Source organism: Lissotriton vulgaris, chromosome 5, assembly GCF_964263255.1.
Source record: "Lissotriton vulgaris chromosome 5, aLisVul1.2, whole genome shotgun sequence".
Taxonomy (NCBI): Eukaryota; Metazoa; Chordata; class Amphibia; order Caudata; family Salamandridae; genus Lissotriton; species Lissotriton vulgaris.
The window spans coordinates 1183329258-1183473436 of NC_141693.1; the positions used below are offsets into that span (position 1 = coordinate 1183329258).

Below are 144179 nucleotides of genomic sequence, written 5' to 3' on the forward strand. Positions count from 1 at the left end.
AGTTATATGTATGCTTAGTATTTACAGGTACGTAGTATCATTGATTTTTCATTTTCGTCCGGAACGATTGCAACTTAACGTTCCCTCAACATACCCATACCCCCCCCCCCCCACCCTCTGGAAACCCTCCCGACACTCTTCCCACATGCGTATAAGTGCGATATGTACATCTTGGTCTCTTGCTGCTCCGTAAATTGTAGCTTTTCCTATACACACAGGCAGGCTGGGATAGAATTGTCAATGGTACGGGGTTCTCCGTACCCCAACACAGTGCACCTTACATCGTGAATATCCCGAAGGGCTGGACCCATTCATCCCGTATGTATTGAGTTATCGGTATCCCCATCATCCTCCTCATCCCCTGCCTCGAAGGTCCCTAGTACTGTGAACCAGTCCATGGAAATCAGTGTTTTCCTGAGCCCTCTGTGTTCCTCTCGCTGTAGTGCTTCGCCTTCTGCCTTGCCCCACCGTGTTACCTCTGCTTTCCATAAATCCGGGTCAGGGGGTCTGGGGGATTTCCACCTCATCGTGATTGCTCGCTTCGCTAGTAATAGGGCCAGGTCTCTGAAACGTGTCGCCACGGTCCTCGTGCGTGTTGACGGTCCCAGCCCCAATAGCGCACGTTCTATGGTGAGCGGTTGGGACAGGGTGCCAGCACTCTCAAGCGAGTCAGCGATGGTGGCCCAGTAATGACCCAACTTGGGACATTGCCATAGCATATGTATTAGTGATGCATCGTCAATATCACACCTGGGGCAGTTGCTACTCGCGTCGGGGAACATCATGTGTATGCGATGTGGGGTCAGGTAGGCCCTATGTAGTAACATCAGTTGAATAAACTTGAATTTGGGGTTTCTAGCCACCTTCTTGGGAAACTGGAGGATACGTTCCCATTCTTTGTCCCTCAGTGGTCTACCAACGTCTCCTTCCCATGTTGTCCTGAGTGAGGACAGGGGGACCGCCCTCCCCATTTTGATGCGGGCAGTGAGCCACTTGGTCAGATGGCCGCCCGTGCCCATGAGGTAGTGCATTGTTATCAGGGGGTTTGTAGCTGGCTCTTGTCCTTCAGGTGCCCAGTTGTGTGTTATATAGTGACGGAGGCCTGCGTGCAGGAGGAACGAGCCTCTAGGAACGCTATGCATCGCTCTGAAGTCTGTAAAGGATAGTAGGCGCCCCTCTGCGAACAGGTCGCCCACATGTGTCACACCTGCGTCTTGCCAAGGCGTTAGCTTGTTCGTCGTGAGTGTACCCGAGCCCAGCGGGATGCCCAGAAGCGGGATCGTGGGGGCATAAGATGTTGCGGGGGAAGTGTATTTCACTGCCTTCCGCCAATATGTCACCGCTAGCCGGAGGAGCGGTGAGGCATCTCTCGGCAAGTCTGATCGGGGCAGAAGCAACTTGTGTATATCCCCTCTTTCATGTTCCCTCTCTGATATGTTGATCTCGTGAAGGTTGCGTCCTGCCACCCAGTAGGCCAGCCATTGGAGCTGGCACGCATAGTTGTATGCCCTAAAATCGGGTAGGGCCATACCACCAGAGCCTGAGGGGAGCTGCAGTTTAGCGAGGCCTATGCGTCTGCGCCCGTGTCCCCACACAAGTTCTGTGAGTAGTGTGTCGAGATGTTTAAATGTCGCAGCTGGGATCATGAATGGCAAGTTGGTGAAGTGGTAAACGAGGCGAGGGAGCATTACCATCTTAGAAATGGCCACTCTGCCAGCAACAGAGAGGGGCAGCGTCAGCCAGAACTGAATTTGTGATTTCAGTGCTCTCATGGTCCTCCCAAGGTTGCCGTCAATCATCATGTCAGCTTCCCTGTAGATGTGCATCCCAAGATATCGGAAAGTGGTTCCCGCTATCTGGAATTCGTGTGGAGCGAAGGGTAGGGGAGTGGAAGAGTCTGCATTCCTGAAGGTGAATCCATAAGACTTGGGTTCACTAATGGTAAGGCCTGAGATCGCCCTAAAGTTCTCAAATATTTGGGGTATAGGGCCCATGTCACCCCGTAAGTCCCGAAGGTACAATATGATGTCGTCGGCATAAGCGGACACAATGTCCGCCGTCCCATGCCTCTGAATACCTTAGTGGGGGGCCATCGCCCTGAGTCTGCAGAGCAATGGTTCCAGGGCAAGGATAAACAGGAGAGGGGAGAGCGGGCAGCCCTGTCGGGTGCCCCTCGCTATAGTTATAGGTCCCGAGATATGTCTGGAAGTGCGTACTCTCGCTGTAGGGAGAGTGTACAGGAGCCTGACCCAGGCGATGAATTCGGGCGGTATCCCGAATTTCAAAAGTGTGGCAAACATGTAGTCCCACCTAAGGGAGTCAAACGCCTGCTTCAGGTCCAGGGATATGCAGCCCTCCAAGCCCGGGCCCATCACGTTTCCCAGCATCAGCTGGGCCAAGCTTCTGAGATTCATGGCCGTGCTCCGGCCCGGTACAAAACCACATTGGTCTGGATGGATCAACTGAGGTATATATTGTACCAGTCTCGTCGCCAGCACTTTGCTCAAGATCTTTGAGTCAGTATTAAGGAGGGACAGGGGTCTGTAGACGCCCAGCTGTAGCCCGTCTTTGCCCGGCTTTAAGAGGGATGTGATCAATGCCTGCATGGATGATTGTGGTAGGGAGGGCGACCGTAAGGCTTCCAAATAGACAGCATGTAAGCGTGGGGCCAGGAGATCAATGAACGTTGTATAGAATTCGGCTGGGAGGCCATCGGTTCCAGGGACCTTGTTCCTAGGGAGGGTTCGTATCGCCTGTCTAATTTCCGCTAGAGAGATGCTGCGCTGTAGATCTTTGCTTTGCATGTCAGTGAGTTGGGGCAGGTCCAGTTCCCCCATGAAGGCCTCATAGGCTGTCTCTGGCAGGGGCGGGGGGGGGCTGTACAGCGTGGTATAATAGTCCTTGAACGCCATATTAATCCCTATGTGGGTGGTGGTCGGACTGCCTGTTTGGTCCAATATTTCTAAGATTGGGTGGCAAGGTGGGGAATCACGCAGGAGCCGAGCCAGGAGGGTGCCAGCTCGGTCTGCTTGCGTATGTTGTCTATTCCTGTGTTCTCTGTAATCTAGGAGCCTCAAGTCTTCTAGTAGCTCTGCATGTCTAATATGAGCCTCCTGCAGTGGTGTGAAACGTGCATTGGTGCCCGCTGCCTCACTCTCCAGGGACGCTAGGGAACCCTCCACTTCCTTCAATTGACTGATGACCTCTTTCTTTCTCCCCACTCGAGCGGCCATCGCCTCCCCCCTGAGACAGACTTTAAATGCGTCCCATTCTACCTGACGGGTACTGGCAGTGTTCGCATTCGTGGTGAAGTAGGTTTCTATAGTGTCGGATAGGGAGGAACGGAAGACTGTGTCTTCAAGGAGGTCGGGGGGCAGTCGCCAAGCCGGGATGGGGGGCAACAGCTTGCCCCACTGCCAAGTGAGCTCAACGGGGTTGTAGTCGGACAGGGTTTTCCCCATGTGTTGGGTGCGGATAATTGAAGTTGTCAGGGAGCGGGAGCAGAAGACATGGTCGATTCTGATGTGGAGCTGGTGGGGCGGGGAGAAAAAGGTATATTCCCTCTCCTGTGAATGTGTGCTGCGCCATGCGTCTGCCAAATCCCAGCCCTCTGCCCAATGTGTCAGAGCGTCTTCCTGTTTCCTGCTCTCAGTGGCCAAGAGGGGGGGTGTGACCTATCCAGTGTGAGATCGAGTACCGCGTTGAAATCCCCCCCAATGATCCAATGGTGGTCAGCCCAATCAGCAAGGATCCCATTCAAGGTTAGCAAAAATTCCGATTGACCTGTGTTTGGTGAGTACACACAACCTACTACAATGGCATCCCCATCCAGTAAACCCCGCACAAATACATATCGTCCCTCCTTATCAATCTTTTGTTCCAACATCTTGAAGGGGACAGAGTTGCGAAGCCAGATCGCCGCCCCCCTGGAGAATGCAGAATAGGAGGTAGCAAAGAGCTGCCCTTTCCATTTTTTGCGTATCTTTACGTTTTCAGCATTGTTCAAATGTATCTCTTGTAGGCAGGCTATCTGTGTCCCTCTACGGTTGAGTTGGGCTAGAATTCTGTGGCGTTTGTGTACCGAGCCCAGGCCCCGTACATTCCAGGTGCACAGTTGATAGACATTAAGAGGTCCCATAACCTTCTGTGTGTGGTGATATAGCGGAGCATATGGGCGACCATGTCAGATTGGTCTTGGTACTAGGTGGGAGTGTCTTGTGAACAGATATCCCCTTAACTATAAGGTCCCCAGGCCAACGGGCTCGGGATCCAAACAAGGGTGCCCAACGTGGGCACAAGTCAGTGTGTTCCATGTTCATAACGGGGGGGGGGTAGACCACCGGTGTCTGTCACTTGATGGCCCGCTTTGGCATGGTAGCCCTTAACAGGGTGAGCCCTCATGCAACCCACCATTTATGAGGGAGGGGGTCGGTTATACCTTACCCCCCGGAGAGGATCAAGTGTGTCGCCAATCAGAACTCCGCCGCCATCTGGGCTGTGATCTTCGGGAACAGTTGCAGACTGTCCACTGACCCGGATACCTCAGTGTGGGTGTCGGTGGTGACGGTGATCCCATCCCCGGTTGCTCCCGCGTCGTGAGCGGCCAGCGCCTCCTCCGTTAGTCGCATCCGTGGTGATGAATGACCTGCTGTCTGGTCCCCCGGCGGTTGAGTGTTCATCGGCGCGCCTTGTGAGGAGTGTAGTTTGGAGGTGGAAGGATTGTCTCGTTGATCCGGCGCGTTTCTGCGGCTCTCATTGTGGCCGTCTGCGAATGGGTCTTGGGAGGCCGGAGGGGTGAGTGTGACTTCCATCCATTCCTCCGCCTCTTCTGGCGAGTCGAAGAAGTGAGATTTGTTGCCATGTAATATCTTGAGTCTTGCAGGGAATAAAAGCGCATATTTCATATCTCTGTCTCTGAGTTTGCGCTTCACCGCCATGAAAGTGGATCTGGCTCTTTGCACCGTGGGCGTGAAATCGGGGTACACCGAAATGTTCTTATCTTCGAAGCGTATTGGTGCCTTCTCCCTTGCCGCTCTAAGAACAGTGTCCCGATCTTTGTAGTGGAGTAGGCGCGCAATCAGTGGTCGAGGGGGTGCCCCCGGCTGTGGGGGACGCAATGGCATCCTGTGCGCTCGTTCCACACTGTACAGGGCCGTAAGGTCTTCCTGGCCCACCAGTTTCCGTAGCCAGTCTTCCACGAATTGGGTGGGATTCCTCCCCTCGCTTCTCTCCGGAATACCCAGGATGCGGACGTTGTTGCGGCGGGCACGGCCTTCCGCATCGTCCACCCTGTCCCATAGCTGTCTAAGCTGTTTCTCTACGGTCTCTAGCTTGGTGGAATGCTCTGTCTCCTGGGCAATGAGGTCGCTCAGCACTATCTTCTGTTCCGAGACCCGCTCCGCTAATTTGTTATGGTCAGCCCGCAGTAGGGATAGGCCAGTCGCCATGCTGTCTATGCGTGATTCTAACGCCTCGCGTGTGGCGCGTATTTCGTTGAAGATGAGGTCCAACTTGGCGTCCTGGGATCCCTTTCCGGTCGGTGGGATGATGTCCGCGTTTGAAGAGGCCAGTGGGTCCTCGGAGCCCGTGGACTGCATGTCTGTTGGAGCGCCTAGGTCCTGGTTCCTGCCCCTGTGCCTACCCATTGACCTAGTGAGCAGGGCGACGCCGGAGTAGCTGCAGTCGCCGGTCTCCCCCTCCACACGTGTCCACTCAGGGGTGCAGGGCTGTAGTAGCGGCATATCCGGGTTCCGCTGGGTATAGACAATTGCGGTGTAGGCCCCAGGTCAGCTAGGAGCTACGTTGGTCAGCTTGTGCAGGGGTGGCGTTGGCCGGCTCGTCGTGGCGTTGTTGTAGGGCGGAGTGGCGTTCCACTGGTGTGCCTGACAGTTGTTAGTGACCCGGCCCTGCAAGGTGTAGGGAGGAGCCCACAGGCTGCAGGTGAAGGCGAGGAGGAATCACTGCAGGGACCGGGATCGCAAGAGGCGCCGGGCTTTCAGGGTGGCATCAGGGCTCCGCAGCGCGCAACTTCTTCCTCCCCCTCCTGTCTGTTTTTCCCAGGGTACGTGGGGTCTCCGGCCCCACCGCAATAAAAACTTACACTGGCCGTGGGTGTGCGCTGCCTCGTGTTCTCCCGCTGCGCAATGCCCGCTGTAGCTGGAGCCCGGAGTGAGCAGGTTGCCGTGGCCGATATCTCGGGGTCCGGTCACGTCTCCGTGGTGTAGACAAAATGGCGCCTGTAGGTCCGCCTTGATGCCGGGCCGCCCCGCGCCCCTCGGCGCGCTGTGCAGCGAGTTGACTGTGGGGTCCACAGTGTTGACGGCGGGTCCTGCACCCCTCCAGACCGGTCTTCCTCACCGGCGGGGTCGAGGGCGAGGACGCCTTAGCAGGAGCCAGTCCCGCAGCGGGGGATGCCAGCGGGTGTCCAGCGGCCCTGCGGGAGAAGCAGCGAGGCCACCGGTGGAGCATGGGAACCCTTCTGTGTGCCCCGGTGTCGCGGTGGTAATCTCGCTGCACCCCCGGTCCGGGGTCCCACCCGGAGCGAGTCAGCGACCAGGGGGTGGGTCGGGCAGACCACAAATCGAGGCCGAGGCCTCACTCTGTACAGCAGGCCGCAGCAGTCACCACGGTCACGGCGCCTCACCGGCAAGGTCCGGGGGGGAGCAGCACCTCTCCGCCGCACGCCGCCCGCTCCCGGGGTTTCGGGGCACCGTGTGTAGATGGGTTGCAGGTTAGGATTGCAGGATGATATGCTGGTATTGCGGGCTAAGGACGGAGCTCCGGAGCTACACGTCCACCATGATCGGCTCTTGGCCACGCCCCCAACGATGTTAGCGACTGTTTCCAGTCGCTAACATCTTGGCACACCCACTTTGCATGTCATTAGTGATAAATATCACTGACATGCAAAGTGGGGCCCAAGATGGTCGCAATCTCCTACTAGCTGTCGCTAACTGGTGTTAGCGACAGCTAGGTAATAGGGAGATAATTTTATCTCCGCTTTCTTGGCTTTTAAAGCCAAAAAAGCGGAGATAAACCCCCTTGATAATATGCCCCATGATTCTCTGACCACAGGAATAAAAACTCACTGCCTTTTGAGACCATCTTCAGTCTTGTGAGCACCTCGAAAGTGTTGACAAAAACACACTGCTGGTTTTCTGACAGTGGAATACATCAGATGTGGATATCGAAGAAAGTAATTCATGTTGGTTCGCAGCGTAGAGCAAAGACCAACACAATTATCTGGCATCAGCATGCAATATATAGAGTCTGCATCCTCCACACTATAGTTGTAAAAACATCCGTTCCACTTAATAGGATACTTTCATTTATATAGCACACCCCGCACAATAAATGATTTCTTGGTGCTTAAATAAGCATAAGTGATATTCAGAATGGACCAAAGCTGAAATGCTAAAAACTCACATTGTGTGCTTGTCAGACTCCTGGAATTAGGAAGCAACTAATTTATTTGACCCACTTCCGCAGTGAATGGCTTTCCAATGAATGCCATTAACAGAAATTTATGTTGAGGTGCCATATGTAAGAGAACAAATTGAATACAGGTCCGTACAAAGTTTTTGCTTCGTATCAGTAACGAAACCACAGCGTCGCATAATGTCAGCTATGCAATACATTGAGTATATGTTTTAATCTAGAACCTCTGTGATTTTAGTTTTTGACACTGATTCCATATTAATGAAGCAGTGAGTATTAATTGACGAATGCAGTGTGTGATATAGAAATTGCTTATATTTTGCCGGTTTTTATTTTAGTTTCTGTAGCCCCATTATATTCGTAGTGTCACGTTTGGTAGGAAAGTTTCGTACTGGTCTTTATTTTCATGCCCTTTCTCTAGGACTGGCACCCAGCAAACGCCTGCGTGTATTTTACAGAGAGTACTGTAACAGTGCATCGGTGACTGCCAGGACTAACGTACACTGGTATATTACGTGCATGTTACAAAGTAGGAACTAAAAAAATAAAAATAAAAATGTACTTATCAATGTGCTGGCTCGTCTCCTCTGGTCCTCCTGCTTCAGTCCGTCTGCACTGGCCAGCAGCAATTCTCCACACCAATCCAGACGCTGCTCTCATGCTGCTGCTAATGTCAACATAGCAGCGCCAGGAATGGCTGGAGCGCACTGCTTCAACTCTCCTGCAAGTACTTGGGGCATCTGCCTGCTCTCCACCCAGCTGGGTGGAGAAGTTTAAGTGGTGCATGTCAGGCTGGCGGATGCAAGACAGTCGGCCAAAATGACTCTAAACTGGTGGGATGTGCACCACTCCCATGCTGCCAGTCAGCAGCAGTGGCCCCTCTCCCAAACAAAGCTCGCCTGAGGAAAGGGAAAAAATATAATGGTAATAAATTCATATTATTACCATTTTATTTTTCACCTTAATGGTGCTAGCAGCAGGGTGGGGATGCTATACCACCCTTAGAGAGGGGCCGCCGCTGAGAAAGGAACCTTTTCACTCTCCGGGGCAGATTTATGTTAACTGGCGCATCCCCAGGGATGCGCCAGTTAACATGCGCCACAGTGCGCCACAGCTCCGCCAGCCATGGTGCGCCGCATTTATAATGCGGCGCACCATGGTGCAAAAACGGCACAGATGCGTGACGCATCTGTGCCGGAAATGTGGCGCATTGCTGGAGTTGCTCCAGCAAGGCTCGGGGGTGCCCCATTTTAAAAATGCTGCGTCAAGACCTACGCCTGCTTCAAGCAGGCGCAGGCTTTTGACGCAGCATTGGCTTAAAAGTGGCTGAGTGAAATCTCATAGATTTCACTCAGCCACTTTTGCGAGGCGCACCTGCCCCGGAACGCCCAACCTGCGCCGGAACGCCCACAAGCGGCGCAGGGCTTTACAACGTGACGCATCTGCCTAGATGCGTCACGTTGTAAATCGTTCGTAGGGATGCGCCACGTTTACGCTGCCTTGCGTGACGCAACAGCGGCGTAAACGTGGCGCAACGGCCTCATAAATCTGCCCCTCCATCTTTTTGGGCAATGTTATATGGTTATAGGTTTGCACCAAATTACTCTTTATATCATCTTTAATACGAATTGTTTAGCCTCATGTAAATAAGAAGCCATGCTGATAAGGAGTTATCCAAGCGTGTTGCTCTTGGCCGTAAAACCTATGCAAGGAGTCTGCCTCAAGTAGTTAATGGGTTCACTCAAGTCTGCTCTAGTGTGACACATGTGTAAACAGGAATGCGTACTCTGTAAGAAATCATATGTTAGCTTGATTTCTTGCACCTCAGATATCCGTCTCCTCAAAAATGTACTTGGTATCAAGGTTGATTGAGGCCACAATTAGGCCGGGGCAGTAAAAACAAAGGGCACACATTCGCAGATTGCAACCTTTTGCAATACACTGCTTAGTCAGGATTTTGGATCTAAATGATGCCAAACATCAATCAGGAGTTATAAAGTGCAGCTAATCACCCATTAGGGCAGCGGTTCCCAAACTTTTTCAACCCATGGCTCCCTTGGCTTATTGATCGTTGGCCGTGGCTTCCTATCATTATGTGACTTTTTTGTGGGTGGAGTGGACGGATGTGGAATGGAATGGAATACCTAGTTCAGTTGGGACATTTATCACACACAATAAATGTCAATTCTTTTATATTTATAAGAAGGAAAAATGACTTAATTTACCTTAAGAAGATGTACTTTATAACTTCAAGAAGCCTAATATTGCAGTCTGTTCTCAGAGTAAATGTTTGTGGTTACTTTGTAGCTAAAACTATGCTGTGTGTTGTTCAGTGCTGCAGAGTCCATAGACACAACTGACACTGGCACTGTCAGAACTGCCAATGTAGAGGTTGAAAGTGCTTCATTGGTATGAGGGACAAACTGAGGTTTATTGAAGCTTGTCATTGAACAAAGGTTCATAGGTGGATGTGAATCGCTCTCTGGCCCCTCATCATAGGAAAGCTGTTGGAGTGGGTGGTGGGAAGATATGCAGGCCTTGATAAGCTCACCGCTGCTTGTCAGGGAAATGCAGGTGCAGCAGAAGGTTGTGGGTTGACCTCTTACCATACCAGTAAAGACTACTTAAATATAGCATTGCTGCTAAGTTTTCTGTAAACGTAGGAGATGTTTTGATGTTTTTAGCGTACTCCGTATGTGTGACATTTACTTCAAATGTGCGATACTTTATAGTGAGTAGAATGAAGCAGTTATGTTAATTTAATTATATAAAGCCAGTTTTACTTAGGCAGTGTCTAGATCACTGTGATGGTCTAGAGACACCTTAGAAATTCTGCAGCGCTCCTGAAGGGCATCTGCCAGGTCACTAGACAATGCCGTTTTAGCATGCTCGATGCCCATAGCAGCTATTGTGGCAGCCTGTCCTTCCTAATGTGTACCCCTCTGCTAGTGAAAGATTTTAGACTGGGACTGAATGTGTTGAATGATAGTCTCATCCTTCACACAATACAAATGCAGATCGTCAGGAGTTATTGGCTGCTGTGATGGGCTCTGGAACCTGGCATGTGTGGGTGGGCACCATTCTCCTGCACTTGCAGTGGCTCGGAGACTCTGTTTATGAGTACCTTAAGTTCCAAATGCTTTCAAAGGCGAGCCTCGAAAATAAATGGGCTTGTTTTGCCCCTGGATGTAGGCAAGCCTAAGGCCTGATTCAGAGCTGAACTTCAATGGAAGAACGAGTACCAACCAAAACCAGGGGGCAATAGGTCTTTGACACCAATCCCCACCATTCAGTGCCTAAGGTGAAAGAATCTCAATGGGTAACCCCGCATTCCCTCCAATTGAGCACTTCTACGGGAAACCAGAGGACTTGCCTCTAGCACACAGCTTCAAACAAGGCTCCAGACTGCTTGAGTGCAAGAAGAGCACTTTTCCGGTGCGCTGCAATGACCAAGGTGGTAACTCAGGACTAGATAAATCTCTGTCAAATACATTGACAAAATTGCGTGAGTGAGACCTTAACCTGCCCTCCTTTGTTGTTACAGACAGGAAACTTTTGATATCCTTCCCTTTTTTCTCTTTGTGCTTTAGACACGCTGACAAAATTTGCTTCCCACCTTCCTCCATTTTCTCTCTCCCTATCCTGTCCCATTCTGCCCCGTTCAGGCCAGGTTTCCGCTCACTATAATCTTTCCACTCGTCTTTCCCACGCATTTGGTTGCTGGCTTCCTAAGCAGGAAATACTAGAGATCCATCTCAATCAGTAAAATTAGTTTCTGCACTCTCAATAACGAATGCTCTGCTGCCATCTGGTGGACAGAGGATTTATGCCTTTACTAAATAACTGCACATTTCATAGATGTTACTGGCAATTTATAACGAATTGGAAAATCTGAAACCTTTGAAGCGCGGCACCCCTGGCTACTTTGGAGGGCACACCAGGGGACCGCGGTGCACAGATTGAGAACCACTGCATTAGGGTATCCAGGCGCTGTTAGACCCCATAGGCTTATTTGAACAGCCAGGTCTTAAAGGCCATTTGGAATTCTGGAAGTAAGGTGATTTCCGGAGGTGAGTGGGGAGTTCCAGGTCTTTGCTTCAATGTGGGCGAAAGACCATTCTTTACTTCTGCTTAGATAGATGTGGGGAGTATAGGCAGGTGAAAGGGAGGCGAAGTGTAATCTTCTTGATGGTTGGTGGAAGTTCAGGCAGTAGCTAATGTTCGTGGGTCTTTGGTCGTGTAGAGCTTTGTGTGCGTGGGTCAGCAGCTTGAATTGGCATCTCTTCTGTAAGGGGAGCCAGTGGAGTTTCCTGAGGTGGAGTGTGATGTGGGTTTGTCGGGGAAGGCAGAGGATGAGTCTGGCTGCAGCATTCTGTATGGTCTGAAGTCTCTGTAGAAGGTGTACGGCGATTCCTACGTAGAGGGCATTTTTATTTTCCAGTCAGCTGGTGATGAGGGCTTGTGTTATGGTGCATCTTGTGTGTAGGGGTAGGCACTTGAAGATCTTACGTAGCATGCACAGAGTGAGGAAGCGGATGGAGGAGATGGCGTAGATCTGTGATTTCTTAATGAGCTTTTGTCAATGATGATTCTGAGGTTTCTGGTGTGGCTGGAGGGAGTGGGTGTGGGTCCTAAATCTGATGGCCACCAGGAGTCGTTCCATGTGTTGCTGCTGTTACCAGAAATCAGTACTTCTGTCTTGTCTGTGTTCAGCTGAAGGCAGTTGTTCTTCATCCAGTTGGAGACATTTGCAGTAATTAAAGTATTTTAAAGCTAATAGGGTCAGTACTTAAATAGGAAATTAACATCCCAATAGAGAAAATATACTTTGGAAGCACAGAATTATCAAAATACTTGGAAGTCACTTTTAATTGCTTTTTTATTCATACGTTTGTTTTGGATGTTTTGATCAATGTTCGCTGGAAACTTGACATGGCATGGACCTAGACTGCCTTTTACCCTGGGCTTTTTTTATATTTATCATTGACTTGCAGTACTTAAGAGAGGCCCTCCAAAGCTCAGAGACTGGTGAAAGATGCATCAGTTTTTTTTTTGTTTGCTGCAAGCATCACATGTATGCTTGGAAAAAGGGAATAATGCTGGTGCACTTTACATGAGCATCAGATAACATTAGAGAGGGCATATTCATTTTTTTAGGTTCATGTAGATTAAGTGATTTGCCCAGAATCATAGGATGTTGAGCTGACGCTGGGACTTGAACCTGGTTTCCCAGTTTCAAAATTAACTAAGGCCACATCCTGTCCCTGATGTCTGCAGTAATTGATATCTGGCACAACAAGGTGAAGAGCAGACACAGATTTATCCCCACCTGTTGCATGGAGTTAAGGGGGACAAAAATAAACCGATGAGCTACCTCACTGCCCACACCGACCCTCCAGTCCTCTCCCCTCCTGCAGTCCCCTGCAAAGCAGGTGCTAATGGCAATGCTTATTATGATCTGGAGGTTTTCGGTGCTCACCACCAGCACTTAATTATCAACACTGGTGCTGTACGGAATTACACCAAATTTGACAAAACGGTAGCCCTTGGTTCAGAGAGTGACCCTTTTTTTAAATGGTGTTAATCCGTTCATTAGTTCCTGAGAAACTACAAAAAGAAAACTTTCAATATCTGAGCCCCGAGGAGGAGTCACAACTCCTCCCGGGCATGAGCTTCATTCTGATTGGCTGCCAACACTCCAAACCAGGAAGTGTTAGCAGCCACATTAAAAAACAAGAAAAGACCTGCTGAGGGGCCCAAAAAAGCTTTTTTTAAATAAAAAAAATGGCAGAATTTGCACTGGGTGTGCAAATCTTGCAGAGAAAATAAAATTCAAAAACAAAGCGCGGACTCCTGCGCTTCTTTAATAAGGCCCCGGGGGCAATCCCAAATTATATAGCGGGGGCATGCAGCTCTGGGGACCGCCAGCTCCCGGGCTTAGTTTTTTTCTTTAAATGTGTGTGGGGGGCTCGAGCTCCCCACACGCCCCGGGGACCACCACCTCCCCGGGGCTCTAAATATTCATATTCGGGGGTCTGGTATAGACCCCAAGCCCCGGGGACCACAACCTCGCCGGGGTTTTGAAATGCTGGGAGGGGGGCCATGCGGCCTCCCTTCTGGAGCCCTTGATGGCCTGGGGACCACAACACCCCAGGGCTGGCTCCTGCAATGTCCTGGGGTGCCCACCCCTGGGACATTGCTGTTTACTATGGCAGGGTGGGAGTCGTGCGGCTCCCTCCTTGCCATAGCAAACTCTGCTTTGGCTTTTGAAAGCGAGAGCAGGAAACCTATTCTCACTTCCAAAAAACGAGGCAGCACGGGGGATGGGGTCCCAGGGGCCAGAAGTGGCCTAGTGACGGGGAACCACGCGGCTCCTCTCTTGTAATTAAATAAATAAAACAGAAGGCCAGGCCCCGGTAACTAAAGTTGCCCAGAGAAGGGGGGTGGCCCCCCTCCCATATAACATACAAAAAGAACAAGGACATGCCCCAGGGGATGGGGCCCCCGGGGCCAAAATAGGCCTTAGGAGGGCTCCCTGGCTCACTGTAATTGGGGGATTAAGTTCCCTTGAATACTGAGGGTCCCTGGGGGCCAACTAGCCCACCAGGTACCTCCAGTATGCGCCACACAGCCGGATTGCAGAGAGGTGGTCTGAGGCCACGCCCCTTTTTATACCACTCCGCAAATGTCACTTGTGGTACACTGCTGGTTGGGCGATAAGGTCCTCTTGTGTCCTGAGAACCTCAATCCGTTTGCAGTGGTGTAAAAAGGGGGTCTGGCCTCAGACCACCTCTCTTCAAACCAGCTAAGTGGCGCTTACTAGAGGCACCTGAAGGGCTAGTTGGCCCACAGGGACCCTCAGTATTCATGGGGACTTAATTTCCCAACTTACAACGCACCTGGGGGTGTGTTTGCTGAGTGGTGGGGAAAAGGGGCATGGCAATTGTACACCTCTCAGCAATCCCACTGTATGGGGCTTACAGGAGGTAAGAGGTAGGCCAGTTGGCCCCTAAAGGACACCCAGCACCAAAGGGGACTACTATCCTCATCAAAGAGAGTGCGAGGGAGCATGTTTGCAGAGTGGTGGGCAAAGAGGGTGTGACCTGCTATGAGAACTTAGCATTCCTGCTGTGTGGGACTTACTGGAAGTAATAGGAGGGGTAGTTGGCCCCTAAGGTTGTCCTTGGGGGTCAACTACCCGTCTTCCTACCTCTAGTAAGTCCCACACAGTGGAATTGCTAAGACATCTTCGAAGGACATGCCCCCTTTCTCCACCACTCTGCAAACGTGCCTCCTGGCAGACTATGGGACGGGGGATGAAGTCTAATTTACTCCTGAGGGACTTTGGGTGCCAATAAGCCCTTCTAGTACCTCTTCTAAGTCCGATGCACCTGAATTCCTGAGCGCTGGTCGGAGGCCCAGCACCCTTTCTCCACCACTCTAAAAACGTGACTACCACTTAAAGAAGCATCTTTCTGCACCTCTGACATAGAGGTAATTTTAATCCCCCTCTCCTATTATGTACTAGAGCCTTACAGAGAAGGTCATGCCAATCACAGGGGTGCTCCAACGCATAGTGTTCCCTAGTGTATGTATGTGTTTTCACTGTATTCTACGTGCCTTTTAGCATTGCACTGGCTCTAGGCCTAGTTAGTCAGAGTCAGTTACCACCAGTACCTGTCATCAAAAAGTTAGGGCACAGGATGACATTACAACATGGTCTCTTTCTGCTCCCCTGTTGGTTCTTTGTGCACATCTTTTGCTTCTTTCTGCACCTTTTTTCGTCTTTCTGGACTTCTGTTGCCTCTTTCTGCATTTCACTTGCTTCTTTCTGTGCATTTCCTCCTCTTTCTGAACATGTCCTAGCTATGTAGGCATAGTTATAAATTGGCATTTAAAAAACCTTTGAAATTCACTGAAAAAAAACACAGGTTTCAGGGATGTTATAGTTAGAAATGAGGATTTAAAAAACCTTAGAAATTCACTGAAAAAACCCACATGTTTCAGGGCCGTTATAGGTAGTTAGACATTTGACTTGTACAAAACCAGAGAAATTCGGCCGTTATAGTTAGTTGAGATAACTATAACTCGCGCTCTCGCAATGCACGGCTGATGACGTCACATATTACATAATTCATGACATGGTCAGTGACATCACTCATGACATCACTGATGACATCTCAAATGACATCACAGATGACATCATCCACGTGATAATCTTATGCACTTTCTTACACCCTAATATAATCTTTGATACCCCCACTCTAAAATGAAGACTAGCATTTTCGAAACCATAGATACACCAATACCAGAAACTACATACCAACTCACTGATTCCTAGGTCTGCATACACATCCACTCATTCACCCATGCAGTCACTTATCAATACAGCACTCATATATGCACTCACCTATACAGACACTCACACATCTCCACTCATCCATAGTGTTACTCACACACCTAGTGAGGCATGCTAAGAATCATTCACATTCCCATTTACTCACCTATACAGTTATACACACACCACCTCACTAACACAGACTCACTCTGTTATACAGTCGCTGATACAAGAACACACTCATCCATACAGCCACTCTCAAAATCACTCAGTCTCCCATATAGTGATTTATATACTCCAACACTCACATATACTGCCTTTCACATATGTAATGACTCACACATTTACCACTGAGACATCCATTCACTCACCAACACAGCAATACACACATTCACCTACCCATACAGCCCTTCTCAGATGCACTCTTGAACTCATACACCCAATGAATTACCCACTCACACATCTATGCACAGAGTCACACCTCCCACCCACCACCCGCCACCCTCTTAGACAACCTCGCCAACCTCGGACTTAAACAACTGGTCACTTCCCCCACCCACATCGCAGGTCACACACTCAACCCCATCTTCACCTCCAGCAATCATGTCTCCTTCAGCCACACTACGGACCTCCTCTGGACTGACCACAGCTGCGTTCACTTCACCTACAACAAGCCGAAACCCACCAACCACCTCCAACCAACTCTGCAAAGAAACTGGAACAAAATCACCACGGACCAGATCTCCGCCTCGCTCCTTCTAAACGCCCCAGCCCACTCTTCTAACGAAAACGAAGCCGCCGCCAACTTCACCCTATGGTTATCCAACACCGCCGACACCTTAGCACCACTGAAAAAACGTCAAAGCAAACCTGGCAGCAAAAAGGCCTCATGGTTCAACGATGATCTTAAGAAGTCCAAGAAACTCTGCCGCTCCCTTGAAAAGACCTGGAAAAAAGACCCAACCACTAGCACCAAGGACGCCTTCAAAAACGCCACCCGCACTCACCACCAACTAATCCGAAAGGCCAAGAAAACAGCATTCAAGGATCGACTTGACAACAACGCCCACAACAGCAAGGAACTTTTCAACATCGTCAAGGAATTCACCAACCCTTCGGCCAACTCCAACGACATCACCCCCTCCCAAGCCCTCTGCGACTCCCTAGCCTCATTCTTCCACAACAAGATTGCAGACATCCACAACAGCTTTGACAACCAACCCGGAAACCAACCCACCCTACCATTTGCTAAACATTCTCCCCCCGTGAACACCCTTAACGACTGGAACCCAATCTCCACTGAGGACACAATCCGCCTGATGAATTCCATCCACTCAGGATCCCCCACAGACCCATGTCCTCACTACATCTTCAACAAAGCAGACTCCGTCATAGCACCGCACCTCCGAGATGTCATCAACTGCTCCTTCAACTCCGCCACCTTCCCGGAAGACTGGAAACACGCTGAACTCACCGCCCTTCTGAAAAAACCCTCAGCGGACCCCACCGAACTCAAAAATTACCGCCCCATCTCGCTCCTTCCATTCCCGGCTAAAGTCATCGAGAAAGCTGTCAACAACCAGCTTGCCGCCTTCCTCGAAGCCAACAAATCCCTCGACTCCTCACAATCCGGCTTCCGAGCAAAACACAGCACTGAGACCGCCCTCATCGCAGCAACAGACGACATTCGAACTCTACTGGACAATGGAGACACAGTTATATATATATATATATATATATATATATATATATATATATATATATATATCCTGGAAACTCAAACCACTTCCTGATTCCACACACAGCGGCAGGCGAGGAAAGAGACACAGACCTCCGTAGTTTTCTTTGGGCAAAGATGTTATTTATTTAGAGACCCAACACAACGCGTTTCAAGCTTGTAAGCCCTTGTTCACGTGTCAAAGTGGAAAAAACGCCATCTACCATTTAAAGTGCATAATACCACCCCCAGTTTCTGACATCATAGATCACATGATGGTGGGCATAAACAACAGACTGTAGTTGTACAAAGATCGTTCTGTAGTTTTCAACTACAAAGGCAGGTTAACACAGTATGACATACTCAATATATGTACACATGTTTAGAAAAACTTTTTTTCAAAAACATGTAAAGTGCTTATGTGCCATAGTATTCTTAAAAAACTTAAATACACATTCATATTTAAAATTCTCATTGGATGAATCCAAGACTGCCTATGTTGCTAAAATACCCATACTGAATTATTGCCGGATGAATCCGCTTATTATCATTTCAACAAATATGGCCTATGAGTCAGACGTGTGTGGCACCACATACATATTTTTATAATGATTTCTTTGATCAATCATATTTTCTATTTTATCTTTCTATTTTTCAGTGCAAACACAAGGGAGAGACAATCGGTGCAAATAGTGCATATATAAATATAAATATGAAGTGCTAGTGTAGACGGTGTTGATTTCTCAATCGATCAAATGCTAATGTAGGGCTAGTCTGTTATTTCTAGAATATAGATGAATCTAATTTCTAAAATTCATAAACAATTGTTAAAAGCCACCTTTATCCTGAAACATTTGATTCTGTATATAATAAACACATTGAAGAAATCAAACTAAAGGGAAAAAAAGAGTATAATTAAAAGGTTTATTAAAAACAGAGAGTTAAAGTGCTTTCATTCCGGACGTTCATTAGTTTGCTATTTACATAGATTGAACCTGATTGACAATTTTGCAGCTGAAGTATGTTTTTACAGAAAGCTGCGCATGTCTTCTGTGGTATTCAACCCGTTGGACCATTTGCAGTCGAGCTCGAGAATGTATTTAGTTTCGGGCTGACGGAGTTGGCTCTCTCTCTCTCTCTCTCTCTGTATATATATATATATATATATATATATATATATATATATATATATATATATATAAAAAACGTCTTCCCTGTTCTCCACTGTTGGATGTATTTTTTCGAGGCTATTGTGGACTGCTGGTTACGAGGTGCTTTGAGGTCCCGACCGTTGGTTCTGACACCTACTCGGAACCTGGACTGCTTCTTTCATATATATATATATATATATAAATACAAGAGCACTAGTTGCTCGAAACGCGTCACCTGAGAGGTTGAAATAAATCTCCCTTACTGCAGCCTTCTGGGTCCGTGTCTTCATTTTTGGCAGGAGTGTGCTGATTGAAGATTTGTTTATATATTTAAATATATATATATATATATATATATATATCTGTATGTATGTATATATATATATATATATATATATATATATATATATAACCTACTGGCGGTCACCAGTAGGTAGTTATAGTTAGGACCTATTTTCAATAGGAAATCTGCAACATTCTATTTGGAATAACCTTGGCGCCGGATGACAAATCTTCGCGGAATTTTCAAAACTGGTGGGGCGCTCCTTTCTGCTCCTATTCTGAAAAGTCTCTGGGTGATTCGTGAAGCGGGGGCCGAAAAAAAGGGTGTCCCAAAACATGTTTTCCCCATGCAATTTTCCATAAGAACCGTTCATCGCGGCTACAGCTAGAACTGCTGAACAGAATTACATCAAATTTGGCAAAGAGGTAGCCCTTGGTTCAGACTTGTGCCTTTTGCTTAAATGGAGTAAATCCGTTCAGTAGTTCCTGAGAAAATTACAATTAAAAGTACATATATATTTATTGCCTTGGTGGATCCGCGCATCCTGCCCGCACTCTAGCGCACCGTCCCGATCACGCACTGAATGATAATTGGCTGTCAAGTGGTTGTTAACATTCGAAACCAGGAAGTGTTGGCAGCAATTTTGTTCCTCGGTAGAAGCCAGTAGAAGCGAGGATCTAGAAATTAGTGGGACAAGTATTCAAAACGTATAAAGGGGGCAGGTAAAAAATATATTTTGACCCTCTAAACCCCTAGGGCCCAAAACATTTTTGTTATTGTTGAAAAAACTGTGAAATGTGCGCTGGGTGCATTGATCCGCCATAAAAAATATAAAACCGAAGCGCGGGCTCCAGTGCTTGTTTAAAGGTTAGCTACCTGGGAGGGCCAAATCCCGGGGTCTAAAATATTACATTTGATGGGGGTTCTGAGGGGCCCTGTAGCCCGGGGACTGCCATTTTTCTGTGCTACACAATAAATGGGTGAGGGAGATCAAAGGTCCATCTAAGCCCCAGGTATTACCATCCTCCTGGCCTTTTTATATTTTGGGAGGGGGGCCGCGTGGTCTCCATTCTGGAGCAGTCGAAAGCCCTGGGAACACCAACCCCTAGTAGTGGCTCCTGCTGTCTCTTGGGGTGCCTACCCCCCGGGACACTGCTGTTTGCTATGGCAGGGCGGGAGTTGAGGTTCCCGCTCTGTCATAGCAAACTTGAGGGCATATTAAGAAGTGCCATTTCACCTCAATTTAAAAACAAAAGCCAAAAATGCGGTTAAAATTATATCACCCTATTTACTAGGGGACGCTAAGATACATCAACGCATGTTAGCAACCGGTTTGCTAATGGCTTGCCTCGTATCTCCAATGAGTTGGAATGTAGGCGTTCCCAGTGGCAAGGTAGGTGTTCCTATGACAATATAACATGGAAGAGGGCGGTATGACAACAGTGTTGTATTTACAAGGCGGCCCTGGATTTGAGGACCAATAGCAGTCTTGGTAATTGCGGTTTATGTTGGATCCTAACATATGTTCTGAAGTAGACTTAAACATGTTTAATATGCACAGTGGATTGATATTTTAAGTCCACAGTCTTATATTAACAAGCTTTTCACTTGCAAACATGAATTATCAATGTATTTCTCGTGATATTGGGGGCATATTTACAAGGACAGCGTTAAAATTATTGTTGCTTTAGTGTTAGGAAAGTGCCATTAAAGCGGCCATAATGGTCTTAATAATAGGCTTTTAAGAATTTGTGAGAATTCCAATAGAAGCCCAGGTTTACACCAGAACATTTTAACGCTGGCCTTGTAAATATGCCCATTACAGACTCCAAATTTTACCGTAAATATCACCTACTACTAATTTGTATTCTTCCTCGGGATCCCATCCCATCGGCGTATATTCAACGTTGGGGACTGTGGATGGAGGCCCAATGTCCCTACGGTGCCAGTCAGATCCCTGCGTCCTTTGGAAGCCACCATTACTTTTCCACATGGGGACCTGCTAAAATGCAGCTCCCCGTGGGGAAAAGCATTCTGCTTTGCATTTTAAAACAGAGAGTAGGCTTTCGTGTTCTCTGTTTCAAAATGCAAACCAAGTTTGTAATGGCAGGGCGGGAGCCTCGGCTCTCACCCTGCCATAGCAAACAGCAGTGTTGAAAAAATCTTCCGGTAAGACAACAAAGGATTTTGAAGTCCATTATTGCCATTTTAGCGGTAGTTTGCTGCTGGCAAAGCGGCGATAATTTTAACGCCGTCCTTGTAAATATGCCCCTAAGTTTTGGAATGTCGACAATCCCGTCTCCCATTTAAATAGGCACGAAGTATTTAGTGAAGCAACAGTGTCTGATTGTGATTGATAAAGAATTGCCCATTGTTGAGTACAGAGTAAGCAAATTGTACATGTGGTTTTGTAACGTCAGTAACTATTCCTCGAGCCCCCTCTTGAGGTTAATTGGAAGAGTTGTGTACTTCTTTTGCACGTAATGTACATAGTGTTCTATTGTCTCAGTTTGCTTTCTCTTCTGTCATGTAGAGGATCCTGGGTAAATATAACGGCTTCTGTACAGCCAGTACCTTGCAACCCTACCCCTAAACTGCTTACTGCCTGTTACCTTAGTAACAGTTCATGGAACACCTAACTGAGCACACAGGTCACAAGTTCACCACACAATGTTGCTAATCCAAACAGCAAGTGGGCTGGACTGTTTAAAATGTTTCCATAGGAAGCGTTAATCACAGCTACAGACTCTGGTAAAGAGCTGGTAAAGAGGTAGCCTCAGTATTATACTTCTAGTTATAAACATCATTTCTACTTTTGATTTTTAAATTTTCTCTAAGCATATGATTATCACACTAAATAATAGTGAAATGTTATCAGAAAAAGAGGACGTATACACTCAGTTTTTTATTAACTTCTATTAAAATTAAAATAAATAAATGTAAACGTAATTTTAACAAAACAGTATAATGAACAAAATGTGGGATGGACTCCAATGGTAAGAGGGTGGGTAACCTGCAAAACAAAAATGAAATTAAGACTTTAAAATTAGATCGATGTGACTGAATGAGGTCAAAGATCACAAATTAACATAACCCTTGTCAATATTGCTTATTTGTACGTGTGCAGTGTGCCTGATATATCCCACCCCACTCATAGGCCGGCGTTGAAGAGGTGTCTATAGGGAAGTGCCTGCTGGCTCAGATCTACAGTATGGTCCAGCAGGTCTTTAAAATGATTCAGAGATGAGACAAAATTAGGTGAGAGATCACGTCATTATGCAGGACAATATCGTTTATTTGCAGCGCGTTTAATTGGAGGTATAGTGTATCTAGGCCGCTCTGCTTACCTTTTGGAAACACTGCTTTCAGCAGAGCTCACAACTTGAGTTCTGCTTTGATCCTATACTGCAGACTGTATTAAATTCAGCCTTGATTTAATTATCTACAGAGTGGACAGCAGCATCCATAATTTGAAAAAAGAAAGAGAAACAATATGAGAGAGAGAAAGAGAGAAAAAACAACATTGAAAGTGTGAGAGAGAGAAAATATTAGATGGAGCAGGAGAGGTAGTGTTGATACTGGAGAAAATCTTCATAGCTCACCTTTTTGCCTCCGGTGTGTGTCCAAGCATGTGCTGGTTCATAGTGCACATTCAAGTTTAGTGATCTGAAAGATAGTATAGAGTTAGTAATAGCAGAGTACATACAACTGCACACGTATATTTTTGCGTTATTCCTTTGGACACTCAGGATACTGTATTACATCTACTTCCACTGCAAAGAGGTGGCTGTGAGCTCTTTTTCTCCCAGAGTACTATGCCTTCTTATTCATTGTACGATGGCCACGCACCATCGCAGAATCCTCAAACGTTGAGCTTTGGAGGTGTTGGGGGGTAACGCCAATTTGTGAAACACAACCTGTTAGATAAAAAGGAAGATAAGATTGTGCGTCATTTGTTTATCAAAGGAGAGAGGAAGTGAGAGAGTGACTGAAAAGAATATTTGCAGCTCACCTTTCTGTCACCGGTGTGTCTTCCACCACGTGCCGGGACATAGTGCACCCTGAAGCTGTACATCTAAAAGATTGTAAAAGAAAGATGTTATGATTGGTAATTGTCACTATCTTAATGTGGAGTAGAATAACTTCACCCTTTCACACACCTTCTCTCCCGCATTAAAAATACAACTATATGTAAAGTTCTAACTTCTTTAATGGGCTTCGATTTATGAAGAATTAGTAGAGTAGTAATGCTTTCCAACAAGTTACAAAAAACAAGTGGAGCGACTGACTTTTGACTGACTATAAAAACTTTATAGGAAAATAAAATACAAATGCAATACGATACGGTATATAGGACTGCGTACTCCTAAATCGCTGCGTCGCCTTTTTGTATCCAGTCTGCTGCACCCCATCTACTCCCTCCACTGCACACCCAGGCCTCACTGCTCACCTTTTAGCGGACAGGGTATGTTCTACATCATGCAGATCCTGCTATGTCACCAAGAAGTCTCACATTTGGTGCTGAGTCTTGATACCACTATGGCAAAGGACATACTTGTGCACGAATCATCATCGCAGGTTCCTCACCCGCTCAGACCTTGCAGAGTCACTAACTCAGTGACCAAAGAGGCCACACACATAGTGATGGGCCCCCTGTTCGGAGGTTCGGGCCTACATGCGGCGTCCGAACCACCGGGATGGGCCATCACAGTCCTTGCGATGGGACCAACTCTAAAATGGCGTAGAGCACGGGCGCCCCGTCTTTTTCATTGGTAGGGTCACGTGTGTTGTGACGGATGTGCTGGTTGGGAGTGTATGTGTGTCGTTCTGACAACTAGACCTAGAACTAGGAAATCATTACAAAGGAAATCTGGGCCATGTAGCGTTGTTGTGTTTTCCTGGAAGCGGAGTGGGCTGTACTGATGTATGCCAGTGCGGTGCGTGGCTGTGAACAAAGACTCCGGAGCTTTGGGCGTGGTTCCGTCTTGAGCTATATGAGAAATCAACTGTTTCGGTGTCCGTGTCTTAGTGCTGCCGTCACCCGGGTCTTAAAAGCAAATGTGTCATTATGTCTGTAAAGTCCCACAACACGGCCAACATGGAAGGTACGGGGTATCACTTACCCTATATTTATCCACAGTTGCACACATAAAAGATGGTGGACATGACGCATTTCTGCTAATATTAATGTTTGTTGTACATTCAGTGGAGTGTTGTAGCTGTAGTAATACAGGGCTATAAAGCTTTAGGTTGCAGTTTTTGGCACATGAAGGGCAGCTAATATATATATGGATGTGGTCATTGGGGTATACTGTCGGACTTGGTGCTGGGAATCAGTGTTTTAGGTTCGGAGTCGCGTCCACATCCTGTTATTGTAGAGAAATGACGTAATCTTCGCGTGCCTGAAAAAGTACTGTAAATGCGGTGCTCATGTAAATTGCTGATATAGTTTTGGGTTGACTTCGCTCTATATAAATATGCTAAAAAAAATAAAAATAGAGCAATAGCACACACTCATAAATTTACTATACACTTTGTTTTCAGTACTGTAATGATCCAGTTTGTACGTTCGTATTTGTATAATAAGTGAGAGAAAGTTATATAATTAAAGTTTTTGTTACTGGCAGAGGTAAGATGGTTGCATACGCTGTTTACAGCACAATATATTGTGGTAGGGGGCAGGAGCAGCATTTTACAAACATAATAAATACACAGACACAGATAGTTGAAGTGGGTACGGCACGTGTGCTGGACTCCATTTTATTACGTTGCTGTTGGTAAAAAGTAGAATAGTAATCATGAAATCATACACAGATATTCAATCATAAACGGTTTATGACTTCTGCTGTACAAAGGTAGGAGCACTATATGTGAAATATTACACAGAAGATTCTATCGTAAAGGGTTCACGAGTTGTGGTGCACTAAGGTAGGGTCGGTTTGTGTGGACCCTGCGATGATGTCTGGTTCAGGCAGACCACACCGGTAAGAATGTGTTTTGACTACTGAATCCTGCCTTAATAAGGCCACATGGGGATTATTTATGGTGCACTGAGTTAGTGGTATGTCTCGTGCTCAGCGTGTGCACAGTCTATGATTATTCGTGGTTCGATCGGTCTGCACTGGAAGCATTGTCTGTTGCCTACTGGACTGCATCATCTGTAATCACAATTGAAATAAAAGATGAAACATGTATGGAATACATTGTCGAAATATGTATGTTTCAGGGACATTATAATTCAAGTTGTGACCTGTGCTGTCCGCAGTGTAGACTGCCATTGAGTGTACCTTTGCACTTGTAGCGTGAATTTTATTATTCAACTAAACCTAGAACTGATATAAAAGAAGTTTTTGAAGGAAGGCTACTAAAGGGATATTGTGTAGGTTTGAGGTACGTTATAATTTGTTTGGTACTGCACTCTGCAAATAATGAATGAAGAGTCTGTTGAATTCTGCCTGAATACGTCCACGTGGCGATGAATTATGGTGCACTGAGTTAGAAGTACCTTTGGCACTTAGCGTGTACGTAACCTGCGAAGATGCATGGTCTGGGCAGGACGCACTGGGAGTAATGTTTTCTGACTACTGAATTTAGCCTTAATAAAGCCATGTAGCAATTATTTATGATGTACTGAGTTAGTGGTACGTCTGGTGTTTAGCGTGTGCTCACCCTGCGATGATGCGTGGTCTGAATGGGCTGCACTCAGAGCATTGACTGGTACACACTGGACTGCATGAACTTTGAGGGGAAAAAAAACTTCCATTGATGGTTATCAATTGCTCTGCAAACTAGGTCTACTGATTGTTCCCCACAACAAATTAAACGATTTCACTCCACGCAGTGCATTCTAACTTTCTCAAAATGGGGACATATGTCTGGTGGCAATGTTGAAGGTGATGCCCCAGATGTACTTGGTATTGCCGGTGGTGGAGGTACTTTTTGGCGCAGTCTTCTACATTCTTTGTGAGCATAGTTCACAGGATGCAGGGATTGAAGGTGCTTGCGCATAGAAGCAGTCCCACAGGAGTATTTTTTGTATCTGCCTTAACCTTAAATAAATCGCAGCTGAATTCAATGCTGTCTGTAATGTAGATCCAAAGCTGAATTCAAGTTGTGAAGCCTACTGTCCGCAGTGTACATCGAAGGCAGTAGTCAGCACAGTTATAGAAAAATGCTTTTTTTCACTTATTTTTACAAAATCTGAATACATACAGTATATTTGTCTCTGCGTTAAGTAAATCAAGGCTGAATTCCCTACTGTCTGTAGTGTAGATGCAAAGCTGAATTCATGTTGTAAATCCTGCTGTCCACAGTGTAGATCTTAGGATGGACTGCATAATCTGAAATCATGATTGAAAAAAAAGATGAAACATGTATGGAATCCATTGTCGCAATATGTATGTATGTTTATAGTTCAAATTGTGACCTGTGCTGTCTGCAGTGTAGTCTGCCATTGAGTGTGCCTTTGCACTTGCATCGTGATTTTTATTATTCAACTAAATCTATAACTGATATAAAGGAAGTTTTTGAAGGAAGCATACTGAAGGGATATTGTATAGGTTTGATAAGTTACTTAGTTTGGTATTGTACTCTGCAATAAATCAACAGTCTATTTAATTGTGAGCTCTGATGACCTCAGTGTAGGCAGGAGGCAGTGGTTAGCAAGAGCCCATGGCCACGTGGCGTTGAGTAGAGCTGCACAGTATTGGTAATTTAGCGTGTGTGCAGTCAGCGATGATAAGTGATGCACTGAGTTAGTGGCACCTGAAACAACAAGGTTCTCTGGAGCCTGCGATGATGCGTGGTCCGGGCAGGCCATACTGATAGTAATGTTTTTTGCCTTGTGAATTCTGCCTTAGTAAGGCCACATGGCGATGATTTTTGGAGCACTGAATTAGAAGTACCTTTGGAGCTTAGCGTGTACGTACCCAGCGATGATGTGTGGTCGGGGGGGAGGCACAGTAATTGGAGTAATGTCTTTTGTCGATTGAATTCTGCATGAATTCCATTTAAAAGTGATAGTATCTCTCATTGCTGACATAAAACTGTTCATTCTTCTTTGCATTGATTCATGGTGCACTGAGTTAGTAGTATCTTTAGCGGTGAGCTTATACGTACCCTGCGATAATGCGTGGTCGGGGGGGCCCATTCGGACCAATGCCTTTTGTCTGTTGAATTCTGCCTGAATACAGCCACGTGGCAATGAATTATGGTGCACTGAGTTAGTAGTACCTTTGGCACTGAGTGTGTACATAACCTGCGATGATGCATGGTCCTGGCAGGCCGCACTGGGAGTAATGTATTTTGCCTAGTGACTTCTGCCTTAATAAGGCCATGGGGAGATGACATGTGGTGCAGTGAGTTAGTGGTACCTGAAAAACTCAGCATGTGCGCACCCTGCGATGATTCGTGGTTCGGGCGTACGCACTTGTACAATGTCTCTTGCCTACTGGAATGCGTCTCATGCAATCGCCATTCCACCAGAATCGTGAGCTCTCACAATGTAGATCAAAGGCCGTAGTCAGCACAGACATTGAGGAATGTTTTTTGTCGCATCCTTTAACAAAACCTGAGGACATAGAGTACAATTGTATCTGCCTTAAATAAATCAAGGCTAAATTCAATGCTGTCCGTAGTGTAGATCCAAAGCTGAATTCAAGTTGTGAACCCTGCAGTCCTCACTGTTGATCGAAGGTAGTAGTCAGCACAGATATCAACGAATGATTTTTGGCATTTATTTTAACAAAATCTGAACACATACATTACAATTGTCTCTGCATTAAATAAATCAAGGCTGAATTCCCTACTGTCCGTAGTGTAGATGCAAAGCTGAATTCAAGTTGTGGACCCTACTGTCCGCAGTGTAGATCGAAGGCAGTAGTCGACACAAGCATCCAGGAATGCTTTTTGTCTCATACTTTAACACAATCTGTGGACAGAGAACAATTGTCTCTGCCTTTAATAAATCGAGACTGAATTCAATGTTGTCTGTAGTGCTGATGCAAAACTAGTATCAAGTTGTAAACTCTGCTGACCGCAGTGTAGATCGAAGGCCGTAGTCAGTACAGACATTGAGGATTTTTTTTTTTCGCATCCTTTAACAAAATCTGAGGACTTAAAGTACAATTGTCCCTGTCTTAAATAAATCAAGGCCGAATTTCATGCTGTCCGTAGTGTAGATCCAAAGCTGAATTCAAGTTGTGAACCCTGCTGTTCGCACTGTAGATCGAAGGAAGTAATCAGCGCAGATATCGACGAAGAATTTTTGTCACATACTTTAGCAAACTCTGTGGACAGAGAACAATTGTCTCTGCCTTAAATAAATCAAGACTGAATTCAATGTTGTCTGTAGTGCTGATGCGAAACTGGTATCAAGTTGGAAACTCTGCTGACCGCAGTGTAGATCGAAGGCAGTAGTCAGTACAGACATTGAAGAATGTTTTTTGTTGCATCCTTTAACAAAGTCTGAGGACATAGAGTATAATTGTCTCAGCCTTACATAAATCAAGGATAACTTCAATGCTGTCCGTAGTGTAGATCCAACGCTGAATTCAAGTTGTGAACCCTGCTGTCCGCAGTGTAGATTGAAGGCAGTAGGAGGAGGCACGAGGTCATGGCGGCAGCCACGTGGCAGAGTGAGGACCTTTGCTGTGGCAGAGTCTTTTCTCTTTGCAGAAGTAAACAAGACCCAAGGCGTAGGCTAATTATTTATACACTTATGGTGGAGTTGCGTATGTTGGACAGACCAGCCGACTCCGCTTCTGCTTCAAGGGGGGGGAGACAACACAGCTACATGACTGAGATATTCCCCAGAGTCTGAGATAATATTGTTGCGTCCACTGTGCAGTACACTACACGTATCAATAGTATATCTACACACTGAAAAGTTTTTGGTTTGTATAGTGAGTTGTGTATAGCATATCACCGGTAGTGTTAGCATTGTGTACATTATTGTTGATGTGCGAGTTCCTTCCCTTATAGATAGTTGATTGCCACATCTCTGAACATTGAGCTAGTGTGCTGTTGAGGGGATATATTATTTTGGGAAGGTCAAGTGTCCTGTTCTGCGCTGCCTCTGAGGTAGTAGAGGGGGAGGAGTCAGGAGGGGTGGTTGTAGTGGTGGTGGCGCTAGGTGTTGTGACTTTCTTGGGTGTTGGAAGTGCATAATTAGTACCTCTATTACATATTTGTCTTTAGATATGGATGTGAGTTGGATGTAATTCACACAGTACATAGTCGACGTCCTTACACTAGTTAAATGTTGATATTAATTTGTTAGTGGTACATGGAACTATTGCCTGTTTTTTTAGGCAGCATTGAAGATTTGGTTTGTTGTTGAAAGTATGGGAAGTGTTTTTTTTGGGTTTTTTTCTACGAGAACCCCTAGTTTGTATATTATTAACGTTAGTTGTGGTTCTGGTTTGTAGCGATTTTCTTGGAGGAAGGAATACATTGATGAGTGGTAATATTTGCAGTTTTTTACTACTTTGAGAATGGGATGATTATTCAAAAAGATAGAAAAAACAGATATGCTTAATGGGCATTATAATTAGGAATTATCATTTAAAAAACCTTGACATTCATTGAAAAAAACATAGGTTTCAGGCAGGTTATAGTTAGGAATTATCATTTAAAAAACCTTTGAAATTCAATGAAAAAACAATAGGTTTCAGGCAGGTTATAGTTGGGAATTATCATTTAAAAAACCTTAGAATCTCATTGAAAAAACCATAGGTTTCAAGGGTGTTATAGTTAGCTGGACATGTCCTCATACAAAACCATTGAAATTCCTCCGTTATAGTTGTACTAACTGTAACTCTCGCGCCTGCAATCCACTGGTGATGATGACACATATTACATCATTCATGACATGGTCAGTGACATCACTGATGACATCACTGATGACATCATCCATGTGACACTCAGATACACCTCATAATACACTAGTATAACCTTTCATCACTCACTGTAAAATACAGAGTACCATATTTGAATCCATTGACACAGCAATACAAGTATGTTATGTTATAACTACTTATATAACGCTCAGCTGCCCCAGCGAAGGGGCGTCCCGGCGCTTACAGCAGCAAAAAGAAAAGCTTACTACAGAGAGATCCGGTATGGCATGCTACACGAGATTTTTATTTTTTAAAGGAAAGAGATGGGTCTTAACTGCCTTCCTGAAGGTCAGCAGGTCATCTAGTTCACGTATGTGAGTTGGTAATGAGTTCTACAGTTTTGCTGCCAGATAGCGAAAGGAACGACCTCCCCCTCTGCAGCGTTTTATACGAGGCACCATGACCAAAATCCACTCAGTGATTCCTAGATGTACACACACATCTAATTAATTACCTATAGATTCACTCATACATGTTGTCAATGATCAATAGAACACTATCAAATATACTTATACACCTATATTGACATTACACACCAGCACACATCCTATTAAGTTATGCAGTCATCCTACTCACTTTTGCAAACAATGTATCATATTTACATTTACTCAGCTACACACTTATACAAATAGCACTTCATTTATTCATATAGATAGTAACTCATACATATTGTGTTATGAAATCACTATTACATGTACACAGTTCTCTATACGGTCACTCATGCAATCACTGAGTCTTATGTATACTTATTTATATGGAACAACTGTCACATACACTGCCTTTTATTTTTCTACTTTGTTGGACATGTACCATTGAGAAATATATTTGCTCATCACCACACCCATAAAGATATTCACTCACCCAAACAACTATTATAACACATAGTCTTAAAGTCATATACCTACTGAATTAACTATTCACATATCTTTGGGAAGTCACAGATCCCCCCACTGAACCACACACACATTCACTCCCCCATACAAATAGTCAGTTAACTAATCAATAACTAATATAGGGGCATATTACCAACAACTAGCGATAATTATCGCTATGTTGGTTTAGCGGCGATATTTTTATCGCCGAGCTGTGGCGATTTTTTTATCGCTTAGGAACCTTGCTATTATCAAGGTTTATCTCCTTAGCGATAAAAATCGGCCGAAATGCATGAATATCGCTGAAAAGTCAGCGATATTCATGCATTACCAAGCTAATGCTCTGAGCCATGTTATCCGCCTACCATTGGATAACATGGCTAAGAACTGCTCAGGGGCAGGTGTTAGCTTTTGGAGATATTTGCGCTTAGCGCGAATATCTGCAAAAGTTGGTATTAGGAGATAGTGATGTTAGCGACTGTTTCCAGTCGCTAACATCTTGGCACGCCCACTTTGCATGTCATTAGTGATAAATATCACTGACATGCAAAGCGGGGCCCAAGATGGCCGCTATCTCCTACTAGCTGTTGCTAACTGGTGTTAGCGACAGCTAGGTAATAGGGAGATCATTTTATCTCCGCTTTCTTGGCTTTAAAGCCAAAAAAGCGGAGATAAACCCCCTTGATAATATGCCCCATAGTCTTTCACGTTGCTAGTAACCATCTGGTGCAGCAGTTTACACAACAACTGACACAGTAATACAGATATTCACACAGTTTAGTCACTATCCAATATATTTAGTAAGACACTATAAATTAGTCAAGTAAACAGTCAATCACACTGCTACTAAATCCTCCATCAAGTTAGGTATATATCCACTGGTTCTTAAATTGAGATTGATATATATATATATATATATATATATATATATATATATATATATATATATATATATATATATATATATATATATATATATATATATATATATATATATATATATATATATATATATATATAAAATACATATTTAAATAACAAACCAAACCACATTCACTGGCTGATGTCATCAGTGATGTCCTTTGAGATGCAATCAGTGATGTCATCAGTGATGCCTGACCATGTCATGAATGATGTAATATGTGACATCATCACCAGTGGATTGCAGGCACGAGAGTTACAGTTAGTACAACTAACTATAACGGAGGAATTTCAAAGGTTTTTTATGAGTGAAATGTCCAGCTAACTATAACACTCCTGAAACCACAGGTTTTTTCAGTGAATATATATATATATATATATATATATATATATATATATAAAAGCTCCTCTGCATTTAAACTTCGGTGCGCTCACGAACGGGTGCTCTAGTGCGGAAATGCAAACCGCGTCTGAAATATACACTCCCTCTTCCTCCAGTCAGGGTGAATGAAGCACTCACAGGGGTGTTGGTTTCCTCCAAAATTCGTTTAATTAATTTCGCCAGCCACAACATGATGTGTTACGGCTACTGCCTTATTCTTATGTTTACACTGTTTTAGCGCAAACGCCATTTAAAAAAAAGAAGAGATCAACATAAAGTCACATAGTGCACACAATTGTAAAACAGAAAGAGGACTGCAACCCTTTGATTTCACGGACGCCATCTTATCGTATGTTTTACGCAGTTCTACGATTGCTTAAATCGAAAATGCCTGAACATTAATAAAGATTAGATCCTTTAACTCATTTTCTTCACCTAAAGTGTTATCAAACCCAAAAGGTAAATTATCTTAATATAAAGCACCATAGAACTGTCCTGGTCTCTTAATTATAATGCCGTGTATCGGCTTAACCAACCATACCTAATAGTAGGCATTACCATACATTCAATATCAAAAAAATGAAGCTGCATATCGGCATAACAGTCCCCTTTGTTTGAAGTGCCACTGTGACCACAAAAATTATTCATTCTGACAAAGCATGTCCAATAGATATCGTAAAAGTTAATGTGTCCCTTTACTTCTATATCTCATTCTCATTAGTCTCCCAAATGAATTGACAGTTCCTCTCCTATATTCATCCCCCTAGGGGCCTTTGTCCCAAGATTGATTATGTATCTTGACTCCAGTCTGCGCAATTTTCTAATCCTATCACCTCACCTGATGTGTAATGGTACTGTATCGATCCCATAATACATCAGAAGCTCTCTATTAATACCATGCTGCTCCGCATAATGCCTCACGACTAGATAAGTTGGATCTTTCTTAGCTATTGCCCTCATATGCTCAAGAACTCGCATTTTGATGGAATTAATCGTGCTCCCTATATACTTTAATCCACAGGGGCACTCAAGGCAATAGACCACATAAGTGGTGCTGCATGCAATGAACTTCATTATGGACCTTGGTTCTTTGAGCCCTGTAACTTCATAACTTAAAGTTCGTTTACTTCCTGCATAAGCCTTGCATTTTCCGCAAGGATAAAAACCTCTAAGATCCCTTAGGGTATTACTCGTGCTCGGAGCTTCATGAAAGTGGCTCTGTACTAAACTATCTCTGATTGATCTCGCTTTCCTGTATGTAATTGAAGGGACAGATGGTATATCAGGACCAATGATTTAATCAGTTTTCAAAATATTCCATTGCTTCCTCATGATCTTACTCATCATATTGGCCTCCTGTGAGAAAGTAGTGATCATCCTGAATTTGTTATTGCATTCCCTGACTTTGTTTTTCTTGTCCTTCTCTTTCAAGAGAATTTCTCTAGGGATGTACTCTACTCTTTTAAGGGTTGTTTGCAAAAAATTCACGATTGTATCCTCTGTTTTCAAATCTCTGAATACTGGCTAAAACTGCAACCTTCAAATCAGATTCCTGTGTGCTATTGCGCTTTAATCATAAAAATTCCCCATAGGGGATACTTTTCACTAGTTTAGGTGGGTGATTACTCGCCGCATGTAGTACCATATTCCCATCTGTGGGTTTGCGATACAAAGACACATTAGGTTTGTTATTGATCACACTTATTTTCAAATCTAAAAAGTTTACCGAGCTAGAAATGATCTCTCCCCTAAATTCCAAATTGATGACATTTCTATTAAGATCTTCAATGAACTTGTAAGCTGTTTCCTCAGTTCCGTTCCAAACAATATACAAGTCATCAATATAGCGGTACCAGGCAATTACCTTACTCATGTCAGTACCCCCTTGTGCTTTAGACACCTGCTCCTCCCACCAGCCCACAATCAAGTTCACGTAACTGGGGGTGAAGCAGGTGCCCATCGCAGTACCAGAGATCTGCCGATAGTACTATTTACCATACTCAAATATATTGTTCGTCAGGCAGAACTCAGTAAATTGCAAGATCATTTGGTCATGCTCAGTGTACTTCAAAGACTTTTTATTCAAAAAGTGTGCGATTGCTTCCAGAATAACTTTGGCGCCTGTTGAGGAATGAATGTGAAATTTTCCAAAATTTAGGCCAGCTCCGCTCCGCTCCTTCCCTGGAAGTTTCGGTGTGATTCGTCATGTGGGGGCTGAGAAAAAAGGAGGGTCCCAAAACGTGTTTTCCCCATGTTATTTTCCATAGGACGTTTAGACACGGCTACAGCCCGAACCGCTGAACGGAATTACAGCAAACTTGGCAAAATTGTAGGGACTGGTACGCAGAAGTGCCCTTTCTATATTTGGTAAAATTGCTCCAGTGGTTTTTATGAAAAGTAAGTTCAAAAACACATATATATCTATATGCGCGCTTTGAGCGCTTACCGGTGCGCGTACCAGAGAGCGCACCCGGCGCGCTACGGAAGTGGGCGAGCGGAAAGCTGATTGGCTCTCGGGTGTCTGTAAACATTCCAAACAGTCCGGAGAGTCTGCCATCTTGTGTCTCGGTAGAATCGAGACACAAGATGTGAAAAAAAAGGGGGCAGGGTAGACACCCCCTGACCCCCTAGGTTTTCTAAAGGGGGCCTAATAGGACCTCGATGGGCAAAAAACTTTTTTTTTTTTAAATTTTCGCAGAGTGCGCTCCGGGTGCGCGTACAGGTACGCGTACCACGGGGAAAACAGGGAAAAAATGTAGTTTAAATAATGAATTTAGAGTGTTTATAGGTAGGATAGCTCTGAAAAGAGCTGTTGTGTTATCTGGGTGAAGTACCTGCAAGTAGTATTTTTAAAAAAATAAACATTTTTACCATTTAATTACTAAATATAAATTTATTATTCAGAATTTTCGTAATTTAAAAAACTTCTAACATTAATTCGTCAGAAATTTCGTCATTGGTAGTCTCCAAAGAAGAATCCTGGAACTCAATGAATTCCAAATATTCAATTAATTCTGAATCCAAAGATTCATTGTAAAAATCCCCCATGCCATCTCCTTCTTCAATAAGGTCTTCATTATGTGTATTCACATTAACTGGATCATTCAAATTGTCAACTGACTAATCATTAAGATCCATCATTGCTGTTAGGGTACTATAAAAAGAGAGAGAGAGAAAGACAGTAAGAGTAAGAAATTTTTATATTAAAAAAATTATTCTTATTAACTTAACGTGTACAACATACTTTTAGAATGATGTTGAAAATTCTCACACCAGAAACTGAAAACCAAAAACTCCTCATAAATCTACCTCAGACACTGCAATCACAAAATGGCCGTCATTCCCTCTCATTCTTCACACTTATACCCGTCCCTAACTATTCAAATTTCTTCACACACAAATACTAAACCAAACTAACATTTTAATTGGTTATACAGATCAACACTTTCAAACTCACATAATCTTCAACCTACCCAAAAGGGGCAGGGTAGAGAACCCCTGACCCCCTAGGTATTCTTAGGGGGGCCTAGGAGGACCCTGAAGGGCAAAACCACATTTTTTTGGTTAAAATTTTGCGGAGTAAGCTCAGGGTGCGCTTACACAGGCGTTTACAGGTACGCGTACCCAGAGCGCACCATGGGGAAAAACAGTGCAAAAAATTAGAGTGAAAAAATTATTTAGAGTGCTTAGAGTTAGGGTAGCTCTGAAAAGAGCTGTTGTGTTATGTGGGTCATTTAAGTACCTACAAGTAGATACCGATGCAGAGACTAAAATTCAAGAGGAAGACTCTGTTCCCCTCATCTGTAAAATGTACACCCACACTCCCTCACTTACCTTTCTATGCACCCTCACTCAGTCCCCTTCTCTCACTCTTTTCTTCACTCTCTCTGTCTCCTCACTCCCTCACTCTCCTTGTCTCACGCTCACTTGCCTTTATCCACCCTCTATCACCACTCTTTCCTCAACCTCACTGCTCTTCTCTTACCCTTCCTCATCCCGTTCCCTTAGTCCGCTTTCCTCACTTATCCTCATTCCCCATGTTCAGTCCCCTTCCCCTCACTCACCTCCCACGCTCACCTTCTTTCAGTCCCCCTGCTTCACTTCCCTTCCCCTCTCTTCCCTTCCTTCGCTCCCTCACTCATTTTCCTTTCCTCTCTCACCATACTCCACTTCACTCACTCCTTGAGAATATAGCTCTTTTTGGAGAATTGGAAGTAGTTCTAAAAAGAACAGTTTTTTTTCTTCTTTTTTACTTTTTTTTTTTTTTTACTTTTTCCGAACGATTTAATTTTATTTTTTTATTTTTTTCAGAACAAAAACAAAACTATGGAATGCCAAACTGCTCAACAGGAGCAAAAAAAAGGGGAAAAATTAGTGCCGGGTGGAGCAGCGACGTTCCTCCTTTCTGCGAACAACAAGTTCGACGCTCTGCTCCCCGTAGCAAATAAGTTCATCGCAGTCCTTGCAGAAAAATTTCAGAACTGCAAAGACTGGCTGCACGTTAGGAACTAGTCTTTCCGGTGTTCCAGAAGGTGTTGCTCCTCCGGTGGAGGTGCTGCTGCCATTTCTTTGGGGATTGCGTGCCAGGTCCCTGACACTCTCCCTCGCAAAACATTTGGGTGCCTCCTCTCCACGTGTCTGAGTAAAGTGGCGTTGCCAAAACTGTATTTCTTTGTTGGGTCACCACGTGACAAGGTAGTGCCGCAGATTTTGCAGCACACCTTCGCTGCATTCACTTTCTGTTCACCTTCAGGGAAGGTAAAACATTTCCAAATGAAGTATTCTTTAACTTTGCGGCGAGGAGGGTCCTCAGGCAAAAACTCATCTTCTGAGTCACTGGAGGTTGGTTGTCTTCCAGCCATTGTTCTGAAAAAGAAAATATGCTGCAGATGATCCAAGGAACACCCCTTGCTCTCTTCAAGTTTAAAGTAGTAGTGAGGGAAATGGGTGGGGGCTTTCAATATTTGGAAAAAAACTATTATGAACCAATAAAAAGTGTTGTTTAAAGGTCACATGGCTTGACGCGCTAACGCTACGCGCTCCGGAGCACTTCCAGGTGTGTTTACGCCGCACTTACGTAGGCGCTTACGGAGGCGCTTCCGGGGGCTCTTACGCGGCACGTTACAATGATGTTTTACTTGATTTTTTGAAATGTGTTTAGAGTCAAAATATGGTTTATAAAAATAAAAAATACTACTTTTATGAGTATGCTACTGAATGTCTTGCATTATTATTTACTTTAAATACATAATTATATATTTTTTTCGCACGTGGGAAAAGCGCTCTCGCTACGTGTACGGGTGCGTTTATGGGTGCGCGTACCCTGAGCGCTCCGGGGTAAAAAGATAAAAAAAACACAGAAAAAATACATTGAAAAATGAATGTCAGAAAAATAAATATTTTTTTAATAATTGTATTAAAATTATAATAATTAATAGCTATAAAAATAGCTATTAAAAAAACGTAATAATTCACTTTAAAAACCGTAAGTTACAAACTCGTTATAATTAGGAATTAGCTTTTAAAAAACCTTTGAAATTCACTGAAAAAACGATAGGTTTCACACCAGTTATAGTTAGCTAAACATTTTACTCATACAAAACCATTGAAATTCCCACGTTATAGATAGTTGGACTCACTATAACTCACGCGCCCGCAATCCACTGCTGATGATGTCACATATTACATCATTCATGACATGGTCAGTGACATCACTGATAACATTACTGGTGACATCTCAAATGACATCACTGATGACATCACTGAGGACATCATCAACTGACAGCACTGGTCACAACACTGATGACATCATTCATGTGATAATACGATGCACCTCCTCACACTCTAATCTAATCTTTGATACACCCAGTGTTAAATACATATAGTCACTCATCAATACAACACTATCATATACAATCAATCACACTCCCATTTCCTCATCTATATAGTTATACACACAAAACCTTACTTATTCAAACATATACTAACACATACTTATTCTCTTTTACAATCACTGATACAAGTACACATTGATCCATACAGCCACTTGCACAATCACTGGCTCTCATGTATAGTCATTTATATATGCCAACTCACACATGCACTGTGTTTTACATATGTACTTACTTGAAAATGTAGCACTGAGATATCCATTCACTCGCCAACACACCCATGCACACAGTCAACCGCCAATACAGCTGTTTCCGCATGCACTCTTAAACCCATACACCAAGTGAATCAACTGCTCACACATCTATGCACAGAGTCACACACCTCCCAGCCACCCAAACACACACTCAGCCTCACATACAAATACTTGGGCAACCAATCAATAACCCATTTAGCCACTCATATGGCTACTGATCAACACATGCAACAGCTTACACAACAACAGACTTAATGATGCACACATTCAGACAGTTTAGTCACTAACCCATGCATTCAGTAAGACACATTTAATCACTCACTCATACAGTCAGTCACGCACCTACTAAATCCTTCATCCAGACACTTATACATCCACTCATTCCTCAATATGTAAAACATATTTAAACTTTACAGAAACACACTGACACTGGATGATGTCATCAGTGATGACATTTGAGATGTCATCAGTGATGTCATTTGAGATGTCATCAGTGATGTCACTGACCATGTCATGAATGATGTAATATGTGACATCATCAGCAGTGGATTGCCGGCGCGCGAGTTATAGTGAGTCCAACTAACTATAACGTGGGAATTTCAATGGTTTTGTATGAGTAAAATGTTCAGCTAACTATAACTGGTGTGAAACCTATGGTTTTTTTCAGTAAATTTCAAAGGTTTTTTAACTGCTAATTCCTAACTATAACGAGTGTTAAACTTATGGTTTTTTCAGTGAATATATATATATACACACCTTCTCAACAGGCACTGAAGGTGAGTTGGAGCTTCAAGAACATTGCTCAATTCAGGGTCTGGAAAAAGCTCCTCCTAACCCCTGAGGTTCTTGACTGCTATCAATCTCTGAAGCTCCTTTTTATTTCCAGGGTCTCTGCTCACCCTCAGGCACCTGACGTTTTCTCCTGCTCATTGTCATTTGTCTGAGGCTTTTATCCCCACTTGGGACCACAGAGGCTCCTAGTCAGGTACATGGATTCCTGAAGCTCATGTTTACTCTAGACAACCAGTTTTCAGATCAATGAAACTTTTCCTAATTTCCTCATTTTCTGATCCATGTAATCCCTGTTCTTTCAAATCACTGACTTTACTAGGTGGTCCACTAAATTACTGTTATAGGCATATATCTGCACACTTCTCTTATTCATTTAAATATAGAAGTACAAACTGTAGACCTATGTGTGTTTCATGCATATAGCTTTTCACAGTGCTCGAACCTTGATGAGGAGTGCTGCTTTCTTTAGGATGGCCTTAGTGGGTGCCAGTGTGGAGTCTGGGAGGCCATGCACCAAATCTTTTACACCATCTAGAGGCTAGAGTGCAAAGGCTTGAACAGCAATTCTGAAGTTGCTTTCTTTCATGGAGAGAACGGGTGCCTTCTTGGTTTTCATGATTATTTGTTCCTGAGGATGAAAGAGATGCCCATGGTGAAGCCAGATGACTTGGCATTTGGGGAAAATTGAGGTTCAGATCCATCCAGGTTAATTTTATTGAGATTTTTTTCATATAATCACCACATAGCCTTTTAATCTCCACTCCTAAATACAACAGTACAGTATACAGACCTGTACACATTGAATATGAACATTGCTTCATAGTACCCAGGCTCTCGCTCACAGACAGTGCAAACAGGTGTGCACTGAGCTGGCCTTCGCTCACTGACGGTGCATACAGGTGTGCACTACACTGGCCTTTGCTCCCTGCATATACTGATGTTCATACGCTACACAGGCATTCTGTCCCTACTTTTGCAGACTGCCACATACTACAGCCAGGCTTCTCTAACGAGAAGCGTGTGAGCTACTGGTAGCTCTTTAGCCACCTATAAGTAGCTTTCCTGTGTACAACCGAGCCTAATAAATTAGAAGTTTTTGCTTGGTCCAAATGATATATGAATACCAAACTTGAAAAGTTTGTATTGGAGACAAAAAAGTGTCCATTTAGAATGTATATGCTGATGCTTGGAGAAAAATGGTTGAATTAAAAAAAATGTATAGCTGATATGTGAGTGATACAGCATGCAGCGGAAGAGAATGTATTACTAATATTAGTAACTTGGTGCTAGGGGTCCTGCAGCCATTGCTGTTACATATTATCCAGATAGAGGCATTTCACATTGACAATTTATTTTTACCGCGTTGCTGTCTGATCCACTGAGGTGATCCCGGATTGTAATCATGCATATGGTCACTGTGTAATCTTGTTTGATGTGGTCACTATGAACACTCTTACATTGCCAGTAGCTCAGGATTGGAAGCTCAAGACCCTATAAGAAGTAGCACAATAGTATACAGTGCAAGCTTGGGGTAGGCTAAACTCCTACCCTTAACAAGGTAGACAGGACTAGAATACCAGCAGAACTGATGCCAAAATGTAGGGCCAAGCATGAGTGGGTGCAGCAACTGGAAGAAAGACATCCAAGGAACTCTACACCTCAAGCTCCACGGCCTACTAAGCACCAAGATCCATAGAGCCATATAGAAGCCCCCAGATGCCCCCAGTTTGAGAAACAAACAGAGAGTATGGGGATTGGATCAGAATGTAAAAGACAGAACCATCGCAGATGGTGCCAGGACCACAATCTAGCACAGTGTAAGAGCGTGAGGTGTTCCACAAAGTGTGCAGGCCGAAGTCATGGGGCAACCCCCAAACAGAGCATTGCACTTCTTTCTAAAGACCTACAATACAGAGGAAGTCTACAGGAGCAGTCAAAGGATGCAGGCACCCAATCTCAGGCCCAAATGATACTGACCTGGGAGAAGGCCAGACAGAAATTACACAGCCTAGACCCAGACATCTCTCTATAATACAGAAACCACAGAAGAAGGCTTCAAAAGTCTGTATGGTCGAGGTGGGAATATTCCAAAGCAAAAACCTACCAAAGGGAAGAACGGATTTGACCAGATGACTAGGGAGTGTGAGGAGCCCTCACAAGAGGACAAAAATGCCTTTCACCAGTGTTAAGTCCCTAAAATTAACACTTGAAACAGTCCACCAGCCTGCATGCTACAGAAATTGGTTGAGGGAAAATCCCTTTTAGATTTGAGATCAATTAAAGTATCAAGTGGCAAATAGGAGAGGTCACAGGACCCGAACTCCCTAAGCGCTGAGAAATCAACACAAAATGAGGGTAGGGAGGCATAAATGGCACTGTGTCAAATAGTCCAGTAGTCAAAACCCCAAAAAACTGTATTGAATGAGAAGACCTCATCAACAACAGAAGAAGAAGGAAATTCAAGAAAAGCAGGGCAGATGTGCCAGCCTGTAGGCAAAATTCAGTTTCCTACACAGAAACTACAAGTAAACGTGGATCAGGGCAGACCACTCCCAGAAAAACGGAAATAAGGTTGCGGTGGTCAGATGCCCTGTTAAGAGGGTCAAACCTACCTACAGCAGTGAAATGGGAAAAGACAGCCTCATGTGAAACTCACTAGAGGACCACCAGGGAAGCAAACCACAAGTACTAAGTGCAAGAGGAAGTGAATGAAAACCCCAACAGAAAGGCAATTGGTTCACTGATCCTAGCTGGCCACAAGTGTCCGGTCAATCGGCCAAATCTTGCTACAACAAAAAACACAGAGGAAATTCACCTACTAAACACCATCCGAAGACAAAAAGGGGAACAAAAGAGTCTAAGTGGCAAGAAGCAACCCTACATAGAGAAGAGAGCTACCCTCAGCAAACATCAGTTTGGATGCCAAAGGTAGCAAAAAGGCAGACACTAGCCATGTGCAGGGAATGCCCGACTCGAGCCCAACCCAAAAAAGGACAATTGAATGAACCCACCATCAACTCCCAGACCAAATAAAAGGGGCAGGAAGGCTACGGGGGGAGGGATGGACTGGTGGAAAACCTCACACAGTCCCTGACAGAGAAGGTGCACTGTGAGTATATAACACCTACACAAACAGGGGGCATGGAGCAACAAGAATAACTCCAGAAGCTCTAGGCCACTCAGGAGGGTTGAAGAGACAGCCACCATTCCAACCCTAAGCTCCACGAATAACAAAGGGAAAGGGAGGCTCGACATCTGGGCTAGACAGATTCCAAACCATCTCACTATCCCTCAATCCCATAAGCAACACACCTTTAAGAAGGCTGGGGCACAGAAGCTGACATCAGCAATAGCACAGTATTAAGTTGAAAGGAGGGGCTATTTTAGCCACGAACAAAGCATTATTAGTAGATTGAACCCAACACAGTACCCGAACGCAGCAGGGAGCCAGTAAAGTAGTAACCAAACATCGTAAGAGCACTACACAGCACCCAACATGCTAGGCAGGAAGCCGGAAGCATCACACAAGTTGCACTGGAAAGCTTAAGCTCATCCCACACCACAGGAAGAAAAAGAAAAGGTGGGGGAACATGCCCCTGTCATTCAATAAAGGCGACTCCAGCACTCTGGAGTGAGCAGTAGAGCCTAGCCTCAACCTAGCAGAGAGAACACTTTTGAAGACCCACACCCAGCTCTGCTAGTCTGGAGGGGATGATAATCCCAATCCATTGAAGACCACAGCTCTATCACCAAACCCAGCATAGAGCCACGGAAGGGCAGGCCAGACACGGGAACCATCATTACACAACCCCAAACAAACATATCCGGGGGCCTAAGAGCTCATTGTTCCATCTGAATAGAGATCAAAACCCTAGTAGAGGCAAATAAAACCATTAAAAGCAAGGGCACATTTAACGGCATAAATAAACTGCAGCGAAGTGAAAAGGCACAAGAGGGCCTAAATTGTAAGCAGAACCCCTACCAGAACAGGGCTCAAGTCTTAAAATAAAAAGTGGGGGGACTCACCAAGTAAGGCGGACCGTGCATACCATCACTGCACGTAACATCACAGGAAGTGACATCACCACGTGTGATACCCAAGGAAGTGACATCATGGCACATCACATCGTATGTGGTATCACAAGAGGTGGCATCACATCCCATGACCTCCCAGGAAGTGACATCAGATCTTAAGACGGCACATATGTTTAACAGGTCTATCATGAGTACACTGAGCGCATTACAGTATTTAACAAGTTAGATTTTGCATTGGAGTTGTGCCAAATATTGACGCAACCCCAACGCAAAATCTGGGCCTCAATTTATACATTAACCTCTTTTAGACTCTTTCACAAAGAAATTGGTAACAACCACACAAACCTGGCAGAAAATCTGTTCTGCTTAATTGATTGCAATGTCTATATTTTAAAATATCTTATGGGGTTAAGGCACCTGCTGCAGAGATCTTTGTGTACCAGCTAAATTTCAGTGAATAATAATAATGGTACAATAACTCTGGAGGAATACGTATTTGCTGGAGAGATCTGTGTTTTGCCTAGTCCTAGTTTTGAATCAAAGTTGCATAGAGGATTAATATGTCTCCTGCAAAGCACAATATGTAACACAAAGATGACAGATGTTTATTTTATGTAAATGGGTAAGTGGGTTGCTGCTTTTCAGACAGAGGTCATTTTTGTTACTTGAAGTTCATAAATTGTAATCCTTCTAATAAAGTGCAGAGAAGTATGAAGGACATGTGGCTCCTTCACCTTCTAACCCTCACTGTCTCATGTAATGCATTATTTATATTGATGTACACACATATGAATCATTGTCAATGTATAATCTGCACATGTGATGTAAAGCGCTCTGACACTGCATTGGGGTGAGTAATGGCACTATTCATTCCAATGTAGGGTGTCAGAGCACTTTACATTGCATGTACTCAAAATGTTACTTTTATTTTTCTTTTATAGCTCTTTAGCACTACTGCTGTGCTAAAGCTCTATAAAAGAAATGAAACAAAATAGTGGTATTTAAATTGTCATTTGTTGCCCCAGTATTTACACAAATGACATTTTTATTACGAAGCACCTCTATGTCTGCAACCAAAGGGCCTCCCCCGCCTCCTGTCTGATCTATCTGCTTTGTGAGGCCGTCACACTGAGCGTCTGGGCCAGGGCTCGAGTCGAGGGTAGATGCCATGATCTACCCACTATTTCCAGAAAGTAGACGCCCTCTACGCTGCTGCAAAGCTGGCTGCATGAAGAGTACCACCTTCCTTTCCTACTTCTCCCAGAATTCACAGAAATATGCTCAACTAATATATATGATTTAGAGCAATTACAGAAAAGGACAATAGAGGATTACGGGAATAGGTGCCATGTCTGTTCATGAAGTGTAAGAAGATTATGTTGTAACCAATTGTATTTTGGAAGTCTGACTGATGCTTATTTGAAACAGGAGCTTCACTAAGGGCGGAGAGGTAACAACTCTGTTCCATGTCTTCTCCTTGCAGTTCACTTCCCTGTGCGCCTTGTGAATGGCAATAGCCGGTGTGAGGGCCGTGTGGAGATATACCACCAAGGAGCCTGGGGGACGGTGTGTGACGACTTCTGGGACGCAAATGATGCTCAGGTGGTGTGTAGAGAGGCCGGATGTGGCTGGGCTGTCTCTGCTCCTCAGATGGCCCATTTTGGTTTCGGCAATGGATCGATTTTACTGGATGATGTGCAATGTGGAGGGTCGGAAACCTACCTGTGGCAGTGCCAGCACAGGGAGCTGGGCACCCATGACTGTTCACATCAAGAAGATGCCAGTGCCATCTGTTCAGGTACCTTTCCATTTCTGCTTGATAGAAACAGCTTAGAACATCTTGCTGTAACTCCCAGGATGTATAGAAGGTGTAAGAGTCACGCATCCTTACTTCCTGATGATACCTTAAACTTCCACTCTCTGGGCTCACAGATAATACACACACACCACAAAACAGTGAGGAGGGGAAGATGATGTGGCGCAATGGCCAGATCTTCTGACTTTGAAACTCGGGAAACTGGTTTGAGCCTCAGTATTGCTCAGTATCCTCTAATACCGGCTAAATCACTTAATCCCTCAGTACCAACAAAAAAAATGAATGTGTCCTCAACATAGCGGGTCGGTGTGACTCCCAATCTACCCTAAAACCTCTGGTGCTCGAAGGACACCAAAACCATTAGAAGAATGTCAAATTAAAATTCTTGGATATTCTGCTAGCGAGATGTCCAAGATATCTAAATTATAAAGTTTTCATTAATTTTTATCAAGTTAAAAATTGGTGCAGCAGCCCTCGTAACTGGTACTGGAGCACATGCAGCTGTGCCTGTAATGGGGACATCTACATTCGTCTTGTGGTCCAGTTGTTTACTCAGTGGGACTAGGAGTCAAAAGGTTTAAAATGTGTTAATGAACTCAATTGCCTTATAAGTCATCATTATTTGGAAGCATCCCAATAGAAAGTCTAACACTGGCTCCATTGCTAAGGCTATCGTATGAAGGAGATACACTGTATAGGTTATCAGAGTCTTTGTAATGTAAAGTAAATTTTCAAAGGAGTATATGAATGTGGTTGAGGACATTCAAAAATGACTCGGCCTCTGGGAGAACCCTTCGGTAGTTGATTTGTTAACGATAGATATGCATGGCAGCAATTTGAATGTTGCACTTAAGCACTGGTTAAGTGCTCAAAGTCCTAAAGCCAGTAAAAAGCTACAGATACAAGTAGAGGTAAGCAGGCAAAAAGCTGAAGGAAGACCACTATAAGGATGAAAGATCTAACATGTGTCCCCCCAGCTGAAAGTGGGAAGATCTACCCAACCTTCGGGGAGTTGTCATTACTAAGGCAGGAAAACCTGGATAGACTGTCTGCATTGGCATGGTCTACCCAGGGTCTGTGTTCTACCCTGATGTCCATAAACTGTAGGGAAATGGACCATCTCAACAATTTTGGATTCTCACCCATATTTGCATGAACCACATGAGGAGTCTGTGGTCAGTCTGAATTGGAAGTGAGTGCCCAACAGGTGTGACCGCAACCTCTTCAGTGCCCAGACCACAGCCAAAGCTTCTCTCTCTATAGCACTCCACCGCTGTTTGCTGGGGAGTAACCACCTGAAGATGAAGGCTACAGGCTAGTCCAGGCCCTCTTCATTTAGCTATGATATTTATTTATTTATTTGGTGTTTAATATAGCGCGTACATAACCCTATTAGGGTATCAGAGCGCTTCACATTTACATAGCCCTAATCTTAGGACAGCAGGTTTGATACGAACATACGCCACAATAACAAGCATACAACAATTTGAGAGAAACAATTATGCTTACAAGATCTAATGTATATAAACATCGATTTGAGAGAGAAACATTTGTGCTTTCATAATCATATATACAAGTCCTAATGACTACTAGAGATCAATTTGAATTAACAGGATTGTGTGATCAGGAAAGTGACCTAACAGTGTCTAGTCTACTGTTATTATGGGACGAATTTGCTCATAAGAAAAGTCTTAACTTTTTTTTTGAAGGCTGAAGTGGACGAGATTCTTCTAATGCTCGGGGGAAGTGAGTTCCAAATTATTGGTGCTTCACCAGAAAATGCGCTGTCATAAGTTCTCTTCTTTCAGAAGAGGACAGGTTTCAGTAAGAGATATCCATGGCTCCGATAGACTCTGCTGCCTCCTGATAATGTGATTTTCTGGGCGAGGTATAATGGTGTTTTATAGTGTATCGCTTTGTGTGTGATACATGGCATCTTTAGTTGGATTCTTGCTCTGTAAGGTAGCCAATTAAGCACTTTCAGATGAGGGGTGATATGATCACATTTTCTGGAACCTTGTGGTGCCATTGAGACATGCTTTTAGTGGGACTGTTGATATCTTGGGTAATTCTGCTAGAGCTGTGCAACCGTATTAGATCCTCGAGATGACTAATGCCTGCACTGCCGTTTTGAGGTCTGAAGTAGATATGAAAACCTTCAGTTTTCTAAGATAGCGTAAATGGAAGCAGCCATTTTTTGCCATTGTGTTAATGTGGGTTCGCATGTTCAGGTTCTTGTCTAACACAATTAAAAAAAACTTGGTTGGGTCTACTAGATTCGGAGTACAGTTTAGCGCAGAGATCCGCTTGGTCCATTCCATTATATTCTTCACACGTTTCTGGGCGGAAATCAGAAGGAATTCTGTTTTATGCTGGTTAAGCCTGAGATGATTATTAGTTAGCCAATGAACGGTCCTCTTTAAGGCCTGGTTCATGATGTCGATCTCTTTCACAGATTAAATCTTAATATATAGCTGTGTGTCATCTGCATACATGTGGAAGGAGATGCTTGCCTGCTGTAAGATTTCTGTTAGTGGTTCTACATATAGATTGAATGGCGCAGGGGATAGTGTTGATCCCTTTGGCACTCCAATAAGATTTGGGGATGATGCTGATAGGGTTTGGTTCACCATGAATCTTTGTGATCTGATTTCTAAGAAGGATCTAAACCACCTCAGGACTGTTCCCACTAAACCCATCTTTTCCTCCAGTTGTACTAGTACATTGGCATGGTTTACAGTGTTGAATGCAGACAAAAGGTCGAGCAGAATTAGGAGACTGGTTTTGTTGCAGTTTAGGGCAAGTAGCGCATCATCTAGTATGTGAAGAATTGCTGTTTCAGTACTGTGATTTGCTCTGAACTCTGATTCAGGAGTTTGAATTCCGACATGTGTTGGCTCAGTTGTTGTTGAACACATTTTTCCATAACTTTGGCTAGCATGGGAATGTTTGTTGCCGGTCAAAAGTTGTTGAGGTCTGAGGGGTTCTCAGAAGGTTTTTTAAAGATTGGAATGGCTTGTTCTGTTTTTAGGCAGTCTGGTAACGAGCCTTGCAAAAGCAAATCATTAATAATCTTTGTCCAAGAGGGGACGAGCAAATGGTTTATAGTAGACCAGCACTTTGAGGGTAGAGGATCATTGAAATGATTGTTTGGTTTTATGGTCAAAATAATTTTGGCGATCTGCTTGTCGTCATATAACTTGAATTCTAACCATAATGCATTGTTTTTGGGTGTTACCATAACTGGTTGAGAATGAAGCTTAGCTGGAGTGCTGTTTTGGTTTAAAGGGATCTCCGCAGCTCAATATTCAGGGATTAGGCTTTGGCTGTAAAAAAGGAAGAGGATTCTTCACACCTGGTGTTTGATTTGGTTGCTATTAGCGCAGATTTGGCTGTTTTATTGGATTGGTCTTTTAGCAGTTCGAAGAGTTTCCTCGGTCTGTGTTTTGCATTATCCAGTTCCCTTCTAAAGAAGTATTTTTAACAAAAATACTTTTATTTTTGGCAAATCTGGCCTGTTTTAGATGTTTTAGGTGGGGTGAGGATGGGTGTTGTCTCCATTTTCGTTCTGTTAGTCTGAGTGACCGTCTTTCTTCGTTGAGGGATCCTTTAAACCAAGGGTTTTTATCTTTGTCTGGTATTCTTTTGAGTTTTCAAGAGGTCTATGTCCTCAATTATTTTTGTCATCAGGGTGTTGTAGTATTCCGTGAGTTTGCTGATGTTTGTCAGGTTATTAGGAGGTTGCAGTTCCTTCTAACATCATGCTATAATATTCTTCATATTGAGCCCTTTGGTGTCACAAACCCATTTTCTGGATTTGATTGTGAGGATCTTTTCCTTTTTATGTAGGGTATTTGGAAGGTAACGATGTGATGATCTGACTAGTCTCAAGGGGTGATCTTCATTGCATCAATAACTTTTCCCTTAGAGATGATCCAATCTAATGTAGAGCCTTTTGTATAGGGTTGGTAGCTGGTATTCTTGAACCAAAGATTGATCTTCAATGAAGTCTTTGAACAAATGTATCTGAGTATCATTTTGATCTTCCATTGAAGATTGAAGTCTCCTAAGAAAATGTTGTTGGATTGAGGAGTATAGTTTGCTGTGATGATTTCTATCAGCTAGTCTATGAACATGGTATTTTTGCCTGGGGGGTGGTGGAAAAATAAAGTTTGCAAAGTTGGTTAACCATGGATCTTAAGTACAAACCGAGGTAATTCACATGACTCGGGAGGGGGTCGGAATATACTTTTGTAATGGCGATGTCAGATCTATGTATACAGGTGACGCCTCCACTCGTTTTGTTTAGCCTGTCTACTCTCACAATACTGTAGTGAGAGGGTACTAATAAATCAAGGCATGGGGTGGATGATTCCGATAGCCATGATTCTGTTAGGATAGTTACGTTGATTTCCTGGTTTAAGATGAGATTGGCTGTGTCTGCGGCATGCTTCTTTGCTGAGCAACATTGAAGTAGTAGACATGAGATGGGTGTCTGTGGGATGACCCTTATTAAGTCATGCTTTTCGGCAATTAAAGTCACATTTTCCAGGTTGTTAAGGTTGGTTTTCTGTGGTTAGCCTTTGAAGTTGGATTTGCTTTGATTAGGGCTGATTGAATGTTATGTTCGTCTACCTTAGGGAGAAGATTGGGGAATGATTCATACGGTAGCAATAGGATTTGTATCTCAGCATCTGATTTAATGTTATGTTCGTCTACGTTAGGGGGAAGATTGGGGAACGATTCATATGGTAGCAATAGGATTTGTATCTTAGCATCTATCAGATATCTAAGTTGATTGTGAGGTCGGTGTAGTCTGTTTGTCAATGACATTGGGATAGTATTTAGATTGCTATGGGGTTTGTGTACTGACTTTTGAAAAAGCTCAATTTTTTAGAGATATTTTTCTGAGAGGTGTCACATGTTCCTTATATCTCTGATAGTAATTTGCATGGCCTTGTAATTCTTGTTTGATTGAGAGCTGAGATTATCTAACTCCAGTCGGGAAGGAGGAGAGACGGGCGGTTGTTGGGGTGAACCAGTTAGTATGCTGGGTAATCTTCACTGGGAGGTTTAGGCTACTTTTTGTCTTTTATGTATATATTTTCCTATTTGTTAATGCTATCTTAATGATTCTTATTATCGACCGTATGATTACATCTCCAGTTATCCTGGGCAATGATTGCTGACTCTGTCCTACCATGTTTTTCCAAAATAAGGTATGGTCTGGTGTTGGGGCTAGGACTGAGCTAGGGCCCCAGGAGTTAGTGGGAGGTAATGCTATTTTAGTGTGTTGCGGGATGTTGATCCTAGCTTCAGAGATTCTGGACTCCTGTTTCGACTGTTGAGGCTATTTAGCGATGATAGATTCTACCTTAGCAGATTGACTCCTGTGTGGGATAACAGCTTGTGACTTGTTGTTGAGGGAGGGCTGATAAGAACCCATTCTTTTCAAATTGTGAAGTATTCATCAAATAGTTCTAGATCTTTATTGGTGGCTTGTGTAAATATTGTGCCGTTTTTGTAGCATGTTATGTTTAACGCTGGACGGAGCTGGCATAGTGCTACTGCGGGGAGGTCCACGGAGTTAGGAAAAAAACTCTGCTCCTCCACCCGCCTCCACCCCTAATAAAAAAGTATTTTAAAAATAATTTAAAAAGAAATAAAATACACTTATCTGTACTGTGGCGTCCCCGGGCTGCCCTCTTCCGGGCCGTCTCTTTCCTGCATTGGACGTACATCTTGCGAGAACTGCGCATGCAGAGACATTAAAAACAATGATTATCCCACTAGTAATCTACATGGCCAGTATGTTGCCTATGACACTCACTAATGAGTTCTTGACCAAGATTTACAAGATTTTTAACACATTCCTCTGGCAATTGAAGAGGCCTAGGATTTCCATGAAGAAACTTCAACTATCCCAATCTCATTAACTATCAAACTGCTTGTCTTTAGGAGCACAGATCTAACTGGCTATTAACCGACAGTGACTATACCCCAGTATGGGTGTACATAGAAAGGTCAATCATCAAAGAAACACCTTTACCTGCTCTCCTAACCATGGATATCTCTTCCATCCCTCATTCTAAATATATTTTCCAAAATACTAAAAGAGCCCTAATACGCCTGGGTCAAATATCAATAGTAAAAATAAACAAATCAAACTTAGCCCTTTATGGCGCAACCCATACCTAAAGGTGGATGGAGAAATGTTATTCTGGGAAAAATGGTCAAATAACGGCATCAATCTAGTCAAAGAACTCTTTACAGGGAAACTATACTTACAATCACGGTTTGGTTTAGTACTCCTAGATTTCTAAACATTTCTGAAACTAAAGGCACAGCTTACATTACGTTCAATAATACTCACCGAACCGTCGATTCTACCAAGGATATCCCAGCTACTAAAGACAGGGCACATTGTATCTACAATCTACAAACTGTTATCCCCAAAACCACGCAAATCACACTTGAAAAGGGAGATGAAATGGGAATCTGAATCTAACACTAGGAACATCCCCTTCGACTGGGACAAGATACATAAAACTCCCTTCTCAAACAAAATCTATCCAATACTATCCCAAACAAAACTTATGCTAATAAACAGAACATATTGGACCCCTGAAAGGATCTTTAATCTCAACCTCAGCCAGAGCCCTAGATGTTGAGATTGTAACACACATGTCGGTGATCTAGCTCACATGCTCGTCCTATGCCCCATCCTACAATCTTATTGGGACAAAATATATAAGAGTATAAACAAAACATTCAATATCGACCCCCCAAGGGAATTCTCCTATATCCTTCTGGGATTTCTAGATCCAATGCTTCGGATGATCATGACCACTAGCTGTTACACCTAATGCTTACACATGCCTGCAAAATAGTACTTAATAAATGAAAAAAACTCCAAAATAGTCTCCTTCAGAATGTGGCAATAATGGTTGTCTTTTCTCGGAGGGGCTTATAATATATCTCTACACTCCTTGCCCTGGCACCCCCCACATAGGAATGTATGGAGGTCCCTTGATGCCTTTATCTTTAAATATGACCATTCGTTAAACTCATAATTCCCAACAATTCAACACATACACTCAACTGAACCGAATGAGGATTACCACTACACACACACCCTCCACATAGGGTGTGCCTCATGGTACCCCATGATGTTTGAATACTATACTGTTGGATCCGATTTGGGCAGACATGTGTTAATCGCTTTTAATTGATGTATTGACATTAGTTTTGCACTTAGGATATGGAAATGTGATTACTATATTACTGTATCCGTTGTTCTAACATGTTATCCTTATAGTGCATCATATACAAACTTTTATGTACTCAATAGTACACCTGCAAAGTAACTCTATCACAGTCCGACTGAAGAATGTAATATACACAGACCACCTATATCTCTAACATAAACGCAATTCCAACCATCACTCACCTGGTAAACTCTTGGCATTTTCCTCTTTTTTTGTAGTACCTCCTTGCTTTTTATCTATTTTGACTATCAGTATTATTGATATTATTGTTACTATGATTTACAATGTTCTTTTCTTGAAAACCCAATAAAAACAATTTGAGAGAAAAGAATGACCTTTGCTCAGCCTCAAGACGCCCACTATGTTTTGCAAAATTGAAGGGTTGGGACTCTTCTGTCCACAATGATGGGCTGCCCATGTAGGCTGACATCACTAACCACACTTATTTACACATGACATGAACTAACCAAGGCTCTCATACAACTGTGCAACTTGAGTTGAAAGGCTCAAAACGCATGACCCAGTTTATCTTGAGCCACTACAGTTCAGTTACCCCGTGGGCTAATCCTCTTTTCTCATATTCTCCTTGCAGCTGCTATCTCAGCATCAACAACAGGTAAGAATGACAGATTATTCACTGCTATGTGGCATGCCTGATCCAGATTGAGCACTTACAGCTTGCTTTTTTTCTATTCTTTCCCAGCTCAAATCCATGTTCCTGGAAGTACGTTTGCCCCAGGTAAGACATTTGATGTTATCATTAGTGTGGCAAACACAGAAATATGCTTCAGAGATGCTGGTCTTCAAATGTGGGCCAGAGACCAGAGATGCCCCAGTGTTTCGATTTGTCAAAACATGGTGAAACCATGCGAGCGTAGTGTGAAGTTAGAGCAGAAAAACGTGTATTAAGATTTCACCTGGAACGATAGAACATTATTGTTTTTTCGTTCTATGATTTCAGTAGCCAGATAACATGAAGCAAGTCAGGCATAGCTACTTTCAGGGGTCAGTATGATCTGTGACTTCGTTTTTAGAAATGTTACAAGTCTCATGGTGACTGGTGACCTGTTTATCCTTGAATATCATACTCCACTGCTGGAAAGAAGAAAGAAGGGGCATATTACCAACGTTTAGCGATATTTACCGCTAACGATGCTTAGCAACGAAATTTTTAACGCTAACCATCGCCGGAAATTATCGCTGAGATAACTTGCAAGGTTTATCTCAGTAGTGATAAAAATCCTCGGGCTAACTGCCAATTGAGAGATTATCTCTGGAAAACCAACGATAATCTCTCGAAGTTTGGCGTTAGCTTGATAATAGGGGCACACAAACTTAGCCATGATATCCACCTTCCATAGGATATCATGGCTAAGTCAGGAAAATACCAGGGGGCATATTATCAAGGGGGTTTATCTCCGCTTTTTTGGCTTTAAAAGCCAAGAAGGCGGAGATAAAATTATCTCCCTATTACCTAGCTGCCGCTAACACCAGTTAGTGACAGCTAGTAGGAGATAGCGACCATCTTGGGCCCCACTTTTCATGTCAGTGATATTTATCACTAATGAGAAGCAAAGTGGGCGTGCCAAGATGTTAGAGACTGAAAACAGTCGCTAACATCGCTATCTCCTATTACCAACTTTTGGAGATATTCGCGCTAAGTGGGAATATCTCAAAAAGCTAACACCTGCCCTGAGCAGTTCTTAGCCATGTTATCCAATGGGAGGTGGATAACATGGCTAAGAGCATTAGCTCGCTAATGCATGAATATCGCTGACTTTTCAGCGATATTCATGCTTTGCGGCGATTTTTACCGCATTTGCGTTAAACCTTGGTAATACCAAGGTTTATTTGCGATAAAAATCGCCGCTGCGCTGCGGTAAATTTTTGTCTCTAACCAAGCAATAGCGATAATTATTGCTATTGCTTGGTAATATGCCTCCAGGTGCTTTTTCTATCACTAACAGGGTTAGCGAAATCCTTGATAATAGGAGAAATGTCGCTTAACAACATTTCTCCTATTATTTTTCTCTGGACCGCCCCCTTTGCATATCATTAGAGATGCAAGGGGAAGCTTAGAGAAAAAGGGTGCTAACATGCGAATTTGCGTGTTAGCACCCTGTTGCTAATAGGGAGATAATTTTATCTCCGCTTTCTTGGCTTTTAAAGCCAAAAAAGCAGAGATATATCCCTTGATAATATGCCCCGTGGATTTTAGTTAGTGCTTGCCTAAGTGCTAGTGACCTCATCTAAGTTGAGCAGAGCCCTTAATTATTTGTCTTTGTTGAAAATTAAAAGCTAGACCATGTCCCTAATCACTACATCAATGTGGGATCATCAAATGTTACTCCTCGCATCATGTCTTTTATGTTCACCTTCATCAGGTCCAGAACTTTAAAAACGTTTGCACTGCCTGCGTGATTCCAGCAAATTCTTTTGATATGACCTTTAACGTTGAGTATACGTTTTCTTTAAAGCAAAATGCACAAAATAATCGTGGTGTGCAGGAAATGATTCTCGTTTCTTTGAAATTAACAGCATTTGACGATCCATTGCAGGATCCCGCTGAAGGCTCAGCAGACAGCCTTGTAATGATTGCTAGCTAGCCCATTATGGGCTGGCTTTAGCGCTGGAGGTGCCCTGTGCAACAATGTTTCTTGGCGCACCCTACAGATTCCTTCACTACCCTTTAACAGTGCCCCTCAAGTCTCCATACCCACTCCAACTCAGATGCAGTTAATTCGTTTCATACCAGTGTAGGGTGCCAGAACATTTTACATCACACACACACACTACACAGAGACAATCAATAATTTGTGAGTAAATCAGGGTGTAGGAAATGTTACGTTAACCTGAGGAGTACATGCCAGGCATAGGAGTGACTTGTCACCTGTACTGGTAGGCAGTATAGTTTAAGAGTGCTTGGTATGGAGACAAACAACTCAGAATGTAAAACATAACACCATGTTTGGGGGGTTATATTTAATATTAAGGATTTTTTTTTTACCGAAATGAACCCTTTTTGAAACATTAGAATAATGAAATACTAGGGAACAATCATAATGCTCTAATCCATAGTTTGCATGCAGCGCTTTGATGAAAATTATTAGCTCACTGTTCTATGTTAGGGTTTTAACATCTACACTGCAAGTATCAAAAGGATCACTATGACAAAAGCAGTAACCCACTGACCAATTTACATGATATGCACTGTGTGAGCTGCATGGTGCACACTTTATGCAGCAGGTATATTAACCCTCTGCACTACCTTAAGACGAGTCAAAACTTCAACTACAAAAAGTCCAGCTTTCTCAAGGAAGAAAATTAATCAAGGAAGTTATCTTAACATATTTATTGCTGTATGAAAATTACTATAGGCCAGGAATGCAGCAGCAGGTGCTTTTAATTCCATAAAATACTTTCATACAGGAAGCCCCCCACCCCGAACTCAGCACCTGGTGTGGGGGCACCAGTTGCTCCACCCTAGGGCTGGCCCTGAGCTCATAAGTGTGATTTCAAAATATAAGAATTACAATGTATGAAAAAGTTGATCATTGACATTCTCTGGTGGTTTGGCTGGAGAGGCGTTGTAGCGAGCACTGAGTTAACGTGCCGCCGACCTTGTTTTGGATGTTGAAGGAAGATTGCGAGACTTTAGCCACTTCAGATATTATTCTCTATCTGGGCGGACACTGTGAAGATATAAAGAGTCTACGGGAATAGAGCCAAGACGGTGGTTCCTACCCCACCCACTAGGGTGGTTGTGGGGGGCCGGCGATACCAGCCCTAGGTTTAGCCAGGGCCGTGAAGAATAGAGTACCCATGTCCTGATGAAGCCTATATCATCTGGCTGAAACGTGACTGCGTCCACACCTTATGCTTTGAACGGAGTCCCCTGTAAAATTTAAGGAAGATTTGATTTTTTCCTAGGTGCACCAACACAATTGTAGGTTGGGTTGATAAGTCAACCCCCTGGTGCTTTGTTTTTGGGACTACCATTTTGTTGTGTACTCCACCCCAAATTAAGAGGAGGTACATATGTAAATTGGTGTATATATATATTTTTTTGTCTCAAGGGTACAGAGAAGTGTTTTTGGTATTGTAAGTGTTTTGTGTATTTGTGTATAATGTACATGTGATGTGATGTATATAGACTGTGTTATTTGTTTACATTGTGCCTCTCTGGCTGTTCACTCATATATGTGTACATGAATTAATATATATTTACGCTGCGTATAATTCGCAAATCACAAGACAATTATTTGTTTCTTGTTTGATAATTAAATGTAGATTGATCCCTTCAGTACAATTTGTTTCTACTTTTTCATCTTTGGATGTCTCCTGCTCAGGTACGGGAGGGTGAGGTGGGCAGAACCCCTAACCAATTTTTCTGATCATTGACATCCTGTCAGGATTTGCTCACATATCAGTCCAGAACGTGCCATTAAATTAACTGCCAGTCACGCTGCACTACATACATAATCCATAACATTGTAGTGCACACCACCTTTATAAATGTTCAGCAACCAGATACCAGGTGTCCATACCTCTCCACCTGTCCTAATATGAATCATGTTGTGAAATGTTCTGCTTTTTCCATGTGTCCTCCCACCTTCCTGTCAGGCCTCAGAATCTCATCAATGTCCACACTTAACAGCTTCAAACTCCAGTAGTTTTCTAGATGGGTGACGGAGAAGGAAGGCATTAGCATTGCCTGGTTGCCCTATAATCTCCAGAGATTAAAAGGCAGGACTTGACCTGGCTACCATAACGAAAGGATTGGTAGCCACGTAGCATACACTCTTTTGGTCCAAGGTATCTGTCGTGGTTTCTGAACAGACAAGAAGCCTTACGGTTGAAGCAGATGAAGGAAGAACAATGCGATAAGTGAATAGAATGAGGGGCACCCCAATGACGTAATGAAGGCACCCCGAAGACAAATCTTCTTGCGATCCTAATGGAAAAGAGACAAGGCTTCTAGGAGCAGTGGTGATAGGGATGTTGTGGAGAATTTGCGTCATTTCAGTGGCCAGCAAAAGTGGCTAAAAGACCAAGACATCCTAGATCTTCCTTGACTGGCCTATCCACTTCATCTCAGAAAGGCAAACCAAAGTATGCTGATTTACCCTCTGGCAGAGCTCAAGAGCGTCTATGTTGGAAGCCCCATCAAGTATAAATCTCAACAAACAAGCAAGCAACTGAGTGAATGAAAGGGAGCGTAGTCCAAACTAAACTCATGAAAAAGTATTTTTACTGACTTTCAGGAAATGAATGAAGGTTGTAAAGTCAATAGCATATTTATGAGCAAAAAACAGAAATAAAATAGAAACAGATATTTATAGGTCTTGTATATTTGAATCATTCATCTTAAATACGGACACTCCAAGAGTTTAATCTATAGTTTTCTAAACCTTCTCTTCATCTCAGTTTGAGCAAACACTCTCTAATAATGCGCCTGATTAAATGTACTTATATATTGATCATTCACAACACACTGAAGCAGTTGTACACAAATGCTTCAAAGTGTGTCGGGAAACACTGGTTGGGGGGTTTACAGTGATTAAGAATAGTGAAGGAGAGTATAGTGATAGAGTATTAGCCGAATCTGAAGCTAGAGTGGTTTTTTTCTGAAGCTGACCTTATGAGTGTATATCGGAGTATAAATTTGGAGCCCCAAACAGTAGGGGCCATATGTGACATATTTCAACTGCCCTTTTTTTATGGCATCTTGGAACTAGGAAGGTGGTATTGGATGATCTGACATGCATGTGTGGTGTATGTGTGGTGATAATGAGGCAGAGATAGGAAGGACCATTGTCTTAAAGGACCTTCTGAGTGATGCACTGAGGTTTCAATTTAGGCCATGCTCACACAGGCAGCTAATGTAGCCCTTTCAGGGCGAAAAAGAGGGGCCCCACCAGAGATTGTGGCAAATTATCTGAGTCTGTAGAGAACAGGCAAATGATCCACTGTGATGAAGGCCGCTGATTGGTAAAGTGGGGGAGCATCGTTTACAACCCGGTGTTTACACCGCAGTGCCTTTACAACAATGCCATTACAACGCAAGTCGTTACTACGACTTGCGCTCGATGGCGCTGTTGGACAAGGAATCTTGTAATTTTATATTCCAACACCCTCCCTACTGTTACGTGGACTGGTGTTGGAATATAAAATTATAAGATTCCAAAATCAGCGCCCTCCAACGCAAGTCGCTCTAACGGCTTGCGTTGTAATGCCCGTGATGTCAAGTAACGCGATCTAAAAGATCGCGTTAAACTGACATACATCCGGGAAAGTGGCTCGGGGACAATGGGCTGATCTTGATCCAGCTCTACAAGGATTGTTTCACATAAGTCTAGCAGGGCCAATGCAATGCGTCATTCTCAACTGCTGGTTGGCCCTAAACTGACATTTCAATCCAGTTCTGACACGGTTTTTGTGATGGGGCTTCAGTCACCTTGCAGATACGAAGCATGTAATAGATTGGGCCGAAGTTTGCAGCAACTCATCTACATATCTTCTTGGTGTATTAGAATGAGATATCTGTACATCTGATTAGAGCATAACACGAGCATGGTTCAGCTAATTTCTGCAGCAGATTTTATTTGAAAGAATAGTAATTTTAGACTGCACACAGATGCATAAAATCATGGCTCAGCATGAAGAATGTCTTCTCTCAGAGGGAAAGTGAGGCATCAGCAGCTTACTCTCCCCTTCCTAGTGTATGGAGAAAATGAACAGCCAGTTCACATGGGCATCTAAATTCAGTTTTCTTGGTCGAGGTAAAGTGCACATACCACCCAAGAGGAGAAAGCTCTTTGTGTACCACACTATCCTCAACTCCTCAGATGCTGTTGCATGGTCGGGTCGGCTTCCTTTCTAAGCATAGTGGACCCAGTAAGATGTTGCACTGTTGCATCAGGTGTCCCTTTCGCTTTAGGGACAGAGAAAGGCAGCAAGGCTCAAATAACTGCACCACCCAGTATAGTCACACCTAAGTCACAACTTATGTACTGACCAGCTGTCACATGATCATAAATTAAATACAAGTTTTAACAAAAAGATGAGAGGCAATACAATCTTAAAAGACGTTCAAGTTTCCATTATATTTGATTCATTGTTTTCCATGTGAGCAGAAAAATTCTTTATTTCGTTTTCTTCACAAACAAGTAGGGACAGCCAACACATTTCACCCTACAAGGGCTTCTTCAGGGCACTGGAATGTGTTTTCACTATATTTGAGTCGTAAGCGGAAATGCTAGCACTCTTCCACAATTTAGCTGATTCTTCATTGTATTTCGAATAAATTCTTCCTTCAAGGATTAATTTTTGAACATATATCCAAAGTGGTAACCTTCCAATGTTGAGCTGTTATCGAGTCAATTATCACCACTCATTCAACTCCAAAAGTTCATATTCCTGTGTTGGTGTCAGAACCAAGCCATCAGTCACTGATAGTCAGGTGTCAATTAATGTAATCACACATCAGGCATGCCATAAGATTAGAAATGGTGTACCCAGGCTTAGGTTCAGTCAATGGAGAAATCCCAAGATGGCCACTAGGGAAGGAAGGCAGCTTTAGAACGTTCGGAGCTGAAAAACAAGAATCCTCGCACTTCACCTGAATTCTTGGAGGTATTGGCAGCATTCTGATTTGCAGCGCGCTTAGTTAGTCCGGGTAGCGTCGTCATATATTCTGCTTCGTCGTTTAGTTTCGCTGCGTGGTTTTTATCCTAAGTGTCTGAGAGTAGCGCTCTAATTCTTGCCACGTTAGTTTTTCTGTACATAGTTAGGAGTGCGTATGACAGAACCAAGACAGTATCTCAGGGAATTAGTGTCTTGTTACTGAGCAGGAGTTAAGCGAAGACTTGTTGCGCATACAGCAGTTGTTTATCTTCGGTGGGAACAGTATTCCGTTCAGGCGCAGGTAAGTTCTGATAGTTCGGCGTGTGCGCAAGTCTAGTGATTAGAGCGCATTCAAGAATTCAAGCCGCTCTTCTGCGCTTGAGTTGGCATTATTGATTTCAGTGTTTTAGTTGGCATTAGCCCCTGTTGGGCTCAATAACAGAATTGAAGCTTCTGGTTGCGCAGCATTAGAGCATACCGTTTCCACATGTGCTTTGTAGTTCTGGGCAATAAGTAATTAGTCACACGTGTATCTAGGCTTGAAATTACAACCTATATTACCCTCTCAAAAAAGAATAGGAGAATGAATTATTGAATATTGCTGAATACTTACCAAACACAGAGAGGTGAATAAGGAAAAGTTCAGACTCTCAAATCACCAGTGAAGGTACCTGGAAAATGAGAAGAACACTAATTAAAGAGACGTACCACAAGAAACATTATTTTAATTAAACAAGACAACAGAAGAGAGGCAATAGCTACCACCACAATTGGGTAGGTGACCAATAAGATGAACTGTATATTTGACATATACGTTGTTTAATAATTACTCAAGTAAAATGTATGACATGTAAGTATACAGGTTTTCTTACTTGCAGTATAACAACAAACCAGAAGAGGGATAACTGTGAGGAACCGGAAGAAAGGTGTAGCTGTCTCTTCTCTGTCCCCTACCCCTTTCCACCTTTTGATTTCTACACCTGCACTGTATTTAGACTGTGAGTGACTGGGAAGTTGGAAAAGGGAATTGGGATCTTACGTCGTTCTGCTCCTGTGCTTTCCGGTGGAAGATGACCCGACAGTCGGCTAAAGTGTTAGTATCAGGTTTGTCCAGAATCGTAAAGGTCATCCGTCCCTTTCCCTTTGTAGTGAGTGGCACTGGAATTTTGCAACAAGAGGTTCTGCATTCTTTGCTTCCAAGTTTTGTTTCAGGGAAACTGGGTGGCCTCCATGCCAGAGGCTTTGGGAATTTGCACTGGAAAGTAGAGTAGCTTCCACTTGCAGGTCACCCTGTTTAGTTCCCACCTGGTGATGCTTTTGGCGCTAGGACACAGCCTTGTCGTACCCCTCTTTCTACTGGAAACTAGCGGGTAACGCTTCCAGGAGAACCCCACCTGATCTGCGCATAGTTGTGTTCATGGAGTCTCATAATTAGTGAGAGAAGGGCACGAGGCATACCCATATTGTGTAAAAACAGACCACAGGATCGGGCTTGGGAAAAGATCAAAGGCTGCCCTTAAATCAATAAAGGCAGCATATAAACTACCACCACCTAATTGGACAGTCTTCCAGTAAAGCATAGCAAAATGCAATACTTGGTCGACTGTGTTAATACAGGCTCTTAATCCCGCTTGTAGGTGAGATAGGATGTTCTGCTCCTGCTCCCATTCCTGCACTTTGTTTAAAATCAACCTGCCAAAGATCTTTTGCACGATATCAATCAGGCTGATTGGGCAAGAATTACTGGGGAGTGACTTATCCCCCTTCTTAAAAACTGGTATAATGAATGACTACCATTTGTTGCAACTGTTGCTGGTTGGACTGTGAAAGTCCTCATGACGAATTGCATCATGCTGCTGTAAATTTTATTAAAATCTTTGCGTTGTATGAGTTAGTCTCCTTATGGCATTGTTTCAATATCAGGATGTGGTGTATAGGCAGCTAATATCGGCCAGGTTGCCCCTTCTCCTCTGAGCGGGCCTAATCTTACTCTTCTTCTTATGTGGGGTAGGGTACCTTTAAACCAGTAAAAATATTCCTGGTACGTAAGTGGAACCTCTATGTCCTTGAACGGACCATATTCTACAGGTGCATGTCCTTCTGTGTAAGAGTGAAATGTCTTTGTTATTGCATTTTCTGCTGGAATGATCCCCACAAATAAAATACCTCTGTTTTGTTAGATTCATGTGCCTCAATCACGAAAACTACTATGCCCCCCAGGATGATAATCCATGCTCTAGCAGTCTCAAGGTTACTGTTTTTCGGAATTTTTCTGCAATCGGAATTGCGTCTCCATCTTCTTCTTTGGCTGAGAGGTGCAGATCTACTATTACGTCACCTCCTGCCCCTGTCATTTTTGTAAAGAAGAAGTTTGTTCAAGGGAACTAAGATAAGGTTTTAATGCACAATTTTATGAACACTGTGTCCTTGAGGCTTGATTAACCAGCAGCTAATAAATAGGATTTTTTGCCTACTCAGTTGTGGCGGAGTTAGTGTCCACCCACTCCAGACGTCTCTGGTATTTTGTAAGTAGGGGTCTCTGAGAATAGCACAACTGAACTACTCAGATTCTACTGTTAAATGAGTACCCAACCAATGTTGGGCGCCATGCCGTGTAGTTCCTATATCCTCTACAGGATGTGCGCTTCCGAATAACATATACGGAGGGTTTGGTGGCAGACTGGTTCCGAGCACCCTCACCGGATATGTTAGCCTATTTTGCCTAAGCTAGCGCAGAGTGCCACTAGAGTCTCCTCTTATCGGGGAGACAATAGTTTTTGGCAAACTCAGAGCATGACAACCCTGATCAGGATCGTGGAAACAATTTAGTTTTGTGTACTTTTAATTTTTTGGGGTTAAACAACAAAATACAACAACAGTGGAATTGCAACATGGATAAAAATATATATATTTGCATTTTTGTGGTGTAACAGGGCTCAATTTCTTTGTGGTCTTGCAATACGTTCTCTAATGAAGATTACCGTCATGCAGCCAAGGCAGTGCAAGCCAATAGGGGTGAAGCATGGGTCACCTTCAACCTTCTGCTGCAGGATCTCTTTTTTTGCGATGTGTTGCCAGAACGGAATGCTTGCTGTAATGAGTTGGTGGATGTAAATGCAACCTCTTCATAATCCCTCTTCTTTTTTGCTACAATAAATTGCCCTTAAGCCCAAACATTACTAGTGCTTCAGGGATGTTCCAATGAGTATTTCCCAGATTTTTGGGGGCTGAATTGCTTGTCAAGTAACGTTCATGTGACATATTTTGAAGATACGTTTTTGTCACCAGCTTGGGTGGTAGAGAATTGCTCGGGTGGAGACCTGATCTCTTTGGTCTGATCTAAACTAGTAATCAGTGCAGCTTCCTATAGATTGTCTCCGAGCTTCTCAGTCTGCCCAGAAGCAATAGGTAAAGTTGGCAAAAGTTTGCGTTCCCTAAAAAGGAAACAGAGAAGGGAAACCGGCAAGTGTTAAGTGATTGTAATATATGTACAATAACTATTTGACAGTGGAATATAACAGTCACAGAAATGTATTGAAATTTTTCTAATTGTCTCCAGGGATTCATAAATCCTCCACATTTCCCCCAGGAATTCCCACAAGTTATAGTGTCTCTTTCTAGAACCAAACATGGCTTATAATCTGGAAATGTTGTGAGACTGTGGCAGCACCGTAGAATTGTGTCTATGTGAGTTTCCAGGATCCGCAAATCTAAATACACAAAAAAGGAGCATTCTGAATGGTTAAACAATCCAGACTATCTGAAAAGGCCCCTAGCCTGTTGAAACAATGATGCCACTAAAAAAGAGAAAGGAGCCTCCTCATTGGGTAAACAATCCACTCTATAAGCAAAATAAACCCTTAGCCTCCAGAGAAAAGGAACCTATACTTTACTTTGAAAGACACAATTTTGCATTGGTCTTTTCAAAGAGACAGCCATATAAATTGATTCCTTCAATGTCATGGCATTTGATCCACAGAAGCAAGACAAGCAGGGGCCATGGCACAGGAAGGGCAATCTTCTGCTCAGCAGGATGATGATTTTGTGATGGTGCTTTCCACATCAAGGTCTCTTGCTGCTCATCAAACAAAAGTGAGAGTTTTGGTGTGGAAGTTATCCACACACCCAATTTGTGATATGAAGTTTAATAATGCATGTGGAGTCGCATGCACTCTGTGACCATGAGCTACAGTGTTGACTTCCAGTTGTGTACTTGTTCCAGACAAGTGAATGAGAGAAAGGATGGGGCATTGCATCTGAATAAGTACTCTTGGGAGGATATGCACAGATAGTGGAGGGATGAGGAGGAATAACAAGAGACCCAGCCACAATATGTGCAAAACCAAGTCAAAGAGCACAATGATTGGCACCCCCAGTTTAGTCAATATTCTTTAACTGGTGAAATAAAATCATATGTTTGGAAGAGATGAACAAATAAGAGATCTCCTTGGCAGTAAAGGTCAGTATAAAAACGTCAAAAAGATTTTTACCGAAAGTTTTGTAAAAAAATGAAGTAATGAAAAAAAGAAAATTTGGCACCAAAAGTTGTAAAAAAAAAGATAATTTGTGGGTTGTGTGCATGAACTAGCTGTATGCTGTGTCCTGCAACTCAACGAGCTGCACAAGGCTGAAGATGTTATGCAGTGGAAGGATGCCCACCCATGTTGCTTGGGTTGTAGGCCTTGCCAGCTCCATGGCTCTATAGCCCACTCCTCTGTGTACAACTTAATTCCAAGCATAGCAGGGTTTGGACACCCAAGGGCAGTGGACCTGGACAGAGGCCGAGCCCTGTGGCCCACCACCACTTTGCATGGCTCAAGGTCATTCACAGTGAGTGTCAAATGTCTTTAAAGTTGTGGTGCAGTGCCAGGCCAATGGCCATTTGGGAACAGGTTCTGAGTGGGCAACATCTATTAACAGGGTAATGACCATATGGGGACAGGGTACTATGTTATGCCATAGGTCGGACTCTACAGTCAATAGCAGGCCATATGCTCTGGGGGTATCCTGCCAAGTACAGGTTGTATGTAGGGTCTGCAGCAAATTCTCTAGTATGCACCGTGATGACTAACAGAAGAGGTTGAGGTCTACTACTCGGTCCTTTTCCAAGATGCATTGAAAATCAGTTGAATTCATACACTTAGTCCAATCTTCATTGCACCAGCTGAAAATACCCAACTGTAACATTTGATACACCTATACACAGTTCTCATGAGATGGTTCTAGCAGGTTAAAGCAAAATACTACAATCTTATGCTTCTTAGATCTCAGGACCTTCCACAATACAAACGTCTTTCTGCATCCTTCAAACTGAAATTAAATGTATCTAGATGAGGCACAGCAGCAAGTCAGTACACTGCAGGCGTCTCCTGATTAGCTTTTCTTTAAAAGATACCATGATTATCACAAATAAAAGAAAACATTTCTTCACCCAGGAAAGAAAGAAAACAAAGCATCACATTCATTAGTTAGAACTCTAGCTTCACCTAGAAATAAAATATTCATATGTCCCAAGCAAGATGGCAAAAAAAAGTAGCCTTTTTAAAATGCAGGCCTACATTAGCTATTGCAAATTTAAACGTAATTAAACATACATTTTCTCCTGCAAAATGAATTACTGATAAGGTCACGCCCTCATGTCTATGAAATCTTCAGTACAGCAAAGCATGGCTCAGGCTGTCAGGTGTCTGCACATGTAGCACGTGTAAAGTCCCTGGATGCCTGACCGTGATATGGTGAGTGCCTTACAGGGTGACCTCTGCTCAGCTTCTCAGACACTCATCATGCTTTGCAAAATTGATAAGTGGCCCGCCATTTATAATGATGGGCCCCCAAGCAGGCTGATATCACTATCCAAACTTATTTACACACAGTATTCAATCAATCAATCAATCAATCAAAGACATTTATAGAGCGCACTACCTACCCATAGGGTCTCAAGGCGCTGGGGGGGGGGGGGGGGGGGGGGAGGTGCCGTTACTGCTCGAACAGCCAGGTCTTGGGTCAGGCGCAGGTCGGCCGGGAGGGAGTTCCAGGTCTTGGCGGCCAGGTAGGAGAAGGACCTTCCTCCTGTTGTCGCTCTCCGGATGCGTGGGACGGCGGCGAGGGCATGGCTGGCTGATCGGAGGTGGCGTTTGGGAGCGTAGAAGTTGATACGGTTGTTGAGGTAGCTCGGGCCTTGGTCGTGTAGAGCTTTGTGTGCGTGGGTGAGGAGCCGGAAGGTGATTCTTTTGTTGACGGGGAGCCAGTGCAGGTCTCTCAGGTGTTCGGAGATGTGGCTGTTTCGTGGGATGTCGAGGATGAGTCTGGCTGAGGTGTTCTGGATCCGCTGGAGTCTCTTCTGGAGCTTGGCGGTGGTTCCAGCGTAGAGGGCATTGCCGTAGTCCAGTCGGCTGGTGACGAGGGCCTGGGTGACGGTCTTCCTGGTCTCCGTGGGGATCCACCAGAAGATCTTCCGAAGCATGCGCAGGATGTTGAAGCATGTCGAGGAGACGGCGTTGACTTGCTTGGTCATGGAGAGGGAGGAGTCCAGGATGAAGCCCAGGTTGCGTGCGTGGTTCGTCGGTTTGGGTGCGGTGCCCAGGGCGGGGGGCCACCAGGAGTCGTCCCAGGCGGAGGGCGAGGAGCCCAGGATGAGGACCTCCGTCTTGTCTGAGTTCAGTTTCAGGCGGCTGGTCGTCATCCACTCGGCTACCTCTTTCATCCCTTCGTGCAGGTTGGCTCTGGCGGCGGCGGGGTCGTTGGTCAGGGAGAGGATCAGCTGGGTGTCGTCGGCGTAGGAGATTATGTTGAGGTTGTGTTGACGTGCGATGGCCGCGAGGGGGCTCATGTAGACGTTGAAGAGGGTAGGGCTCAGCGAGGATCCTTGAGGGACGCCGCAGATGACTTCGTTTGCCTCTGACTTGTACAGTGGTAGGCGGACTCTCTGCGTTCTTCAGTCGAGGAAGGAGACGATCCATTCCAGTGCCTTCTCCTGGATTCCGACGTTGCCGAGGCGCTGCACTAGGGTGCGGTGGCAGACCGTGTCGAAAGCTGCGGAGAGGTCTAGGAGGATGAGGGCCGCTGTCTCTCCGTTGTCCATCAGGGCTCGGATGTCGTCGGTGACGGCGATGAGGGCGGTCTCGGTGCTGTGGTTGGCTCGGAAGCCGGACTGTGAGGGGTCGAGGGACCCGTTCGTCTCGAGGAAGGCGGCCAGTTGTTTGTTGACGGTCTTCTCGATGACTTTGGCTGGAAACGAGAGTAGCGAGATGGGGCGGTAATTCTTGAGTTCGGTGGGGTCTGCTGTGGGTTTCTTGAGTAGAGCGCTGAGCTCAGCGTGCTTCCAGCTCTCGGGGAAGGTGGCGGTGTCGAAGGAGGTGTTGATGATGTCCCGCAGGTGGGGTGCGATGACAGCGTCGGCTTTGTTGAAGACATGGTGAGGGCAGGGGTCGGTCGGAGATCCGGAGTGGACGGAGTTCATCATGCGGACGGTGTCTTCGGTGCTGATCGGCGTCCAGGCTCGGAGGGTGGTGGTGGGTGGCGTTGCTGTGGTCGTGGCGTGGGTCGGTTGGGTGCTGAAGCTGTTGTGTATGTCCGCGATCTTGTTGTGGAAGTAGGAGGCGAGGGAGTTGCAGAGGTCTTGCGATGGGGGGATGTCGTTGTTTCCGGCGTTGGAGTTGGAGAGCTCTTTCACGATGTTGAAAAGTTCCTTGCAGTTGTGTGCGTTGCTGTCCAGTCGGTTCTTGAACTATTCACTAACAGATGCAAGAATGGAACTGTACCCCTAGAGGTGAAAGGTTCACACCACATGACCCAATTTATCTTGATTCTCTATGGTTGTCACCTTGTGTGCTAATTCTGCATTTTCTCTTCTTGCAGATGCCATCCCAGCATCAACAACAGGTAACAGTTACAAATCATTCACTGCTGTGTGGCATGCATGTTCCACCTTGAGCACTTAAAGATTCTTCTTTTCTTTTCTATCTCAGCTAAATCCAATGTTTCTGGAAGTACGTCTGCCCCAGGTAGGACATTTGGTGTTAGCATTAGTGTTTCCATAATAGAAATGTGCTTTAAAGATGTCAATGTTTTTGTTTGTTTCAACCAAGTGAAACTAAATGGTGATTTCTATTGTGAGTTCAGAGCAGCAAAATCTGCATTAATATATCTTCAGGAACAAATACATTATTCCACTGTTTTCAATTTTTCTGATTCTGTAGCCCGACAATTTGAGGGAAGTCAGCTCTGCGATGATCTGTAAATTCTTGTTTAGATATGTTAGTAATATAATGGTGACTAGTAACCTCCCAATTCTTGAATATCATACTCCACTGCTAACCAAATGGAAGTGAATTCTGTAAAATATGTTTCCCGAAGCTGATCTTCTCAGGTTTTAAAAATTGTAGTTCATGCATGCCGTGGTGCCAAAAGTCTCATCTGAAATGAGCATAGTCCTTAATTAATTGTATTTGATAAAGAAAAAGCATGCTCATGTTCCTACTCACTACCTTACTGGAAGTCCATTATTTATGGGAAAAAGACGCAAGTCAAGGGATTGGGCCTACCATTCTCATCAGTTGTCCAGTGTGGGTACCTTTATCAGGTTCAGAACGTTTAAAACTTCACCCTGCCTGTGTTATTTCAACAAATCCCTTAGATTGGAGCTTTACCTGCCAATTTACTTTTTTTTAAATGGCATGAAATAATCATTCTGCACAAAGCATGATTTTCGTCGCTTTAAAATGTAAATCATTCGAAGATGCTCATGATGGATTCTGCCGAAGGCTCTACATGCAGTATTGACATAACTTTTAGCCAGCCCATGAGTGTGTTTCCAAAAGATAAGTTTACAATGCATGAAAAAGATTATCATTAATATCTTGCCAGAATTTGGGGACAGTTCAGTTCATAGTGTGCCATTGCACAGACTCGAAATCAGGCTGCACCACATATATAATCCATATATTTGTAGTAAAAACTTGCTAAGTAAACTTTCAGCAACCAAGCAATAGGAGTCCATACCTCTCCACCAACTACAATGCGAATTGTGTTGTAAAAAGTTCTACTCCTTCCTGTCAGGCCTCAGGAATGTGATTTATGTCCGCTGCTTTGAAATCCGGTATTTCGTGATTGGGTGACGGAAAACAAGGGCATTAGTGTGGTGTTGCAGTCTCGTCTTCCACCACAAGCTTTATGCTGCAATGCATTGTGGGGGAAGTTATCCCACTGTAGTTGGGGAGCCACCACTGGCTCGTACAGATGTTCGTTCTCCCTTTCCAATAATGACGTACTTTCTTCAATATCCTGTATATGTACGATTTGTTTAGGGTGGAATTAACCTTACAATTTGGCAATGAGCTGATAGTACCCTGAGTCATCGGTTACTTAAGGTGCAATTGTGCAATTTGCTCAACGAATTTACCGTCAATACTGAGAAACCAGTCTTTGTGGAACCAAGGCATATGACAAACTACATGACTGTATACATGCAGAGAAAGCAAGAACCAACAAGTCAATCGGGACATTCAGGTACTAACAGAGACTCCCGAGCAGAGAGCTTCACGTGTGATAACTTTTGATTCAGTCTGGAGAGGGAGAGCAGCTACTACGTTATTAAAAGGACTTTGGGAGAATTTTAAAGTTTGCATCCTGAACACGCATCCTTGCGAGTGCCGGCGCATTTAGAAGAAATTAAGCGTGCTTAGCGCTAATGTAACTTTTCAACATCCCTGTGAGAAAAAAGAAGGTGCGCACTTCTTTGGCGGCCGTTTTAGATTCGGAGGCACAGCGGCAGCCATTTTAAGGGGTGCACTTGTACGAGGATTCCCTCAGCCTTGAGTGAAGTTATACCAACTTGACCTTTGCGCATCTCTTTACGGTGTTGAACACACCATAATTAGCACTTGGATCGCCCAAAATAATCCAGACCCATGTAATGAGAGGAACATCATTGGTAGCATAAAAGGCCACTTTATTCGTAAGATCAGGCAATTTCATAAATATCCATAAAACCTTCAAACATTTAAATTTATCACTTATCTTCAGAACCATAGAATTTGCATATTGTACCAAAACCATATCATTTATTTATGAACTTATTTGTTTATAACTGTATTGATCCAAAACCAATATAACTTCATTTTTCTTGAATTCACCCCATGTTTCAAAATCTTTCACTTTCCATCTTTTCTTTTCTTTTCCCCCATCCTGTACCTCCCATCACCCTCTCTCAAGAAGGACGGTCATGTCCGCTCTAGACCTTGACCTCCCCCTATTCCGCCGCACCAAAAATAGGATACAAATCAATTGCCTGTCCTACCGTGGCATATTGCAGGTATAACATCTCTGCTGAATCAGACAATAGTTTATTAACATCATAAACAAATTTATTTAAAATTTTGAGTCCAAGGGGTGGGTGGCGGGCCTCGCCTAAAACGCTCCTACCTCCTACAACTGGAACCTAAAATGGCGCCTCTTCCCTGCCTAACGCCTACGCAGCTGTCTAGCGCGCGCTGCCCTGCCCTAACGCGTCCTCGCGCTGGGTCTGCCCATTCGGGCGAAAATCCGCGGGGGCAGACTGCTGCGCTCGCTTCCCCCGAGGATCCAATCGCCCAAAATAATCCAGACCCATGTAATGAGACGAACATCACTGGTAGCATAAAAGGCCACTTTATTCGTAAGATCAGGCAATTTCATAAATATCCATAAAACCTTCAAACATTTAAATTCATCACTTATCTTCAGAACCATAGAATTTGCATATTGTACCAAAACCATATCATTTATTTACGAACTTATTTGTTTATAACTGTATTGATCCAAAACCAATATAACTTCATTTTTCTTGAATTACCCCCATGTTTCAAAATCTTTCACTTTCCATCTTTTCTTTTCTTTCCCCCATCCTGTACCTCCCACCACCCTCTCTCATGAAGGATGGTCAAGTCCGCTCTAGACCTTGACCTCCCCCTATTCCGCCACTCAGGAAAAACCATAGATTTTTCCTGACCCCCACCCAAAACCAAAAACCTTTCTTAACATTCTTGATCTGTTCCGAGTTTTAATTTTTTTATTTTTATTCTTCCCTTGCGGAAGATACCCACAAATCCACTTTCAAAACCTTTGATAAAATGTCTCTTATTTATAGTATGTAATAAGCCATCCCAAATTTGGTTAGGTGGACACCGTCTTCTCTAAACAAATGGCCTTCCTTTCCAGTGATGCTGTCATGTGCGATGGTTTGAATACCCAATCCCACACAGAAAATTTTCATAGCCCTGTTTAGTTTTTTCCTTGCTTTTTCCATAGCGCTGTGGCTCCTGGCATTCCTCCACTGTTGTCTAAAAACGAATTTGGTTCACACTAAACTGGTCCCTAACCAATTGTTGGAGATTACAGCTAAATCTAACTGCATGGCTTTGATCAAACTTAAACCTGATAATGCCACCAGGTCATTTTCCCCAAGGTGGAGTATTAACATATCAGGGCCACCTCTGTCATACCTGATCTTTGCTAATAAAGGAAACAAATTCTCCCAGCGCATGCCCCCTTTACCGCATCAGTAAAGTTTGTGTCCAGCGCTGGGGATGCCCAGATTCCTTCCATAGATTTGATTGTCAGCAAAAATCGCAGCCCACTTCACAAATGAATGTCCTACGATCCAAATTTGTTTTTTGGCAGGACGCAAACCCAGAATGTCACCTGAATGAAAGAAAAACATTCTATTAAAACACTCAAAACGACCATATAAACTTATGCTTACAACTCATGTCTTGTTTGTTATTTTTTTTTTTGTCTTTTTAATTTCTTCACATAGCGGGCACAGCAATTTGAACTCCATCTGCCTATCCTCTTGATTACACTCCAACGCAGCCCCAAACAAGCTGCTTCTGATGCCGCCCCTATACGAAAGGAATGCGTTGCATATTTCATTGGCTTTAACCTAATAATAAAAGCGTACGTCTCATGACCACCACCAGCTGGTGGCTCGAAAGCTTTTCACCTGACTCATGTACAAAGATCGGCCCACCCAGAAAGCCTTTAAAAGACTGGAAATTCCTCCACTCTATTACTGGGCAACAACCTTGTATTTGTGTCACATTTAGGTGTATCCACACTCCTTGCCCAATCTGATCCGTTTTTGATTTGCGTAACCATATTTTTAACATGTCACCCTCCAAATAAACATCTTTGCTACATAGCCCACATTCATTCCTCAAACCTAACAGTTCAGAAACTCTAAATGCTCCAAAGAAGAGCCATATCATAACTAATCTAAAAAGCCTAATTTCATGTAAATTGTAACAGGACTCAGGTAACGACCTCAGCAATTGCTGTAACAAATCAAAAGTTATTGGTGCTCTTGTATGTGGATTTGCAGCCTTCTCCCTCTGCAAACCTTTCAAAACTTTTTTCACCAAGACATTGTTATTCGGGTCCCTTCCCCAATAAACTTGACCAAAAAAAGAAATCCCCGCTAACTTTCCTGCTATGGTGTTATGTGAAAGCCCTTTATCAATTAATGTTAAAACGAAGTCAAGTAGTAATGGGATATACATCTCTTCTCTTTTTACAATGTCGAGATTCTTGACATAACTTAGAAATTCATGCCATGCCAGCATGTAACTCCGTTGGGTGGATGTTGCTATTGAATTCTCCACCAGCTGTAGGATCCTCAGTCCCCTATGGCCCAGACGTTGTGAGGCACAGGTGTTTTCTTGACTGCTGCTCCCGGAGCCAGCCCACGAAATCTGTCCCACTGGGAACGAGAGAGTGCATCAGCGATTGTGTTATTGATACCTGGTATGTGTTTTACCCTGAAAACTATGTTCAAACGCAGACTCAACAACATGAAAGCCCTCAAAAGGCCCAGCACTCTTCTGTCTCCTGCTTTCTGCCTATTTAGCAGATTGACTACTGACATGTTGTCTATGTGGAAAAGGATTGTTCTGTTACTAAGCTCCTGACCCCATACTTGCAAAGCTACCAGAAGGGGGAATAGCTCCAGAAAAGCTATACTACGGCCCGAGACTTCCACACCTCTGGCCACACCTCCGCGCACCAGCACCCGTCCCAAAAAATACCGAATCCATTCGATCCTGATGCATCTGAATAAAGTTGCACCTGCCATTTCATGCCCTCTTCGATGAAAAATAAAGACACGCCATTAAACTCCTCAAGGAACACAAGCCAAATTTTCAAGTCCTCTATTATGCTTCTGGTTAGCCTGATTCTATGATGCGGCAGAGTTGCTCCCGACATAGCCATGCCTAACAACCTGCAGAAAGTCCTGTCTGCCCTCACCACTCTGCACGCAAAATTCAAATATCCTAATAGCTTTTGCACTTGCCTCAGCTGTAATTTGTCTGCCTGTAGCGCCTCTTGAATACATGACTTAATTTCTTCCAATTTTTTCTGAGGAAGTCTTGTCACCATCGCCACAGTATCTATTTCTATTCCCAGAAACGTAATCTGTGTACTTGGTCCCTCCGTCTTGTCTGGTGCCAACGGCACCCCAAAGGTTTTTGCCATGTTCTGAAAAAATTGTAAAGCTTTCTCACAATGCCTGTATTGCGCTTGGCCCATGAATAAAAAATCATCTAGGTAATGACACACCTTGCCTTTGCTGCACTCTTGTTGAAAAATCCACTGTAAAAATGAACTGAATAACTCAAAGAGGGCACAGGATACTGCACACCCCATTGGTAAGACTTTGTCAAAATAAAAATAGCCATTCAACTGCATACCCATGAGCTCAAAATCTAGGGGGTGAATAGGGATCAATCGAAACGCAGACTGAATGTCACATTTGGCTAACTCAGCCTGATTTCCCAAACTTTTTACCATTCTCAAAGCCTCATCAACTGTGGTGTAAGAGACCGCTGTGTCCTCGTCTGCAATAAAATCATTGATTGACCTACCCTCTGGCCATGAGAGGTGCTGTATCATGCGGAATTCACCTGAAGACTTCTTAGGAATGACCCCTAATGGTGACAGCATAAAATGAACAAACGGCATCTCCTCAAAAGGGCCTGCCACTCTACCTAAACGGACCTCCTCTTCCAGTTTCTTTCGCACTACCTCCGGAAAGTTCTTTGCCGACCTTAAATTCTCTGCCCAGCGCCTACCTCTGGGGCCCTGGTAAGCAATTCTAAATCCATCCCTAAGCCCCCAATATAGTTTGGCAGCCGCCTCCCTGTCTGGATACCTGTCTAAACAAGGGACAAACAATTCCCATTTAATTGGGGTAAAAGCCTTTTGGTATAGTAGGGAGTGGAGCTCCCCTCCCTCTTGCTGCCTGGTCTGGTTCTTGTGTTTTAAGTGCAACTGTGTCTGTTGTTGGTGTAAGGCACTGAAAGAGCATGTGTCTACCTCCACACTGGGAACATGAATGCTTAAACCTTCAGTATGGCCTGTTACAATAACCTCTGTTGTAGTTCCAACATGAGCCCATGCCGCTTGGATGTCCCCTTGCAAACGACCCCGCCCCTTCCTGGGCGGCGTGCCCTGGAAAGGGCCGGTACGCTACCGGCAACCCACTAGCTGTATGTGTAGTTTCTGTATGTTGAGAGGATGACATCCATTGTAACCATAATTCCGTATCTATGTCCCCCCATGGTTTATCAGGAGACATACTCATCCTGGCCCTGAACTCTTCGTCATAGTTCAGCCAGGAAAAGCCACCAAAATGCATGTGTGCCTTCTGTACCACGTCCATGTATTTGAAAAGTGATACTGCCCTCTCCGGATATTTCTCGCAGTAAATGCTAGCAAAAATTAAAAAGGCCGATGACCAATTATCTATATTTCTAGGTACTCTAGGGCGTCTCGCCAGTTCCATCTCCTCCTCTTTTGACCCCTCTCTCGCTTGCACATCTCGATGCAGCAAGCAAAAAACGTCTACATATTCATGCTGCCATATCTTTTGTTTCCTCTTTTGTGACAAATAAGTGCCTAGCGACATCGACATGCCCATATACGGTAACCTGCTTGGCACAGAGGATCTATCTTCCGTGCCTTCATGCCTAAGACTGTGTGCCGTCCTCCCACCCTTCTCACCTGACTGTGAAACCACCACTTGCCTTTGCCCCGAAACCTCCTGCTCCTGGACCTATTTTACCAGCAACCTGTGAAACAACATCCCATGCCCCCCACCAACGCGGCTTACCCTTTGGAAGCTATTCTTCTCTTCTTCTCAAATCTTACTGAGATATCCGCTCGAGATTCTCCTTCTGCAGTCCAGAATCTGCCTCTTCATCTTGAACCTGAAATGAATGAACAGATTTTGTTGTCCACATTCCCCTCCCTTTGCCCTCTGATTGAGTTGTGCCCCTTTTGTGCACGCTCCTCAATTGTTCCCCCACACTCCGCTCCTCCGAATTTTGCACAAATGCCACTTTCCCTGCCCCCGTAGCTTGTGGGGCGAAGACTTGTTGGCTTCCTCCTGGACACTCCCCATCCCCCACACCCCCATCATATGTTGCCCAATTAAAAACAGACCCTCGCTCCAAAGGCCTGTCCGCCTGGTGTGGATCCGCCAAAAATTCCACGTTAAAACCACTCTGCTCAGTGGCCGCCCTATCCATCGCAAAGTCTCTGCCATATGCTCGCCTGCCTTCTGTCTGATTCCTACTCTGGACCTGCTCAACTATTGGACAAAATGGCACCCTATCTGCCTCCTCCGCTAGTGGCACCCTGCTGCTTGTGGCCCCCAACCTCCCTTTACTCTGCTGTGAGGCCGAAGATGTGGAATGTTCTACCCACACCCATTGGCCATCTAATCTAGAGCCCAAATCCTGTTCTTCAGTCCCGTAGCCTGTTGGTGCCTGGCGCCCAGCCGGGAAAATGTATTCGCAGTTAAATCTGGTATGTTCCAAACCATTGTCATACATATAATGAATAAAGTCTTCTTGGCATTGTCCTGGCAGGCCGGCCGCCCTCCTCTGAAAACTCTCCTCAAAAGCCTGCGCCTGCTGCCCCTCCTGGCCGGGTACTTGTCTGTCTATAACATCTTCTGTAGTATTTTCAACAATGCTGAAAAACCCCCCTGTCTCCTCAAACTCTGGCTCACTGGTCATAACCCCTGGGGACAAAAACTCCCTCTGGCCCCTGTGGCGCACTTCCTGATGAGGCAAGACCACTACATCCTCCTCGCTTCCACTGGAATAGTCAACTAATGGCTGAGGCTGTAACTGCCGTGCCTCTGTAACTGCTGTTGTGGGCCGGCGCTTATCAGCCCCCTTTGCTGTATTGCATTCTACAAATTGAGGCACGCTGAATACAGGCCCTGGTCTGGGCCGTATCTGCCTCGCTGGAGCTGCTCTTGCTGTCCTGCCCCTCCCACTTTCTTGAAGCAGGGGACCTGAGCCAGGTCCGCCCTTTGCTAACCCCTCCCTCGAACCCATGGGGGTAGCCAACTCACCCAGCCGCCTGACAACACAGCCAGACCCTCGGAGCAATGCTGGTGAGAGGGAGCGGGAAGACTGACCTTTCCATAGCGCCAATTGACGAGCGTGCCCCACAGACTGCCTCACTCCTCTAGCTGAGCCTCTTGTGCCTCTTCGCGCTGACGCAGGCGGCCTGCACGCCTCAATGGCCCTCCACACACCATTCGCCGCACCATCCACACCGACCGCTAATAGGTCGCTTCTTCCCGCTGCTGCTATGACGCGGAGCATGCCGTGCCTCCTTCTTAACCATTGCCAAAGCAGATGAGCGTCAATGTATAAATAAATACCTTACTATTTATTTTTACCTAAAATGTCCCAGCCTCGCCTAAAACGCTCCTATCTCCTACAACTGGAACCTAAAATGGCGCCTCTCCCCTGCCTAACGCCTACGCAGCTGTCTAGCGCGCGCTGGCCTGCTCTAACACGTCCTCGCGCTGGGTCTGCCCAATTCAGGCGAAAATCCGCGGGGGGAGACTGCTGCGCTCGCTCCCCAGAGGATCCCATTGGGAGGATGAACATTGCTTGTAGCTAAATAGGACTACGCTTACCTCCTCCTCAAGTGTGTGAAGTCTCCTCTCAGGCACATACTCGGTGATGTGCACACCACAGTACTTCATGACACCATAATGCCTTGATGTGTGATTGTACTGTGAGACCAAAATAGACGCACCAAACTGCAGAGTGTGAGCTTAGAGTGCACCCAACAGTGACACACACACATATAAGCAATGAAGATTGTTAATGTTAATGAAGTAATTTCTGCAGCACCATCCATAGTTAATTGAGCAGCAGCTCCTGCTGTTTCAATAGTGTTTCTAAGTACTGGTTGCATTGTCATTTGATAGTACAGTATTCTACATATTATTTTAGTAAGCATTCAAAACGTGTGCACAGACCTTCGCTTTGACAAATCCTTTCCCTTTTCTAGCAAAACCAAGAGACTCAAGCCCAGCTATGTTCCAACATCCAAGCTTGGTACCACATGGGACCGCCAGAACTCTAGAGTTATCCTTGGGGGAAGAATAAACTACATCATGTGAAGGAGGGACTATGTTGTCATAAAAAGACCTCCTATAACTCGGTCCTTCATGTGTGGGAACATCATCACTCCTTGTATCAATACTGTTAGAAAGCCCTCCCTTAGAGCCAATCACCATTTCAGCATTCTCTGTGTTTAAATCAGCTTGTAACACCAATTCTAATACCAATTTCGTGTCCCAGTCCCTCTCAGGAAATCAGGACTCCCATTTTCGCTTAGCGATGACTTATCCTTTGGAACTTCAACATAACATAGAGCATTAACTGGGGTAACAGTAGTACCCGTACAATCTATATTAGCCTCTAGAACCAAAGGTTGGATAGCCGGTCAATCATTATAATCCAATCCCGAGAGGGGTTCATAAAGATTACGCAGCGGGATGTTCCAATACTAATTGGGTTGGGTGTTGTTACCTGGATTGTTTGAGTTAAGATGTAAACTATGGGGCTGGCGACTAAATGGAAAATATGTAAACTATGGGGCTGGCGACTAAATGGAAAATGAGGTATGGGAAAATGATTTTGCCGGAGTCATAGGAAATCAATTACACCAAACTGATGTACATCCAGTCACATTTACAGGGGAGAAAATCCCCATGGTGGGGGTCAGACAACTAAGATTTTAATTTAAGGGGAGAGAAACCACAGGGAAGTGATATGTTGTGGGAAAAAGGCCCTTCGTCCTGGAGTGGGTGGACCAGGGAACCTTGGGCATCACACTCAACCCTGGTGGCGAAGACAGGTACTGATGACAAGCATCCCACCTACACCTTAGACAGCACGGAAGGTTTTCCAGTTTTACACCATAGGGAAGTTGAAGGAAACACTATGGGGTCCAAATCCCAGGTTGAGGAAGCAGATAGAGGTGCATTTCCACAGATGTACACCCACACTGGTAGGACTGTGGTGTTACCGAAAAAATATAGTAAATACGATAAGCAAAAGACTTCAGACTTCACGTTTCAGCTTATTTGGATCCTGTTGAGTTAGGTACAGACACCATAATCCTTTTCCCCCCTGATTCCTTCCTTCCTTTCAAACTCTCTCTCTCTCTCTCTCTCCCTCTTTCTCTCTCTCTCTCTCTCTCTCTAGCTCTCTCTCTCGCTCTCTCTCTCACTCACTCACTTCTCTTCCCCCTGCCCGCCTGAGCTTTCCATATCCCCCCAACTCCACAGCTGTACCCTTTGAAACTACAAATTTTTACATACATAAAACAATCTGTTTGGTATAAAAGATTTCCCGTGTTGCTGTTGTTATTTTGATTTTTCTTTTGTTTGATTGTTCTTTCATGTCACAACAAGACAAACTAAAAAAAACTTTTGTACAGATTCCAATAAGGTTGGGCCAGATAAATTGATACAATTAGTTTGTCAATCTGAGCGCTGTAAATGTTGATTTGAATAAATTCCCTTGCCGGTACCTTTTTATTTTCAGTATTTGCCCGAGCCCGCAAGGGTATATTGGGTCACCCACCATTATTAGATTTAATTACATCAAAGCTTGCGGCAATGTCCCAAGAAAGACAGTGTGGTGCTGACAAGGTACTGCATTAGGTAGTATGCGAGAAATGCAGACAGCAAGACATAGAGTCAGTGTATCACTCATGTAACAGATGGAAAAAGGGGAAGAAAATCGATTGTCAGTGACAAGGTACATTTGGACTAATAACTACATGACAATGAAAATTCAGTGTGCATTAATTAACTCAAAGCTTATGGCAATATCCCAAGAAAGACAGAGTGGTGCTGACAAATCACAGCATCGAGTAGTATGTGAGTAATGCAGGAGCAGTGCAGTTCAAACGTAACCAGGGACATAGGGCACAACAAAATGGGGACAACGAAAGTGAATGAAGGGTAGGGAAGAGTCGCCCAAGACCTACTGCCACAGCCAAATTCACTGGAGGACCTCAAACACCTCTAAGACTCAGTGGCAGTGGGGTCTGTGGCAGAGGGGCAGTGGCAGACTGGGTGTTGGTGTTCGTCCGCTTCAGTGGGAAAGGCACCCTGAGTGATAATCCTCTGTAATACAGGTGGGGATCCCGTGTCTGCCCCTGAAAGCTTGGAGACCATCGCATCCCATTGAGGTGCCAGAGGGAACATTCGGATGTCAAGCAGGTCCTCTCGGCGTAGCACCGCACCCTCCGCCCTCATCCAGTTGGAGAAGGATCAGCCCCAAGCAAGAGGTTGGGGCAGTAGGGGGGATTTCCAGTGCTTGATGATCAGGCACTTGGCTGTCATTAGGCCTAGATCTAAAAAACGTGTGGCAGCCCTATATTTCTTGTTTCTGCTGAAGAGGTGCAATACATGGGCTTCCCAGGTCGGAGAAATGGTGCGGGCTGTGCAGCTTATGAGGGTAATTGTCACAGTGTTTCAGTAGTCAGTCAGGACTGAGCATCCCCAAAGCATATGTATCAAGTTGGCATCCAATTGCTGGCAGCGGGGGCAAGCCGCATCTAAGTGGAGGAAGTGCCTGTTTATGTGGGCTGTGGTAAGGAAGGCCTGATGCAGAATGAAAAATTGTATCTGTCGGAATGGTTGATTCAGGGGGATGCGGGTCGGACCGCTACGGGCAGCCATCCAATCCCTTTCAGTAAACGCTCTGTCCAGGGCCTCCTCCCAGTGAAGTCGAAGGCGAGTATGATCTGTTCCCGTTTGTTGTTGAAGTGAGGATGCGAACCAGAGCATGAGGTTTTTCCCTCTCCCCATCACGTTATGGTATTGCAAAGTATGGGGTATTGGAGGATCCTAGGAGATCGCGCCCCATTTGGATGCTAAGGAAGCCATGATTGTTCTGTGTAATAAGAACTGTCCATTATGGATATTTTCCCCTACTATGAGGTCCTGGAATGGAATAAGAGTGCCTTCTTGAAAAAGGTTCCCCACATCCTGTATCCCCTCCAAGGTCCAGTGATGTAACTCCGCTGCAGTCCTGTAGGTGTCCCCCGTGGAGTTCCCAAAAGTGGGATGGCGGGTGCGTGCGGAATGGTGGTTCTAGTGAGGAAAAAGTACCTGCGAAAGCATTTGTGTGCTACAGTGAGGAGGAAAATATCTGGAGGTCTAAGTGTGAAGCAGGGATGGAAAATCTGGAGTAGGGTTTTCAGCAGTAGCGGGGGCTGCAGAGAGGCTGTGTCTAGTAGATAACGGAAGGACATCCACCTGGCGACCCATTGCAGTTAGGAGGCCAGGTAGTACTGCTCAAAATTGGGCACTGCGATGCCGCCCAGCTCAGTAGGCAGATAAAGCTTTCCCATGGACACTCTATGTCATGAAGACCCCCATATGAAATTTCATGATACTCTTTCCCACTGCTTGAAGAAGGGGGGGAGATGATGAGGGGTAGTGCAGCAAAATAATTAAGGAGGCGGGGAAGAACCACCATTTTAACCAGTGCGACTCTACCAGCGATCGCCAATGGGAGAGTTTTCAAGAAACCCATCTGAGATCGAATCGCCATGGTAGCTCGGACAAAATTTATGTCAAAGAGGTCGGCTTTGGAGCGATAAACTCAAACACTTAAGTAACGGAAAGGGTCAGTGCAATAGGCCACCGGTGCCCCCCAGAGTGTGTAGCCTGGATCCGGAGTATCCCCTAGGAACGGGGAGAGTACGGACTTTGTCGGGTTGACTCGCAGCCTGGAGGCTCGCGCAAAAAGGCTAAGGGCTCGATCAAGGGAAGGGGGAATATCATGAAGGTCCCTGGCATATATTAACAGGTCATCGGCGTAGTGCGAAATGGTGTGTATGCCATCGCCTAGTTCAATCCCCATATCAACGTGCGTGCAGATATGAGCCGCCAGCGGCTCCACCGGTAACACAAATAGTAGCGGGGACGACTGGCATCCCTGCCGGGTCCCACGCCGCACTTGACTCGGATCTGAAATATATGGGCCCGTCCGAACCCGAACCGACGGATTACAATATAACAGTTGCACTAGGCTGAGGAAGTAGGGGCGATTCCAAAATGAACCAGGGTAGCAAAGAAGAAGTCTCAGGCCAGTGAGTCAAAGGCCTTCTCAAGATCTAATACCTTGGAACTGGAGCACGGCCAGACTGTTGGGGCATATTCCGGCACTCTAAAGTAGCGGCGTAGGTACAGGGCCGTGTTACGCTGTGGAACAAAGCCATTCTGGTCAGAGTGTACCTGATCAGGGACTAGCAGAGCTAGTCGTTTGGCCAGGACCTTTGCCAGGATCTTATAATCCCAATTTAATATAGCAGTCGGTCGGTAGGAGCCAGGCGATGTGGGGTCCTTACCAGGTTTCATCAAAGACACCTCATTAGCGTTACACATGGTGAGGGGGCAAGGTCCCTTCTGAGATTGCCTCCAGAAACATCGAGTGTAGTTGCGGTACCAAATATTCCGCATAGGTTTTGAAAAATTCCGTTGGAAGACCGTTTTGCCCTGGAGTTTTACCCGAGGACAAGGCACGTAGTGTGTCCTTCACTTCGTCTTCCAATATGAGGGGGTCTAGCTCCAGGGACTGGTCCACCGTCAAAGTGGGTAACTCCACTGTGTCCAGGAAGGATCCCACATCATGGGCGTTACCTATCAGAAGGCTGTCATACAGACGAGTGTAGTGCTCAGTCATCAGCGCATGAATGTCTCTCTGGGTGCTACGTTCCCGACCAAGGTTGTCAAGTAAGAAATGTATGGGGCGCTGGGGAAGTTCCTGCCTAATCAAATAGGCCAGAAGTCTCCTGGCCTTGTCTGCGGTCGAGTGGGAGCGATTGAGTGCGCCAACTAGTTATGGCAGCGCAGGCGGTCCAGGAGTGTTGTGCGTTCGGTGTGGGCAGCATCAAGATGTTGCTGTCTCGCCGGGTTGCTGCCAGCTTGTGACTCAAGTAGGAGTAACCGTCCCTCATTGTCCCAGACAATGGCCCCTAACCAACACCTTAAAGGCCTCCCATTCAGTGAGGATCAAGTCTGTGGATCCGGTATTAAGAGCAAAATAGTTAGCTATTGTAGCCTCCAGCGAGCTTCGGAAGAGGGGGTCTTACAGGACTGTGGTCTGGAGGCACCAGGTCGGAACCGGTGGGGGTGGCGCCTCCCAGGCCAGGTGCGTCAACAAGGGTTTATGATCAGAGGGTGTCCAACCAAGGTAGTCCATTGCTTGCATCAAGGGGAGGAGGGCTGCGGATGTGAGTATTCAGTCGAGGTGTACGTGTGGCTTATGGACTGCATAGAAGGAGTATACCCTGGAGCAAGGATGACGTTCCCACCAAACATCTGAAAGGGCCCAGTAACATAGCCCCATTGGGTCTGTCAGAACCTCCTTTTCTTCCCAAGGGATCCCAGCCTTAACCCATATCATCACCCCTCTCTCCATGGACGAGTAATTAGTGCTGTATATCTGACCACGCCAACGCCTGCGTAAGCGTGCTGCTCCAAAGGCTGCTAGGTGCGTTTCCTGTAAAAGTGCAACACTCCTCTTGTGATGCTGCAAATAGGCATAGATGGCACATCACTTAGAAGATGTCTAGATGCCCTTGACATTCCAAGTTAGGACGTTAAGGTCGGTCATTGGGGCTATTAAGGTCAGTGTGCCCAACCCGGGTACTGTAGGGCTCCCTGTGTGAGGGACTCCCTTGGATGGGGAGGACAGGGAGGCGGCAGGTCTATAGGGGCGGCGACTTGTACAAGGGAAGAAATATAAGAAGGTGCAGTAGTATGAAACTTTGCAACAGGAAGAGAGCAGAATGTGAGGAATTGCCCAAAAAATAATTCCAAGACATGGCTACGGAACTATTGTTGTCGTACGACTGTGGGGGGAAATTCGACCAACGAGTAAGAGGAGTCAATGTAGAGACTGTCCCCTTCAATTATCGCCAATAAAACAGGAGTTAGAGCATCTCAAGAAGTACAAGAAGAAACATGCCCTGAGTTACCCTGGTGTTCTAGCATGTATATAAGGCCCAAGACAACTAATGCCGGGACCTCGGGAGGAAAGATGACCGGAAAGAGGAAATAAACAATGTAAGGTCTGTCGCTGCCAAGCACCTTAAGGGAGCATGCGGAAAAGAGGGGCATCACACAACTGCTAGAATGAAACAAACAAGGCCTGAAGTAGTGCGATAGTCCAATATGAATGCAAAGTTAACATCAGATAATGCCATCTGCTGTTTGTGGGGTGACACCAGGGAGTGGGGGTAAAGCCGCAACCCAGGACCATTCCGGCGTGGAATCAGAGGCTCCGGACCCAAGCAGAGAGGCAGCAGAGCCGGCCGGGAATGGAGATCTGGAGGGCTGGAGGGCCACCATCGCCCGCAGGGCCCCCTGATGTTCCAATCTGATTTGGTCGGGACTGGGGCTGGTCACTGTAAGTCCCACACTCCTTGCCTTTCCCTCTCTGCGTCTACCTCCATGGGGGTGTTCACGAGGCCGGGACGTATCAGATGGTTTGGGTGCCATCGCCAACCCCTGCTCGTCGAGCCAGTCCCATGCCTCAACGGGGGAGTCAAAGTACTTCGCGGAACCCTCTCTGATAACTCAAAGGCAGATGTGCGGGTCAGGTCCAGGGCATTGTTGATGCATTCCACTGCCGCCAGAATAGAGTCTAGTTTGGTGACAATGTCAGGCGGGTTCATCACCGCCGTTGTCTCAGGGGTCATGAGTAATGCTGCAGCCTGGCCCCCAGGAGGTGCATCACGAGAGGAGTTGTTGCGCAGGCAGCCCATGATGATCTGCTGAGCGCTCCTCATAGGAAGCAAGGCCGGGCTGCCAAGTCTCTGTGATTCCTCCAACTCAGAGGCCTCATCTGTGACCAGGATCGGACTTTACACAGAGCAGCTTCACTCTAGCCAACAATGCGTGTCATCACGCGGTCAGTGACCCCAGGATTCTTCCAGACGATTAGGCCACCCCTGCAGCAGTCTCGGCAGAGGGACTCCCAAGTCAGTCCTGAGAAGAGTATAAATGTCTGCCAGGTGACATCCAGGTCGATAGTCAGCAAAGCGCAGTAGGTGAGATGTCCCCAGGCCCGGCCAAGCCTCCACACTCTCCACCTGCGAAAGGGGGCCACACCCCTGGCATTACACAGTTGGTTGAATGAAATGAATGAAATGAAATTGGATTTCTTAAGCGCATGGCTGCCCAAGAGCGTCCCAGCGCTGATACACACAGCTAGCTTCCAAGATCCTCAGACAGCGGACTCATATTCCTCGTGGAAAAAGGAATGTCTTTAAAGATTTCCGAAACCTCTGGAGACAGGGTTCCAGATGGAGAGCTGCAGGAAGATCATTCCAGATCTTGGCTACGTTCACAGAGAACCTCCTGCCTCCTGAGCGAGCTCTCTTTACTCTGGGAATAGTCAGTAAGTTGCTCCCATCAGAGCGGAGGGGGCGCGAGGACTTGTAGGGCCACTACAAACACCCTGTCAGATAGGTGAGCAGGAGATTATGAGGTTTTATTGGGAATGACGTGTGTTGGATTCCACTGCCCCTCAGATCATTGGCAGACGTGCACCTCAGAGGTCAGATCTGGCACGGTGTATTCCCATCTCCGCTCCAGGCGCCCGAGTCACGGAAAAGAACCTCCGCAGACAGTACAGTAGGTGAACCAACTCGCAATAGGGAGGAACCCATGATCCCAGTCCGATGCGGGGCAGCAGGTCTGACGGACAACAAAGCTAGCCCCCTCGGTCAGCCTCACGTAGCCACCTGGTCATAAGAAACACACCTTCAAGGAGTGGAAGCCGCGTGGAATGGGTGGTGAATCACCGGAACCCTTTCCTCCCAGGTCACCGTTGGCAGACTGCCACTTCAGAGGAGCGCGCTGTGGTCCGCACCAGCCGCCATGCCAGACGGCCAGGTCCCGGAAAGGGCCACTATCGGCACAGCAGACAACAACCACTTCGAGCAGGAAGGGTGACACTGTGCACCAATATTAATTCCAGGGCATGAGGGTACAAGTGCGACCACCTCTCCAGAGCCACAGCAAGCGCAGTCACTCAGTCCCAGCCTTGTACAATGAGGGCCCCTAGGCCCAACTGACCTCCGTGGACCCCCACCTCGCACGGGCACCACATTCCAGGAAAACTGCAGGGGCTGCTGCATGCACCCAGGAAGTGGGATGTTCCCCTGCAAGCAACCTCCGCAGGAGCGCTAGGACCGGCCGGCCTCCGTGACTCACACCAGCTGTCTGGCCCACAGGAGCAGTCGCTCTGTGATCAGGCAGGGGGACCTAAGCCCGATCGACCCCCGTGGTCCCCCACCACCACCAGAAGGCACCCCAAGCGCCCCTTGCAGTCCTACCACAGCTGCGCAGGCCTTACCCAGCTGCTCCAGTGCCGCACCAGTAGTACCCGCAGTCTCAGCCCACCTCACCGGATGGGGACATCTCCCACCGCCGGTCCACTGAGAGCAGGAGGTGCCCCCCTGCCCGCGGCACCACCAGGGCAGGAGTTGGCAGTGTCAGGCGGTTTCAGGATTGCTGCGGGCCCGCCACTCTCACCCAGGCAGCAGAATCGTCTTGTACGGGCAGCGGCGCAGCCATGCTACCAGGCCCAAATCTCCCCAGCACAGCAGGCTGCAGTGCTCAGGGCTGACGCAGAGTGATTTTGGGGCCCAGATAACTCTTCTCCGGTAGCACAGTCTCAGCCAGCCATGGCAGACGTGCACTTGGGTCGAGTAGAGCCCAAAGCAGGATGCCCAGGATAACCCGGGGATTAGGCACGGAGCGTTAGCAAGACGCGTCCGCCATCTTCGGCGCCTGGTCACGCCCCCAACAACAGGTTTACTTTAAATGTTTTGCATACGCTCTTTTGGCCAAAAGTATCTCTTTTTCTAAAGAGCCAAGAAGCTGTAAGGGTTGAGCATGTTGGACGTGGGACTTTCTACAGGGTCACCTCAAAACCTTTTGCCTTCACCCCTCCTTTTTTTCTGAATTCCTTTTTGTTGACATTAGGACTCTGTGCACTTTACCACTGCGAAGCAGTGCAAACGTGCTTGTGGTCTCTCCCTAAAACATGCCAAAGGTGGCATCACCTGGATGCCACATCTAATTTACTTATGATAAGTCCCTACTATATGGTACTACACATACACAGGGCCTGCAAATCAAATAGGGGTGGACGGAACTCCACGAAATTCATCAAGGATACAGAAAAACTCTGTGAGAAGCCGCAGAATTCCACCAGTGGGTGGAAAATATGCAACAAGCACTGCTTGTGCTGGAATCTAGCGCCAGTAGTGCGAGCATTGCTGAAAATGAGTGCAAACTGCACCATGCATTACACAAGAGCACGCAGCCATTTGAGTACATGTTTTCTGCTGCTTGATTACAAAATCGTGCTAGTGGACCCCAAATCTTGATTGCGCAGCGAGCTCACATAATGTGGAACCTCGTGAGAGAATAATCGAACCATATGGAATTTGGCTAGAACTCCATATTTGAGTAACGCGGAGTGGGACATATTCTGCAGGCAAAATGGAGCATTCCGCCCACCCCACAAATGTAATACTCCTATTGATCCTGTAGCACTCATTGAGCCACCCTCTACAGTGGCCATTGAAAACATGCTCAGGACTGTCTTCACTGCTAATAGTAGCCCTCCATTCATCTACATGGTGCCAAGTGGGTGGAGTTAAGGGACTGACCCAGAAAATACCCAATCTGAACGGAATTTTACTTGCTCCACTGTTATTTTCTTTATTCTTTAATGATTTGCCAGATAGTTTCTTAGAAGTAAAAAACTACCTTCCAAATGTATCATAAAAAATATTCATATTTTAATGTACGCTAACGACGTAGCTTTGTTTTATCTTACCCCTATTGGCCTCCAGCGTAATCTGGATGTGCTTTTTAGGTGTGCAGACACTAACTTTTTAAATATAAACCTCTCTAAAACAAAAGGGGTGCCATTTATGAGTAGGAGACGTTCCATTTATTTTACCTGGATGTTGGGATGTTGGGAGGGAGATGATTAGAAGTGGCAAAGACGTACACCTATTTGGGTAGAGTCTTTTCTCAGACATTAGAATCTATTTCCCACTTCCAGCATTTGGAATTTAAGGCTGCAGCTCACCTAAGTGCGATAAAGAGATTTTATTTATCTTCAGGAAATATATACTTATATCCTCTTCTTGAAACTTATGGAGTTAAGATTCCTCCCATCTTAAGTTATGCATTAGAATATATCTCTATAAGAAGTGGTCTTTCCTAAACCTTGCGGAAGGGAAGTTTTTACATAAGATTACTAGCATGAGCCAAGCCACGCCTGTTCAAATGCTACGCCTTGAACTATCAGTAGTTAGTTCCTAAGTTAGAGCTCTGGCAAACATAATTAGATGGGCGTACAATCTTCTATATGCTCCAAATGGTTACTTAAGAGCTCTTTTCTACTAGGAAACCTTTAAGGATAGTCTAACCTTTAAAGAAAATCTTGATATTTTCATGTAAACATATATTGTTGACATAATCTATTTATATTTCGTGAGTCAGGGTTTGAATAATAACCTTGTCAGCATTCTTTATTATGTGACATGTAGAACGTTGGCATTTCTTTGTCGTAACCATTTGGTGCCTGCAACCTGTATCATGGGTTACTTAACAAGGCATAATTGGTAGTTGGCCTTTGTGTCTTCCTCCCAGACAGTATTATATACAGGGCCTGGGTGTTGGCAGGATAGGTCATCCTGGCCTAATGGGAGGGTTGAAGCTGTCACTTACCGCACTTACACTTTAAAGGAGCTGCCTCAACACACACACACACACACACACAGAACTTCACTCTAGCCTTTTGTAACTCCAGACATCCTGGGACCAGGGCAGGGATGAAGGAAATTCCAGACCCAGATGTGGGAGAAAGTCTAGAAATTTCTCCAACTTCAAAGCTGGCACAAGGTATACCTATTGGACCCTCAGACCAAAGTTTCAGTACACTAATGGACATATGGATAGTACAGAAATATTGTCCTGCTTCCAGAGGATTGCTCAGCTGCTGGAGACCTTCCCTGCTGTCTGAGAAGGAAGACTGGACCTGTTCCCTTTATACCAGGCTAGCTGAAGTGACTCTCAGGGTCCACTGGCTTGACCTCCTGTTCAGAGCCACAGTGACAAAAAAATCTAAAGAGGCCTCCCTGCAACTGCCCAGCTGACTTGCTGCACTGGATCTTTCTGGAATTGCAACTGGACCTGGCTGAGGCTTGCCTGAGTTCCTGATCAATAATAGGAGACTCAAGGTCTTAGACCCTGCCATCAGCTGAGCTCCTACTGAAGGAAAAAGGAGAAATCCTGAAGTTTTGGGTTTTGTGTGACTGCGAACTGGCCCGCTTTTGGCAAGATCTTGCCACACATGCTGACCGCCATTACAAAGTTCTGGTGACCCTGACTCTTTGCACCATAGCGACGGCCAGTGAAGACTGGTCACTTGAGATATGCAATTCGTGCTAAGCATTGACAGTCCACGATGATCGCCAATGGGAAACTCCAGCAACGACCGCCTGGGACACCTGACAGGATCTTTGCGCTACGGTGACGACCATCACCACGCTCTTACTGTTCTTCGTGGCCTCCTGCACTACAAACTAGACTCTTAGCGCCGGACTTTGAGAAGATTAGGTTTTCAGCATTACTTACGTGGTCCCTGTATCTAGAACGCACATCACTGTGGTCAGGTTGAGCTCATGACTTTTCCCCGGACCAGCATGACCTGATAACAACGAGTGGAGCTTTGGGCATTTAGACACTAAACATTTGAAATGGCATATCTCTGGTTCTACTGATTGGATTTTTGTTATTTTGATGTTAAATATTGTATTCAATGTTATTTTATTTTTCTAAACTGCTATGGGAACTTGCTTGTGTTGTTTTCACTTTGTTACTTTAAAACATTGCCTCTAAGTTATTCCTGACTGCTTTTGTTTCACCCCCTCAACCAACAACCCTGTTTCTCACATAAATGCAACAGATGAAGGCATGGATCAGTGCACTATTCTATCTATTTCATACTTCTGCCTACAAGCAGTTTTAATGTACTTGATTAGCAGCCCTGCTATGAACCTCGCTTATCACGCCAAATTATTCCTACAAAGGACACCCTTTATCTACCTATGTGATACCAGGCCACACAAGTGGCCATCGGAATGCTTTGCAAATTTGAAGTGACAATAACAATAGCAACAACGTTTAAGTTCCCCAAAGCTCCAAATGTAGTACTTGTCCATAATGACAAAAGGCTTCATATACTAAGATAACTCAAGACGACTATCTGCTCTCTCTATTCACCTTGACTATTTTGAATGGACTCCTCTGCTTTTTCCTGGCATCTCTCATGCATTTTATAAACAGCATCACACCTTCTGAAGGGTGCCAGAAAGCCAGACTGGATAACTCTTATGGAGAAACCTCCACAGATTTCTTCTCAAGATCACAATACACGTCAGAATGGCCTGTCTCGTACATAAAATGCTTCATGTCAGTTTTCCCACATGCTCGACAGACATTCTCCACTCTACCAGCAGTGGCGTAATGCAAAATGATGCTACCCCTCACTCTTCCCATAGAATGCAAGAAGGCCCCATAGTCTCCTCTATCTCATAGAAATTGATTGGCCTTGAGCGAAACTGGACCCCATTTGAGGATTCGGGGACCTCTCTGGGACTGCCCTCACCTCCCTACACCGCAGGGGCCTGCATTACCCCCCTGGGTACCGGAGGTCAGAGAAACACTGCAGGCAGGTCCTGCATCTTGCTGGAAATTCCTGTGACCAATATGGGAAACATCATTTACTACGAAGGCATCACCACGCATAACGTTTACCACGGTACACTTACCACGCAAACGTTTTTTCAACTCGGGTGCCTTCCACGACCGTCTTTACCACGTTCTGCGTGGGTTGGGGAAAGACGTGGTATTCCTTCCAGTCGTTCTGCGTGGGGTTGGGGGGTTGGGGGGGGGGGGGTTTGGGGGGCTGGGGGGGTCTCCCCCCCAAAAATAACAAGCAGGTTACTTAAAAAAAAAAAACGAACATAATTTTAGAAGAAAAAGGAAAGAGCCTCCCCCAAAGACGTGCCGTGTACGTCAAAAAAGCAGTCCTTTTTTTATTTTGGTATACGTGTTTTGACGCTTGTTTCTATGGAGGATGGAAGTAAGGGCTCGTAGAGAAAGACGTGCAGGTAAGACGTTTCTACGCGTAGTAAAATCCTACGTTGTAAATACCAGCGTGGTAAAGCCACTTGCGATGAAAAATTTGCGTGGTAAAGCCATGCGTGGTAATTGAAATCGTGGTATAATCATATATTCGACCAATATATCAAAATATCCCAAGCAACCAGTATTTAGCAAAGCCCAACGAAGCTAGAATCTCCTCAGAGAAGAACTCAGACTCGTTCAGAATGTTCTATCTGACTGAAAGGCCCCCCAAACTCACCTGCTTAAACGCTCCCTTAAGGTTGAAGGATAATGCTCCGCTGTCCTGACGATTACGCAAATTTGTTATGTTACTTAGGTTCGTGTAAAACCCATGTGGTTTTGTCCTCTGTATACATTTCACAATATGAACATACAAGTAATCTAAGGTGGTGAAAGATCACGGGGGGATTGTATGCACATCTTAGCATCATTAGGACGTACATTTTAAAACAACTTTGTCCAGTGAAGTTTTGGCGCAACAACTCGGATAGAAAAGTGCATCAGGGTCCTTTGCTTGGCTCTGTGCCACACTCTACATAGCCTTTGATTTTGGAAGTTACCCAGGCTAGAGAAATCATGTCACAGCTAAGGAACATTTTAATTTCCTGTTCTTCAAAAGGGAAGTCTGGTTTGTGACATTATGTGTTTTTCTAAAACTGGTGGGTTCACTTGACTTCTACTCAATGTTAATTGGGAATTGGGATAGATGTACATTACAAAGCTCCAGGAACCCGTGGGATACAATTCAATAATAATTAACGTGCTTCTCTCCTGTTACTGACAGAAAGCTGCTTTTGCTGGCTAACATTTTCGTCAACAGGATAATTAGGAGAAAGGTCTATGGTTTTAAGGATCTGCAGCATGTTGTAGCTTTAGCAACAAGTTTTGTTACCCTCAATTGGATTCAAAATTAGTGGCTGTGGTTAAGTACAATATTACTTCCGTTTAAGGGCTCTTTAGATGTGAAGACATAACCTTTAATTATAATCTTTAGTTTCTCTTTGGTATCTTTGTTTTCTAGAGATGATTTTGTATAGTCAACATGATCACCTACTGGTTCTCTGTGCTTTTTCTCCAGTGCGTTTCCCTATCCGACTCCAGAACGGTGGTAGCAGATGCGCGGGCCGCGTTGAGCTCTACTACAACTCCTCCTGGGGAACGGTGTGTGATGACTTCTGGGACCTAAGCGATGCAGAGGTTGTGTGCAGAGAGCTCGGCTGTGGCTGGGCAGTTTCCGCTCCTGGCTCTGCCTACTTTGGTCAAGGCAATGGTAGCATTCTTCTTGACGATGTCAGCTGCACGGGCTCAGAGCCCTCCCTGTCGGGATGCGGTCACTTAGGGTGGATGCGACACAATTGTGTACACCTGGAGGACGCTGGAGTCACCTGCTCAGGTAAGGGATTCATCTCGTGGAGCCAAATGTCTTGCTTCTCTGATATCAGTCCTCACAACAAATTGTTTCTCACCATAGGCATGTTATCTGCATTCTGTGTTCTATTTGCAGTCGGCATTTGGACCTGTCTTTTTCTTTGCAAACGTGATTGGTCTACTAAGGGAACTGTGAGATATTTAAATGAAAAAAAGTAGAGATCTTAGTTGATCTATTTTGCTTTTTTAGTTGGCCTAGACAAAGTCTCATGTTTCCCACGCCCTCATATACATACATGCCTGCATGCACACACACACACACGTGTATATGAACAAGGCGGGAGCAAGCCGCCGAAACGCGTCTAAAGAGCAAATGAGCCATTAAATATCGTTTGGATTATGATTCACGGAGTCAGCGCCTTATTTTGATGGAAAGTTTGGTTTGGTGATAATATATATATATATATATATATATATATATATATATATATATATATATATATATATATATATATATATATATATATATATATATATATATATATATATATATATACATATATATATATATATACTTATATATATATGTGCGCTCGCGTGCCAAAACACTACCAAACTCTCGGGGAGATTATTGCAAACGCCTTTATTGCCACAGCGTGCTTGAATAACAAAGAGGCTCAGGAAAATGTCAATCAAAACCCAGTTCGCCGTTTTGTTCCTGACGCGTTTCGAAGGCTCCCGCCTTCTTCTTCAGAGGAAAGACGAACACATCACGGGAGTGCAGGTTCCAGCCCTCCATATAGCAATGGCACGCCCCTAGATGGGCAGTCCAAATGTCCCAGTGTCTGTTGGGACTGGAAGTCCTGTATTTTCAAGGCGCCCCTCCTGTGGTCAAAGGCGCTTGGACAGTCTCCCCTCGCCTGCCAGGCGACGTCACGGTAGTGGAGTAGGGGACGGATGAATATCCGTATCTCTAGCAGGCTGGATGCTTGCCCTTGCCGGCTCCTTCCGTGAGGCTGCGTGGCGGTGCTCAGCGTTTCATGCAGGGTTACCGCTACGCTCGATTCCATCAAGGCGCTGCTGCACTCTTCTGGCGGGTGTGGTCAGAATGGTGATGATTCCATTCAGGATATGAGCGCTCGCGTGCCAAAACACTACCAAACTCTCGGGGAGATTATTGCAAACGCCTTTATTGCCACAGCGTGCTTGAATAACAAAGAGGCTCAGGAAAATGTCAATCAAAACCCAGTTCGCCGTTTTGTTCCTGACGCGTTTCGAAGGCTCCCGCCTTCTTCTTCAGAGGAAAGGCGAACACATCACGGGAGTGCAGGTTCCAGCCCTCCATATAGCAATGGCACGCCCCTAGATGGGCAGTCCAAATGTCCCAGTGTCTGTTGGGACTGAAAGTCCTGTATTTTCAAGGCGCCCCTCCTGTGGTCAAAGGCGCTTGGACAGTCTCCCCTCGCCTGCCAGGCGTCGTCACGGTAGTGGAGTAGGGGACGGATGAATATCCGTATCTCTAGCAGGCTGGATGCTTGCCCTTGCCGGCTCCTTCCGTGAGGCTGCGTGGAGGTGCTCAGCGTTTCATGCAGGGTTACCGCTACGCTCGATTCCATCAAGGCGCTGCTGCACTCTTCTGGCGGGTGTGGTCAGAATGGTGATGATTCCATTCAGGATATGTGCGCTCGCGTGCCAAAACACTACCAAACTCTCGGGGAGATTATTGCAAACGCCTTTATTGCCACAGCGTGCTTGAATAACAAAGAGGCTCAGGAAAATGTCAATCAAAACCCAGTTCGCCGTTTTGTTCCTGACGAGTTTCGAAGGCTCCCGCCTTCTTCTTCAGAGGAAAGGCGAACACATCACGGGAGTGCAGGTTCCAGCCCTCCATATAGCAATGGCACGCCCCTAGATGGGCAGTCCAAATGTCCCAGTGCCTGTTGGGACTGGAAGTCCTGTATTTTCAAGGCGCCCCTCCTGTGGTCAAAGGCGCTTAGACAGTCTCCCCTCGCCTGCCAGGCGACGTCACGGTAGTGGAGTAGGGGACGGATGAATATCCGTATCTCTAGCAGGCTGGATGCTTGCCCTTGACGGCTCCTTCCGTGAGGCTGCGTGGCGGTGCTCAGCTTTTCATGCAGGGTTACCGCTATGCTCGATTCCATCAAGGCGCTGCTGCACTCTTCTGGCGGGTGTGGTCAGAATGGTGATGGTTCCATTCAGGATATGTGCGCTCGCGTGCCAAAACACTACCAAACTCTCGGGGAGAATATTGCAAACGCCTTTATTGCCACAGCGTGCTTGAATAACAAAGAGGCTCAGGAAAATGTCAATCAAAACCCAGTTCGCCGTTTTGTTCCTGACGCGTTTCGAAGGCTCCCGCCTTCTTCTTCAGAGGAAAGGCGAACACATCACGGGAGTGCAGGTTCCAGCCCTCCATATAGCAATGGCACGCCCCTAGATGGGCAGTCCAAATGTCCCAGTGCCTGTTGGGACTGGAAGACCTGTATTTTAAGGCGCCCCTCCTGTGGTCAAAGGCGCTTGGACAGTCTCCCCTCGCCTGCCAGGCGTCGTCACGGTAGTGGAGTAGGGGACGGATGAATATCCGTATCTCTAGCAGGCTGGATGCTTGCCCTTGCCGGCTCCTTCCGTGAGGCTGCGTGGAGGTGCTCAGCGTTTCATGCAGGGTTACCGCTACGCTCGATTCCATCAAGGCGCTGCTGCACTCTTCTGGCGGGTGTGGTCAGAATGGTGATGATTCCATTCAGGATATGTGCGCTCGCGTGCCAAAACACTACCAAACTCTCGGGGAGATTATTGCAAACGCCTTTATTGCCACAGCGTGCTTGAATAACAAAGAGGCTCAGGAAAATGTCAATCAAAACCCAGTTCGCCGTTTTGTTCCTGACGAGTTTCGAAGGCTCCCGCCTTCTTCTTCAGACGAAAGGCGAACACATCACGGGAGTGCAGGTTCCAGCCCTCCATATAGCAATGGCACGCCCCTAGATGGGCAGTCCAAATTTCCCAGTGCCTGTTGGGACTGGAAGTCCTTTATTTTCAAGGCGCCCCTCCTGTGGTCAAAGGCGCTTAGACAGTCTCCCCTCGCCTGCCAGGCGACGTCACGGTAGTGGAGTAGGGGACGGATGAATATCCGTATCTCTAGCAGGCTGGATGCTTGCCCTTGACGGCTCCTTCCGTGAGGCTGCGTGGCGGTGCTCAGCTTTTCATGCAGGGTTACCGCTATGCTCGATTCCATCAAGGCGCTGCTGCACTCTTCTGGCGGGTGTGGTCAGAATGGTGATGGTTCCATTCAGGATATGTGCGCTCGCGTGCCAAAACACTACCAAACTCTCGGGGAGAATATTGCAAACGCCTTTATTGCCACAGCGTGCTTGAATAACAAAGAGGCTCAGGAAAATGTCAATCAAAACCCAGTTCGCCGTTTTGTTCCTGACGCGTTTCGAAGGCTCCCGCCTTCTTCTTCAGAGGAAAGGCGAACACATCACGGGAGTGCAGGTTCCAGCCCTCCATATAGCAATGGCACGCCCCTAGATGGGCAGTCCAAATGTCCCAGTGCCTGTTGGGACTGGAAGACCTGTATTTTAAGGCGCCCCTCCTGTGGTCAAAGGCGCTTGGACAGTCTCCCCTCGCCTGCCAGGCGACGTCACGGTAGTGGAGTAGGGGACGGATGAATATCCGTATCTCTAGCAGGCTGGATGCTTGCCCTTGCCGGCTCCTTCCGTGAGGCTGCGTGGCGGTGCTCAGCGTTTCATGCAGGGTTACCGCTACGCTCGATTCCATCAAGGCGCTGCTGCACTCTTCTGGCGGGTGTGGTCAGAATGGTGATGATTCCATTCAGGATATGAGCGCTCGCGTGCCAAAACACTACCAAACTCTCGGGGAGATTATTGCAAACGCCTTTATTGCCACAGCGTGCTTGAATAACAAAGAGGCTCAGGAAAATGTCAATCAAAACCCAGTTCGCCGTTTTGTTCCTGACGCGTTTCGAAGGCTCCCGCCTTCTTCTTCAGAGGAAAGGCGAACACATCACGGGAGTGCAGGTTCCAGCCCTCCATATAGCAATGGCACGCCCCTAGATGGGCAGTCCAAATGTCCCAGTGTCTGTTGGGACTGAAAGTCCTGTATTTTCAAGGCGCCCCTCCTGTGGTCAAAGGCGCTTGGACAGTCTCCCCTCGCCTGCCAGGCGTCGTCACGGTAGTGGAGTAGGGGACGGATGAATATCCGTATCTCTAGCAGGCTGGATGCTTGCCCTTGCCGGCTCCTTCCGTGAGGCTGCGTGGAGGTGCTCAGCGTTTCATGCAGGGTTACCGCTACGCTCGATTCCATCAAGGCGCTGCTGCACTCTTCTGGCGGGTGTGGTCAGAATGGTGATGATTCCATTCAGGATATGTGCGCTCGCGTGCCAAAACACTACCAAACTCTCGGGGAGATTATTGCAAACGCCTTTATTGCCACAGCGTGCTTGAATAACAAAGAGGCTCAGGAAAATGTCAATCAAAACCCAGTTCGCCGTTTTGTTCCTGACGAGTTTCGAAGGCTCCCGCCTTCTTCTTCAGAGGAAAGGCGAACACATCACGGGAGTGCAGGTTCCAGCCCTCCATATAGCAATGGCACGCCCCTAGATGGGCAGTCCAAATGTCCCAGTGCCTGTTGGGACTGGAAGTCCTGTATTTTCAAGGCGCCCCTCCTGTGGTCAAAGGCGCTTAGACAGTCTCCCCTCGCCTGCCAGGCGACGTCACGGTAGTGGAGTAGGGGACGGATGAATATCCGTATCTCTAGCAGGCTGGATGCTTGCCCTTGACGGCTCCTTCCGTGAGGCTGCGTGGCGGTGCTCAGCTTTTCATGCAGGGTTACCGCTATGCTCGATTCCATCAAGGCGCTGCTGCACTCTTCTGGCGGGTGTGGTCAGAATGGTGATGGTTCCATTCAGGATATGTGCGCTCGCGTGCCAAAACACTACCAAACTCTCGGGGAGAATATTGCAAACGCCTTTATTGCCACAGCGTGCTTGAATAACAAAGAGGCTCAGGAAAATGTCAATCAAAACCCAGTTCGCCGTTTTGTTCCTGACGCGTTTCGAAGGCTCCCGCCTTCTTCTTCAGAGGAAAGGCGAACACATCACGGGAGTGCAGGTTCCAGCCCTCCATATAGCAATGGCACGCCCCTAGATGGGCAGTCCAAATGTCCCAGTGCCTGTTGGGACTGGAAGACCTGTATTTTAAGGCGCCCCTCCTGTGGTCAAAGGCGCTTGGACAGTCTCCCCTCGCCTGCCAGGCGACGTCACGGTAGTGGAGTAGGGGACAGATGAATATCCGTATCTCTAGCAGGCTGGATGCTTGCCCTTGCCGGCTCCTACCGTGAGGCTACGTGGCGGTGCTCAGCGTTTCATGCAGGGTTACCGCTACGCTCGATTCCATCAAGGCGCTGCTGCACTATTCTGGCGGGTGTGGTCAGAATGGTGATGGTTCCATTCAGGATATGTGCGCTCGCGTGCCAAAAAACTAGCAAACTCTCGGGGAGATTATTGCAAACGCCTTTATTGCCACAGCGTGCTTGAATAACAAAGAGGCTCAGGAAAATGTCAATCAAAACCCAGTTCGCCGTTTTGTTCCTGACGCGTTTCGAAGGCTCCCGCCTTCTTCTTCAGAGGAAAGGCGAACACATCACGGGAGTGCAGGTTCCAGCCCTCCATATAGCAATGGCACGCCCCTAGATGGGCAGTCCAAATGTCCCAGTGTCTGTTGGGACTGAAAGTCCTGTATTTTCAAGGCGCCCCTCCTGTGGTCAAAGGCGCTTGGACAGTCTCCCCTCGCCTGCCAGGCGTCGTCACGGTAGTGGAGTAGGGGACGGATGAATATCCGTATCTCTAGCAGGCTGGATGCTTGCCCTTGCCGGCTCCTTCCGTGAGGCTGCGTGGAGGTGCTCAGCGTTTCATGCAGGGTTACCGCTACGCTCGATTCCATCAAGGCGCTGCTGCACTCTTCTGGCGGGTGTGGTCAGAATGGTGATGATTCCATTCAGGATATGTGCGCTCGCGTGCCAAAACACTACCAAACTCTCGGGGAGATTATTGCAAACGCCTTTATTGCCACAGCGTGCTTGAATAACAAAGAGGCTCAGGAAAATGTCAATCAAAACCCAGTTCGCCGTTTTGTTCCTGACGAGTTTCGAAGGCTCCCGCCTTCTTCTTCAGAGGAAAGGCGAACACATCACGGGAGTGCAGGTTCCAGCCCTCCATATAGCAATGGCACGCCCCTAGATGGGCAGTCCAAATGTCCCAGTGCCTGTTGGGACTGGAAGTCCTGTATTTTCAAGGCGCCCCTCCTGTGGTCAAAGGCGCTTAGACAGTCTCCCCTCGCCTGCCAGGCGACGTCACGGTAGTGGAGTAGGGGACGGATGAATATCCGTATCTCTAGCAGGCTGGATGCTTGCCCTTGACGGCTCCTTCCGTGAGGCTGCGTGGCGGTGCTCAGCTTTTCATGCAGGGTTACCGCTATGCTCGATTCCATCAAGGCGCTGCTGCACTCTTCTGGCGGGTGTGGTCAGAATGGTGATGGTTCCATTCAGGATATGTGCGCTCGCGTGCCAAAACACTACCAAACTCTCGGGGAGAATATTGCAAACGCCTTTATTGCCACAGCGTGCTTGAATAACAAAGAGGCTCAGGAAAATGTCAATCAAAACCCAGTTCGCCGTTTTGTTCCTGACGCGTTTCGAAGGCTCCCGCCTTCTTCTTCAGAGGAAAGGCGAACACATCACGGGAGTGCAGGTTCCAGCCCTCCATATAGCAATGGCACGCCCCTAGATGGGCAGTCCAAATGTCCCAGTGCCTGTTGGGACTGGAAGACCTGTATTTTAAGGCGCCCCTCCTGTGGTCAAAGGCGCTTGGACAGTCTCCCCTCGCCTGCCAGGCGACGTCACGGTAGTGGAGTAGGGGACGGATGAATATCCGTATCTCTAGCAGGCTGGATGCTTGCCCTTGCCGGCTCCTTCCGTGAGGCTGCGTGGCGGTGCTCAGCGTTTCATGCAGGGTTACCGCTACGCTCGATTCCATCAAGGCGCTGCTGCACTCTTCTGGCGGGTGTGGTCAGAATGGTGATGATTCCATTCAGGATATGAGCGCTCGCGTGCCAAAACACTACCAAACTCTCGGGGAGATTATTGCAAACGCCTTTATTGCCACAGCGTGCTTGAATAACAAAGAGGCTCAGGAAAATGTCAATCAAAACCCAGTTCGCCGTTTTGTTCCTGACGCGTTTCGAAGGCTCCCGCCTTCTTCTTCAGAGGAAAGGCGAACACATCACGGGAGTGCAGGTTCCAGCCCTCCATATAGCAATGGCACGCCCCTAGATGGGCAGTCCAAATGTCCCAGTGTCTGTTGGGACTGAAAGTCCTGTATTTTCAAGGCGCCCCTCCTGTGGTCAAAGGCGCTTGGACAGTCTCCCCTCGCCTGCCAGGCGTCGTCACGGTAGTGGAGTAGGGGACGGATGAATATCCGTATCTCTAGCAGGCTGGATGCTTGCCCTTGCCGGCTCCTTCCGTGAGGCTGCGTGGAGGTGCTCAGCGTTTCATGCAGGGTTACCGCTACGCTCGATTCCATCAAGGCGCTGCTGCACTCTTCTGGCGGGTGTGGTCAGAATGGTGATGATTCCATTCAGGATATGTGCGCTCGCGTGCCAAAACACTACCAAACTCTCGGGGAGATTATTGCAAACGCCTTTATTGCCACAGCGTGCTTGAATAACAAAGAGGCTCAGGAAAATGTCAATCAAAACCCAGTTCGCCGTTTTGTTCCTGACGAGTTTCGAAGGCTCCCGCCTTCTTCTTCAGAGGAAAGGCGAACACATCACGGGAGTGCAGGTTCCAGCCCTCCATATAGCAATGGCACGCCCCTAGATGGGCAGTCCAAATGTCCCAGTGCCTGTTGGGACTGGAAGTCCTGTATTTTCAAGGCGCCCCTCCTGTGGTCAAAGGCGCTTAGACAGTCTCCCCTCGCCTGCCAGGCGACGTCACGGTAGTGGAGTAGGGGACGGATGAATATCCGTATCTCTAGCAGGCTGGATGCTTGCCCTTGACGGCTCCTTCCGTGAGGCTGCGTGGCGGTGCTCAGCTTTTCATGCAGGGTTACCGCTATGCTCGATTCCATCAAGGCGCTGCTGCACTCTTCTGGCGGGTGTGGTCAGAATGGTGATGGTTCCATTCAGGATATGTGCGCTCGCGTGCCAAAACACTACCAAACTCTCGGGGAGAATATTGCAAACGCCTTTATTGCCACAGCGTGCTTGAATAACAAAGAGGCTCAGGAAAATGTCAATCAAAACCCAGTTCGCCGTTTTGTTCCTGACGCGTTTCGAAGGCTCCCGCCTTCTTCTTCAGAGGAAAGGCGAACACATCACGGGAGTGCAGGTTCCAGCCCTCCATATAGCAATGGCACGCCCCTAGATGGGCAGTCCAAATGTCCCAGTGCCTGTTGGGACTGGAAGACCTGTATTTTAAGGCGCCCCTCCTGTGGTCAAAGGCGCTTGGACAGTCTCCCCTCGCCTGCCAGGCGACGTCACGGTAGTGGAGTAGGGGACGGATGAATATCCGTATCTCTAGCAGGCTGGATGCTTGCCCTTGCCGGCTCCTACCGTGAGGCTACGTGGCGGTGCTCAGCGTTTCATGCAGGGTTACCGCTACGCTCGATTCCATCAAGGCGCTGCTGCACTATTCTGGCGGGTGTGGTCAGAATGGTGATGGTTCCATTCAGGATATGTGCGCTCGCGTGCCAAAACACTAGCAAACTCTCGGGGAGATTATTGCAAACGCCTTTATTGCCACAGCGTGCTTGAATAACAAAGAGGCTCAGGAAAATGTCAATCAAAACCCAGTTCGCCGTTTTGTTCCTGACGCGTTTCGAAGGCTCCCGCCTTCTTCTTCAGAGGAAAGGCGAACACATCACGGGAGTGCAGGTTCCAGCCCTCCATATAGCAATGGCACGCCCCTAGATGGGCAGTCCAAATGTCCCAGTGCCTGTTGGGACTGGAAGTCCTGTATTTTCAAGGCTCCCCTCCTGTGGTCAAAGGCGCTTGGACAGTCTCGCCTCGCCTGCCAGGCGAGGTCACGGTAGTGGAGTAGGGGACGGATGAATATCCGTATCTCTAGCAGGCTGGATGCTTGCCCTTGCCGGCTCCTTCCTTGAGGCTGCGTGGCGGTGCTCAGCGTTTCATGCAGGGTTACCGCTACGCTCGATTCCATCAAGGCGCTGCTGCACTCTTCTGGCGGGTGTGGTCAGAATGGTGATGGTTCCATTCAGGATATGTGCGCTCGCGTGCCAAAACACTACCAAACTCTCGGGGAGATTATTGCAAACGCCTTTATTGCCACAGCGTGCTTGAATAACAAAGAGGCTCAGGAAAATGTCAATCAAAACCCAGTTCGCCGTTTTGTTCCTGGCGCGTTTCGAAGGCTCCCGCCTTCTTCTTCAGAGGAAAGGCGAACACATCACGGGAGTGCAGGTTCCAGCCCTCCATATAGCAATGGCACGCCCCTAGATGGGCAGTCCAAATTTCCCAGTGCCTGTTGGGACTGGAAGTCCTGTATTTTCAAGGCGCCCCTCCTGTGGTCAAAGGCGCTTGGACAGTCTCCCCTCGCCTGCCAGGCGACGTCACGGTAGTGGAGTAGGGGACGGATGAATATCCGTATCTCTAGCAGGCTGGATGCTTGCCCTTGCCGGCTCCTTCCGTGAGGCTGCGTGGCGGTGCTCAGCGTTTCATACAGGGTTACCGCTACGCTCGATTCCATCAAGGCGCTGCTGCACTCTTCTGGCGGGTGTGGTCAGAATGGTGATGGTTCCATTCAGGATATATGCGCTCGCGTGCCAAAGCACTATCAAACTCTCGGGGAGATTATTTCAAACGCCTTTATTGCCACAGCGTGCTTGAATAACAAAGAGGCTCAGAAAAATGTCAATCAAAACCCAGTTCGCCGTTTTGTTCCTGACGCGTTTCGAAGGCTCCCGCCTTCTTCTTCAGAGGAAAGGCGAACACATCACGGGAGTGCAGGTTCCAGCCCTCCATATAGCACTGGCACGCCCCTAGATGGGCAGTCCAAATGTCCCAGTGCCTGTTGGGACTGGAAGTCCTGTATTTTCAAGGCGCCCCTCCTGTGGTCAAAGGCGCTTGGACAGTCTCCCCTCGCCTGCCAGGCGACTTCACGGTAGTGGAGTAGGGGACGGATGAATATCCGTATCTCTAGCAGGCTGGATGCTTGCCCTTGCCGGCTCCTTCCGTGAGGCTGCGTGGCAGTGCCCAGCGTTTCATGCAGGGTTACCGCTACGCTCGATTCCATCAAGGCGCTGCTGCACTCTTCTGGTGGGTGTGGTCAGAATGGTGATGGTTCCATTCAAGATATGTGCGCTCGCGTGCCAAAACACTACCAAACTCTCGGGGAGATTATTGCAAACGCCTTTATTGCCACAGCGTGCTTGAATAACAAAGAGGCTCAGGAAAATGTCAATCAAAACCCAGTTCGCCGTTTTGTTCCTGACGCGTTTTGAAGGCTCCCACCTTCTTCTTCAGAGGAAAGGCGAACACATCACGGGAGTGCAGGTTCCAGCCCTCCATATAGCAATGGCACGCCCCTAGATGGGCAGTCCCAATGTCCCAGTGCCTGTTGGGACTGGAAGTCCTGTATTTTCAAGGCGCCCCTCCTGTGGTCAAAGGCGCTTGGACAGTCTCCCCTCACCTGCCAGGCGACGTCACGGTAGGGGAGTAGGGGACGGATGAATATCCGTATCTCTAGCAGGCTGGATGCTTGCCCTTGCCGGCTCCTTCCGTGAGGCTGCGTGGCGGTGCTCAGCGTTTCATGCAGGGTTACTGCTACGCTCGATTCCATCAAGGCGCTGCTGCACTCTTCTGGCGGGTGTGGTCAGAATGGTGATGGTTCCATTCAGGATATGTGCGCTCGCGTGCCAAAACACTACCAAACTCTCGGGGAGATTATTGCAAACGCCTTTATTGCCACAGCGTGCTTGAATAACAAAGAGGCTCAGGAAAATGTCAATTAAAACCTAGTTTGCCGTTTTGTTCCTGACGCGTTTCGAAGGCTCCCGCCTTCTTCTTCAGAGGAAAGGCGAACATATATATATATATATATATGAAGCAATGGCGGTTAGAGCTGGAGCGCTCGGCAGCGGGTGCGTGCGGTGGACCAACCACAGGACGGGTAATCTTTTTTCGCAAAATCAAGCGCCGCACTCAGGAATTGTAGATAACTCATTTATTAGACAAACTCCACAATCAGTCTGTCACACCGACGCGTTTCGGGCACACGCCCTTTTCCCGTGAAAGTAAAAATATGTTTATTGGTAAACCTGATTCAAATAAAAAAAATGATTTGTGCACATTTATTTGGATTGGCATGGCAGCCGGGGTTGGACATCCATTGAGGGTGGACACAGGGCTTTGCTTAATATCAAGTCCTGTGTCCCAGCCCCTCTGTGAATGGTCAAAAGGTGTGCACTGCTGGGGTGGGAGATATGAGGTCGATGGGGTGCTAGGCCTAACTGGAGACCAGGGCCTGCCCTTGCCCCGCTGCACAAGGCCAGAGGTCATGTTCTGTGGGCGTTGGATGCCCATGGCTCTTTGGCTCATCCCGCTGTCCTAACTTTCATTCATGCTCAATGACTTTTAAAACCTAAGGCATCATTACGATACCAGTCAGACAGCAGCTGAAGAGGGACCGCCTGACAAGGAGTTGGTGGTCCTGCTACTCTCATTACATTGAGACAGCCTTTACAGCTGTTGCAAAGTGTATACTTTTTATTGTGGCTTGTGCTGCGGGCTGCAACACAAGCCACAATAGAAAATATGCACCTTAAAAACATCCCTGTAACGAGGTGCAGGGATATGTAGGGGATCACCAGAGGTGCCCCCAGGCCCAATAGCAGAGGGCCCGGGGCAAAGGGGGGCCCACTAGGAGCCCCCTAAATCACTTTCTGCCAGCCTTTTTATGGCGGGAGACCACCATGAAAGAACAGGCGGAAAGGGACATTGTAATCCCCACACCGGTGCCTGAGAAGGCACGGCCCCTACTGTAGGGATTACTGACCCTCCAATGGTCTGGCAGGCTCCTCAAGCCCATCAGAAAGCATCTGACTGTCCCCTCCCCTGCTGCCTCCGACCCCACGCATTGTAATGCGTTGGTCGTACCGCAGCAGCAGATGGTGGTCAGACCACCTCCATGACCCTTCCAATCTTTACTTTTTGCTATAAAAGTTGGTTTCAAGAAGAACTATATTTAGTTTTTTGTACTTTTAATTTTTTTGGGTTAAACAACAAAATACTACAACAACAGTGGAATTGCAACATGGATACAAAATATATATACATTTGCATTTGTGTGGTGTAACAGGGCTTCATTTCTTTGTGCTCTTGCACTCTGTTCTCCTATGAAGATCACCGTCATGCAGCCAAGGCAGTGCAAGCCAATAAGGGTGAAGCATGGGTCACCTTCAACCTTCGTCTGCTGCAGGATCTCCTTTTGCGGTGTGTTGCCAGAATGGAAGGTTTGCTGTAATGAGTTGGCAGATGTAAATGTAACCTCTTCTTTTTGGTTAAATTAAATTGCCTTTAATCCCAAACATTAACATGCTTGTCCATCAGTGATGTTCCAATGATTATTTCCCATATTTTCCTGGGCTGAGTTGTTTATCAAGTAACATGTGACATATTTTGAAGATAACTTTTTGTCTCCAGCATGGGTGGTAGAGAATTGCCACATGATAGACTTGGGTGGACACCTGATCTCTTTGGTCTAATCTAACTGGTATCCTGTGCAGCGTCCTCTGGATTTGGCCTGTGCTGGTCATTCTGCCCAGAAGAAATAGTTAAAGTTGGCAATCCCTAAAGCAGAGGGAGATAACCAGCTGGTGGTCTCTGCTGTGGCACTCCCATAGCAAGTGTGTAGTGATTTGTAATATATGTACAAGAACTATTTGACAGTGGAATATAGCAGTCACAGAAACTTAATGAAATCTTCCTTATTGTCTACAGGGATTCACAAATCCTCCACATTTCCCCCAGAGAATGTCCACGAGTTATAGTATCTCTTACTGGCACCCAGTGGTGTAGCTAAGGGGGGGCGGTCCGCCCCAGGCGGCACTATTTTGGGGTGGCCAGCAGTAGCTGCATGGCACTGGTGGCCTGCTGAGCAGCCAGTATAGTACACCACACGTGTTACTGTAAAGTGCAAGCGCACCTGCTTGCAAGCAAATGCTGCACCACCTAACTTAGTGGTGGTAGGGCTCCGCACCGAACGACGTACTGTGCATATGGGTCCCAGGGCCATCAATCTTTGTAGAGAGCATAAAGCGCTACCAATGACGGCCCTGGGGTTCATTTTTGGCCAGCCCCGCGCTGCAGCATGAATACAGTGTTGCGCACACCACCACGTGCGCTCTCTTGAAGAGGAGGAGTCTTGTGCTGGACAATGCACGGAACATCAGTATCATTGGCAGCACGTTAAGACACTTCTACATGGGGGAATGAGAATCCACCATTTAAGCTGGCAGAAGCTCGCTGGCGGCTGGCCTTGGTTGTGACATTTTGCAAGAGCTGCTCTAGAACTGACACCAGCATGTCCGCGCTGTGTAGAACAGTCTGCCCCTGGCCCAGGCCCCCTTTCCACAGACCGCTCTCCTAGAAAACAAAGCAGAAACCGCGATTTCAAAGTCTGGTGAGGTCGAAGAGCACTAACGAAGCTAAAGCTCCAGTGGAAGGCATACAGCTTACTGCAGAGGAAGCAGTGGCACAGCAGGAAGAAAACGCCACCTTGGAAGAGGTCCATGAACAAGGTTAATCTATTATATAGCTTAGAATTGAAATGCTAAAAACAATCTGTGGTATTTGTTTCACATCTTTTTATGGAACCATTGCCTGAATTAATTAGAGGCATTGAACTTATTTTGCCAATATGCTATACATATAGGGAAGGCATAAACTTCCAATATTTTAATTTCTAAGAGGATAGTGCCATACTGAGAGCTCCATGAGTTTTGAACATGGCAGTTTTGAGCTTTTCGCCAAACGTTAAGAAGTTAGGAATTGATCTTACTTTTTCCTAGCTTTAGTTCCAGAGTTTAGGAGAGAAAAATGAGAAAGGCTGAATAATGGTTTTCAATTTTTTGAAGCATTGATTTCCAAGTTCAGCCTCTATCTACACTGTCCCTCAAAGGTAGGTCGTATTTTTCTTTTAGGTAACCTGGCCGGCCTGAGTGAAAAATGTGTGTAACAAGTGTGATTTTGAAGTTTATTCGTGTTACAATAGTGTAAGTTACTACTAAAAAAAAACAGTAGCGGCCATATGCATCAAAGTCCAGTTATGCGATTCCTTATTTGCGATTTTTAGGGAATCGCAAATAAGGAATCGCAAAATGGGATGCATGATTGAAATCGCATAATATTAGCGATTCGGTAAAAATTGCAATTTTTACCAAATCGCAAATATTATGCGAATTCTAATTTGCGATTTCGCAATTCCCATTGATTCCTATGGGCCAAAAGGCCCAAAGGAATCAATGGGAAGGCATTGACATTTTGCGAATTTCAATTAGCGATTCGCAAACTGTTAATGCATTCCATGGGTGCAGGGGGGGGGGGTCTAACATGACAGTGTTTTAAAATGCAATTTTGAGCATTTTAATACACTTTCGCAAATTACCACGAGGTTCACCCTCGTGGTAATTTGCACCCCCTAATTGCGAATTCGCAATTTTAAAAGTAATCATGCATTGCTTTTCAGGAATCGCAAATTTGCGATTCCTTAAAAGCAATCGCATTTTTGGAATTCGCTAAAAATAGAGATTTTTCCAAAAATGTTTGATGCATCCCAAAAACCTATTTAGGAATCGCAAACGGCCGAATTTACTGATTCGCACAGTTTGCACTTCCTAAATAGGTTGATGCATGTGGCCGCAGGAATTGCAGCACAGTGGCGTAGCTAAGGGTGCTCCCACCTTGCAAAGGTATAAGAGTATGTACTAGCCACCCCATATTGTCAAAGTGAATGATGGGCAGCTTGTTCAACTTCCAACGCTTTGCCAAACAGGAGGTTGGAGGGAATTTTCTCCTCATTCTTAGTCAGGGGTGAGAGGCAGTGACAATGAAGAGGATTGGGTATCTGGAACACTTTGCTGTCTACCATATGCTCTAGGCCTCAGAAGTGAGGAAGATCACAGCTCACCTACTTCTCAGTTCACAGTCTGAGCACTAGGAAAGCTGAGAACAGCCCATAGCTCTTTCAACACGCATATTACGAATGTGAACTGAGCACTCAATGAGCTATGAACTGTTCACAGTTTTCTTTGTGCACAGTCTAAAACTGTGAGCTGAGAATTGGGAGAGCAAATAGCTGCTGATAGCTCTCTGAGAGCTCAGTTCAAATTTGATTTTATGCTATGGTTTAATAATACAAGCATGTACACTTTGGATTCTTGGCACTATAGAACGACATCATTGGAAAAAACTGTGTAATAAAAACAAGGAAAATCATAGAGAATTATAGATCAAAAAGACAAAATACAGATTACATACACGAGGCTTAAGGTTAAGGTTTTTTATGCACAATAGAGGAAGGTCATTCTATAGCCAATGCAAATTAAAAGGCCCTCTCCCAAAAGGAAGCTATTTTATTCATGAGGAGATTCAGCAAATGTGTATTTGTAGTGTGCAAAGTATAGGGCTGTATTATTAAAGAGTATCCCTGATGCAAAGAGGAGAGAGAGTAGATAGAACGGTGTATAATCATTAGGGTCTTTTATGCCTCACAAGAAGTCAGTAGAGGATCTCAAATTTAGTGTAATTTTTCCAGGAGTCTGAAAACGACACCTGGACAAGTTCAGCATATTTCTGTGTGGCCCAACTTCTTTGCAGGGTGGACGGCGTTCACCCTGTGAAAATGGTGGGTGGACGCACACAGCAAACTCTGCTCCGACCTTTGATTTCAGCTGCAGTGGAGTAGAGAGTGGTGTCGTAACTTAAACCATGGCAATCCACCCCGCTGCTTGCCGTCCTTTTTTCCAAGCCCGCCCGCTACTGGCCATGGGCGGCAATCTGAGAGATAGCCCTGGATACCAGAAGCTCTAGCTACGCCTCTGCTGGCACCAAAAATGGCTTAATATTTGGACATTTTGCGAGAATGTGGCAGCACCGTAGAATTGTGCCTATGAGAGTTTCAAGGATCTGCAAATCCAAAGACATAAAAAAGGGAGGTATCTGATTGGTTAAACCAGACTGAAAAGGCCACCAGCCTGTGGAAACAATGATGCCACTGAAAAAGGAGAAATGACCCTTCTGACTGGTTAAACAATGCACTCTATATGCAAAATAACCCCATAATAAACCCATAGCCTCAAGTGAGAAGGAACGTATCTAGTGATGGACACAATTTTGCCTTGGTCTTTTCAAAGAGACAGCCATACAAATTGATTTCTTCAGTGTCATAGCATCTGACCCCTTGGAGCAAGCCAGGCAGCATCCATGGCACAGGAAGGGTAATCTCCTGCTCAGCAGGACGATGATTTTGTGATGGTGCTTTCCATATCAAGGGCTCTTGCTGCTCATAAAATAAGAAAGTGAGAATTTTGGTGTGGAAGTTTTCCACACACCCAACTTGCTATAAGAAGGGTAATGCCTGTAGAGTCACATGCATTCTTTGACCATGAGCTACAGTGTAGGCTTCCAGTCGTTTACTTGTACCGGACAAGTGAATGAGAGATAACATTGGGATTGCATCCAAAGAAGTAATCCTCGATGGCTATGCATGGATAGTGGAGGGATGAGGAGGAATAATAAGAGGCCCTGCCACAATATGTGCAATAACAAGTCCAAGAGGACAATGATTGGCGCCCCCAGTTTTTTCCATGCTCCGTAACTAGTGTGATAAAATCATCTGTTTGGAAGAGATGAAAAAAAATGAATCTCCTTGGCAGTAAAGGTCCGTATAAAAAATGTCAGAAAGATTTTAACCAAAGTTTAATAAAAAATAAAGAAATAATTTTTTTAAACTTCAAAAGTAAAAAGCATATAAAAGCACCAAAACTTTAAAAAAATAAGAATATTTGTGGATTGTGTGCATGAACTAGCTGTAGGCTAGGTCCTGCAACGAAAAGAGCTGCACAAGGCTGAAGATGTTATGCCGCAGCTAGTTACCCACCTATGTTCCTTGGGTAGTAGGCCTTGCTACCTCCATAGCTCTATAACCCACCTCTCTGTGCACAACTTAATTCAGAGCATGGCCAGGCTTGGACATCCGAGGTCAGTGAAGTGTGGGACCGGGACAGAAGCCAGACCCTCTGGCTCACCACCACTTTGTATGGCTCAAGGGCATGCACAGCGAGTGTCAAATATCTTTAAAGTTTTGGCACAGTGCCTGGCTAATGGCCATTTGGGATTAGGGTCTGAGTAGACCACCTCCATTAACAGGGAAATGGCCATAAAGGAACAGGGTACTGTGTTATGCAATTGGTCAGACTCTGCAGTCAATACCTACTTTATATAGCTACAGTTTGTGTGTAGGGCCTGCAGTATGTTCCTTAGTATGCACAGTGATGATTCACAGTAGAGTTTGAGGTCTACCACTCGGTCCTCTTCCAAGATGCATTACAAATTAGTCCAATTCACACTCTCAGTCCAATTTTTATTGCACTAGGTGAAAATACACAACATTTGATACACCTACACACAGTTCTCATGAGACGTTCTTAGCAGGTTAAAGCAAGAGGCTACAATCTTATGCGTGCTAGGATCTCAGGACCTTCCACAATTCAAACGTCTTTCTGTGTCCTTCAAACTGAAATGATCTGTATCTAGATGAGGTACAGCAGCAAGTCTGTGCCCGGTAGGCGTCTTCTGAATTAGCTATTCTTTAAAATATACCATGATTATCACAAAGAAAACAAAACATTTCTTCACACGGGAAAGAAAGAAAACAAACCATCATATTCATAAGTTAGAACTCCAGCTTCAGCTAGAAATGAAATGTTCATATGTCACAAAGAAATTTGGCAAAAAACAAGGAGCCTTTTAAAAATGCAAGCCTATGTTAGCTCTGGTAAATTTAAACTTAATTAAACATACATTTTCTGCTACAAAATGAATTACTAATGAGGTCACGCCCTCATGTCTGTGAAATCTTCAGCCCAGAAAAGCTTGGTTTAGCATATCAGGTTCCTGCACATGTAGCACGTGTGAAGTCCCTGGCTGTCTGACCCTGATATGGCAAGTGTCTTACAGGCTGACATCTGCTCAGCCTCACAGAAGCTATTCATGCTTTGCAAAACTCAGAAATGGCGGAGCCCCGGCGTCCATAATGGTGGGCCCCTCACTAACCACCCTTATAAACACACTGTATTCACTAACAGATGCAAGACCAGAACTCTGCCCCCTGAGGTCAAAGGTTCACACCACATGACCCAATTTATCTTGATTCTTTATGGTTGTCACCTTGCGTGCTAATTCTGCATTTTCTCTTCTTGCAGATGCCATCCCAGCATCAACTACAGGTAAGAGTTACACATAATTCACTGCTGGGTGGCATGCATGTTCCACCTTGAGCACTTACGGATTCTTCTTTTCTTTTCTTTCTCAGCTAAATCCAATGTTTCTGGAAGCACGTCTGCCCCAGGTAAGACATTTGGTGTTAGCATTAGAGTTTCCATTATAGAAATGTACTTGAAAGATGTCAATGTTTTGGTTTGTTTCAACCAAGTGAAACCAAAGGGCGAGGTCTGTGATTTCAATTGTGAGTTCAGAGCAGCAAAACCTGCATTAATATCTTCACGAACAAAAACATAATTCCCACCTTTTTCCCTTTTTTGGATTCTGTAGCTCGAGAATATGAGGGAAATCAGGTGTGCGATGATCTGTAAATTCTTTTTTAGATCTGTTAGTAGTATAAAGGTGACCAGTAACCTCCCAATTCTTGAGTATCATACTCCACTGCCAGCCAAATGAAAGTGACGTCTGTAAAATAAATTACCGGAAGCAGATCTTCTCTGGTGTTTAAAATTTTACTTAATGCATGCCGTGGTGCCAAAGGCCTCATCTGAAATGAGCATAGGCCTTAATTAATTGTATTTGTTAAAGAAAAAAGCATGCTCATGTTCCAACTCACTACATCACTGGAAGTCCATTAATTTTGGGAAAAAGACACAGGTCAAGCCATTGGGCCTCCCATTCCAATCAGTTGTCGAGTAAGGGTACCTTTATCAGGTCCATAATTTTTAAAACTACAGGCTGCCTGTGTGATTCCAACACATCCCTTAGATTGGAGCTTTAACTTCAATTTACTTTAAGCATGAAATAATCATGGTACATAATTCTCTAGTCTTTAAAATGTAAAGCGTTTGAAGATGCTCATGATGGATTCTGCTGAAGGCTCTGTCTGTATGCAGTATAAACATAAACTCTAGCCAGAGCATGAGTGTGTTTCCAAAAGATAAGGCTTACATTGCATGAAAAAGATGATCATTAATATCCTGCCAGAATGTGGCGACACTTTAGTCCAGGGCATGCCAGGGCACAGATTCCCAATCAATCTGCATTACATACATAATCCATATATTTGTAGTAAACACCAGCGAAGTAAACTTTCAACAACCACCGATCACAATGTGAATTATGTTGGAAAATGCTCGACAGCCGGGGCTGGTAGTCGGAGTATCTGCCAGGCGGTGACATGGGGAGGAGGAGGGGCAGGGTGGGGGGTAGCAATCTATGGAATATGGAGCTTTACAGGTAAGTAAACATATAAATAAATAAAACGAATTTCGATGCGCCTGCTGCATTCCATTTGGTGATGCAGTGCACACAACAAAATGTGTTTTATTTATTTATATGTTTACTTACCTGTAAAGCTACATAATCCATACATTACTACCAGCCTCCCACCCTGCCCCTCCCACACCCCACATCACCGCCCGGCAGGTACACCCACTACTGGCCACGGCTGATGCTCGACTCCTTAGTGTCAGGCCTCAGAATCTAATTGATGTCCACACTTAACTGTTTTGAACTCTGATAGATGCCTGATTGAGTGATGGAGAAGGAAGACATTAGCAATTAGTTGTTGCCTGTAAATTCTTAAGATCAAAGGGTAGAACCCGACCTGGCTATCATATCAAGATGAAGGGATAAACAACAGGAGTAGTTTAAATGTTTTGCATACACTCTTTTGGCAAAAGTATCTCTTTTTTTAAAGAGCCAAGGATCTGTAAGGGTTGAGCATGTTGGACGTGGCACTCTCTACAGGGTCACCTCAAAACCTTTTGCCTTCACTCCTCCTGTTTTTCTGAATTCGTTTTTGTTGGCATTAGGACTTTACCACTGCTAAGCAGTGCAAAAGTGCTTGTACTCTCTCCCTAAAATATGACAAAGTTGGCATAAACCTGTTGGCCCCATTTAATTTACTTGTTATAAGTTCCTACCATATGGTACTACATATACCAAGGGCCTGCAAATCAAATAGGGGTGGGCGGAACAAGCAAAATTCATCATGGATACAGACATATTCCGCAAGATTCGCAGAATTCTGCAAGTGGGTAAAAAATATGCAACAAGTACTGCTCGTGCTGCAATTTAGCACCAGTAGTGCAGCAAATCCTGAAAGTCAGCGCAAAATGCACCATGCGATACGTAAGAGCGCACAGTCATTCAAGTTGATTTTGCTGCCGCTTGAGTACAAAATCTACTTGAGTGAGAGCAAATCTACTCGAACAGCAGTTCTATGACCGCAACCGCCCACAAACATCGGTGACCATCCGCACTGGAAAATCATACTAAGGGACAACCAATCTTGATCGCGCTCACCAGCTCACATACTCCGGAGTTTCACAGGAGAATACTCGAGCCACACGGAATTTGGCTAGAACTCCATGTTTGAGTAACATGGAGTGGGCAATATTCTGAGGGCAGAATGGGGCATTCCACCCACCCCTACAATTAAATACTCCTATTGGCCCTGTAGCACTCATTGAGCCACCCACTACAGTGGCCATTTAAAACATGTCTCAGGACTGTCTTTGCTGCCTGAAGGGGAGTTTTAAACTTTTCAACCAGGCAAAATAAACTTTTTGCCAAGCCAAAACCCTGCTTTGTAATACATATAAGTCACCCTAAGGTTTGCTCTAAATGGCCCATAGGGCAGTGTGCAATGCATAGAAAAAGTATGGCATGTGTTTTTTGTTTATTTGTACATGTTCTGGTAGTGCAACACTCCTAACTGTGTTTTTCACTACTGTAAGCGCTGCCTGAAGGGTAGTTTTAAACTGGCAAAATAAACTCTTGCCAAGCTTAAACCGTGAAACATTGAGTTTCCCTATTACATTTAATAAGTGTTCACCTTTGATTGGGAATAGGTAAATATGTCACATTTGGACTCAAATTAATTGTAATTTGGAATCTTCTTTAATGGTAAAGTCAGATTTGAAGTCACTTTTGTGAATAAGCTACTTTTAGAAAATTGACTTTTTTGTCCTAACCATTTGGTACCCCCTGGCAGGGTACTGGGTCATATGGCTATGAATACGTTATCTTTTAGGGTTTGTGTATTTTCTCATTACAGTTAGATAAAAGTTGGTAGGATGGGCCATCATGCCAGGATTGCTGGAGCGTAGCTGTTCTATGCCTGACATACACTTCAAAAGGCTGCCTCCAACACACACATTTCACAGTTTAGTGTTATCTTTCTTTGAAACCTGCAGGAAAATGCACATAGTAGTTACAACTGGATTTAATGACCATTTATATCGGTACTCAGGACTAGAGCCAAAGGACCACATTTTGTGTTCTAATTGGTTAGAACCTTCAACAAAGTAAAATCGTAATTTTTCAGACTACAACACCAACTATTGTTGTGAACTCAAATTTAAAATAAATCTAATTTTAATTGTAATGTGCATTGTCCCGCAGGTTTCAAAGAAAGCTGGTCCTAAACTGTGAAATCTAAGGGGTATTTTATTTCTAAGCATTGTCCTAAGGATGGTCTTGACTATTAACTATATAAGAGACCGAAAGGTCAACGTCTGTCCACTATTTGCTTCTTTGAAACCAGTTCAAAGTTGTCACCATATAACTAATTTCTTCATCAACAGATTCTGTCCCTTCCTAACTGCCTTCTTGTAAGAGTGAATCAACAGTACAGTTTGCCCTATCTACGGAATTGATGGGAGACTTTTGGGTCTTTGATCTGTTGGATGCTGGAATTTGTGTAACCCATTATTTTTGTTTGTGTTTTTGGTTTGACCTTACGAAAAAATGTTAGGTTTTTTGTATGCACTTGAGTGTTGAATTATTTTCTTTATCCCTTTGATGTTCAGTACAAAGAGATATTTTTATGTAAACATATATTGTGGACATAGTCTATTTATATTTCATGAGTCAGGGTTTGAATATTCACCTTGTCGACTTCTTTATTATTTGACATTTAGAAAGTTGGCATTTCCTTGTTGTAACCATTTGGTGCCCGCAGCCCATATCCTTTGTCACATGACTAGGCATAATTGGCAGTTGGCCTTTGTGTATTCCTCCCAGACAGTATTATATACAGGGACTGGGTGTTGGCAGGATAGGTCATCCTGACATAATGGAAGGGGGTGGAGCTGTCACTTACCACACTTGCACTTTAAAGGAGCTGCCTCAGCAAACACACACAAATATGCCTCGTTATCCCACAGTCTTTTTCCCTGCAGGGAATTACAACGCGGTTGTTACAACGACCGCGTTGTAATTCCACATACCATTACCCCGCAAGTTGTAACAACGACTTGGAGAGGGGGGTGTGCTGGTTGATGGAATAGTCTAATTTACTATTCCAACTCCAGTCTGTGCGGATATTAGGGAAGGTGTTGGATTTTAAATCCAACACCTTCTCCCCACCTCCTCAAGTCGTGGTTTTGACTTGCGGAGTAATGGTATGCAAAATTATAACGCAGTCGTTGTAACGACAGCGTTATAATTCCCTACGGGGAAAAAGTTTTGTGGTAAAAGTTGTTTTACCAACACACACACAAAGAACTTCACTCAAGCCTTATGTAACTCCAGATATTTTGGGGCCAGGGCAGGGATGAAGGAAATTCCAGACCCAGATGTGAGAGAAAGTCTAGAAGTTTCTCCAACTTCATAGCTGGCACCAGTTATTGGACCCTCAGACCAAATTTTCAGTACACTAATTGACAATGTGGATACTACAGAAGAAGGATTGTCCTGCTGCTATAAGACTGCTCTGCTGCTGGAGGCTTTCCCTGCTGTCTGAGAAGGAAGACTGGGCCTGCTCTCTTTATCCCTGGCTACTTGAAGTGACTATAAACAACAAACTTTAAGGAGGGCCCAAGGGGATTTGAGATTACCTACCCTCAAGTGTTCTATCCCCAATCTACACGTGCTAAGAACAAAAAGGGGACACTAGTGGTCAAATGGTATGTGGCTGGGAGAGAAACATAAGTGGCATAAGCTGTGTCTTATGTGCATGGAGCCACAGCGTACAGAGAACCCATCAGCCCACCCAATGGCGGAGCATCATCATCTGGGATTTTTTTGTAAATGAAAACTGGTATCTAATCCAGGTGTCCCACTAGTTGTTATCGTGAGACATCCAAGGAAGGATCCGCCAGTGATGTAAAACAACCAAAGATTGAGATGCGGTGGTGCTGAAAAATGAATTGCAGTGTTAGAGAAGGTGAAAAAAGTGAAAACTAAAATTGAATATTATGACTGACTGACCTCCTGTTCATAGCCATAGTGACATAAAAAACCTCCAGTGGCCTCCCTGCAACTGCCCAGCTGACGTGCTGCGCTGGACCTGCCTTGACTTGCAACTGGACCTGCCTGAGGCTTGCAGACCTGTGCTGGATTGAGTTACTGATCAACAAGAGGAGCCTCCCAGGTCCTGGACCCTGCCATCAGTTGAACAGGAGAAATCCTGAAGTTTTGGGCTCTTTGGGACAGCGAACTGGCCCATTTTTGGCAAGATCTTGCCGCCCATGCTGACCGCCAACACATAGTTCTGGTGACCTAGACTGATTGCACGACAGCGACTGCCAGCGAAGACTGGCAACGCGAGATCTGCACTTCGTGCTACAGCATTGACAGTCCATGATGAACAGCAATAGTAAACTCCAGCAACTCCAGCAATGACCTGACAGGGTCTTTGCACTGCAGCAAAGATCATCCCCACACTCTCACTGCTCTTCACGGCCTCCTGCACTACAAACTGGACTTTGCGCTGGACTTTGAGAAGGTAATGTTTTTGACATCACTTACCTGGTCCGTGTATCCAGCCTGCGCTCCATTGCAGTCAGGTTGATCTTGTGACTTTTCTCCAGTGTGGCATGACCAGATTACCACAAGTCACGCTTTGCTCTTTTAGATCCTAGGGTGGGCGACCTCGAATCTGGCATACTGGGTTTGAATCTCGGCAATGACGCTGAACATCCTGTGATTCTGGGCAAATCACTTAATCTCCCCGTGCCTAACAAAAAAACCTAAAAAATAACGCAACTGGTGCTATGTAAAGCGCTCTGATACCCGATACCTTCGGGTCAAGTTTGCACTATATAAAACTCCTTTAAAAAAATAAAAAAACTTTGAAATGACATGTCTTTAGTTCTATTGATTGGATTTTTGTTGTTTTGATGTTGAATAATGTATTCAATTGTATTCTAGTTTTGTAAATTGATATGGGATCTTTCTTGTGTGTGTTTTCACTTTGTTACTTTAAAACATTGCCTCTAAATTAATCCTGACTGCTTTTGTTTCACCCCCTCAACCAACAACTCTGTTTCTCACACTAATGCAACATATGAAGGCATGGATCAGTGCACTATTCTATCTATTTCATTCTTCTGCCTACAAGCAGTTTTAATGTGCTTGATTCGCACACTGCTAGGAACATTGCTCATCAAACTAAATTATTCCTACATATGCCATCCCTTATCTACCCATGTGGTAGCAGGCCACACAAGTGGCTATCAGAATGCTTTGCAAATTTCAAGTGACAATAGCAAGAGCAACAACATTTAAGTTCCCCAAAGCTCCCAAATGTAGTATTTGTCCATGTTGACAAAATGATTTGAAAACTCAAGCCTACAATCTGCTCTCTCTACTGACGACAGAGGTTAAAGTCCTGGTTTTATCACACCTTGATTGAGGCGATGCTATTTTGACTGTACTCCTCAGCTGTTTCCTGGCATCTCCCAAGTAATTTAAAACAGCATTACACCTTTTGCCAGAAAGCCAGACCGCATAACGCTTATTCTGAGAAACGTCTACAGATTTCTTCTCAAGATCACAATATGCGTCAGAATTGCATATGTCACACATACAATGCTTCATGTCAGTTTTCCCACATGCTCGACAGACATACTCCACTCTACCAGCAGTGGCGTAATGCAAACTGATGCTACCCCTCACTCTTCCCATAGAATGCGAGAAGGCCCCATAGTCTCCCCTATCTCACAGCTGGACCCCATTTGAAGATTTTGGGACCTCTGAGGGACTGCCCACACCTCGGTACACCTTGTGGCCCGCGTTACCCCCCTCGGTATAGAGGTCCAAGAAACGCTTCAGGCAGGTCCTGCCTCTTGCTGGAAATTCGTGTGACCAATAAATCAAAAAGTCACAAGCAACCAGTATTTAGCAAAGTTCAATGAAGCTAGAATCTCCTCAAAGAAGAACTCAGACTCTTTCAGAATGTTCTATCTGACTGAAAGGCCCTAAAAACTCACCTGCTTAAACGCCATCTTAAGGTTGAAGGATAACGCTCCGCTGTCCTGACGTTTACGCTAAGCATGGGCGAATTTTGCGAATCTCGCGTTCGCGAATTTTGTGGATTTGCGAACTCGCAATCCGCAAAATCCGCAAATTCTCGCGAATTTGCAGATTTTTTTTTTTGTGTTTGCGCGGGTTTTTGCCAGTTCGCGAGGGTTTTGTACAATTTCGCAAATTGCGAACTTACCTGTCGGGTCGCAAGTTTCGCGAACTTGTTGTTTCTACGTGTCCAGCCTGTTTGGGACACTCTTCTTCATCACTGCCACTCTCTGTCACCACTGCCACTCTCTGACTACTCATGCCACCCTCTGGCCCACCCATGCCACCCTCTGTTTCATCACAGCACCCTCTGGTTGTCGAGTCAGTGTACATTATTGTGGCAACGCAAGCACACCTTCCCTGCCTCAAGTGACCTGAATTAATTTGGGGCTGATTAATGTGTCACAGAATATTTTTTTAGCTGGCACCTGCTTCCTTAGTGCTTCCTGATTAGTGATCTTTTGCACTTGCTAAGTGCTTTCATTGTTGCAAAATTAGTTACAACACCTGCCCTGCCCCAACTGACAATAATTAATTAGGGGCTGATTAATGGATTTGAACCTCCAGCCTGGCTCCTGCTTGTCTCCCTTAGCTGTAATTCAGGACCTTTGTGGCATATGTGTAACTATTCTGAGGTTCAGAGCAGGGTCACATAATAGTTTCAACTGGCAACTGAACTCTGGAGGGGCCCCTCAGGAAGCACTACAGGAAATGGCTACTAATGATGAGCCTGAACTTTTGAACCTGGTAAGTAGTTTCAGTTTTGCTAAAATCGTATTTCTGCAATTTTGCACTTATTCGCGGGGCGCGAAGTTGTACTGGGAAGCCGCGAACTCACGCGAACAGTGCGAGCAAAATCCGCTGCTCGCGGATTTGCGGATTTTGCGGGAGATTCGCGAATCTCGCGGATTGCGAATTTACCGAAAATCCGCAAAATCCGCGAGCGAAACGGATTTTCCGCCCATGCTTAGTTTACGCAAATGTGTTATATTACTTTGGCTCGTGTAAAACCCATGTGGTTTTGTCCACTGTATACATTTCACAATATGAACATAAAAGTACTCTAAGGTGGTGACAGGCCACGGGGGTGTTGTATGCACTTCTTAGCATCATTAGGACGTACATTTTAAAACAAGTTTTTCCACCGATGTTTGGGGGATATAAAACATGCATCAGGGTCCTTAGTTTAGCTCTGTGCGACAGTACATAGCCTTTGATTTTGGAAGTTAACCAGGCTAGAGAAATCATGTCACAGCTAAGGAACATTTTATTTCCTGTGCTTCAAAAGGGAAGATTGGTTGGTAACATTGTCTGGTTTTCTAGAACTGGTGGGTTCACCTGCCTTTTACTTAGTGTTAATTGGGAATTGGTATATATGTATATTACAAAGTTCAGGGAACCCGTGGGATGCAATATTATAAACGTGCTTTTCTCCTGTTACTGACTAAGAGCTGCTTTTGCTGGATAACAATTTCGTCAACAGGATAATTAAGGTGAAAGGTCTGTGTTTTTAAGGCTCTGCAGCATTTTGTAGCTTTAGCAACAAGTTTTCTTTACAACCAATTGGATTCAAAAAGAGTGGTTGTGGTTAAGTACAATATTACTTTCGTTTAAGATCTCTTTAGATGTGAAGACATAACCTTTAATTATAATCTTTAGTTTCTCTTTGGTATCTTTGTTTTCTAGAGGTGATTTTGGACAGTCAACATGATCACCTACTGGTTCCCTGTGCTTTTTTCTCCAGTGCGTTTCCCCATCCGACTCCAGAATGGTGGCAGCAGATGCGCGGGCCGCGTTGAGCTCTACTACAATTCCTCCTGGGGGACAGTGTGTGATGACTTATGGGACCTAAGCGATGCAGAGGTTGTGTGCAGAGAGCTCGGCTGTGGCTGGGCAGTTTCCGCTCCTGGCTTTGCCTACTTTGGTCAGGGCAATGGAAGCATTCTCCTAGACGATGTCAGCTGCACGGGCTCAGAGCCATCCCTGTCGGAGTGCGGCCACTTAGGGTGGATGCGACACAACTGTGTACACCTGGAGGACGCTGGAGTCACCTGCTCAGGTAAGGTATTCATTTCTTGGAGCTAAATGTGTTGCTTCTCTGATGTCAGTGCTCAGGGTAAATTGTTTCTCACCATAGTCATGTTGTCTGCATTCTGTTTTCCATTTGCAGTTGGCATTAGCAGCTGTCTTTTCCTGTGCAAGCATGAACGGTCTAAGGGAACTGTGCGATATTTAAATGAATAAAAAGTAGAGATCTTAGTAGATCGATTTCGCTTTATCAGTTGGCCTAGACAGTCTCATGTTTCTTATGCTCTCAAATACATATAGTACACACACACACATGTATATAAATATATATATATATATATATATATATATATATATATATATATATATATATATATATATATATATATATATATATAAACCTAAAAAAGCATAAGTTCCAGGCACGTTATAGTTACAAATTAGCATTTAAAAAACCTTTGAATTTCACTGAAAAAAACATAGGTCTTAGGAAGAGTTGTAGTTAGTTGGACATTTCACTCGTACAAAACCATATAAATTCCCCCGTTATAGTATATATATATATATATATGTATTGAAAGCATATACATGTGACCTTTTGATTTAAAATATTTAAACCAATGTCTTGTTAGAACCCTGTCATGTGATCAAGCGCTCGTGGAAGCGCGAAACGCGTCATGACGATTTTGAACACCGTGGAATAAAATATCCTTGCACTTACTTTTGGGTCCGTGTTTGCTGTTCGATTTTTGTGCAGCGCCTACATTGGATTTCCCTGGAAATATATATATATATATATATATATATATATATATATATATATATATATATATTCATTCCAAAAGACGAAGCCCCTGCATCCAGGGACAAACAAAATTCGAACAGGCATTTAGTAGTATTTAAAGTTTCTTTTAATTGCAGAAGGTTAAAGAATGACCGGTTTGAGCCCCATCCCCTATAATGTGAAGAGTATAATATGCTATCTATTACCATTGTTTAGTGTGGGAAAAGGTTATGACAGGAGATGTGAAGCCTTGAGTGGGTCATGTTGCCCCTCCACTCCCTCGATAATTGTAATAAATGACATCTTTTTCTCTGCACAACTGCATATATGCTATTCTATTTTTTCCATGCACAGTAGTGATTGACAAAGGCATATAAACATCTCCATAGGAAAAGAGTTTAATTTGTGCAGCAAAAAAACAATCATCATATTTAAGCTTTGCATGTTTGGCCTCTAGTTTTTTGCCCCGTCAGCTGATTCTAGAAGGGAATACTTGGCCACTAAAAGATAGTTTTCCATGCGCCCTATTAGTAAAAGGGTAAAAGTATGTCTATTAGTAAACCTGTTCCAAATACAAAAAATGATTTGTGCACATTTATTTGGATTTTTTACACAAAAAAGGGGTTTGCCCATAGAATCTGCTCACACCTGGGCGATAGAAACCACAGAGCCACACAGAAGTGGTGCGGCTGACGCTTTCCGGAACACCAACTAAGCGCACGTTGCTGCGCCGAGAGAGCCCTTCTTGGTCGTCCAGCTTTGCAGCCAATTGTTTGTTTGCCTGTTCCAGCTGAGCCACCTGCAGCTGCAGGGTTGTGGTATCCGCAGAGAGGGCTTTTGTAGTGGTCTCCACCTCCGTCATCCTGGAGCCCATCTTCGAGAAGTCCGCCCTCAGCAGTGTCACTTCACTAGAGATGGAGCCTATAGACGTCTGCATCTGTAGCAGGGTGGCCATCATGTCCTGGAGCGTGACTTCTTTTGGGAGCCCTGACTTCTGTCCAGTCATAGCAGGATCCGTAGCTTGTAGCCCAGCTTGCTGGTCCATCGTTAAAGCATACTTGTCAATGCGGTTGCTTTGTACCGATTTGGATCCCCTGGTACTCATGTCACTGCCTAGAGGTGAGCCCAGCGCCAATGCCGTCGCAAATGGGCCCTTAAGTGTGGGTCCAGGCCAGGAAGTCCGGGGCAAGAGCTCAGCAGCTTTGTCTCTTCGCCGCAGGGTACCTGGAGCTATGGTCTGCGTTTATGCTTCACTTTACTGCGTCTCCCCACCATTCAGATGTCTCTTGTTCCAAATTATCAGCGTTATCCACTCCATTTCCTGGGTCTGGTCTATGGCGCCTGTTCATGGCCCTTATTCCTGGTCTCTATCCTGGCCCGTGTGTGCTTCCCTCGCATGGCGCCCGTTGCGCTCCTTCACTCCCACGATCTTCTGCCCCAACACTGCATTATACGTCCTTTCTACTTATGCGGCTGCTTCCTCTTCTGCTTTAACTGCAGTAATCCGCGGTCTCACCGGGGTCCACTTTACATTGAGCACCGGGGACTGCGGGGCCTGGTATTGCCTTGCAGCGTCTCTCTGCAGCGGGGATTCACTTCGTCCTCCGAAACATGCAGCACTTACTGTAGGGGAGCGCCTCAAACACCGGCGCCTTCCTCTGTATTGGCCAGATCAGGGGATCAAGGGACCAAGTACACCTACGAAGTCGGGCCACACTGCATGATCGTGCGTGCGGCCCCGACGTCCACTGTGGTTTCCGACATCACTCTCGGGTGTTGGGCCGTGACTCCGCCCCTTAGCGTCGCTCGCAATCTGCAGCTCACTGCGACTCACCGGGCAAATTTTCAGGCACCGGAGGCCACGCTGCGGCTATGCCCACGCTTCAGTTGACGCAGGCCGAGGATATTTGACAGGATTAGCGGGGCAAAGTGGTCGGGTCCCGGAGCTCCTCTAGGCTGCGGCCATTTTCTTCGGTCGCTAGCCAAACCCCCCCCATAACAACTGAATTATCACACAGACGGAAACCTCAATTATTCCATCGGTAAAGATCACTTCTTGGAGCAGCCAATTCGTTTTAATTACAGTAGCACTCACACTGGTTTTCTAGATCAGATGTATACCACCCTACATCTATTTTTACTTTTAACAAATACGTATATCTATCTTTAGAAGCATCTCAACCAGAAACATTGATATCAAAACCACAAATACAAACAAAAATGATAATGAAAAAAACTCAAATGAATACATATTGGCTTTGCAAATTGAATCCTTACTGCCCTAATATTTGCATAGCTGCAGGTGACTTCCTATTGCACAAACCACGACAATTCGCAGCATGTATAGCAAGATAGCCCTCACGAGTACACTAGCTAAGGGAAACCAAAAGGCTCCACTCTATTTAAATTAAAAGCTAGTGTAAGCAATTCTTCTTTATAAATCCAAGACACAATGGTATGGGCTTCTTTTCAATGAAAAGTCAGCGCGTTTCAGCCCATTTCGTCTGGGCCTCATCCGGACTAGTTACTTAAGGAAACCTCGCCAAGACCACTATTTTACTCTAGGAGTGAGTAACTCTGGGCTGCACCGCTCCTCATGAGTAGACCGGCAACCTGTGCACTGCCAGGCGGCCGAGTTCTAAATTTCTTTCTTTGCCTATGCGGTCTGTCGATTCCGCAATCAAGTCTTCTTGGTCTACAGCTGTAAATATAGCAAATGTTCTTGTTTCCTTGGCGTCTTTAGTAGACTTGTGGAGAATAACCAGTTACTCAGAATCCATCCCTTCAATTCATTCGCTATATTTACGGCTTATGCTTGTTAGGATCTCAGGACCCTCCACAATGCAAACTTCTTTCTAAATCTTTCAAACTGAAATTATATGTATCTAGATGAGGCACAGCAGCAAGTTTGTACCCTGCCAGCGCCTTCTGAATTAGCTATTCTTAATAAAGATATCATGATTATCACGAAGATAAGAAAACATTTCTTCACATGGGAAAGAAAGAAAACAAACCATTTTATTCAGTAGTTACAACTCCAGCTTCATTTAGAAATAAAACTTTCATATGTCACAAAGCGAGATGGCAAAAAAAACAGTAGCCTTTAAAAAATGCAGGCCTACATTCTCGGGTAAATTTAAATGTAATTAAACATACATTTTCTGCTACAAAATGAATTACTGATGAGGTCACGCCCTCATGTCTGTGAAATCTTCAGCCCAGCAAAGTCTCAGTCTGTCAGGTGGCTGCGCATGTAGCACATGTAAAGTCCCTGGATGTCTAACCTTGATATGGCGAGTGTCTTTCAGTCTGACCTTTGCTCAGCCTCACAGACGCTCATCATGCTTTGCAAAATTGATAAGCAGCTGAGCCCCTTTGTCCATAATGGTGGGCCTCCCAAGCAAGCTGATATCACTAACCACACTTATTTACACAGAGTATTCACTAACAGATGCAGGAATGGAACTGTGCCCCTAGAGGTGAAAGGTTCAAACCACATGACCCGATTTATCTCGAGCCTCTATGGTTCAGTCACCTTGCGTGCTAATTCTGCCTTTTCTCATCTTGCAGATGCCATCCCAGCATCAACAACAGGTAACAGTTACAAATCATTCACTGCTGTGTAGCATGCATGTTCCACCTTGAGCACTTACGGATTCTTCTTTTCTTTTCTATCTCAGCTAAATCCAATGTTTCTAGAAGTACGTCTGCCCCAGGTAGGACTTTTGGTGTTAGCATTAGAGTTTCCATTATAGAAATGTGCTTTAAAGTAGTCAATGTTTTGGTTTGTTTCAACCAAGTGAAACTAAATGGTGAGGTCTGTGATTCCAATTGTGAGCTTAGAGCAGTAAAACTTGCATTAATATATCTTCACGAACAAAAATATCATTCCATCTTTTTCCCTTTTTTGGATTCTGTAGCCCGAGAATATGAGCGATGTCAGGTCTGTGATGATCTGTAAATTCTTGTTTAGATCTGTTAGTAGTTTAAAGGTGACCAGTAACCTCTCAATTCTTGAATATCATACTCCACTGCCAGCCAAAATGAAGTGAATTCTGTAAAATAGGTTTTCCAAAGCAGATATTCTCTGGTGTTTAAGATTTTAGTTCATGCATGCCGTGGTGCCAAAGGTCTCATCTGAAATGAGCATAGTCCTTAATTAATTGTATTTGTTAAGGAACAAAGCATGCTCATGTTCCAACTCACTACATCACTGGAAGTCCATTATTTTTGGGAAAAAGACACAAGTCAAGGGATTGGGCCTACCATTCTCATCAATTGTCCAGTATGGGTACCTTTATCAGGTCCAGAACTTTTAAAACTGCTGCTGCTAGTGTGATTCCAACATATCCATTAGAATGGAGCTTTAACTGCCAATTAACAAAAGAAAGATATGAAAGACTCATGGTGCACAATACATGATTCTCTTGTCTTTCAAATGTAAAGCATTCAAAGATGTCCATGATGGATTCTGCTGAAGGATCTGCATGCAGTATTGAAATAACTTCTAGCCAGCCAATTAGTGTGTTTCCAAAAGAAAAGGCTTATATTGCATCAAAAAGATGATCATGAATATCCTACAATAATTTGGGGACACTTCAGTCCCTAGCATGCCATTGTACAGACTCCCAAACAGGCTGCACTACATACATAATCCATATATTTGTAGGAAACACCAACTAAGTAAACTTTCAGCAACCAAGCAACGGGAGTCCACACCTCTCCACCGATCACACTGCAAATTATGTTGTATAATGTTCTATTCCTTCCTGTCAGTCCTCAGAATCTGATTGATGTCTACACTTAATTGCTTTGAACTTCAGCAGTTTCCTGATTGGGGGATGGAAAAGGAAGGCCTTAGCACTGAGTTGTTGCCTTTAAACTCTGAAGACCAAAGGGTAGAACCCACCTGGCTTACATATCGAAAGGAAAAGATAAAAAACAGGTGTAGTTTAAATGTTTTGCATACACTCTTTTGGCCAAAAGTCTCTCGTTTTCTAAAGAACCAAGAAGGTGTAAGGGTTGAGCGTGTTGAACAACTTAGCACTTTTTGCAGGGTTACCTCAAAACTTTTTGCCTTCACCCCTCCTGTTTTTCTGAATTCATTTTTGTTGGCATTGGGACTCTGTGTACTTTACCACTGTTAAGCAGTGCTAATGTGCTTGAGCTCTCTCCCTAAAACATGGCAAAGATGGTATACCTCTGTTTGCCACATTTAATTTACTTATTAAAAGTCCCTACTATACAGTACTACATATACCCAGGGCCTGCAAATTCAATAGGGGTGGCTGGAACTCTGCAAAGTTCATCAAAGATACAGAAAAACTCAGCAAGATTCTGCACAATTCCTCCAGTCAGTGGAAAATATGCAACAAGCACTGCTCGTGCTGAAATTTTGCGCCAATAGTGAGGCAACACAAAATATTAGTGCAAACTGAACCATTGTTACGCAAGAGCACCCCGCTATTCTAGTTGATTTTGCTGCCGCTTGAGTTCAAAATCTTCTTGAGTGACAGCAAATCTACTCGATAAGCAGCTGTCTGACCGCAACCTCCCACATACGCTGGTTACCATCCACATAAGAAAAGCATGCTAGGGGACCCCAAATCTTGATCGCGCTCACCATCTCATATATTCTGGAGCCTTGTGGGAGAATAATCACACTACGCAGTGATTGGCGGAATTTGGCTAGAACTCCGTGTTAGAGTTACGCTGAGTGTGAAATAATCTGTAGGTGAAATGGAGCATTCCGCCCACCCCTAAAATTAAATACTACTAACAGTCCTGGAGCACTCATTGAGATACCTCCTACAGTGGCCATATAAAACATGTCTCAGGCCTGTTTTGCTAGTTGAATTGTAGTTTTAAACTGTTCAACCTGGCAAAATAAACTTGTTGCCAAGCCTAAACCCTGCTTTGTAATACATATAGGTTACCGTAAGGTTGGCTCTAAATAGCCCGTAGGGTAGGGTGTAATGTATTAAAAAAAGTATGGCACATGTTTTTCTTTTCTTTTTACATGTCCTGGTAGGGAAAAACTCCTAAGTTTGTCTTTCACTTCTGTAAAGTCTCCCTCTCCCATAGGATAACATTGGGTTGCCCTGTCACATTTAATAAGTGCTTACCTTTCATTGGGAACAGGTATATATCTCATGTTTGGACACAAATGAACTGTAATTTACAATTTCCTGTAATGGGAAAGCCAGATTTGAAGTCACATTTGTGAAAAAGCTACTTTTAGAACATTGCCTTTTTGGCACTAACCATTTGGTACCTCCTTGGTAGGGTACTGGGCCATATGACTGTGAATAGCTTTTCTGTTCAATACCTAACATACACTTCAAAAGGCTGCCTCCAACACATACACAAATTCACAGTTTAGAGTCATCTTTCTTTGAAACCTGCAGGAAAATGCACATAGTAGTTACTACTGGATTAAAAGGCCATTTATATCGGTACTCAGGACTAGAGGCACTGGACCACATTTTGTGTTCTAATTGGTTAGAACATTCAATAAAGTAAAATCATAATTTTTCATACTGTAACACCAAGTTTTGCGGTGAACTCAAATTTAAAATAAATCCAATTATTATCATCATGTGCATTTTCCTGCAGGTTTCAAAGAAAGATGGTACTAAACTGTAAAATCTAAGGGGTATTTTATTTCTAAGCATTGGCCTAAGGATGGTCTTGAATATTAACCATATAAGAGACCGAAATGTCAATGTCTGTCCACTACTTGCTTCTTTGAAACCCGTTCGATTTTTGTGAACACACAACTCATTTTTTATCAACAGATTCGGTCCCTTACTAACTGCCTTCTTGTAAGAGTGGATCAACAGTACCTTTGGCCCTATCTATAGAATTGATGGGACACTTTTGGGTCATTAGTCTGTTGGGACCCATTATTTTTGTTTGTATTTTTGGTTTGACCTTAAGTAAAAACATTAGGGTTTTTTGTATGCATTTGAGTGTTGAATTATTTTCTTTATTACTTTGATGTTCCATAATAAGAGATATTTTTATGTATACATATATTGTTGAAATAATCTATTTACATTTAATGAGTCAGGGTTTGAATAATCTCCTTGTCAGCCTTTATTATTATTTGACATTTAGAAAGTTGGCATTTCCTTCTCGTAACCATTTGGTGCCTGAAACATGTATCCTGGATCACATGACTAGTCATAATTGGCAGCTGGCCTTTGTGTATTCCTCCCAGACAGTATCATATACAGGGATTGGGTGGTCATCCTGAAATGATGGGAGGGGCGGAGCTGTCACTTTCCACACTTGCACTTTAAAGGAGGTGCCTTAGAACACACACTTCACTCTAGCCCTTTGTAACCTCAGACATCGTGGGACCAGGGCAGGGATGAAGGAAATTCCAGATCTAGATGTGGGAGAAAGTTAGAAGTTTCTCCAACTTCAAAGCTGGCAGCAGGTATAAATATTGGACCCTCACACCAACTTTTCAGCTCACTATTGGACATGTGGATACTACAAAAGAATGATTGTCATGCTACCTGAAGTGACTCCCAGGGTCCACTGACTGACCTCCTGTTCACAGCCACAGTGATATAAAAAAAATCTTCAGAGACCTCCCTAAAAACTGTCCAGCTGACTTGCTGCACTAGACCTGCTCTGGACCTGCCAGAGGCTTGCAGACCTCTGCTGGAGTCAGTTTGTGATCAACAAGAGGAGCCTCTCGGGTCCTGGACAATGATTGGCGCCCCCAGTTTTTTCCATGTTCTGTTACTGGTGTAATAAAATCATCTGTTTGGAAGAGATAAACAAAAAAGGGATCTCCTTGGCAATAAAGGTCCATATAAAAAATGTCAGAACGATTTTTAACCAAAGTTTAATAAAAAATAAAGCATTTTTTTTAAAGTTCATCAGTAAGAAGCATACAAAAGTACCCAAAAATGTAAAAAATGGTAATTTGTGGGTTGTGGGCATGGACAAGCTGTAGACTAGGTCCTGCAACCCAACAAGCTGCACAAGGCTGAAGATTTTATGCAGCGACAAGTTGCACACCCACGTTGCTTGGATTGTAGGCCTTGCTAGCTCAATGGCTCCATAGCCCACCCCCTGTGCACAACAAAATTCCAAGGACAGTGTGGGAGCTGGACAGAGGCCAGGCTCTGTGGCCCAAACCCTCTTTGCATGGCTCAAGGTCATTCACAACAAGTGTCAGATGTCTTTGAAGTTGTGGCGCAGTGCCTGGCCAACGGCCATTTGGGAACAGAGTCTGACTGGACAACCTCCATTAAAATGGTAATGGCTATATGGGAACAGGGTACTGTGTTATTCCATAGGTCAGACTCTGCAGCCAATACCTACTTCACATATCTAAAGGCAGTATGTTGTGGGGGTAACCTGCCAACTACCGGTTGAATGTAGGGCCTGCAGCAAATTCCCTAGTATGCACAGTGATGATTAACAGTAGAGTTTGAGATCTACTACTCGTCCCTCTTCCAAGATGCATTAAAAATCAGTCCAATTCATACAGTTAGTCCAATCTTCTTTGCACTAGCTGAAAATACACAACTCTAACTTTTGATACACCTATACAGTGTTCTCATGCGCCAATCTTATGCTTGTTAGGATCTCAGGACCTTCTACAATACAACCCTCTTTCTGCTTCCTTCAAACTGAAATTATCTGTATCTAGATGAGGTACAGCAGCAAGTTTGTACCCTGCAGGTGTTTTCTGAATTAGCTGTTCATCAAAAGAAACCTTGATTATCACAAAGAAAAGAAAACATTTCTTCACACAGGAAAGAAAGAAAACAGATCATCATATTTATTAGTTAGAACTCCAGCTTCACCCAGAAATAAAATGTTCATATGTCACAAAGCAAGATGGCAAAAAACAGTAGCCTTTTAAAAATGCAGGCCTACATTAGCTCTGGTAAATGTAAACATAGTTGAACATAAATTATCTGCTACAAAATGAATTACTGATGAGGTCACGCCCTCATGTCTCTGAAATCTTCAGCCCAGCAAAGCTTGGCTCAGCCTGTCAGGTGGGTACGCATGTAGCACGTATTAAGTCCCTGATCATGCTTTGCAAAATTGCGATGCAGGGGAGCCCCGCCGTCCATAATGGTGGGCCTCCAAAGCAGGCTGATATCACTAACCATATTGATTTACACAGAGTATTTACTAACAGACGCAAGAATGGAACTGTGCCCCTAGAGGTGAAAAGTTCAAACCACATGACCCGATTTATCTCGAGCCTCTATGGTTCAGTCACCTTGTGTGCTAATTCTGCCTTTTCTCTTCTTGCAGATGCCATCCCAGCATCAACAACAGGTAACAGTTACAAATCATTCACTGCTGTGTAGCATGCATGATCCATCTTGAGCACTTACGGATTGTTCTTTACTTTTATTTCCCAGCAAAATCCAATGTTTCTGGAAGTACGTCTGCCCCAGGTAGGACATTTGGTGTTAGCATTAGAGTTTCCATTATAGAAATGTGCTTGAAAGATGTCCATGTTTTGGTTTCTCACAAGCAAGTGAAACCAAATGGTGAGGTCTGTGATTTCAATTGTGAGTTCAGAGCAGCAAAACCTGCATTAATATATCTTCAGGAACAACAACATCATTCCCACCTTGTTCCCTTTTTTGGATTCTGTAGCCCGAGAATATGAGCGAAGTCAGGTCTGTGATGAGCTGTAAATTCTTGTTTAGATCTGTTAGTAGTATAAAGGTGACCAGTAACCTTCCAATTCTTGAATATCATACTCCACTGCCAGCCAAACGGAAGAGAATTCTGTAAAATAAGTTTCCCGAAGCAGAACTTCTCTGGTGTTTAAATTTTACTTAATGCATGCCGTGGTTCCAAAGGTCTCATCTGAAATGAGCATAGGCCTTAATTAATTGTATTTGATAAAGAAAAAAGCATGCTCATGTTCCAACTCACTACATCACTGGAAGCCCATTAATTTTGGGAAAAATACACAAGTCAAGGGATTGGGTCTACCATTCGCATAAGTTGTCCAGTATAGGTACCTTTATCAGGTCCAGAACTTTTAAAACTGCACGCTGCCTGTGTGATCCCAACAAACCCCTTAGACTAGAGCTTTAACTGCGAATTTACTTTTTTTAAAAATATATGAAATAATCATAGTGCACAATACAGGAGTCTCTTTCTTTAAAATGTTAAGCATTCAAAGATGCCCATGAATGATTCTGCTGAAGGCTCTGCATGAAGTATTGACATAACTTTTAGCCAGCCAACATGTGTGTTTCTAAAAGATAAGGCTTAGACTGCATGAAAAAAATGATCATTAATATCCTGCCAACTTTGGGGACACTTCAGTCCCTAGCATGCCATTGCACAGTCTTCCAATCAGGTTGCACTACATACATAATCCATATATTTGTAGTGAATACCAGCTAAGTAAACATTCAGCAACCAAGCAACAGGAGTACATACCTCTCCACTGATCAGAATGCAAATTATATTGTAAAATGTTCTACTCCTTTTTGTCAGGCCTCAGAATCTGATTGATGTCTGCACTTAACTGCTTTGAGCTCCGGTAGTTTCCTGATTGAGTGATGGAAAAGGGGGTATTAGCACTGAGTTGTTACCTTCAAACTCTGAAGATAAAGGGGTAGAATCCGACCTGTCTAACATATCGAGAGGAAAGGATAAACAACAAGTGTAGTTTAAATGTTTTATATACAGTCTTTTGGCCACAAGTCTCTTTTTTTTTCTAAAGAGCCAAGAAGCTGCAAGGGTTGAGCATGTTTGACTTGGCACTCTCTGCAGGGTCACCTCAAAACCTTTTGCCTTCACCCCTCCTGTTTTTCTAAATTGTGTTTGTTGGCATTAGGACTCTGTGCACTTTACCACTGCTAAGCAGTGCTTAAGTGCTTGAGCTCTCTCCCTAAAACATGGCAAAGGTGGCCTACACCTGTTTGCCACATTTAATGTACTTATTATAAATTCCTACTATATTGTACTACATATACCCAGGGTCTGCAAATTAAATAGGGTTGGACGGAGCTCCGAGAAATTCATCAGGGACAAAAAAACACTCACTGGGATTCCTCAGAGTTCCGCCAATCGGTGGAAAATATGCAACAATCACTGATCATGCTGCAATTTACTGGCAGTATAACGAGCGCCGCTAAATAGCAGCGCAAACGGCACCATGCGTAATGCAAGAGCGCCCAGCCATTCAAGTTAATTTTGCTGCTGTTTGAGTAAAAAATCTACTTGAGTGACATCAAATCTACTCAGGCAGCAGTTCCCTGACCTCGGCTGGCCATAAAATGTCGGCGACCGCCAGTGTTAAAAAAGTGTGCTGGGGTCCCCAAATCTTAATCTCGCTCGCGAGCTCATATACTCGAAGGCCTTGTGGGAGAATAATCCCGCCACGCAGTGATTGGCAGAATTTGGCTGAACTCCATGTTTGAGTAACGTGGGTGGGAAATATTCTGCCGGTGGCATAGAGCATTCCACCCACCCCCAAAATTAAATACTACTATTCGGCCTGTAGCACTCATTGAGCCACCCACTACAGCCATTTAAAACATGTCTTGGACTCACATTAATTTTAATTTAAAATCTTCTTTAATGGTAAAGTCAGATTTGATGTCACATTTGTGAAAAAGCTACTTTTAGAAAGTTAACTTTTTGTCCTAACCATTTGCTGCCCCCTAGCAGGGCACTGGGTCGAATATATGACGAAATCCCGCAATCCAAAATTCCGCATATCATGACTCCGCATTTTTTACAACGCGGAGCCATTACCCCGCAATACTATCACTCCTCAAACTTTTACTGCACATATAACTTTACCACGCATGCCTTTACAACGCAAAGGCATGTGTGGTGAAGTTATATGCGGGGTAAACTTAGTAAATGTACTTACCACATACATATATATATATATATATATATATATATATATATATATATATATATTCCAAGGATAATCCGGCTGCAAGGCAGGCTCAGCTCGTCCTGAAAACACGGACACGGACCCAAGTTTTGTGCAAGGTGGTTTATTCGGTGTTAGTGCTCCCAGCCATCAATATATATATATATACCTAATAATGCATATGTATATAAATATATATGTATATTTTACATTTATATTTTTTTACAAATATTTTTTAAATACATATATATAATATTTTTAAAATTACTCTTTTTCACCCTAAAAACGAATTCGACCCTGCTCCCTTAAAATACCCCAGCACCCCAAAATCCTAACCCTCCCTTACTTCTTAAAATACCCCAGCACCCTTAAACACTAACCCATCCTTGCCCTAGAAATACCCTTGTACCCCAAAACCTAGACCTGAACCCTAAAAATACCCCTGTACCCCAAAACTCAAACCTAGCCCTGAACCCTAAAACTACCCCTGTACCCCAAAACCCAAACCTACCCCTGACCCCTAAAAATACCCCTGTACCCCAAAACCCAAACCTAGCCCTGAACCATAAAAATACTCCTGTACCCCAAAACCCAAACCAAGCCCTGAGCCCTAAAAATACCCCTGTACCCCCAAACCTAGCCCTGAACCCTAAAAATACCCCTGTGCCCTGAACCCAAACCTACCCATAAACCCTAAATTACCCCTGTACCCCAAAACCCAAATCTAGCCCTGAACCCTAAAAATACCCCTGTACCCCAAAACCCAAAACTAGCCTGCACCCTAAAAATACCCCTGTACCCCAAAACCCAAACCTACCCATAAACCCTAAATTACCCCTGTACCCCCAAACCCAAACCTATCCCTAAACCCTAAAAATACCCCTGTACCCAAAAACCCAAACCTATCCCTGAACCCTAAAAATACCCCTATACCCAAAAACCCAAACCTACCCATAAACCCTAAATTACCCCTGTACCCCAAAACCCAAACCTAGCCCTGAACCCTAAAAATACCCATGTACCCAAAAACCCAAACCTATCCCTGAACCCTAAAAATACCCCTGTACCCAAAAACCCAAACCTATCCCTGAACCCTAAAAATACCCCTATACCCAAAAACCCAAACCTACCCATAAACCCTAAATTACCCCTGTACCCCAAAACCCAAACCTAGCCCTGAACCCTAAAAATACCCCTGTACCCAAAAACCCAAACCTATCCCTGAACCCTAAAAATACCCCTATACCCAAAAACCCAAACCTACCCATAAACCCTAAATTACCCCTGTACCCCAAAACCCAAACCTAGCCCTGAACCCTAAAATACCCCTGTACCCCAAAACCCAAACCTATCCCTAAACCCTAAACATACCCCTGAATCCCATAACCCAAAACCCACCATGAACCCTAATAAAACCCCCTACACCCCAAAACTTAAACGTACCCCCCTTAACCCTAAAAATACCCAAGCACCCCCAAAACCAACCCTATAATCTAAAAATAACATACACTAAAAATACACTGTGCACCGCATAAACCAAACCAACCCTTAAAATGCCCCTGAACCCCTAAAACATGTACCCCAACAGCCCCAAACTAAAACCATATACTTACCTTAAACTCAAATATCAAAAACATATACTTTTACCATTCATGCTTTTACAACGAATTTCGTTGTAAAAGCATGCGTGGTAAAAGCATATAAAATGTAATGGTATGCGTTTTGAAAGTATTGCGGAGTAATGGTACTTGCGTTGTAATGGTATGAGGAGTGAATGTATGCAGAGTGAAAATGGCAGAGTGAAGGTGTTTTACCTACTGGGTCATATGACTGTGAATAGTTATCTTTTAGACTTTGTGTATTCCTCCTTACAATTAAATAAAAGTTGACTAGATGTTGGCAGGCCATCTTGCCATGGTGGCTTGGGTGGAGATGTTCCTTCCCCCATATACAATTCAATAGGCTGCCTCCAACACACACACAAAGGAACCTGGAATTCCCCTTTTGTCACCCTGACTTCTTGGAACCTTGACAGGGGAACGAAGGAACTTTCCTCACCAGATATAGGACTAGCCTAGAATATATGTCCACTTCAAAGGCTGGAACTATCTATAAATACTGGACCCTCAGAACATTTCTTCTATGCTCTCCTGGACCTGAGGAAGACTTTGGAGGGACTATCTTGATCCCCAGATGACTGCCATGCTGCTTTGTTCCCCGGAGGACTGTCTTGCTGCTTGATGTATGCCTTGCTCCCCAGAGGACTATCCTGCTGCAAGAACCTTGCCTTGTTGCTTGAACTCCAGACTACCTGAGTGACTGCAAAGGCTAGGTGGCTAACCTCCTATGGGAGTTACAGGATCAGAACTAGGGGGCATATTACCAAGGGGGTTTATCTCCGCTTTTTTGGCTTTAAAAGCCAAGAAAGCGGAGATAAAATTATCTCCCTATTACCTAGCTGTCGCTAACACCAGTTAGCGACAGCTAGTAGGAGATAGTGACCATCCTGAGCCCCACTTTGCATGTCAGTGATATTTATCACTAATGATATGCAAAGTGGGCGTGCCAAGATGTTAGCGACTGAAAACAGTCACTAACATCGCTTTCTCCTATTACCAACTTTTGGAGATATTCGCGCTAAGCGTGAATATCTCCAAAAGCTAACACCTGCCCTGAGCAGTTCTTAGCCATGTTATCCAATGGGAGGTGGATAACATGGCTAAGAGCATTAGCTCGGTAATGCATGAATATCGCTGACTTTTCAGCGATATTCATGCATTGCGGCCATTTTCATCGCATTTGCGATAAACCTTGGTAATACCAAGGTTTATTTGCGGTAAAAATCGCCGCAGCTCAGCGGTAAATGTTTGTCTCTAACCAAGCAATAGCGATAATTATCGCTATTGCTTGGTAATATGCCCCTAGCACCAGAGACCTTGAACCCTGCACCTTGTCTGTGCTAGAGTGAGTCCTTGGCTTTAGGAGTGCTGATACTACCTAACACTAAACTTAGGGTTTGGAAAACGTTTCACTGAAAAGAGCCAGAAATACCAACAAAGGACTGGGACATACATGCCAGCCGCCCCGCCCCAGGTGCTTCGGCGGTCAGCCTCACTCAACAGTAGTTCCTGCCACGTTCTTCTCCGCAGCACCAAATCTTGTTCGGCTGGAACACCAAGTGTTGGTATCCGGTCTTGCGGACACCTAATCAGCTATTGCCTCATCCCGCTCAAAGTTTTTGACTTCCAAAAAGATGTCTAAGTCCGAAGGTAAAACTTTTTACCAGCACAACAGCAATGGACTCCCCATTGATGACAACAGCCTCCTAGGCCAGGAAATTTAGCTTCTTCTGCTCTGAATATTTTCCTGCCATTGTCGATGTCTTGAACTTCTTCCGCCATTCCTGGGACATGACAACTCCACCTCTGCCACAGCTTGCTGCCTTGCCCCGCTGAACTCTACCTTGTACTGATTTTTTCTGTGAAAAGGGAAGCCAACACCGATCCCAATCCACCTCTTGTATCCAACTTGTGCTCCGTTGAGGTCAGCCTGAACTTTTGACTTTGCTCCAGTCTTGTGGGACCAGATACCTACAGTAAGCGTTTTGATCTTTTAAGGCAGTGTTTTTCACTAAAATGGTTTAGCGTTTTTAACTCCAGTTACACTAATTGGATTTAATTATTTTTCTCTATATTTCCAAATCGTTGTAGGATTTAACTTGTGTTGTGTTTTCACTTTATTAACTTTTTTGTATGCTGCATACATACTTTACTCGGTGCCTATAAGTTAAATGAGACTGAATTTGTGCAAAGCTACCAGAGGGTTAAGCACAGGTTAATTTAGGGACTTTTGAGGTTTACCCTGACAAGGATTGTGGTTGTTGCTTGATAAATGTTTTCCCCCCAAATAAGACCCAATTTCTTACAGAGCAAATGAAGGCTGGTAGCTAGCTTATAAAAGTTATTAAAGCATGCCCTTATTGGTGTTCTGTCCTTCTCCTTTTGCAGAGTGCATTCTTGTGAGATGGCTGTATAGGCACTATCTTTTAAGTATTGTTTTGCTCATACAGCATTCTGCAGGAGAGAATACCTTTCTCTTTTACATTGTTTTGCAGGATGCAATCTTAGTACAGGAGACAACTCTCTTGCTAACAGGGGGAGGATGCTTTAGGGCCATGCTCTATACCAACTGTTGTTGAAGCTGTAATCTATAGTACTACATGCCAACCCTTAATTGATTCTCCCATCAAATAGCCATAGTTTTCATTTGTTTGGTCACTTCTACAGCCTGTAATTTGAACAACATATTTGGATAGGTTCTGGTACTAATAACACACAAATCACAGAAAGAATGATACATCTATCAAAATGATTCCCGAATACTAGTCACAGAAGAATATTAAACAATATTAACCTTTGTTACAATATTTGAAGATTGTCCAACAAAAGTGATTGGCACAACTTAAACACTGTAAAAAATGTATATGTAGGTGAGTTCTTATATGAGACAAATCAATCATGAATTAAGACTTCCTGGGGGGAATGCTCAGTAGTAGTATAGAAAAGTACTTCCAGAAAGAATGATACATCTATCAAAATGATTCCAGAATACTAGTCACGGAAGAATATTAACCAATAATAACCTTTGCTACAATATTTGAAGATTGTCCAAGAAAAGTGTTTGCCTCAACTTAAACACTGTAAAAAATGTATATGTAGGTGAGTTCTTATATGAGACAAATCAATCATGAATTAAGACTTCCTGGGGGGAATGCTCAGTAGTAGTGTAGAAAAGTACTTCCAGAAAGAATGATACATCTATCAAAATGACGGGGCATATTATCAAGAACGGCATTAAAAATTATCGCCGGTTTAGCAGCAGAAAAATGCAGCTAAAACAACAAAAATTGGCTTGATAATATGCCCTAGAGAATTGCAATAGAAGTCCAAGTTCTGGTGTGAACATGGGCTTCTATTGGAATTCTCCAGGGCATATCACCAAGCCTATCATCGCCGCTTTAGCATCAGTTTTCTGTTGCTAAACCGGCGATAATTTTAACGCAGTTCTTGATAATATGCTCCCACATTTTACTGAATATATGGGTCTAAACCAGTAACAATGAAAAAAAGAAGATTTGGATAGATCAGACTAATCATAGTGTAAGAAAAAGACTGAGTTGCTACACACTGGTGTCTGCTGGGTTGCAGCAGGAATTAAGTTCCGCTGAATTTATGCAATTACATTAGCCACTCTAAATTACAAATTTAAACCAATGAATAAGCCTATACTACCATTATTATCACTAAATTAACATTATTATGTGTGTGGTACTACTTTAAAAGAACTTTACCCTGGTAAAAGAATAAAACCGGGAGAACATGAGTGAGTGTGCCCATTGCATTTGAGGTTCCTCAAGGTTTGGTGTTGTTGATCCTTTTCTTTTTTGTTTATATCAGTTGGTTAATAAGACATATATTAGTCACAAAGGGCTTCATTTAACGTTTAATAAAAATATTTTTATTGAAGTATTAGACTTGAAAATTAGCAACAAAGCAATACAACATCAATAGTAAATAATAACAATTAGAATACAAAATAGTGAAATGCTTCAGAGGACAAAAAATATATATGTCGATACATATATAACAATTATGTTTTGTATTATGAAAAGATAAGAGCAGAAAGAAAAAGAGAGGAAAAAAAGATGGTATCTAAGATATCGGTGAGTGAGAAAAATCTGCGTAGTGGAAGGTAACCAGAGTAGATCAGACTTATTTCCTGAGCCAGCGAGAGTATAGAAACAGAAGCTATTCTGTGCTCAGCAGAAATAAAATTCCACCATGTTAAAATAGATAATTTAGAGGTGTCTTTCCAACAGGAAAGATTCCCCTTAACTGCAAGAGCAATAAAAAGATCAAATAACATAGTCTTAGGAAAAACACTGTCAAAGTCTGGTGAGGCAGTTCCAAGAAAAACATTTTGCATTGATTTGGAATATTACATTACCATTTGTTTAGACACTTTGACTAGATAGATTCCCAAAATTTCAATACATTGGAATAATAGTAGAATAGGTGAAAAAAGGTCCCTGTGAAGGAAGAACAGACGCAACTTAATGGAGAGGAGGTGGGAGAGAACTCAGAGATACATTCAAAGGCAATGAGATCTCTGTTATAAATTTTTAAAAAAGGGCGGCCTAATAAGAGCGACTTTGGAAGTTTTAAATATTTTAAACCAAAATTCATCCCAAGCAGGAGTGGGAAGTGAGATGGATAAATCAGTTTCTCATGGGACCTCAATAGCTGTTTTGTATCTTTCAGGAATAGGCGATAATAACATCTATATAAATAAAAATCTAACTGTTCGTTTGTTCAAAATTTCAAATCTCAGAAAGTACTTCACCGATTGCTTTGAAATCTTGACACAACGTTGCATTCGAATACGCGCATGTTTTTATATATAGATGTCACACCTGTGACAGGTGAAAGGTGCCGGAACGGAAAGGTGCTGGTTGATCTGCGCCGGAACGGAAAGGTGCCGGTTGATCTGCCCTCAGGACGAATTTCATTGCCTCATATCTTCTGCAATTTAGTCACGTCAAAAGAAGAATTGGTTGAAAAAGTATTTCCCAATATTGAAACCAATTATAAGAATCGCGAATGGCTGAGTGTAAGAGCTAGATGTGTACAAACTTAACAATATTATTCAGTCTAACATTCAAAGTGAGGCAGTCACATACATGTCCGTCGACACTGTTATGGAACCAGATGAAGCGGTTAATTATACAACAATTTTTTTTAATTTACTTGATCTGCCAGGGATGCCACCACACGTACTGCAATTAAAAATCGGAGTGCCAATTATCATGTTACAAAATATCAACCAGCCGAAGCTTGGCAACGGCACGCTGCTTGCAGTAAAAAATTAATGAGCAACATCGTTGAAGCAACAATTTTCACAGGACCTTTCAAAGGTGAAGATGTCCTCATTCCTCGCATTCCTATGATTCCAATGGATATGCCATTTCAATTTAAGCGAATGTAATTCCAAATTCGATTTGCAATCACCGTCAACAAAGCTCAGGGCTAATCTTTACAATTATGCGGTTTACATCTAGACACGGATTGCTTCTCACATGGACAATTAAATGTTGCGTGTTCTAGAGTCGGCAAACCAGACAATCTCGATATCTGCAGACAATGGAACAACAAAAAATATTGTATACCCACAAGCATTGTGAAATTAAACATATCAGAAACGTGCGCTTCCTCTCTTCTTTATTTTCCATTTAACCAGACTGAGACACAGCAACGTGTGGCCGGGTACAGCTAGTATTATATAAATAAGCAGCCTTGTGCATAGAGTCATAAGAGATGTTATGTAACGGTGTATGGTTAGTAAGTGATAGAATTTCAGGAGGAAAATTATTGGCTGTTAAATAAGTCTGAAAAGAATACAATATTAAAAGACTCTCATAGAAAAACGAACTTGCTAAACTGTATTTTGTTTGCAATTGGGAAAAGTGAATAACAGAATTATCTTGGACAAGCTGATAAATAAACATAATACCCTTGTCTTTCTAGTGGTTATAATAGAAACATTTATGCAGAATTGTGATAAATGTGTTATACCAAATAGAGGAAGCATCAAAATTGGTAATAAATACAGTATGTAACAATTGTTGTGACTATTCTAGTATACAATTATTTGATATAAAAGGTATAATTAGACATCTAAATTACATCTTCAAATGATAAACCCTTCAATAAAGGGCGTTCAAGCACAATCCATAGTAGTATTGGAGTATAACAAAATTCATGAGTTAAGACAAAAAAATGTCTAATTAAAATGCAGAATGATATAACTTATAATCAGGAAAATGGATACCAAATGCACTCTTGGAATGTTTAGGTTTAGCCAAAGCAATGCAGGAATGTTTATTATTTTACAAAAATTTGGTGCAAAGTGAAATGAGTTGAGAGAAATAAGAAATAGGGATCTTAAAAGGTAACATAGATAGTATGTACAGGAAATGTGGTATAATAATCATCTTAATTGTGTCCAACCTACCCCACCATGATTAGTGAAGAGGAAACAATGATGAAAATAATTTCTTTAGTGTCGGTGTTGAAGCATTAAAAGTACAACTAATTGTGTTCAAAACGGTGAAGAGAACCAAATTCCACGATATTTTATTTTGGTAGGGCACCAAATAAAATTAGTGTTATCAAACATATATTGATGACATGGAAAATGTAGTGGTAATATTTCAGTTTTAGAAAAGTTCAATTTATATCCAGTGATACAAAAGTATATATGCATTTTGTGTAGAAAAGGAGGGAAAGTAGAATGGGAACTGGATATAAAAACTAAAATATCATCAGCATAAGATGATAATTTTTTTTCAGTGGAATTATGCTCAAAACCTGCAATGAGTATATGACAGCAAATACGTTCAAGAAAAGGTTGTAAACAGCAAACAAATGGCAATGGGGAAAGAGGTCAACTTTGTTGTGTACCTCATTGTAACTGAAAATAATGGGACAAATGATTATTGACGAAAATACTTTCACGGGGAGCAGAGTATAACAATTTTATAAATGAAATTAAATTAGGGCCAAAACCATACCATCAGAGAAACCAGATTAATCAGCTTTGATCAGCAAAGGAACAATAGACTCAAGGCTGAATGCTAGGATTTTGGCAAACATTTTGCAATTTTAATTAATAATTGAAATAGGATGATAATTTTTACAGAGTCTGTGATTTTTATCTGTTTTGGGATTAAAGACAATCAAAGCTTCTAGAAAAGAATCAGTGGCCTTAGAATCTGCAAGAAAATAATTAAAAAGTTCAAGCAGTTTAAGGGCGGAAGAGGAAGAGAAGAAAAATTCAATAATAAGACCATCTGGACCAAGAGCCATGGCTTTTTGTAATGATCTGAAGGCATCTGGTATTTCTCAGAGAGTTATTTCAGCTTCTAACTGATCAAATCTATCAGGCATAGAAGTAGGATAACGGAGGCCACTAACAAAGTGTGCATATTGTGCTCTGAGGGGTTGGTATAATCAGAGTTTAGTAAGTGGTAATATTCTTGAAAAGTGGTAAAGATGTTACCATTTTAAGATGAAAATGTATTGCTATGTTCATTCACAATGTGGGCAATGTTTTTACACTCAGATTTATTTTTAAGAAATTAGCTAACATCTTACCCTCTTTGTTTTGACCTTCATGATATTTAGATTTAACTTTAAGGAGATAGTACAGGAGTCAACGATGGCAAGTTTTTCTAATAGCAGATTTGACTTTAATTAGCTTGTGTAGGACAGAAGAGAATGTAGAGGAAAAATAAGTATGATCTAATGTTTTGAATTGTTTCCTCTTTGCTGAGTAGGCTATGGTGGTGGCACGAAAGGAAGCCTTAAAGGCATTCATGTATTAGGAATAGATGTGTCTGAAGTTTGATCAATTTAAAAAAACTTGCTAACAAAGGACGTAGCCTCTGTCAGGAAATTATTATCGGAGAGGAGAAACTTCTTACATTTCCAATGATCAGTTTTAGAATTATCCAGAGATCAGTCAAAGGAATAAAAAACAGGGGCATGGTCAGAAAACAAAATAGAGCTAATCTCTGAGGATTGGATAGAGGGAATTGCAGGTTTATTAACCAAAATATAGTATGTTTTAGAACGCGTATGGTGAACATTGGGGTTACAAGCTTTCCAAACATGAAATAATTGACGAGTGACAATAACAAATTGAACTAGTTTATGGGATCTGTCAGGATTACATTTAGACTGTCTATCAGTAAAGCGATCTAACCATTGATTAAAGTCTCCTACAACAATAATGTTAGGGTTGTCGATAGAAGCTAATATCATCTTGTTGTTTTTCTAGAAATCTGGGTCCGATTTAAATATAAATAAAGAAATTTGTCTGTTATGAATGACAACCTTAGCCAATACCCATCGTTCCATCATTATCATTTTGAGTCGATACAATTTGTGCATGCAGCGATTTATGAAAAAGAATAGCAACACCACTTTTACAATTAATCACAGGAGAATATATGATTAACATGTGAATTCAATCTGGTCAAGTGAGTAAGTACTCTTTGCCTTTTGACAGGATGTCTCAAACCACAAACATTCCACAAGACAACGTTATTGGGGAGTGGGATGAAAGATACAGGAATACTGGTGACATGCTGTGTAGACACTGCAGGAAACACAATGATACCAAACAATGTGAAAAATAGAGCAAAAAACAACTTATAGAAAGGGATAAAAGAGTGATAGTAAGGTAAAGAAATATACCAAGAAAAGAAATCCAGATCTAAAATGATCAGTAGAAGAGATGTGCATGGGACGCAACAGCACCAAGAGCAAGAACAGAGGCAGAAGGAGAGAGAGACTAAGATATAAAAGAGAAAACAGCCATGTAGAATCATTATAGAGTTTTATAGAAGAAAGCAGAAGAAATGTGGGAATAACTAGAGTTAGAATTATTCAGAAGTGTGGGCAGAGGCATCCATAGAATTCTGTGAAATACATTGGAGAAAAGATGTTAATTCGACTGGAACTTCAAAGGAGCGTGTAGTGTCCTCATAAGTGATTTCCATTAAAAAGGGATGCAAAATGCCATCACAAATGTGTAATTGTCTCATTTGTGGTCAAAGAGCAATACATTATTTCCTTCTGACATTAGTAGCATTTGAGAGATCTTGAGAGATATAAATATTGTGACCAGACCAAATAAAAGGACGTTTTACTTTTGCTGCCTTCAACACATGCATCAGGTCTGTAAATTCCAACAATAACATTATAATTCCTCTGGGTCCGGTAGAAGGAGGTTGAAAGCGACCAAGATGATGTGCATGTTCAATAGTGGATCATGCTGAGGGACAAAAGCTTGGGCAGAAGTGTTTTTGAGAAGATAAGAAGGTCCGGGCCAGCCAATGTTTCTGGTAGGCCATATAGACAAAGGTTGTTATGTCAGTTTCGATTTTAAAGATCTTCAGTATGCAATATGAGCCACTGTATTTCTTGTTCCAGAAAGTGAATCTTGGTAGTAGCATCATGCAGAATACTTATGCGTTGCTCCATGTCAAACCGTTTCGCCTCCATAGTAATCCATCTATCCTGAATTTGTTGTTTTAGTAGCAGTGATGAAGGGTTTTAAACCCCTTACCTCATCAAGAACAGAGTCAAGAACAGGATTATGCAATGACATAATAGTTGAGGGGAAGGGCCATTTTTCACTTGCTTTGGTTTAGTACCAGAGGAAGAAGGTTTATCAGTAGCTAACATTTCACTGGCCATTGTACCGTAATGTAGAGGGCGATGTGAAAAAAATGTGAGCAGTCGGTCCCCGACATCTTCTTCGGCATGCAGACCACACCCCCTTCATTTATTGTTGATCATCAAGAAGAAGCATGCTCTACAATCTGCACAAGGAGCCGCATCGGGCCACCCCATCATGGTGATCTCAAAGACTCATTGGTGTCCAAGTCACAATTACAGAAGCACCTGAAACAGACTACAGCAGAAAGACAGTGAAATCAGGATGATTGAAATTTCTTATTGGCAATTATGGTGGCACAGGTGCCGCACAAAAGATGGTGCACAATCTTCTACAGTGCTGCCCTAGCACCCCCAAGTGCTGCCCTAGCACCCCGAAGTAGGCACTGAAAAATTAACTGCCACAGGTGGAATGGCAGGTGCTGTGAAAGTAGGTAGGAGTGCAGTGTTTCACACAAAGTTCATATTATTTTTCAGCTGATGCCGTTTTTCGAAATCACATCTCTAGACGCCAGTGTTTCGGGATTCCTCCCTCATAAGTAGAGAATATTTACAGGTTGCTGGATATGCTGCCAATTTTCTCAGGTATAATCTGACTTAGCATGCAGGCGTTCCAAAGCTCATCAGCTTGGGTGTGGCTCAAAATGAGCCTTTTATCAGGGAAA

The 144179-nt window shown here is 44.5% G+C and overlaps 3 protein-coding genes across 3 annotated transcripts in view; all 3 read left to right on the top strand.

Moving 5' to 3' along the window:
• The first annotated feature begins 4935 nt into the window (after nucleotides 1-4935).
• LOC147712228 (scavenger receptor cysteine-rich domain-containing protein DMBT1-like) lies at nucleotides 4936-110569 on the top strand. Its single transcript, XM_086919603.1, has 10 exons — nucleotides 4936-5008; nucleotides 44455-44769; nucleotides 52648-52671; nucleotides 52759-52794; nucleotides 67539-67562; nucleotides 67649-67684; nucleotides 91355-91669; nucleotides 110180-110203; nucleotides 110290-110442; nucleotides 110529-110569. Exons 1-10 carry the CDS (start codon nucleotides 4936-4938, stop codon nucleotides 110567-110569), a joined length of 1041 nt encoding a protein of 346 aa, XP_086775729.1.
• A 17912-nt stretch (nucleotides 110570-128481) lies between these two features.
• Nucleotides 128482-144179, top strand: part of LOC147712229 (scavenger receptor cysteine-rich domain-containing protein DMBT1-like) — a 1653398-nt gene continuing 1637700 nt past the window's right edge. The window contains exons 1-3 of the mRNA XM_086919604.1: nucleotides 128482-128614; nucleotides 129610-129633; nucleotides 129720-129755. Coding sequence (XP_086775730.1) covers nucleotides 128482-128614; nucleotides 129610-129633; nucleotides 129720-129755 — 193 coding nt within the window. The remainder of the gene's footprint in view (nucleotides 128615-129609; nucleotides 129634-129719; nucleotides 129756-144179) is intronic.
• Nucleotides 129797-144179, top strand: part of LOC147712230 (scavenger receptor cysteine-rich domain-containing protein DMBT1-like) — an 83477-nt gene continuing 69094 nt past the window's right edge. Inside the window, exon 1 of the mRNA XM_086919271.1 lies at nucleotides 129797-129851. Coding sequence (XP_086775397.1) covers nucleotides 129797-129851 — 55 coding nt within the window. The remainder of the gene's footprint in view (nucleotides 129852-144179) is intronic.

What these genes read in the sequence shown, in the direction of transcription:
- LOC147712228 (XM_086919603.1), top strand. Translation starts at nt 4,936, where the DNA reads ATGAAAGTGGATCTGGCTCTTTGCACCGTGGGCGTGAAATCGGGGTAC. An exon ending in AATGTTCTTATCTTCGAAGC is followed by an intron (nt 5,009 to 44,454) that starts GTATTGGTGCCT and finishes TTCTCCTTGCAG; the next exon opens with TTCACTTCCCTGTGCGCCTT. An exon ending in TATCTCAGCATCAACAACAG is followed by an intron (nt 52,672 to 52,758) that starts GTAAGAATGACA and finishes ATTCTTTCCCAG; the next exon opens with CTCAAATCCATGTTCCTGGA.